Genomic DNA, 144,179 nt, shown 5'->3' on the forward strand with positions numbered 1-144,179 from the left:
ACTCCTGTGCTCTCTCTCTCTCGAGGGGACCTGGTCAGGCTGTCGGCAGTGATGGTGGCCATTTGGATTCTGTTTTTCTGCTCCCATGGGCTGGTGAGCCCTGGCTGTGTACCTGTAGCTCTGCCTGTCAGTGTGACCAGACAGGGCTCTGTTGACCAAACATGAGGAAAACTGAACAGGCTGGTTATATTCAGCTAATGGCAGTTAACAATCACCAGGTACACACAAACACACGTGTGTCACACTGTGAAACATGCTTACATATGTATACAGTTATATACACATAGGACTGCATAGCACACTGGAATGCACCTGATTCATTGTATGTGCACGATGCATAAAGATGCACAGATGTACCTGTCTATGTGTATGTATGAATATATACATTGCACACATCACTCTCATGTTTTATGCCCATGTTAGTCTGCCCATGCTTTCTAGTACATCCTCAATCCTTGTTTTTCTCATTGCAGATGCACTTTCTGCAGCTCGTCCCTGCAGCACCTAGCCCTGCTCCGGGGTCAGCAGAGGAGATACAGGTGGCCTGTATCACCATTCCCACATATTTCCACACACCCGTTCTCCTGAGGCGCTTGCTTCTGCGCCAAGCCCATTCCTGGCCCTCAGAGCCCTCGTACAGCACTTGTGCAATCCCAGGAAAGTGTCCCTGGGATAGGGCCACGGTTCTGCACTCAAGGTTGCTCACAGCAAAGCAAAGCCCTTCAAGGAGCTGACATTGATGTCTGGCATGGTGCCAGTGTCCAATGAAACTGAACAATGAGTCTATCGCTATCACCTGAACTCATACCTGGAGCATAGTACTGAGGAGGCCCAGTTAGCACCCACACAGCTATTTCCTACCCAGGGAACAGCCACACAGAGGAGGAGATGCCATGCCTGGCTTTGGACTGGGGCTGAGAAGACAGCCTGAGGTTGACTGGGATCCTAACCCCATGGCATCCAGCTGTTCTGTTCTCACTCAGTCCCTCTGTCTGTCAGCATGTCTACATTTCAGAGGCTGGCCAGATTCCCTGCCTCAGCTTTCCCTCTGGCCTGTGGGAGAGGAAGTGGATCTCCCTCAGGCCCTGATGATGCATCAGCCCCAAGAGTTATTCAAGTTATTGTGTGAGGATTTACTGAGCTGTTTTTTGCTAGTTGATGTATGGTAAGTTTTTTGCTGATTGGTATTATTTGTATTCTATGCTACTTTCCCATCTCATTTTAGGTGCTTCTACCGGGCTGTCACTATTATGGAATTTGGAGGTGTCATGTGGTTGAATATGAGGTAGTACCCCCAGGATATCCAGGGTCAGCAGAGCTGGGCTTTTTGGAAATAAATCATTGTCATTGGGAGAAGAACTGGGTCTTCTTCAGGTCTTGATGATGCATCAATCCCACAGTGCTTCCACCTTCCTCTTGCTCACCCAACTTCAGGGAAGCCACTGCTCACAGATGGACCTTATTTATTCTTAATCACCCTGTTTATCACCCACCCTACCTAAGGAAGTCTGTGGTGTGATTCTGGGGTTTTCACACGTGTCTATGCCCAGTATCTGTAGCATCCTGTATAAGAATTTCCATAGAGGACGAAACAGTAGACCTGCTAAAATGTGACAAGTATCTGTAGTGGTGGGACTTCCTAGGGTCACACCAGTCAATACTCAGTGCCCTAACCATTGGGCAAACTCTTTAGCTGCCCCCATGTGACTAGTGTTTAGATGGCTTACGATGCCTCCCCCACTAACTAAAGGATCGCCCCATACTTCTGAACCCCTGGCTCTGAGGCACATCCCAGGGAATCATGATGCTGTGTGGTTTCTCTCAGGGCAGTATGCATGGCTGCCAGGCAGAATGGAGACCCCAGGAAGGCCCTTTGCTGTGGAGGAATAGTGTTTGCAGATTGCAAAATAGGCTTTGAGCACCACTTAGCCCCCTGTGCCAGAGACCCCGTGTCTTGATTTTTGCTGTCATCCAAGTGGAAAAGCCAATGTTTTCAGATAAAAGCAAGCAGGGTTGGCAGGTTTCTTGGAACTGTCACTCATTTGAACTAAGTCCCCAATGTTCTGACCCACATTTCTCAGTCTAATTTCCTGTCCCTTCCACCTCCTCTTGGGCTGGGTGGTCAGTGCAGCCAGCAGGGTGGTGCTTGCCTTGCACAAGCCCAGTCTGGGTTCAGTGTCCAGCAAATGAAGATCTGGCCTCACAGAAACAAACATCACCCCATTACCCACCTCATTTCAATACGGAGATTTCAAAATGAACCTTTCCTGTGAAATAAACCTTAGAGCCATTTCCATTTCTCTGTGCCTTGCTGTTCGGTCTCAGATGGGCCAGCAGTGTGGCCGGAAGCTCAGGGCACCATCTGATCATGGTCTAGTCCCAATGCTCCTGATGGTGCCTGAACTCAGGGGCCAGTTTCTACTTGACTCCTCTGACTCTGACTAGGAACAGCCCAGGCTTCATAGCACACCAGGGTCTTGGGCTCACTGTTCTACCACAGAGCAGAAGGTGACCCTACCCTCTACCAGCATAACCCACTGCTTTTGCTTCTCTTTCTTTTTCTAGCCACTCCTGGTGCAGACTGGTGGTTGTCCATGGATATGTGTTCATGTGTGCATGTATGTGATGGGTGCAGTATGGCTATGTTTCTAAATGTGTATGTCCAACTGTCCTGTCCATACCAAGGACTTCATATCCCCACTCTAATTCCTCACCCTAATTCCAAGCTCTGCTGGTTACACCTTCACATGTGTGGCCTAGGACCCTCTGTCTGTGGCCCGCTCACAACTCTAGCTGCTGAAAGAGAGAGGTTCTTTGGGCCTTCTTTGTTCTCAGTTTTTTTAACCCGCATTTGCCTTCTTTCTCTCCTTGCTGTCCTACCTCTGCCTTTTTGTTTTGTTTTCTTTTGTTTGGGGTGTTCAGGGGTTACTCCTGACTCTGTGCTCAGGGATCACTCCTGGCAGTGCTTGGGAGACCTTATGGGATGCTGGATCAAACTCAGATTGCCCCCTTGCAATGCCAACTCCCTCTCCATTATGCTATATGACTCCAGCCTCTCCCTCTTCTTTATCTGAAAACATGTTCAGGATAGAATTATGCATAGCCAGTCAAAAAGATCAGTCAAGATTAATAGCACAGCAGTAGGCCGTTCACCTGGCCCGTAGCTGACCCAGGAAGGACCTGAGTTTGATTTCCGGCATCCCATATGGTCCCCTAGCCTGCCAGGAACAATTTTGGAGTGCAGAGCCAAGCATATGCCTGAGTGCTGCCAAGTATGGCCCCAAAACCAAAAAAAAAAAAAAAAAAAAAAAGATCAGTCGTGGGCCAGAAAGGAAGCACGGGAGTTAAGAAGTTCCTCTGCTTGTGGCTGACCCTGTTTCTATCCCAGAGTCCTCCAAGGCCACCAGTGATGATCCCTGAGCAGACCCAGGCACAAGGTGTGAGCACTGACAGATGAAACCCTCAACATCCTCCCCTGTACCACATAAAGATTCAAAGGGCAGCTATGCTCTTTGCCTACTTGGAAACTTTCCTGAGAAGAAAAGCTATTTTTTCTCCAGCTCCTGGGGGTGGCTCTGCTAATACTGTCTCAGAGGCTGAGAGGAAAGCCTGGGGCAGAAAACAGGCTGTGTCCCACTTGTTCTTCTGCACTTCTCTGCCTGGACAAAAGCCGAGCTCGGTCAATGCCTTCCTCCTCCTTCTCACAGTATCTTCCACTAGGGCAGCAGACAGGTTGCACCAAATTCTGCTTTAACTAAGTGTCCCAGTGGCTTCTGCTGGGACACCACCTCCATGTGCTCAGAGGCTCCAGTCCTGCACCCCTGAAGAACCAGAGAGTGAGGAGAAAACCGGCCTTAGGGATGTCGCAAAGATAAATCATTTTGTTCCCCTGATAACAAATGAAGCAAGCAAAAATGCATTTGGAAAAGAGGTGGTCCCAGAATGAGCTGCAGAGCCAGCTCTAGGGAATTTGAAGGCGGCGTCTTCTCATTCGGAAACTAGCTATGGCCTTGAAGTCTCGGCACTGTCAGACCAGACCTGCCCAAGTCTATTCCGTGCAGAACTCAGTTATAGCTTGCCTTGGAGATCCGTCCTTCCAGAGAAATCTGAAATGAGACTGTGTCCTGAGCTGCTCTCCTGCCAGAAGGTCACTATAGAAATAAAGCCTCATCTACACCAGGGATCATCAGGAGACGAGCCAGGGGAGGCCAAAAGGCCTTGGTGAACAGACACTTGAATTATGGACATTAGCTGGTGTGCCACTGACACTGGTACAGTGAGATGCTCAGGGAGAAGTTAGGGGTGGGCCATTCCCCAGCAAAACTCCAAACAACGTCTATATATTAGATCATATATGAAATATCAAAGAACATGGTACATGAGCTTCAATGCACATTGCTTTGATGAGAAAAGGGATACAGAAAAGTATACGTGTGTCTCTGTGTGTGTGTATGGGTGTGTGTTTCCATATTAATAGTGGCCTGTGTGATAAAATTTCTCAGAATTGTTGAGTGCTGCAAAACTCTTTTTCTATGCAGGAAGATTAAAATCCCTCAGTCCAGCATGATAAAAATAGAAAAGCAGGGAGTGCATAGGTTATCTCCTTCAGAACAGCGTCAGGCTCGGATAAGAAGTTGCCATAATAGCATGTTTCAACTGCATAAAGAAATGTTGAAGACAGCACAATTTCATGGGAAAATTAGTTACTGCCTAGAATGGCCCCATACTCCACCTTCCTCTGACTCTCTTGGCATTGTCATTCCCTCCGCCCAGAGATAGATGCAAGCACCATCAAATCCCCTTGTCACATCCTCAGGAATAAGAGTTGTTTTATCCATGCTGTCTGCATTGAATAGCAAAGGAGAGGGGCCTGAGAGATAGCTCAGTGGTAGGGCATTTGCCTTGCACATAGCTGACCCAGTGCTGGATGGTAGCTCAATTCCCAGCATCTCATATGGTCCCCCGAGCCTGCTAGGAGCGATTTCTGAGCACAGAGTCAGGAGTAATCACTGAGTATCTCTGGGATGTGACAGGAAAAGAAGAAGAAAGGGAAGAAGGAGAAGGAGAAGAAGAAGAAGAAGAAGAAGAAGAAGAACAAGAGCAAGAACAAGAACAAGAACAAGAAGAACAAGAAGAACAAGAATAAGTAGAAGAGGAGGAGGAAGAGGAGGAGAAGGAGGAGGAGAAGAAATGGAAGAAGAAAGGGAAGAAGAAGAAAAGGAAGAAGAGGAAGAAGAAGAAAAGGAAGAAGAAAGGGGAGAAGAGAAGAAGAAAGGGAAGAAGAAGAAGAAGAAGAAGAAGAAGAAGAAGAAGAAGAAGAAGAAGAAGAAGAAAGGGGAGAAGAAGAAAGGGAAGAAATGGAAGAAGAAAAGGAAGAAGAGAAGAAGCAGAAAGGGGAGAAGAAGAAATGAAATAAGAAAAAGGAGAAGAAAAGAAAAAGAAAAGAAGAAGAAAAGAAGAAGAAGAAAGAGGAGGAGGAAGAGGTGGAGGAGGAGAATTCTGTTTAAGATCGGCAGGCCCAACATCATGGGCATCTCACCTGGCATCTGCCTCTGTGCCCAACTTAAACTGCAGCTCCCTGACGAGGTTTTGCAACAGTAAAATGTTCCTGGAAAGTGTGGCACTGAACAAATGCCTGTTGTGAGTCAAGTGGTGCTGGCAGGCCAGGCTGGGCTGGGCCACAACCCTTAGTGAAAGGTAGTTGTGACAGGAAACGCCCCAAAAGGTCAGCACGAACAGAGTCTGCAGTCAGCACAGTGTCTGTGTATCTGTGTGCACAAGGTTCTCCACTTGTGGACATGCCTGAGGTCCAGTTTGTGCTGAGGAAGGCAGAGTCAGAGCACAAAGAGCATCGAGGCACCTCTGGGACCCCAACATCACAGTCTGGTTGGCTGTGTTAAAGGAACCAGTGCTGGAGACTGAGGGAGCTAACGGGGTTCAAAGCAGAAGGGTGGGCTTCAGGGGAATGAAGCCTTCTAGTCTAGAACTGAATCCTCCCTCTCCTGAGGAAGGAGATTTCCCCCCAAATACATACACATAATACTGTCTTAATATAAATTAATGAGTTCTATTGTTGGTAGGGGAATGGGTGAGGCCTTTTTTGGCTTGACCCAACTCCCACAACCCCTATAGTCTGGCAGGTCTGAATGTTGCAGGGTGAGGGCGGAGAGATTCACAAAGCAGTCAGATGAAGTTCCAGGAATCAGCCAGCTTTATTTCATAGTCCCTTCTGCCATGCACACCTCTTTATATGGCCTCTTATACTAAACCTTTTCCTAGCAGCTACTTCTCTACTCCCTTCTGGCTCTCTCTGCCTCTGTCTCCCTTTCAGCTGCTTTTTCCAAGCTTCTTAACTGGCTTCCAGGCTGACCAACTCCCTTTGGTGATGTTACTGCTGCTGCTTCTTTGATGAGGCTCAATGGCTAATGTTGAATCTGATGTTGAATCTCTGATGATGATGCCTCTCCTACACTTCTCTCTCTTTCTCTCCTTATCTCCTCTCTCCCATGCAGACTCCTCTACCTGCCCATTCCAGGTACAGGCAGTTCTGATTATTCAGGTGGAAAAAATAATAAGTTGGGAAAGGGAATACCCACACACATACACACATACACACATACAAACACACACACATACACACACTTATTCGGAGGCTGATGTGTCTGATAAAAGCCTGAGAATGTTTCAGAGAAAGGGTCAACTTCCCAGGAAAGGGACACCCCACGCTCCTGGCTCTATTCCATTCCCCGAATCACAACCACACCAGTCAGTGCAGAGTTGAGTTTGGAAAAATCTGGTTCTTGGGCTGGAGATATTGTGCAGTGGGGAGGGCATTGGTCTCTCATGTGGCTGGCCATGCCCCATTGTAGAATGGTCCCCTGAACCCCACCAGAGTGATCCTCGAGTGAAGTACCAGCAGTATGCCCTGAGCACCAGCACGGGTGGGAAACCTTCACCAAGGAACACAAGAACTGGAAGGGAGCCCAGTTCTCCTTAAAGAGCAGAAGACAGCTGCCTAGAGAAAGACTGTGGGCATGTGACATCAGAGCCACTTGTATTATGTCAGAGATGCATGTTTCTGGTTTCCGAAAGAAGGCAGCTTCCACCAGCAAAGACCAAGCTGTTACCTCAGCTGTCCCTGCTGCCTTACTGTCTTAAATTGTCATCTCCATCTTAAACTACCTGCAGAAAAGAATGATCTGGAATCTTTCTCGGCTGAGGCAGATTTTCTACCATGTACTTCATGCCTCTCATAGTGTCCCAGCAGTGTCTGGCCCACATCAAAGGATGGGTGTGCCCATGAGGGTGCAGGAGTACCAGGAGATCCTCTTGGATCAGAAAAGGTGGGTCAGTACCCAATTCTGCCCATTCTCAGAGCCCAGAGACTGTCCTGTTCCCATCCCGGTGTTGAGTAGCTCAAGGGACACTGAGAAGGGCCCTCAGACAGAGGCCTCCCAGCCTCGCATCTGCATTGCCCTGAAGAGGGCAAAAACCTCTCTGAGCTGCTGCAGCATAAGTGCCAGCATGTAGCATGTAGTGCATGTAGCACTGGTGCCTTGGTAGCTTAGCTCTTGCTCAGGCTTTCTATTTAGTCTCTGCCCTGAATAAAGACCACTGGATGGCAGAAAAACCAAAAATGAAGAAGCAAAGCCATGAGTGGCTGCTGGAGAGGTGAATGTGCCATGAAGAGAATGGTTGACAACCAGAAAGCTCTTTCACCCTCTATCTCCTGGCCACTCTCTCACCACCTTCTTCCACCTCTGTTCAGTGCTGGAAGAAACCTGGCCTGGCCTGGGGGCATTTGTTCCCCACCCCATACCCCCAGACTGCAGGTCTGGACAGCAGCTTCCACTCCCAGCTGCATGCCTGGTTCAGGCAGCAGCTTCCAGATAAGCAGCAGGATCAACTGGACTTGGTGATGGCTGTGAGGGTCATGGAGAGGCCAGGAGCAAAGCAGGGGGGCAGCCCAGCAGGAAGAGGTTGGTGGGGTGTGGCTGTGCTGCGTTTCAGGCCTGGTCCTCAAGCTCCTGAGGGTTCTCCCCAGTATAGACTGTTCACGACCTTGTAGCCACAGCACTTACTGACAAGATGTGTCCTGTCTGGGCCACTTAGAGCAGAGCAGGACAAGGACTCATGGCAGGCTCATAGGGACTCACAGCTGCACATGTTCCAGTGTCTTGGACATTCGTGTCTGTTTTATGAACCAGTAGGACAGGGCCCACTATACAGGTACTTTTACAAGTCTGAGTTTGGATCTGCCTTACTATCCCCTGCCCCAGGCTCCTCATGTCAAAGTTTGGCTTTTACTCGGGCTCTGAGTAGCTCAGGGCAGTGAGAAGGGCTCGGCTGGGCACCTGTGCAGTGGCTGCTGCAGGACCTGTTGTTTCTATTCTGCCTCCTGTTCTTCTTCCAGCAGTACTGACATGAGGGAGACATAGTGGAGAACAATGCACAGCAAGGGAGAAACAGTCTCAATGCAGCAATGGCCAGGAAACCACTAAACATCCATATGGGGTGATTCTGGGACAAAGTTAAATGTGATAGAAACTTCTAGAATTTGCTCTTAGAAGGTGATATCTGTGCTTTCTCTTTGGAGAATCGTGGTGACCCACCTCCCCATTAAATCATCGTATGAATGCTCCCCTGTCTTACCTCCATCATGTGAGCATTCTTCACCTAACATCCACGACATAATGGCTGGGAGATTAAACACATGAACACAATACAAAGGTGCTATCAAATATTCTAATTGTATTTCAAGATAAGCTCAAAGCAATCAAGCCTGGATGGTCAGTGTGTTCCCTATGGTTAATGTGAATAACCAGTTGAAGTCAGAAAAATAATCTCGTGCCATTCTATATCTTTGTGGTACTAGAATGAAGAACAGCAAAGAAAGCTGTGTCCTATTGTGCAATAAAATGATTATGTGACAGAGAATTAATTAAACCCATGGCTCCCTGTAGTGAAAGCCTCATGCCTCTACCCCAGGGGATTGGAGGGACATGGGTCTGGAAGCAAATGCTGATGCAGGAAATAATCCACATACAGGTTAAGAGGATAAAACAGGTTCAGGAACTGTCATGCGTGAGCCTTCAACTTCTAAGAAGCAGATAGAACAGTCATGGAAAAACCCAAACTGCAAGCATTTTTCTCTGAGACCCGGGGTGTTTATTAGCAAGCACCAGACCACTCATGGGGTGCAGAACAGGTAGGCTAAGAGACCAATCTAAAGGATGCTTCCATCCAAAGATGCTTCCAACCAATGAGTAACAAGCATAACCTGAATAGGATGGAAACCACTTAACCCAACAGTTCCCTGTGTTTACAAACACCACACTATAATGTGATTTGCATGTTACACAGACATGTTTGTTGAACCACCGCCAGTGGTTCTCTAGGTTGATTCCAATTTCTGCACTCAGTAATCTCTTCTGGTAAAGTTCATAGAGCCATATAGGTTCTGGTACCAAACCAGGGTTGGTCATGTGCAAGGCAAGTTGGTCATCTGCAAGACAAGTGCCCTAACCACAGTAATAGCTCTTTGACCTCTGATATTTATAGAGCCCAGACATGACATACTAAAGGGAAAAGATCCTCCTGAAATTTGCATTATCATCAGCAGAGGGCGACATACTTCTCCCAGCACAGTCCCAATTCCCTTAGTTCAGTGCTTCTCAATTATTTTCTGTCATGCCCCCCCCCCCCCCTTGGGAGAAGAAAACATTTTTCGCGCCCCTGGCACGACTGTAAATAGTATCTTTATTAAAAAAAACTTTAACCTGCAAAACAAAAATATATAAAATAATTTGAGCTGATTTTTTAATCAGAGGTGATGTCTGGATTAATGGCTATAATGAGCATGTTTTGTAATGCACAGCTTTTTGAAGCGGGGTTTGAAGCAGGGCACAGCAACTCTCAGCTTCAGAGACATACAGAGACATAAGCACAGGGCTTAGCTTGTTATGACAGTGTTTGCTGAAATCAAATGCGCTCCCCTTTACAGAGCCTCACGCCCCTCCTGGGGGGCGCACCCCACTATTGGAGAACCACTGCCTTAATTCTAGGCCCAGCTCCTTAGTTCTGTGAGTGAAGGGAATGTAGGCTGCCTCTTCCACCAACCAGGCTAGCAAAACAGAATTTCCACTAGGAAAGCAAGAGACTCCATTCACAAGTTGAAGGCCATGCCTGGATCAGAGCAGGATCCATAAAATCCACTAGAACCACACATGACTGGTATCCACTGGCAGAAATAAAAATCAAAGTCGGCCAGTGGATCTCCATCAAATTTAAGAGATTATTACATGGCTAAAGAAACTTGGGCTAAAGTTAAAAGGCCACACCGCGGGGTTGGGGGTGGACAGTGCTTACTAACAGTGCTTACTACTTATTTTAGGGCTACTCCCTAAAATAGATAAAGCACTTCAAACTCAACCTCAAAGAAACCAGGAACCCATCAATAAATGGGGGGGGGGGGGTGGAGAGACAAGAGCACATGTTCCTGAAGATTTACGGTGCCCGGGAGGCATAGAAAATATCTTTCCTCATATCAGGGAAATGGAAGTCGAACTTTAGTGCTGTTCAACAGCATTACTGGTATTACTGTCAGTGATACTGCAAGCAACTTTCAATACTGCTGACCAGTTCCACTAACACTAATAATGCAGGCAGATTCTGTTGAACAGAAGGAAGCATCTCCATGTGGGCAGCAAGTGCTCCCCCATGCCCCAGGCCTGGCATGACATCCTCAAAGAATCTTGGCTGAATAGTGCACTTGTTGGTCTCCAGGACTGTAGGATTTGGAGCAAAAAGCATATCATTCCCCAGCTCTGAGCACCTTCAGTTAAGGGTGCTCAACAGGTGGATCCTGTTAGTGTGGAGTGTAGACGTCATTGCTCCTCTGTCTGCTCAGGGCGTGCGCAGGAAGCGTGGAGATGAGATACTTGTGGGGCTGGCAGGGAGACTTCCCCTGTGATGCATCAGCCCTGCTCTCAAGCTGAGAGATGCACTCTGCTTGCTGGAGAGAGAGGAGAAAGGGGAGAGAGAGGAGAAAGGGGAGAGAGAGGAGAAAGGGGAGAGAGAGAGAGAGAGAGAGAGAGAGAGAGAGAGAGAGAGAGAGAGAGAGAGAGAAGATATGGAGAGCAGCAGGAAAAAGGTTGCTTAGCTTAGAAGCCATGTCAGAAATGCACATGGTGATATGGTGATTAGCTCGTAATAAAGCTGAATATCTCCTGAAGCCTCAACTGACTGCCTGTGAAATTATTTCTCCGCTATTATCTTGCAACCTACAGACCCACAGGCCAAAGGGGCTGTAGGCACTGGGTCAAGTCAAGATAGGCCTCACCACAGCACTAGGACTTTATCATTAAGAATTAATACAACAGAATAGCAGGTACCACTGACTTCAAGTTCAGGGCTGAGTTCAGGCTGGAGCCATGGTGAGCTTGTCTGATACCTATATACTCGAGTATAAACGTACCCCCCTAATTTTACCCTAAAAATCTGGGAAAACTTAGTGACTCGAGGTAGAAAATGCAACAACCACTGGTGAATTTCAAAGATAAAGATATATATATATATATATATATATATATATAGTAATTGTTTGGGTATATATATATATATATATATATACCCAAACAATTACAATAATTGAGGAATCAGTAAAATAATAAATAAATAAGTAAATAAACACATGATTACATTTACAGTACATGATCGTTTGATGTACGGTATACCATTAATATACCACATTAACCCATATTATTCATGGCAACTTTAATAAAGTGAATAAACCATTTAAGACAGTAAATCATTATAAATAAATGGTTAAAAATCCTTAATTTGTATACTCCAAAACCCCTGATTATAAGGATTCGGGATTTATAAACATTTATTTACACGACTTTACTGTCTTCAGTGGGGTTTTCATTTAATTAAATGTACCATTGAATATTGTGGGTTAAATAGTTCAGTGGCATCCAGATCAGTTCAGCCACCTACCAGTTCAGTTCAGCTGTGGCTTGTGGACTGAGCTGAAGCACTGCCCCCTCCAGCAGATGGCAGAAGTCGATTGGAGACTACGTGTATTTGATGAATTTGATTAATTCAGTGCATACACACTGAATAAAATAACCCGTATGACCCAAGTATAAACCGAGTTCGGGTTTTTCGGCACAAATTTTGTGCTGGAAAACTCTATTTATACTGAGTATATACGGTATTTGGAATCATCGGAGAATAATCTTCGTAATGACGGGAAAGATTCTTGACGCAGAGCCTTCTCCCATCTGGTACTGCCAGAGGATTTCGTCCACTTGTGATGCCACTGGAATCTGTGATGTGATTTCACCACCCCCACCCCCACACACACATATGTTACAGCCATTTGTAGACTCACCAGAGACTCACAATGGGATGCTATTTTGTGTAGGCAAATGGGAGGCCAAACATTCTCATGTGGCAGCTATATTGTGTCGTCTGGCTTTCCAGCCTGGTTCTGTTGATTGTGTGACCATTGTCACTCCATGTAACCGTGCCTTGACTCTTCTGTCCTCTTGGACAGCCAAGCGTTTTTCGCATTCAGATTCAAGCACATGTACAACATTTGCAATCTGCCTGGCATGTCTGTGCGAGCTCACTGGCTGCAGTATGTGCCACCGGTCAGGTCCTGGACCTTCTCAGCATGCCTTGGCTCTCATGGTCCCTGCACAGACCCAGACAGCCAAAACCTTGCCCAGGAGAGAATTTGCAGGGGTGTGGAGTGAGACCTGAGTCCTCTGGGCATGGCTCGTTTCACAGGCTTCATGGACCTTCCAGCATCTTGCACAACCTCCTGCCACAGAAGTCTACATCCTGACTTGCTCTCAACTACCAAGAGAGACCAAGAGGAGAAAAGGTGGGACATAGGGGTAGCACATGGAGTTTTTGTGGAACCTCTGGGATAGTGTCCAGTAATGGTGAGAGGGCCCTGCGGGGCCAATGCAGTTCCCCTGGTTTCCTCCTTCAGCTTCTTTTGCTTTGGAGAAGTGGAGCTCCAGGATACAGCTGTAATTGGGCTCCTGGGCTGCTCCCTGAAGGCCTGGTATGTCCACCTTGATCCCCAGGGAAGTGGGTGTAATTGCTTCTGATGATGGTTCAGGGAAGGACCAGCAGCAGAGTGTCCAGCTGGGGATGCTCCATGGAGCAGCCCTCACTGAAGCATCGTTGGGGACAGTGAAGGAGCAGAGATCTGGTATGCATGTGCATAGTCTGACCTTGGCATGACCTTGGGAACCTGTCCGCTGAGCTATGTGTCTGCAGCTGCAGAGGGAAAACTTGTATGGATTTAATAGGCTGGACAGTGTCCCCCAAAGAATGAGAAGGGTATCAGTGACCTCTCGTCCTAAAGCTGCCTGGCCTCACTAATCAGCTTCAGTGTTGGTGCTCTCAGGTGCTGGTGTCAGAGAAACTTGGAACTTTCCGAGTCTCTTTGTCTTTCTATCCCAATGCTACAGGTGGCCCCAGGCACAAAAGCCAATGTCTTGGTTCCTGGGACCTGAACCAGAAGCCACAAGGCACATGCCATGAGTCACCAGCTATGAGCCATAAGCCAGGAGTGGCCAGCCAACAGCCACCTACTATAAGTCACGAGCCACAGCCACAAGCCATGGCCCATCCTGACCATTAGCCCCAGGAGATTCATCCAGATACTCCTTCTTCCTCTTCAGACCTCACTCTGGCTGCTGCTTGTGGCTTTGTGGAGCTGTTGTGGGTGTGAAGAGAGGAAGAAATTTCTTCCTTGTCCAAAGGTTTTTGGGGCTGTAGTTCTGCCTAGTGCCTCTGGTAGTGTGGATACTCACTGTCATACTGGAGAAGTGACCAAGCCCCCACTCTCCAGTGGAAGGGCAGGAGGAGGCAGGAAAGACACACTGGCCTAAGATACCTCCTTTCATGTATTCTTGTACTATGATGAATAAAAAAGAAGCTATGAACTCCTCCAGCATTCTTGACCAGGAGATGGAGAATGCTACAGAGATGGTGCCTAGTCAGAGTTTGAGATGAGAGGGTGCTGGATGTGGTTGAAACAGTGGCATGTGGAGGCACCTCAGTATCAGAGCAGATGGGACTGTGTACACTGGGAGGTGGGACTGTGAGTGCAGGGAGTGGGGCGGTGCACATGGGTGGTTGTGACTGTATACAAGGGGACATGGGTGGGGACACTGTGCACATTGAGAGGTAGGATATACACACAGGGAGCTGGGATTTTGCACATGAGGAGATAGGACTGTACACACAGGTTGTTGGGACTGTACACGTGGGGAACTGAAACTCTGCTCACAAGAAATTGGAACTTGCACATGGGGACCTGGAACTTTCAGAAGGGAAGGTAGAGCTGTACACACGGTGAGGTGGGACTGTACACATATGGAGAAGGGACAGCACACATGGGAGCTGAGAACGCACACAAGGAGGTGAGACTATACACATAGGATGGAGGGACTATACATACAGTGAAGTGGGTTTGAACACATGGGGAGAGGGAACTGTGTACACGAGGAGGTGGGATGGGGCACACCGTCTTGGTATACACTGTATACGTGGAGAGGTGGGTCTATACACAAGGGGAGCGTGGACTGTGCACTCGGAGAGCTGGACTGTACACACTCGATGGTGAGATTGTTCACATGGGGAGCTTTGACGTGCACATGGGAAGGTGGGACTGCACAAAATGCAGATGGACTATGCACACTGGAAAATGGAACTGTGCACATGGGGATCTGTGATTGTACACGTGGGTGATAGGACACTGCACGTGGGGTGGTAGGATTATTCGCACAGTGCTGGGACATCACACAAGAGCTGGGACTGTGTACATGGGTAGGAGGGACTGTGCACACTGGAAGGTGGAACTGTACACATGGGGTGCTTGGCTGAGTCAGAGGCCCCTAGAGTGTGGCTTGCATATTTCTGGCAGTTCTGACATTCACAATATGTCCATCACCCCCCAGTAAGCAAAGAAGATGCACATGGCAGTGGCCTCACAGATTCATGCAAAGTGCCATTTTGTTCTGTGGCTGCTGGCACTGGGAAGTGTCTAGTTCTACAATTCTGTGTTATCCCCATAACATCCCAGCAGCAATCATAAAAGGGGTTCGCTCCTCTTAGAAAGACCTTAATCAACTGTCATTGGCTGGCAGTTTGGCTGTTGGTATAAAACCTGCCCAGAGTGAGGTTTGGGTGGGAGTTGTGAAGTGGGAGTGCAAGGTGACAAGTTTGGAGAGGAGTTTGTGGAGCAGCAGAATGGAGAACAGTTTGTACTCCTGGCTGTGGCTTGCTCTCTGATTTCTATGGGACTCAGCTTTATTTTCCTGGATGGTTTATCCTTTTACCTGTTTACCTGTTCCTTGTACTTGTACCTCAATCTGACTTTGTCATGCTCCCAAACCCAGCTCTCTCTCTCTCTCTCTCTCTCTCTCTCTCTCTCTCTCTCTCTCTCTCTCTCTCTCTCTCTCTCTCTCTCTCTCTCTCTCTCTCTATCTATCTCTCTCTCCTGTCCTAGAGGTTTATAATAAAGCCCCTAGCCTCTTTACCCTCCCTGTTTATTAAAACAAACTTAAAGAAACATCTTGCTCTCTCAGCATTTGGCAGGTCAAGGGCCCCACAGACTCTGGCAGACATGAAGCCCCAAGAATGATGGCAGCTCTGCAGTCATGGGGCTCTGCAGAACAATTATAGTCCTTAGGCTGAGGGACAAGTACCCATCTATATACCCATGTCTGAGCAGCCCCTGAGCACAGGCATCAGTGATGGGGTGGCCTGGGAGTCAGCAATTCTACAGGATGTGGACAGAAACTGGGGCATCCCACATCCTGTAGGGCACAGAGATACTGACATTCTCTGCCTTGACTTCCTTATGTTGTCAGCTCCAGTTCCATCTAAGACAGCTCTGGGACACTCCCAGACCCACACAGTGATCAGTGTACATAGGACCCAAGAACTAGCCTATAGGCCTATGGACTGGGAATGGAATGGCCAGTGAGACTCCAAGCCTCCTTGAAAGACCCAACTCAAATAATTAAAGAAATAATGATGAATAACTAAGTCCCCTCCTCACAGCCTCCTCTCGAGTATAAGTGTCCCAAGCTTAGTCCATGGGTATATGGCTGCCCCTGGGCTCTGTACCACCTGGGAACTCTGGATCCTAAAGGGGTTCTCTTGTAGCTCCAATGTTTCCTCCAACTCTCACCTTGTCTACAGTCTATCTGTCCTTCTCACCTTTCCAGCCCTGCTTGGGGTGACCCTGCAGCACAGCCCTGGCATGTCCCCAATCTCTGCCTCTGAGGCATCATTCCCTCCTCTGTTCTCTCCTGCTACCCAGTTCTGGCTGACCTCCTGCTCTCTTCCCTCTGTGTTGGGGACTTTGTTATGATGGAGGCTGGCTCCTTCTCGACAAGCAATGTGTCAGGACATGGACAGTCTAGCACAGAGAGGAAGTGAGAGGACAAAATGCTGTGTGGCGTGAAAGGGGTGCCTTGTCTTGCTTTCACAGAGGCTGATTGAAGAGGTGACTATTCCATCTAATGCTCCTGGCTTTTGAAGGTGGGGTGCCCATGGACTGAATTTAGGGGTCTCTCACTGCCTCAGCACCCACGACTTCTGCCTCAGAGCCACCAGAAGTTCTGCCCAGAGATCGGATCTGAAGGTCCTTTCATTTTAGCCCCACCAATATGCTAGGCAGACAAGCCTCCCTGCTGGGGCTGAGTAGCAGCTTCCTCTGGAGCCTTCATTATGCAGACGAGCACTTGATGAGAAACATGGCGCTGGGAAATTAATGATCTCGCAGAAGTGTATAACTGAATGATGGTCTCATGTTCTGAAGGGGCCAGTGTGAGTGGCAGGCCAGCTCCTTCATTGCTATAGGCAGCTGTAATCAGGGCAATGGGATAGGGCTTTACTTTAGGGCAATGGGAATTGATTGAAGATAGCAGCCAATTAAGAGAAAAAGTAAAAATGATTGGCCAGAAGGATAAGGAGAGCTTTAATTCTTAGATATAATGACTCCATTGATGGTGGGGATGGAGTTGTTTAAAATGCCGGATTGTTTTAGCTGCTCTGCATTTTTCCCATTGCGTGAAGAGAGTTTTCTCTCTCTCTCCCTCGGAGGCTGCAGCCTATGAGGTTCTGTACATTTCCATTATAAAAAATATCCAAAATCTAAACTTCCACCTTAATAGGACATGGGGAGAGAGACAGTACAGTGGGCAGGGCACCGGCCTTGCACCTGGCCCACCTAGGTTCAGTCGCAGGACTCCACACGTCTCCTTAGTTCACCAGGTCTGATCCCTGAACACAGATCCAGGAGTAAGGTCTAAGCATTGTTGGGTGTGCCCCCCCCAAACAAAACAAAACAAGAATGATAGAGAATGAAGACAAAAATAAATGCAAGTTAGGAAGGACGGGAGGGCGGCTGGTGACTCTGCTTATTTGATCTCTTCAGAAATGAACACAGGCAGTGAAGAGGGCCCAGATCACAGTTCCCACCATCCATAGAGCCTTTTCCTGACACTTTCTTTCAGCACACCTGGGAAACAAACAGTGGCTTTTGTCTGGGGGGGGGGGGTGCCTTTTGAAATCATCCCCTCTTGCCTGGGGTAGAAGTTGGGACCTTCTCATTCACCTGTTTCATCTGATTGGGACCAGGAATAAAGAGACTGTGGGCTCCATGATCAGCATAGTCTCTCATAGTCTAGCATCTCTTTCTTTCAGGGAGATGGGAGAAGCCCTCAGCTGTCTGCTGCCATAGTCTGCTTCACTCTTCTCCCTGCCCCTTTTTCTTCCTGCTCATTTCCATGACCGGAAATGGTCTTTATATGATTAGGGTAGGGGGTCCACAGCTCTGAGCAAAGGTAAAGCCCTTTCCCTGCCCTTCACTAATAAATATGTGACTGAAGGGATAAGGGTGAAGGCCAGAAGATGATGTTTACACATGAGCATATGAAACCAAGCAAGGAGCAGACAGTCTTCCCAAAAAAACCCACTTAGATTTAGGCTTCAGAATGCAGCAGTGAAGGATGGTAAGAGGCCAGGGGCATGCCCAGGGGTTGGAGGCTGATGATGCACCTCAGCAGGACTCTGCTGTGAAGGGCTTATTCTCCTAAAGTACCAACATCCTGATCCACAGTCACCTCAGTGAATTCAATGTGCATCTAGGGAGAAATTGAGAAAGCCTGTGGTGGGTTAGAAAGAAGCAGAGTTGAGAACAGAAGCCTCTGAATATTCAGTAGTAACAGTTGCTTGAAGAACAGGCAACTCTGTCAAAGCGATGTGAAAAGTGCTTAGATTGTCTTTAAGTTCCCCCAAAGTTCGAGGAAGCTCACGTCATGCCTGGAGGTGAGGAAACAAGAGTTGAGAGTCCATAGACCCAGGATCAAAGACATCAAACATCCTGGGCAAATAGCACCACTAACTGAAAGACACCAAGTCAGATGCTTATCTCCAATCTTACATCATGTGTTGAACTCACTTGGGAAAGGGCTTGACAATGGTTCTAAAAATATCGCTTCAGCACAGGGCCAGAGTGATAGCGATTTGGTAGGGCGTTGACCTTGCATGCGGCCAACACAGGACAGATCCCGGTTCGATTCCCAGCATCCCATATGGTTTCCCGAGTCTGCCAGGAGCGATTTCTGAGCTAAGAGCCAGGAGTATCTCCTGAGAGCTGCCAGGTGTCACCCCCCCCCCCTCCCCAGCCCTCCAAATAATAACCAGCACAAAGAACAGAAGCTGACTATTTGGTCCTTCTCTATTCTTGGTCTTCTTCACATGAAACTTGGGAGGTTGAGAGTCAGGTTTGGAAGCAAATATGTGAAAAGCCCTTTGGATCCCAGGACCATGCAGGGCAAATGTCACTGCTAATGCCAGCTGTGTTGATGTGCCTTGGTCACAGCCAATACTGAAGTACGAGTGAGCTAAGGATGTAACAGTAGCCCCTAATCCCACCAGTGAATTCTTCAGAAAAAGCTGAGCCTGGGGTCTGTTTGTGATTCAACCTCTTTGTCCCCCAACAGCACCTGTCCCTTCACTTGCTTGTCTTTCTGAACGATGCTTTGGTGCTAGGAAGGGTCATCCCTAGTTGTCACCACCATATTCCCACAGGATTCTAGAACCTGCCACGGTCAAATTCAATTCACACTCAATCAGCTCTATTTTATGGACTCAGAAATAGTGTTAAACTGCTGCCCTATGTCACCTTCCCAGTCCATCTGTGACTCAGAACATAGGAGCTTTGCAACAGGGTCAAATGACACCTGGGCAAAGCTAGATTGAAATTGCATTTTCTTCTGTCTTCCTTGTGTTGTCTTGCAGGCTGTCACTGACAGTGTTCACAGGAACCAGCTCTTTAGAGCAGTGTGGTGGGTGGGTAAAGAGGCTGAGTGGCTAGTGTCCAAGCAGGTGTTGAGGCAGGAGTGTCTGTTTTCAGCAGCTTGCATAGAAACTGAGGGCCTAGGGCTGAAGAAGTCAGAAGGCCTTTGCAGATCTGATGGGTGTTTAAGGTGACCACGTGTTGCATGAGAGTACCATCTTGGAGGCTGCCAGGGCAGGGGCTGAGTCCAATATGTGCCCAGAAGCCCTTCTGTGGGAGTACAATGATTGGGGCTCCCCCTCTGATTCCCAGGATGAGAACAGGAAACTCCTCTCTGATCAGTCACAGCCAACAGGCATGGAGGACATTGTCTATCTCCTGGTCTGTGGTCATCACCCCAGGCCCTGCTCCACTCTGTCCTCTCTGCCATCAGCTCTCTTCCTGTGCTCAGAACCAAGGCACTATCTTCACTCCAGCCCTCAACCCTCAGTGTATTCCAGTCAACCTTCTGTTTTCACCATCTTTTGATGGATCCTCAGAGGCCCTAGGGATTAGTCTTCCAGGGGACCCACCTCTCTTCTCCCTCTCATAAATTCTTCCCTGTAATTGTTCGCTGCTGTGAGTCACATGACTAGAAGCAGTTTCTTGCAAGACATTCTCAAGGACCCAAGTCAATGAATCCTGATAATTAAGCACGTCGCCCATTTTCTCCCTTGAAAAAGAAAAATTGGTATTGAAGCACAATAAATCTTGCTTCTTCCCCTTAACTTAAACGGAGGCTGCTGACAGAACTAGGGGCACAATTTTTATAATACTGTGTGTGCAGATGTCAGCAATCGTGAGCAAATTTATGTCAAATAATGGCACAGTTGCAGCTCTGGAATCAATCACGACCCAGAACATTTATCTTGGGAACCCCCTTGGATCCTTTTCTTGGATCCCCCTGTAATGAATCACCTGGTAGATGGAACCCTATAGAGAAACTGTCCTGGAGATTCTTCTTGGGGTGAAAGTTTCCACAACACCATTCCAGAGATGAGGAAGGACAGCACAAAGAGGGGTGATCACTAATTGGAATTGACTCTAGGCTACCCCTGTCCCTCACAGAGAGCTCTGGTTAAAGGAGAGATTTCCTATCAACATTGTGTTGCTTCTGCAGCATACCTTAACCACAGTTTATCTCCTCCCTGGCTAGGCTTCTGCTATGTCCTATCACCCTGCATGTATCCCAGTTCCTCTTGTCCTGTATAACGTTATTGGGAAAGAACAAAGTGTCTCTGGTCATCTGCCTGGGGGAACTTTGTCCTGCATGCATCCGAAATTGAATCTTACGGAAGTTGAATCTCTCTGATTGATTGTTGGATTACTGGTCCTACCCTTATTAATATTCATACTCCACTCTAGGGTGTGATCTGGTGATGGGATTATTAAATTATTCCCTACTTGGTATTCCTCTCCCACTCTAGGGTGTGTCCTGGTTCTTGTCTGAGAAAGGCAGGTGCTCATTTTTCCATCTTCCTCCGCTAAGTTGTTTTGCTTTTCTTTTTAAATAATATCTTTATTTAAGCGCATGATTGCAAACATGTTTGTAGTTGGGTTTCAGTTATAAAAAAGAACACCCCTCTTTCACCAGTGCAACCTTCTCACCACCAATGCCCCCATCTCCCTCTTCCCCTAAGCCCTGCCTGAATTCGAGACAGGCATTCTATTTCTCTTACTTACTACCATTGTTATGTTAGCTGCTAATGTAGTTATTTCTTTCTTAAGAGCAGAAGGCTTGTATAGTGGGATTCCTGGCTTGAGTGCTAGTTTTCCTGAACCCATTCTTGCACCTTTTCACTGTGTGGATTATTTCCTGCATCAACGTTTGCTTCCAGACCTGCATCTCACCAGATCCTCATTTTGGAACCCTGGGCTCCACTAGCAACTAATAGAACCAACACAGGTTCCCAAGTTTTCTCTTGCTTTCTGGTGTCAGAGCTGCTGCCATATCTGGTAATGGGCTAGTGCTGTCTGTGCCTCCATTTATTCATCTCCCGGACAGAGAGACAATTCACTTATTGAATTGCTTGGTTGTGAGAAGGAACAAAAGAGAAATGGGTTTCAGGATATGGGGTGTAGGAACCAGCCAGTCATGCTCTAGCAGGCAAGAGCTCTGGACCCTTGTCCAATGACACAAAAATCACAGGGACATTTTCTTCATATCTCAGATACATTGAAACCCTGTGACGTCCCCATGCCCCCCAGCCTGGATCCCAGTGCAGGTGATACAGTTCTAGGCTATGGGGACCACATCACGCCAGGTGTCTCTTAGTGTCAAGCAGGACCTGTGCTCTGCAAGGAGCTGCCTGTGTCTTTATATCCCCACTCCTGACCCTTGCTATCCCTTCCTACAGCTTCATCCCTTGTTCCTGTCTGCATGCCCCCCTTATTCTTCCCTGTACACAGTTATGCCCTCCTTGTCCACATACTTGAGCTGCTTCTGTCCTCTGCCATCCTGGTGGGAACAGGCTCTGTCACCGCTTGCCTGCCTGGGGACAGCTGCTGTGCAAGTTCCTGTGACTTTCATGCTCCTGGCCCTGTGCCTTTACTAACCCACAGCAAGGGGCATGATTTTGGCTCTTGTGTCAAGCTTATTCTATTTGTCCAGATTTTATAGACTGTCTCCACTAGCGACTGCCCTGTCCTGCTATGAAGGAGTGGGGATGACTGGTAATAAGGGCCCTTTTTGTGATTCCCCCAACTAGTTCCTGAGGTCGCAACCTGAGCCTTGGTGTCTTATACCCCATCTCACATCCACATCACCTTTGGTCTCTCGTTGCTGTTCAGTTCCAACAGTTCTTTGTGAGATGGATTCTGAGTATATCCTCCCTGCAGGAAGCTGGTCTTAGTGTGTCATGGGTGAAACACATGAGTACTGGTGCTGTCCCTGAGACAGGGTCAACATCCCCTCTGTTGAATTAAATAATTAATAATGGTGGTGGATGGTGAAGGATTTCTCTCTGCCACCCCAGGCCACATGGCTCCGCAACCCCCATCCAGCCGGCGGGTCCCAGGCCCAGGTGAACGGCGGAATTAGACTCATCCAGAGACAGGCATCAGGAAGCATCAACTTTATTTATGCCCTATTCACCACATGTGTGTGGCCTATCTCATAACCTTTCAAGCATTCAGCCATTCTAGGCTAGCCCTGCCTCTTAACTCCTTTCAGCCATCTCCCTTTGACCTCCATCCTGGTCAAAGACCAAAAGAGGCAAAGACCCAAAAGCCAGAGAGCCCAGCAGGGCAGAGCCACCCTGATCCCCTGGCTTAAAGGTTTATCTACCTATTCCAAAACCCCTCCCAGGAATGGGCGGGGTCTTGCAGGTAAGGTCACACCTAATATTCAGTTCCCAAGACCCCTCCCAGAAATGGGCTGGTCTCAGATAGGTACACCTACACCCTCATCTCTCCCGTGTTTTTTCCCCTCATTTCCAGGTGAATATACTGCTGTCTGTGAATGCACACAGAAAATAGCTGGGAAGCACAAGTGAATGCCTAAAGGAGGGGAAGTTCCCGATTCTGGGTCCTGGTAGAGATGGCACCCTTGTCCTGCAGGCATGACTAGTTGCTCCCAGAGATCATGATGTAGGATCACTCTGTCAAGGTGATCAACAGGATCAGCCTTAATGGGACATCATCATTTCCTATTCCCTAAAACCCTCTTCTGCCAAGCTCAGATCCTTCTTCAAAGACCTGTGCCCCAAACAAACCTCCACTTCCTCCAAAGAACTAAAACTACTTCCTCAGCGCCTGTCTCTGACTTGAGCTTGAGCCCAACTCTCAAATGCAGCATTCTTGTCTTCTTTTGTGTGTGTGTGGGGTGGGGGGGGGAGAAGGGGGTTTGAAAGGCCTGGCCTATTTCAGGGATCACTCCTCCTGTCACTTCTGGCAGTACTCGTGGTATGCCATGTGGTGCCAAGGATCTAAATGGGTTGTAGGCAAGCACCTTTCTGTATTCTCTGTAGTCTGATAATGTTTCCTAAGGCAGCTAGCTGGCCCGCTACTGACCAGTTGAGCAATCTATAGCACCCAAGTTACTGGCAATGGGAAGAAGTTCAGGCAGAGAAATAAGCAGTGACTGTGTCTATGAACTAGAGAAAAAAGGCAGGGGATCCATATAAGCACAGAACCAAAGAACCCTCAGCAGAAGCTCTGAAGTGGCTTCACAATCTCCCTGGGACTAAGTTGATTCCAGTAGCTCACTTGTGAAAGGTTTCCTGGCTTGGACAGTACGACCTTGCCCCCTGCTGGCCAGACTAAGTCACCACACCCGGAAACAGGAGGCAAATAAGGCCTAATGTCCTTTGTGCTCCAGCCCTACTCTCTTCCTCCTTCCTTCTCCTTCTCTCTCCCCTCTCTCTCTCCAGCCTTTCCTCCTTCTCTCCCTCCCTTCCCCTGCCTCCCTTCCCCTCACACCATTCCTCTATCATTCCCTCTCTCTTCTCCGTCCTTCCCTCCAAACCCATCACAAGTATCCTGTCTCTATATATATATCCTTGCCTTAACCACCTCCACCCTCACCCCCCCCCACCCCAGGGCCTCCTCCAGTCTCTGGGTGAGGGATAGAGGATGGCAGGACAGGGTGCCCCACAGCCTCCCGCCGTTTCAGCTGAAAGCCCATCCATATCTGACCTGTGCCATGAACTAATCATTTGGGTCATTTAGGTTCATTCAAAACCCCCTCATTTCTGAAAACAAAGTAGGACACTTGAACTATCTGAAGAGGGGTGAGGGAAGGAAATTCCCCACTGGTACTTTTCATAAACAGTCTTGTGTGTTTTAATTGTTGTTGTTTTGGGTGTGGAGAAACTGGCGGAGCTGAGGGAGCCAGATGTAGTGTTGGGGATAGATAACCCCATGCCCGAGGTGCTTGAGAAGTCAGGTGAGGGAGGCCAGCCCAAGAGGACAAATTCATGATCACAAAAGAATGTAGACTGTCTCCAGAAATGGAGGGACCCAGACGGAAACCCAACACTGCTGCCCATCTGATGTCCACTGTGGTGGATGGTGTGTCTTCCTGTTCCTTTGAACATTTAAAAATAGAGAAACATGTGGTTTGAACATTAAAAATAGACTGAAACTGTATAGGTGTAAGCAGAATGATCTCATCAGAGGAACTGGGTTCTGTCTTAGAGATTTAACGAACAGCCACATTGCACCAGAAGGGGTTCACTGCCATCCGTTACTCCTCTCTCCCAACCCTACTTATACATGTCTGTTTCACCAACATCACAAAATGTTTTCTTTCTCCAACTGTTCGTTTAAGAGAAAGTGTTTGTTTGGTTTTTGGGCGGAATGATGGGGGCCACAAATGGTAGTACTCAGGGATCATTCCCGGCGATGCTCAAGCATAGACTTGACAGGGATCAAACTGGAGCCGAAGGTAAGTGCTCTAACCCATGTACTACCTCTCTGGCTCATCAAGTAGGTTTTATTTGATGTTTGAATATAAATTGGTAAACAACTTCAATGGTCTACAAAACAAACACAAAGGGGAAAGATATGAAATTAAAGGCAGGAAATGTTCACCATCACCCCTGAAAACCAGAACATCCACCAATGCCATCTCTCTCCCACTGTGGGGTTCTGCCCTTCTGTCTTTGTGTTCTGAGATGCTCAGACACTGAGATGTGGGCACCTACCATGCAATGGTTTGTGCATATAAACTAGACTGTTGTTGGATTCTGATATTACGAATAAGTTCTGCCGCAAACTTGTTACTGGATACCTATTAGTGTGTAATCACTTTCTACTGTGTGAGAGTGAGTTAGGTTCTGTTGAATGGAAGATCCTTTCAAGGAATCTCTTTTTTCACTGCCCAGTCCAAGGGCCTGGGAGGCAGGAAACTCAGGACAAGGGGAGTCTCAGTTTCTAACAAGACACCCAGAGCTGCTGGCTGCTCTGTCTTCTCCTGGAGCCTAGCATAAGGTCTGGAAAGCAGCTGAGAGGAGGGACAGCTTTTAGTCTTTTAGCACCTGCATCCCTCCAACGTGTCCAGAAATTTTAATATGGGCCCGGAGAGATAGCACAGCAGTGTTTGCCTTGCAAGCAGTCGATCCAGGACCTAAGGTGGTTGGTTCAAATCCCAGTGTCCCATATGGTCCCTCGTACCTGCCAGGAGCTATTTCTGAGCAGACAGCCAGGAGTAACCCCTGAGCACCACCGGGTTTGGCCCAAAAACCAAAACAAAACAGAAATTTTAATATATTGCTTATAGCCAGAGAGTAAATTCAGGGTAAGGAACTTGCCTTGAATTCTCAGCACCATGTAGGGCTCTCCAGTTATGGGCCATCCAGCTAGTCCATAACGCAGCAAGGCATGAGCTGCACCTGAGCCAGAAACTGGAGTGATAGCACAGCAGTAGGGTGTTTGCCTTGCAAGCGGCTGACCCGGGACTGACCTGGGTTCGATATCTAGCATCCCATATGGTCCCCTGAGCCTGCCAGGAGTGATTTCTGAGTGCAGAGCCAGGAGTAACCTTGAGCACTGCCGGGTGTGGCCCAAAACAAACAAAAACACCAAATAAAATAAAATAAAAACCCTCTAGCACTCCGCTGGACTGAGGAATACCAGGAGAGGGACTCATCTTCAGAACACCCACTGGGAGACTCCCGAGAATCAATAGGGGCAACAGAAACTACCAGAAAACAGGGGAGAGTGCCCAGCACAGAGCCTCTGGGAGCCCAGAGAAATTTTAGCTAGAGCTGGAAATGTCCTGTGAACAATCCTCACTAGGACCCACCTGCCGATGTGTGAGCTGGTGGCCATGTGGACTACAGGGATGAGAACCTGTCAGCAAACTCACTTCACACACACGCATATGAGACACATGCAAACATACTCACATATTTCATGTAGGCACACATCACATGTAAGCTTTCACCCATGTGCATGTAGATCACACAAACATATAGATTCACACACAGGCATGGTGTAGGATCATACACATGAAGACTTCCACCTTGAGCCCTCAATGTGTGGGGGCTCACACGTATGTACACATGTAGGCTGCACCCATGTAGGCTCACATCCTAGAGAAGTGTGTGCGTGGGCCTATTCCCAGGGCCTGTGTTCAAGGACTATCATGTCACTGCTGATGTGTCTCTTCAGTTTGTTCTAGTCACCCAGGGAACCTCGGCCAGCACAGCTCTTCCTTTCATCCCCTTATTGCCAGGCGTCAGGCATTGTGCTCCACAGCCACGGCCCCAGCCAAAGTCCAGAAAGCGACTGAGAGAACCACCTTCTGGTCTGTGCCTCTTCCAGACAACAGCAAACAGCACAAGACACCCTCCGGGCCAAGAGGAGAGGGTGTGAGCACGGCCATCGGGAACACAGAAATCTGAAGCTCAAGCATCATTCCACAGACACGCAGACCTGTGAGAAGATGCAGCAAAAAACGTACGCTGCTACTCAGATTCTCAGATATACTTAAGAAAGAAGTTTTATTAGGGCAATTTCACTTTATTTTTTTTCCATATAGCAAAGCCAACTACTGCAGTGATAATAAAATAAGCCAAAATTAAATTGCAGCTGACACAAAATACATAATTGTAGGCAGCTACAAGCAGAAAGTAAGTTCTGATTACATAAGAGTAAAACCAAGCGTCTGTTCTTTCAGCAGGTGGAGCTGAAGGTTGCTGGTAAGTGCCACTGGATCACCAGCCACGGGGTGGGCGCGATATAAGTGCCTGCTCAGCCCACTACCATCCAATGCTGCCTTCTGAGCAGACATCTGGGTGGTCTGAACTGCATCCATCGTGCTCCCCTGCTGAAAGAACAGGGTTCTATAGCAATTAAAAACCAAACACAGAAGTACTAGAGCTACGGTGAGCCGTTTGCTTTGCCTGTTGATGGTTTCGGTCTTGTGAAAAGGCAATTCCTTTGACTTATGCTGAAGATTCTTCTTGTGTGTGTGTGTGAGAGCAAGAAACCGCCAGCGTGGGCAGAAACGGGGTTGAGTGTGTCCTTTGTACCATTCCTTCTCTCTCTGTTTTGTTGTGGTTGTTGTTGACGTTGGAAAACATGCAGTAGTTCTGAAAAGTGTCAGGAGTATCTGATCCGAGACTGCACCTCATGATTGAAGTTCTGCTGCTTTGGGGGGGTGGTTGTCTTTGGGCGCAATGGCCCACGAGTTGTGTCGTCTGAGATCCCAAGTGCCGAGTTTCTTTCCTGCTGAGAATGTCCTAGAAAACTAGAAGCTAGCGAGCGCCCTGCTGGTGGCGGCCGAGGAGTGCTGCTCTGTGCCTTTTGCGAGCAAGCCTGCTCAGTCTGCTGTTTAATTAGCCTTAACAAAACTCCGGGTAATTATAGACATTTTTATTCAAAATAAGATCTTACTATTATACAGGGTTCTCTCTTTTGACTATATACAGAAGTGCAAAAAGTCGACCTTCTTTCTAGGCGTTCCGACCTGCTTAACTGCAGCATGGCCTTCAGGAGCCTGCACACACATTAACATCCTCCTTACGTAAACTTGGAGTATTTGGATATTTAACAAAAAGTCCCTTGTTCTATTTATTGATTATGCAGCTTATTTATAACAAGGCCTGATATTCAGGGATTTCAAAAATATTAAACAATACTTTAACATTTGAAATGGATACAGTAGAAAATAAATTTTATTCTAATATCTAGGATCTAGGTCTTCTTATAATAACTAATTACAAACAAAATAAATCATTAAAATATTACTCAATTGTCTGCCAAGATTGTTGCAATAGCAACAACATAACTTCTTACTTAGCAATGATTATTTATTTATAAGATATCCATATAAAAGATCTTTGTTCTTTTAATGAAAACTAGACAAGAACAAGACTGACAATCTTACACTTTTAATATTAAATCAGTAAAATATAAATCATTTAGTTAACAATAATACGAATATTCATATGACACTACATGTAATTCAAAACTGAGTATGTTATGAAGGAAAACTACCTTTAAGGGTTTTTTTTTTTGTATTTTGAAAAATTCATCGGTACAATCTAATAAAACAAGAGTCTATAAACTGAAATGGTATTCAATCGTTAATAGAAAATGAAATCTAATAAATGTAGGAAATGAAAATCTACCTTTTAACAAGAAAAATAAGTCCTATTCCTTAATGTCACGAACCACAATAACGTGAAGTCACCATCGTCCTCTGAACACGACTGAGATTACATTGGTATGGGCTCCAACCCGTAATGTAGTAAGCTAAGGCTTTAATTGATGTACAGTACAATCAGGAAAATCAACACATCAGTCTTGAACTAGAAAGCTTCTCTTTCTCTCTCAAGCATCAAAACCTGCAGTAAACTCAGGAGCGCAGGAAGGTGCAAGGACTTCCATAGCTCCCCCTTACTCTCCACTACCAGTGATGCACCCTACCCAGCAACCTGCAGAATCAGGGCCGCGGGGAGGGGCAAAAAAAAAATACCCTTGTCTTGCTGCGACATCCCAACCACAAGAAAAGGAAGGAAAGCAAAAAACAAAGCAAAGAAAAGACTTCCTTTGGATAAATCCATTCTTAAAAACTGAATACACATCTATTTTTTTTGTTTAAATTTTGTAAAAGGCGTTTCTAAGGCTATAAGCAGTAAATCTGAATAACAACAACAACAACAACAACAAAAATATATAAAATTCACCCATGTGACTAGGTTCATCAAACGTTTCCGTTTTTGTTTTCTTTTCCTCTTTTGGTTTTTCATGCATCTGAATGGACCTGCTTGCTTCTTTTTTTTAGAGTCACTTTTACTGTTAGGCGTGACTGGTGAGCAAATGTGGAAGCATTTCTGCAAAGCATTTATAGTCTCTTGACTTTTCACAGAGCTATAAATAGAAGCAAAATAATGTCTTCAAACATCTTTTTAAAATTTATTTTTGTCACAGTGTCTCAGAAATGGCACATCCCTTTTGAAGTAGCGTGTTATACGGTCTAGTAAGCATAAATAGTATATGACAATGCATTAAAATAACTTTTTATATATATATATAAAATCTCTATTATATATCTCCAGTAGGTGTGAGTGTAACTGTAAAGTCTGTGTTGTGCTGAGTAGGATGACTGTGAAGTTAAAGTGGCCATTTCTGAGACAGCTTTGGTTTCAAATCACAAAACGAAAAAATTAAAAATAAAAATAAAAACAAAACAAAACCAAAAAAAAAACAAAAACAAGCAAGAATGGTGCCCTCTGACTGTGAGTGCTCGCGAGAAGTGGGATGGTGCGGCGCTGACAAAGTAACACTGAAGAAATAATACTCTGATCTGCTGTACAGTCTATGGCACTTCATGAGAATCCTTGACAACGTGGTACTTCAAGCCAGGATGTGCTTTCAAGACACACAGCTGTGGCTCTGCTTGGCACATTCATTTTGTCAGTCCCTCTCCCTCACCGCGGCCTACAAATTCTCCTCACATCAGAAATTCACTCTCAAACGGAAACGACGGGGCACACGCTCTCCTCAACATGGCGATTTTTAAATACAAGGTGCACCTTTGTTTTTGTAAACCTTGAAAGAAAGGAACTTAATTTTTTTTTTTAAATGAGATCTTGGTCTACAGGCGTACCAATACATGACAGGATTGTGGTTCACCTCAGTCTTTCTTGCCGAGACGGGCCTGGGCCTCTAGGGAACTAATCCCAGGAGCGTCTCGCCATGTCAAACTGTGCTACAGACAAAGACGGTGTTGATCTGCCAGACAGGAGCGTCCCCTCAGCCTGAGGCCGAGTTGGCATTGCAGAAGGTGCAGGCGCCCTGCTTCCGGCTCCTGGGTCACATGCAAGAGGTGATGTCTGTGGCTGAGGGCTTCGTGGTGTCACTTGATGTATATACAATATGGCTAATGATCTTGTTTTTTCCTCCATCCAAGCACTTTGTCCCTTCCTCTTTAGTATGATCTACCAAGAGAGAGAGAAAGACATGAGGCTTAGAGTGGCCACATTTCCCAATGCTTCTACGAAGCCACGACCCCACCCCACAGATCCCCAGGGACACCAATGGCCCTTCACTGGCATCAACTACTCTGCTTCTGTGGAACGTAAGAGAAGTGCATGGTGGAGGCACTGGCCTTGCAGGTTCTAACCTTACCTAGGGTGGCCCCTAGCACCACTAGGAGTGAGCCCTGAAAGTCAAAACCAGGACTCAGAAGTCATTCCTGAGAACTGCCCAGAAGGAGGCACATCCTAGAAGATGGCAGATCTAGGAGTATACTTCAAAATCACTTGAGACCAGAGAGACAGGCGGTGCGGAGAGTGTTTGCCTTGCATGGGGCCAACCTGGTTTTGATCTCTGGCATTCCATATGGTTCTCTGAGCAGTGCTAGGTGTAATTCCTGAGCACAGAGCCAGGAGCAACTTCTAAGCACTCCTGGGTATGGACCACACCCCCAAAAGAAAAAAAAAAAAGCCAAAAAGACTCATATCAGGGCTCCTGAGCTGAAAGCCTGTAGGCATTTAAGAACAAGAGCCCAGTGCTAAAAGCTGCAAGATTTCATGAAGAGTCCAGAGGGCCCAAACCTACAAAGTCCATCAAGGGGACTCCTTGGGGCAGACAAATAAAGGGGCACAAAAGGCACAGGCCCAGTATGTCCATGGTTAGGCAGCAGCCCTTTTCGACCAGCTGTGGTTTCTGTGCCATGGCTCTTTGTCCAACAATAGAAAGTGCCTCATAAGTGACTGACACTTGTTTGGAAGGCCAGTGGTGCTGGGATAAAACATTTGTTGGGGCTATCTGGCTGCCATGGAGCTTTCAAGCCATTTCTTCATTAGCAACAACACTGGCTCCTGAAACGTGGTGATCTGCGCTAGCTGTGTGGTCCCTGCACACACATGTATGTGGGCGAGAACCAAACTCTGCGTGCCTAAGCTTGTGCCCAGCAAGAATGTTCTACAAAGCAGTCACTATACATGCCCCCTGCCTTGGTAAATGGTGCCTTTCTCTTCGTACAAGTCGGCTCTCAATTGATTTAGAAATGGGATTTCCCCAAGTGACAGTAACAAGCCTCGAGATTCTCCATGGTGCATTCCTCATGCCTCATCAAGACAGAGATGTCAACTACAGTCCCCATCATGGCATTCTCTGAAAATGCCAAGAGGCGGAGTGAAGACGTACGTGGCACTTACTGTTTACTGGTGAGAGTTCTACATCTGGGTTACATACTTGTGGCTAGTCAGATGTTCGGCAGATATTATGGGTATCTGGGAAATGAAACAGAGACCTTTGTGAGCGACCCAACCTGGCAAGCCAACCACCAAGACTCAGAACATTTCAATTCTGAACGTTTTTAAGGAAAAGGGAAATTCTGCTGAGGCCAGAATCAGATGGTGCTCACGGAACAGCTGAGTCTGAGCAAGGCCCGGAGGGGACTGTGGGTAAAACTCGCCTGCATCAAGGACCAGCATGGGGGCATCCGCCAGATGCTCAAAGCCTGGCCATGCAGTGCAGGGGCGCGAGGAGGTACTCACTGCTGGCTCACCTGCCTGTGCGCAGGGTCCCCAACTAGAACCTGAGCTGAGTCTGGTCTAACCCCACCCATACCATGACCCTAGGGGAGCTGCCAAGGATGGTTCAGAAGCTCCCAGAGCCCCTGACTGCTGGAGGGAGATTCTTAGGCCAGAAGGCACCTGGTCTCAAGGCTGGAGCTGGGCATTCCCTCTGCAGTTGGTTCCCAAAGTCCAGGTGCAGGTTTGGTGCTGGACTTATGGCTTCTGATTCCACTATGGGACTCTTCTAAATGCCATCTCCCACTGAGGTGTCCACATTCTTGTCTAGGATGTGGCAGAAGCCATAGACCAGGCCTGCCTGGCCTCTACCTGCACCAGAGACCCAGTCTGGGCTAAGAAGAGCCAAGCCCTTCGCCGCCCTCCATGGACATCCTGCATCATACACAGCTGGCATGTGCTCAGGCATGACAGAACTTTTCCTACCTGTCCTGTGGGCAGGTATGAAGGCTTCAAACTGACTAAGGGGCACTGGGCCCTGTGCAGACGGGCAGGCACAACTAGTGCTAGAGGTGAGGAGGCAATGTATGCATATGCAGCACATGTGTGCTTGTGTGTGCAGCACGTGTGTCCATGCACATGGACAGCTCCTCTGGCATATGTAAACACATGACCCGTGTGACCCATGTGTTCACATGTGCATCTACATCCCAGCATGTAGAGTATACAGGTGCATGTAAAACTCACAGCCCATGTGTGTAGGCACGGAAGTGTGTATATGTATGCATGGGCAGCCCATATGCACATACGGTGCATGTGTGTGTCCTTGTGCATGTGCAACCCATGTGTACAATACAGTGCATGGTGTGTCCATGTACACAGATAGCCCACATGCGTATGCAGGGACAGCCCGTGTGTGTGTGTGTGTGTGTGTGTGTGTGTCTTCTCAGGCTCTGCCTAGAGGATGCATAAGACAGCCACAGAATAATGAGAAAAGGCCCTTGCAATCTTCTCACACCTGCCACCCCAATACTGCATAAGTCTCACCTGTGAGGACACAGACTACCCCCAGCTCCTCCCTCAATGCCACAACACACAGTGGCCACAGCCTCCAGGAGGCTGGACATGACCCCAGTCTGTTCTGTGGTGCTCCAAGGTAAACAAAGCATTGCTAGAATGGACCTGGGATGTATTTGCAAGTGCCTTAAAGGCCCTGTGGGCTTTCAGGGACTGATTCCCAGTGGGTGGGGCCAATGCTCACATGGGCAGGACTGGCATCCTGTGGCAGGGTCAATGCCACTATGGGTAGGATCCTGGAAGTCTCTGCTAGTTACCAGAGGCTCCCACCTGGGGAGATGCAGGCTGTGTGTGGCTGGCTACTGAGTCTCTTGGCAGATCCTCTCCCCTGAGTTCAGCCTGGAAACCTCTGAAGCTGGGCTGTGCCCCAGCCCCTCTGCTGTGACTCTGCCCAACACCTCCTGGGGCATAACTAGATCAGATGATGCTGGGAGGGTCACAAGTACACTGGGGGGATGTAGTGACCCGGCAAGTCAATATCACATGCGTCAGCACAGTCATAACAATGTTATAGAATCTATGATTTTAAAAAATTTTCTACAAGTGCCGACTGCAAACCAAACTAATTTAAAAAATGGACCCCGTTCAAAGTCCTGCATTTCCAAAACAGATGCCCAGCCCCTTTCCTATGCAAGTAGCCCTGCCTGGAGCATGCTGTGATCATCAGCCTTGATGCCCAGATGCTCCTCCACTCCCCAACATGTGTGGCTCAGCTCCAGAATAAACACCCGAGAATGGACACCCGAAAAGGAACACTTAGAAATGGACACCCAGGAATGGACATCTGGGAAGGGACACCTGGAAATGGACACCGGGGAAGAGACACCTGGGAACAGACACCCGGGAATAGACACCTGGGAATGGATACCTAGGAATGGACATCTGGGAAGAGACACCTGGAAATGGACACCAGGGACTGGACACCCAAAAACGCACCCTCTCAGCACAGGGACACCAGTATGATAGCCACAGTATGACCTCCAGGCAGGACATACTGGCTTAGCACCAAGACTGACACCTGGGTGGTGCCATGCCAGACTCACCCATCTGCTAGGGCAGAGACCTGGGAACATGCCAGCCAGAGCCAAGTGAATGCCAACACCTGCTTTACAGCTAAGGTCACACAGGGAAATCACCGGCTTCTTACTATGAACAAGGCACTTCCAGACACAGGTTATCTCCTTCCCTGTGGCATGTATGACCACAGAGATCATCTCAGCAGGGTGAATGAGTCCCAGGGCCCTGCCCAGTGGCACCCAGCATCTCTCTACTCCACACAGACTTGTGCAGGTCAACAAGAGACATCTCGGAGACCCCATGACTGGAAGCTTTCTGGACAATCTCCCAGGCACGCTGCTGCTGGCTCCCCGTCCCATCCCCAGCCCCAGTGTGCAAAGCCTGCAGGTGGGCGTGAGAGTCGGGCTAGAGGAAACAAAGCTGTAAATGAGCAAACCTGATTGGCCGTGGCTGCCGCAGCGAAGGGCACACTGGTGGCAGAAGTTGTCGCTGCGGATACAGTAGCTGGCGTAGCGCCGTGCACCATGGGAACTTTCGGAGGGAAAATCATATAAGCAAACATCCAGAAGATGTGGAGCAGTAAAGGCCATGGCGAGACAGACAGAGGAGAGGGGCGGGCGGGCAAGGATTGACCACAGCGAGAAGCCAACGTGGAGGGGGACACCCCAGCGAGTGACATGCAACCACAGCGCAAAGCAGGACAACATTCCACGGGGGCCAGGGGGTGGGGATGGGGGTGCAGGGTGGAAAGAGAAGGAAGGGGGAAGGAAAAAAAGGCTGGTTACCATCAAATCAGGAAAATCGACACACACAGGCTTACAATGAGGACTTTATCCAGTGCTCATGGGCATTCCGAACCTAATTGTCATACGGTCCCCTTTGGACGGTTTTTTTTTGGAGGGGGGGCAAGGCCTGCTGACCCACCATTTTAAGAACCCAGCACAGCCCTTGAGATTGATTTCTTTCTACACAGTAGAACTCAGAGTCCAATCAAAATCCATCCCAGGGAACGAAAGGGGAATGGGCGTGGGTGGGGTACCACCAATTAAATAGAAAGTGGCATTTAATGGACAGGTATTAGTAACCAAGGGGGTGGCTGTGCCCAGTGGGTCCGAGTGACAATTAGTCGTGGATTTTGAGGGGGCTGTGAGGGGCACTGTGGGGTTAAGAAAATCAAGAAAGAAAGCACCTACCAACACTTGTAGCGGGCGCCATGCACAAAATTGAGCCTGTACAGCATGCATGAAGACAGGAAGGTGGATTTTGGAAAGGGAAGAGAATTAAAACATCCCATCACACGTGTCATTAGGAAATTCATTTTAAACAAAGAAGAAAACCGGTTATTCTAGCAACATGGCACGGAACCAACACAGCGGCCCGCGCCCGCCCCCGCCCCGGGAAAGCCGTGTGACTGGGGAGCATGTGGCGGAGGGAGCCCCGGGGCCTGCCTGGCTCCTCACGAAACACAAGGCTGCTTGGTCTGGCCGTGGCCTGGTTCCATCTGTCTGTGCTGCGGTGCACTTGGTATGTGTGTGCCTGGCATAGGGAACCAGCTCTAGCTAGAGGTTGCGGCACCGTGGGCAGAGAGATGGTAGTGAAGGCTCAGCACACAGGACTGTCAGCGTGGAAGGAGACCAAACATTCGCATTCATTCACTTGGTTTCCTTCCTGCCACGTAGTTCCAGCAGCTGCAGGGGAAGTGAGCTGTGGCCTGCAGGACTGAGCAAGCCTCAGGCACAAAGCTAAAGGGGACAGAAGGGACACACTTGTCCTGAGACTCCGACTGGCTCACTCTAAGTCTCTGGTCCTCAGGAAAGGGTCCTCAGGGTGTTTTAGAAAATCAAAACTAAACCTAAAACCAGATTAAAACCCTGATCATCTTCACAGGCGCTCCCACACAGAGCAGGTGGTCTTTCTGTGAGATTAGTTCAGGCATCAGAGCTGTTTCTGTTTCCCTCAGACCTGGCACATAGTGGACACAGCAGTATTCGGGATGCTCTCAGCTTCTGCTGTCACAGGTTCCCAGCCTTGAGCAGGACAGACCAGATCAGAAACATGCCTGGTCATGTCAGAAATACAACCACACTCGTCTCCGGCTCTGGGGCTGCTAGCTCATGGCTTTCAGGCTGTAAAAACCCATAAAAACATTGCCTTGGTGCCTCATCCAAAGGGGTCGGAGAGATAGCACAGCAGTAGGGCATTTCCTTGCATGCTGCCGACCCAGGAGGCACCTGGTTTGATTCCCGACATTCCATATGGTCCCCCAGCCTGCAAGGGGTGATTTCTGAGTGCAGAACTTGAGCACCACTGGGTGTGGTCCAAAGACCAATCAATCAATAAAAAAAAAAAAAAAAAAAAAAAGCAAAAAAACATGGTCAAAGTTTAGCTATACAAAGAGAGAAGCTCCTAATGAGTTTGCCTCACTAATGTCTTCCTCATTCATGGCTTCAGGCCTGAGCACCGAGTCCTTATGACCATGAAACCCACACACATAATTTTTTTTGTTTGTTTGTTTTTGTTTTTGGGCCAAACCCGGTGACTCTCAGGGGTTACTCCTGGCTATGCGCTCAGACGTCGCTCCTGGCTTGGGGGACCATATGGGACGCCGGGGGATCGAACCGCGGTCCGTCCTAGGTTAGCGCTGACAAGGCAGACACCTTACCTCTAGTGCCACTGCACTGGCCCCATCACACACATAATTTTGAGGGGCTGTTCCTATGTGAGTATGGAGCAGGAATGGGGCTACCAGCCAACTGTTATGAGGCTGTGGGGCCACATAATAAAAAAGGCGGGGCAATTTCTGAGCAACAGAGACTGACATCAGCTCACAGACATGGCAGATTCTCTGACGAGGGTGCCCAGAGTTGGCCCCTCCTCATTCTCAGCATCTGGAACCCTGGTGCATGTACCTGAATACTTCAATCTCACTGACAGAGGCATACACAGATGGGGCACACTCTGTTTTGGAGGGTGACTTTGCTTCAACCTCACAATTTGAACTTTTTTTGGATTGAATTGTATGAAGAATGCAGGAAAAAAAGGGAAGATGATATATAAACAGGATGCATGCAGCTTAAAGTACTTTAAGGAGAAGGGTAAGTGACACAAAGAGAAGAATGAATTATCATGGAGATATGGTGGATAGTTTGAATTTAGATGTTATTATGGTAAGAAGTTATAATGCTTGATTTATGGTATTTTTAAAATAACTGATATCTTCTCAGATGGAAATTTCACTATCAATTTAATGATCTTCAAAATTCATATCCAAAGAAGTTTCCTATAATTTTATAATTATAAGAGCTTCACGTATTTATTTCTGTTTCTATTCAACCTATTGTACTGAAGAATGCAAAAATTTCACCACTCAGTAATTCTCTCTGGCTCTCAGTACTTCTTCTAAACTCTCTTCTTTTCTTTGGCTGCTTCTCTCTGGCTCTCTAATTTGAAAGCTGGACTAAGTTCTTAGTCAATGTGCTAAGTTTAAAACACACTTAAAAGGCCACACACTGTAAATAACTCTCATTTAAAAACAAAGGTAGAGGGCCCGGAGAGATAGCACAGCGGCGTTTGCCTTGCAAGCAGCCGATCCAGGACCAAAGGTGGTTGGTTCGAATCTTGGTGTCCCATATGGTCCCCCGTGCCTGCCAGGAGCTATTTCTGAGCAGACAGCCAGGAGTAACCCCTGAGCATAGCAGGGTGTGGCCCAAAAACCAAAAACCAAAAAAAAAAAAAAACCCCAAAAAAAACCAAAAAAACAAAGGTAGAGGGATTACAAACTGCAGAGAGAGACGAATTGGAGCTGCCACGATTGATTAGATCAATGTGCTAAATTTCAAGCCAAATACCTGGATCAGGGGCTACACGTGGCTGATCTGGGTTCGTTCCCTTACAGTTGACACTAGCCAGTCAGAAATGAGTCCTTGATGCAAAAGTAGGAGTAAGCCTGAGCTCAGCCTATGTGGCCCCCCAAAAAAACTAAAAAACAAACCAAAACACCCAATATGGATCAGTTTAAATAAAATAAAAGAAAAACCTGGGAACCTTTCTTTTCTGAGAAAGCCACCCATAATCCCATTTTTCTGCTGATCAAACACCCTTTTCTCTTCCCCATTTCTGGTCAAGTTAGAACTTAAGTCAACACAAAGATGCTCGGAGCCAACTGATGCTGAGATTTCAACAGTTTGACCACTAGGAACCTGCAGTGACTACAGGAGCTCAGTGGTGATACTCAGGGTTGCACCGGTGAAAGTACCAGGGCAGGTGAGATACAGATGTTGAGCAGTCCAGATGTGAGGGAAGTACCAGATGTAAGATGGTACAAATGTGAGCAGAGATTGGTGCGGGAGAAGAAGGTATTAGTGTGAGGCAAGTACAGGTGTGGGAGAAGATACACATGTGGGAAAAGGTACAGGTATGGAAAAGGTACAGTTGTGGGCACTTTCTGTGTTGGGTAGGTAAAGTGTGCAAGAAAGGACAGGTATAGGACAGGCACAGGCATTGGCAAGTACAGGTGTAGGCATAGATACAGGTGTGGGAGAAGGGACTGTTGTGGAGCAGGTATATGTATAGAAGGTACAGATGTGGGGCAGGTGCAGGTGTGCAAGAACCTGTAGGCTCATTGGTGTGTATGGGGCAGGTACAGGTGTCGGGGAGGTACAGGTGTGCAAGAACTTATAGGTGTACGGCAGGTTTGGGTGTAGGAGAGGGTGTAGGTGTGGGGCAGGTACAAGCGTGTGTCTGATACAAGGCTGTTACAAGTGTGAGCAGGTATAGCTGTGAGGCAAGTATAGATATAGGAGAAGGTGTAGTTGGGAGAAGGTACAGGTGTGGGAAAAGAGACAGGTCTGGGGCAGGTACAGGTGTGGGTACAGGTGCAGATGTGAGTGCAGATGTAAAAATTAGTGTAGCCGTGGCAGTTGCAGCTGTGGGTGCAGCGGAGGTCCAAGTTCACTTGGGGCGGCCTTTCAGGACCTTTCCATGGAAGCAGCATTCAGTGATGGCTGCAGCAGAAAGCTGGACTCCACCTGCGATGCTAGGAATAGTCCCTTCTATTCAGTGGAGATTGCCCTACTCCTACAGGCTTGAGTTCAAGCCCTGCCTAAACCTTGCAAACAAACAAACAGGGGACACTTGGCAAAGCATGCAGCCCTCCAGCTCTGAGTCGGTGAAGCTGAGACATGGGGCTTCCCTGAGGCAGGCGGGGACAAGTGGCAAAAAGGGCAGCAGGCAACTCAGAACTCATTAGGCCTGTGGGTGGCCTGCAGCACAACCCACACGAAGGGGCTGACCCTGAGACCCAGCCTCCTTGGCAGGGCCGCAGTTGGCTCTGCACCCACCCACTTGGTTTTCCTCTTAGGATAGGGAAAGAGCAGAGAACAGCCTGGCTAGCCGAGTGCCTACTCAGTGAGCTTTGTGCAATGCCTGAGCTCCAGACTGGGGCATCCAGGCTTCCAAGTCCTTGGGGTGACTCTAGAACAAGTGTGTGTGGGTGATAAAGGTGAACCAAGTGCAGCCACACGGAGGAGGAACCAAGGCCCTGCCAGGAGCATCCAGGACCCAGGTGAGCTCAAGCTCACTAGAGGCTCAGGGCCCTGGAAGGACCTGCAAAGTTTGTGAGTGCTTTAGAGCTGGGTGAGATTTTCATTCTCCACCCTGGACACCCCGTTCAATGGGGACATGGTCAGCCAAGCCACAGGGCTCGTTTCATAGGATTCAAGCGGCCTCCAGGAAGGGCAAAGGGGCTGGACAGCAGGAACGTGACCAGGCAGCTGGACAGATGGACAGTGGGGAAGGGCCGAGGAGCTCTGAGTGTCTCACACACACAGCACAGCCGGGGGACTGCCCAGGTCCTGTCTGTCCAGGCTGCAGACAGCCACAGCGGAGGGTTGGCCAGGGTAGTGGCGGGAATGGGCGCCACGCTGCCCACTGCCCGCTGCCCTGTGGCCGCCTCGGCTGACTTACCTGGCGGCAGGAACGCCGTGTGCTGCTGTAGCTGCATGTTGGCCAGAGCCTGCTGGTACTGAAAGATGCCGCTGTTAAAGACCGCTGTGGCACCGTTGGTTTTTTCAAGAGCAGGCCTCTTTGGTAATGGAGGAAGGACAGCTGGAGGAATGCCCTGTGTCGTGAACGGGCATCAGAACAAGTGCCAGTGAGGATGGGAGAGAAGAGAGGAGAGATGTCAGTGGTGGGGGACCCTGGAGACGCAGAGATCTGAGCTAGGGGGAGGGCAGGGTGGAGATCAACAAAAGTCTCCCCAAACAGGCAAGGTCAAAGCTGTAAGGCGGCACCACCCCAAAACACCTAGCAGCCCGCCCCGCCAGGAGAAAGAGTTGCGGTTACTGTTCCGGGCGGAACCGGGCCTGAGGCTTCCTGGAAAGCTCTGGCTCAAGGGCAGGCTGCAGGAGGCAGCCGTTCAAGCCCAAGCACAGCAAGTATCCACGGGACTGAGACCGGCCAGTCTGCCGTGCCCACCTGGCCCCGGCCCTCATGCAGAGCCCGGCATGCAGGGGTCTGTCTCTGACACTCGCGATGCTCCTCGGCCGCAGCCAAACCACCAGCACAAGGACACAGAGAGGTCCCCAAGGGCCATGGGAGAACATTCTAGAAGGCAGCAGTGCAGGGATGCACGGAGAACCTCCACCCACCCCCCTACTAAGGTCCCAGGGCTGCAGGTAGAATGTTCTAGAATGCAGCAGCCATAGAGATGCCTTGGGTGGGCATTCTTCTGGGACCGGACTCCCACTCTTTTTCCTTGTCACTTTAATGACTTGAGCACAGAAAAAGGAGCCTCTGGTTTCAAAATCAAGTCAAAAACAAAAGTCAAAAAAAAAAAAAAGGGGGCGCGGGGTGGGGATGGGTAGGGTAGGATGGGGTGGGGAGAACGGAACCAAACCAAAACCAAAACCAAAATCTCGTTTTCTACCGTCCAAGCTACATGCCAAGCTAAAAGGTGAAAGGTCATAGTACCAGGTCAAAGGTTGCCTCGAGGGGTCGCTTCAGTGATTTGACAGCCGACTGAGTCTTAATTAGCAGGCAGCGAGCGCAGGTGCATGGCCAGTGGGGTGAAGCGCATTAACATAAACAGCAAGCAGAGGAGCGCCATGGGACAGCAGTGCATGGGGGGGAGAAAAACAAATGGAAACCAATCATCGGAGGCCGTCACGACGGACACTGGGCATGCTCGCGGACGGCGGGGCAGGGTGGGGTGGGGTGCACCCACGAGGGTGGGAGGCCTCGCGGGGAGGCAGGGGGTAGGGAGAGGAGCAGAGCAGCTGCCTTCCATCTTTCCTGCTCAAGGACCCATGAACAGACACCGATTGCACCGGGAGGGAACACTGTGGGGCTGGAGCCCAACCATCATGTCAGAGCAAGTTCCTAGGGTGGGAGTGTGGCCCAATGGTGTGGGCACCCAGTCAGGCCAGCCATGGGTCCCACCAAGAGGGCCCTGTGGGGCTGTTGGTTCTGACCTGGCCTGGCCTGGCCTAGCCTGGAGGCCCACTCGCTGCAGCCCACAACAGACGGATGGTTGGATGAATGGATGGATGGATGGATGGATGGAGAGGGAGATCACTGCAGTCTCCAAAGACTGGCACAGCTCCTTTCCACAATCTGGGTAGGTAAGGCCAGAGACTGCACTCCTACCCCAGCCTTGAGGGGGCACTAGCCTCCGTGACAGGGCCCTGCTTGGGGTGGGTGGGGTGGCTGTTGTCCTCACAAAGCAGGAGGCTCAGAGCAGGAGAAGGGGCGGTGGGGCTGCCCCGGGACTTGCTCTTAAGCTGTCTGGGATCCTGAACAAACCCCTTCAGAGAAGGAGAGGAAACAGGCCATGGGGGCCACGCTGTCTGTCCCTCTGCACTCACCATGGCGGCCGCGGTGGCTGCTGCCTGCGCAGCGGCGGCCTGGTTGACCTGGTACTGGGCGGCTTTGATCTTGGCCTGCAGGTGTGCAGGTGGGTGGAAGTATTTGCACTTTTCCCGGGAGCACCGGCCCTTGATGTAATCCATGCACACGGTCACTGTGTTATCATTGGTGTCGATCATGGTGCTGTCTGCCGGGTGCGCGAAGCGACAGTCGCTCTCCCCGCGGTTACAGTTGCCTCGCTGGTATTCCCGGCACACCTGTGGGACGGAACACAGCGGTGAGCTCAGGGCAGGTAGTACAGGCCAACATGGAGACGAGTACAGGGAGGAAGGTACAGGTGGATATCATGGAATGAGATCATAGGCCAGGGAGCATGGGGAGATAGCAAAGGGAGCACGAGGCAGGAGAAGATGAAAAGGGAAGGAGAACACAGGAATGTGGGTACAGAAGGGAAACAGGGGAGCACAGGGCAGAAAGCAAGAAGAGGGGAGCACTGGGAGAAGAGAAAGGATGGAGAGCACATGGTTGCAGGTGAACAGCAGACAGTCTTGGCTGGGGTGTGCTGAGGGGTGTGTGCTGAGGGGTGCTAGCCCTGGATCAGCGTCTTCCTGCCCTGATGTGGGCAGCACAGGAAACATCGGGTCTGCAAACCCTGTATGAAGACGATGGACGACAGATGGATTTGGGGCTAGCAGCTGTCTCACCACACTGACCCAACCTGGGGTGCCCACAACAGCCACTCTCTCAGGCTCTGCACAATGGGCAAGTCCAGGAGGAACATGAGACAGGGCAGGTATGACAGGCTACACACACCTGTTCCCTGGGGGGGTGTCACAGAACCGAGCCTGTCTGGGCTAGTTGGATGTCGAGAGAAGTCACGTCTGGGATAAAAGCAATGATGGCATCTAGAGACTGTTTTCTACCTATGGACGCACAGGGGCAGTTGCCCTCACTGACTGCACAGGAACAGAGAGGGGAGCAAGGCCGTATCCAGCTGAGGACACAGTGGCCAGATAAGAAGACCAGCTCCAGCTCCTAACTTCATGTCCATGACCAACCTGAGTAGGCCAGGTATCACATATCCATGCCTGGAAACAGGTAGGCATGCAGTGACACATGACAGATAGTCTCAGGAGAGAGCCTCACAGTTGCTCTCATAGACTTGGAGAAACAGCCTTGGATGCTCTGTCCAGCCTCCGTCATGTAGCCAACATGACCAAAGATCTCTGATGGTCCCCACATACTGCCCAAATACTTGCCCTGAAAAAAGACAAGATGTCCAAGACAAGCTCCTAGACACTGGTTGAGGTGGTACCTTCTCAGCACAAAGCCAACTCAACTACCATTCGGGAATCAGAATCCTGGAGGCCCCCACCAGAAACTCAGGGGAGAAACTCACAGGAGAAATTCTGCACACAGCCCCCAATGTGTGCAGAACTAAAAAGACCAAGCCGGTGGTGTGCAACTTCACCTCCAATGACACAGGGTGCTACAGATGGGTGATGCCAATGCTGGAAAGGTCTCTCAACCACCTATTTCTGGAGTTCCAGAACTTCGGGCAAGGCTTCTCCTGGCTGGAAAAGGCAAGGAGACATGGGAGCCCTCTGATCCCTCTCAGCAAACACTGGAAACAAAGAATGACGAGGTGCCTGGTGACACCTGGTGACTCGAAGTCATAGTGAGGAGATGGCTTCGGATGAAGGAGCTTTCCAGATGGGCAAAGCCAGAGTTCCTGTGCATAGTCAGGATTAGGGCTTGTTGCTCCACAGTTGGGAAGTCCCAGACAAAGCTGGATGCTGACCCCCCACCACCACCCGCCAGCAGTGGCTCAGAGGATAATTGCTATACATGCAGATCCCAATCATCTCAGTATTAAATTCTCCAAGGCGACAGACAGCACTGCCATTCAGCAATGGCACTCCGGGCTGCCTGACATCACAGTGGGGCAGTTGTGCCGCTGACTTCACTCGGTGACTATGCATGAGGCTCTTTCACTGAACCATCCTGAGGTGTCCGTGTGGATTCTACTCTTGGTTTGCAGGGAAGAAAAAAGAGGGAATACTGGGCCACAATTGCGGTGCAAAAGGCTCACATCTGGCTCTGCGTTTAGGGCTCACTCCTGGCTGTGCTCATGGCTCACGCCTGATTATACTCAGGGATAGTCCTTGGCTCAGGGATCACTTCTGGTTCTATGTTCAGGCCTCACCCCTGACTCTGCTCAGAGGGTACAATGTGGCGCTAAAATCCAACTGAAGTTGCCTGCTTTAAATGAAAGTGCTGTAACCTCTATAATACCTGCTTGACTCCTTCTTTTGAGGCTTTTCGGCGGCACACTTCTATGTTCAAGGGGACATGCAGTGTGGGGGACAGAACTGAGGGTAACTGCATGCAAAGTAGATTCCCTCCTTGCACTATCTTTCTGCCTAATGCTGGCTGTCAAGGCTGTGCCTGAATGTTTGCTCTCCCTGGGCAGCTGCAAGGCTGCTTCTGGTATCCTCAGAGCCCAGATGCTACTGCCAAGGGCATCTTCTTATGCATCTGCACATATTTCTGCAAAAAAGCATGCATAATCAGCATCTGTGAGGTGGACAATATAAAAGAATCCTTTCTGTAGCCTGTTAGCAGCCCCCAAATTCGTACTTTCAATACTTTCAGGTACTCAGCTGAATTTGGTGCATCCTTCTTGCTCCGATGCATCAAGTGCTCAGGTGAGATGAGCCACTCACTAGCCACTTCAGTGTCACATTTCTGAATGCCTGGCTTCCAAGAGGGACTCAGTCCTCTGTGCCCCAGGACTGAGGGACTGGGTGTCTCAGAGCCTGAATCAGGACCCTCAGCTGAGTCCCTGAGCAGAAAGAACCTTAATGCTAGGTGTGAAATCACCAGGGGCCAACAATCACCATCCTGGCCACTCTTTGTAATTGCTGATTCTAATCACAGATTTTGTCATTTGTCGGAGCCTTGGCTCATCCCTGGACTGATCCTCGTGTGCCAAGATAGTCATGTATGGTGACTTATCCCAGCTTTGACAGAGAGAGGGATGGCAGCGTTGAGAACAGGCAATGGGAGCAGGAACCTGCCAACTCTAAGAAGGGAAGGGGCTTGGACGACCTTGCACCACAGGCCAGCCCTGTCTCTGAGGGTGCAGACTGTGGACAGAGCCCTTAAAAACATGGGCCAGGCTCTCCAAGGCATCAACACTGGCCAAGAGGCGGGTGTGTGTTCTGACTGCCTGGGGCTGGCCAGCAGAACTGATGGCTTGACTATCTGAAACTTGCTTCACTCTCTTTTTGAGGCAATCCAAAGCAGTTGTTTTCCCAGAGGCCCCATATAACAAGGTCTGGGCCTTTCAGGTTGGGGCAGTGGGGAAACCCCAAGATCACACATGTCTTCTCTGTCACTGACAGGTATGGACTGAAGTCAGTTCGAGGACATGAAGTGTCCAACATGCAGCACTCCTGCTCGGCACCTGGAGGTACTCGATGCAAGTCAATCCTACCCTGCTGTCCAATGCCACCTCAGCACGGGTCTGAACTGGCATAGGCATCATGCCCACAGCTTCTGTCCCTACTCCATGTAGTGGCCATGATGTCCCCAGAGGGGTCAAGTGAGCAAGTGATGCCACGTGCTTCATCCATCTGTGGGCAGTGAGATCTGCAGGAAGGACCCAGGTAACCACCCCAGAGGTTACCAAAGCTGCTGTCTGCTGCCCTCAGTCCTGAGCAAAGCCAGCAATGTGGGCCTCTTAATGGTGTTGTTGACACATCGGATTTAGGTAGCAGTTCAGCCCACATTAGTACCTTCTGTCAGGAAACCTCTCAAAGCCACACGAAGCTGGACTGGCCCCATCCTGCCTGTGAGGGCTATGTTCAGCAGCTGGACACCAGCCTACAAGACCCCCTGTCCTCCACAGACACCCCACACTCCTAAAGGCCATTACCAAGGACCAGGCCGTGATGCTGTGCTTCCTCTGCAGATGCCTGATTGTGGTGGCTAGAGCACAGTGCTACTTCAATCACAGATGGAAGTAGGAGTCACAGAGCCACCATTCGTCCTTTATTCACTTTGACTGAAAGGCTGCAGGCTGCAAAGTCCAGTAACAGAAACCTCTGCATGTCAGGAGTCAACAAGCATCCAAGGCCATCTGCCACAATAGTGATTCATTCCTAACTCTGGAGGGACTTACATCATCACCACCACAGGAAAATTGGGAAAACAGAGGTACCCTAACATCCTGGCTCTGTGACCCCAGAGTGTGCCCAGCCTGGTGGTTAGCATGATAAACCCTATATCTGGGTTCCAGAAAAAGGCTCAGGCACCTGTGAGTATCCCCTTCCCAAACTTCTTGTTTTTCCTACCTGAATGATCAGAACTGCCCACACACCTGGAATGGGCAGGTAGAGGAGTCTGCTTGGAGGGGAGGGGAAGAGGGGATAAAAAGGAAAGTTAGAATCAGCAAAGGGAGTCAGTCCACCAGGAAGCCTGGAGAACAGCTGAAAGGGAGACAGATGCAGAGAGGGCCAGAGAAGGAGCAGAGAAGTGGCTCCTTGGAAAAGGCTTGGCATAGAAGCAACATGAGGAAATGTAGATGGCGGTAAGGACCATGAGATAAAGCTGGCTGACTCTTGGAACTTCATCTGGCTGCTTTGGGAATTTCTCTACCATCACCCTGAAACCTTCAGGCCTGTCAAGCCTTAGGGGCTGCAGGAGCTGGGCCTATCTAAGAAAGGCCTCACCGTCCCCCTACCAACACTAGGACTCACAGGCACCAAAGTGCTGCTCTCGAGAATTGTCTTTGATGCTCTTGCTTTGGGGCCACACACAGGGGTACCCAGGAACTACACCCCTCTGGTCCACGAACACAGGCTCCCACATACGAAGCTGCAGCTCTCTAGGTCACCCCTGGCTCTCCCTCTCTTACGGCGGCAGCAGGAAGAAGCACACACGCACCCCAGGCACCCCCACCCAGGGGGGCAGGCATCCCCCAGAATGGACACCCAGTGCTCCTACCTCCAGTCTGTCTGTCCGCATCAGCTTCTGGGCGGCAGCAGCCGCGGCGGCAGGCACAGGCACCCCTGGGTTCCCGGTGACCAGCATGGGGGCTGTCGGCAAGATCTCTGCTGGGACGAGGCTCGGGGACACAGGGCCCAGGTAGGGGTTGAAGGCGGCTGATGCATTGGTGCCTAAGCTTGGCGCAACAGAAAACATTGGCTGGGGAAGAAAACAAAAGGCACCGTGAACATGCCGCATGGACTAGGCCAGACACTCGCTTTTGCTGTCTCCTCCACAGCCCTGAACTGGAATCTTCCCTCCTGCACTGAACTGGGATCTTTTCCTCTTATTCGGGTACAGATGTTTCTTCATTAACAACAACAACAACAACAACAACAACAACAACAACAAATCCCTCTTTTGAAACATTTGCACAGGGACACTGATGTTGGGTGTGGGAGGCAGGAACTCTTGACTTGCTTAGATACTGAATCTGGAAGCTTCAAGAATGTGGAAGAGCACATCCAACATCAATGGAGAAATAAAGGCTGCATGGGCTCATCCTCCAGTGTTGCCCAGACACGCAAAAGCCCTGTCTGAAGCATCAGCAGGAATCACCCCACTTCCCACCAACATCCCTGTGCCCTGCTGGCTCTCTCTGGCACCAGCTGGTGCAGACAACACCTCTTCACAGGGAGACATGGCGCCTGGCGTCCCACAATGCAGTCTTATCTCTGGTTTGGGGCCACACCAGCAATGCTGAGGGATTGCTCCTGGCAGACTTGAAGACCAGATGTGATGCCGGGACAGAGCTTTTGCTGCAACCCTCAACCCTGTTTTCTTTTGGCTTTTTTTTGGGGGGGTGCCACACCTGTTTGATGCTCAGGGGTTACTCCTGGCTAAGTGCTCAGAAATTGCCCCTGGCTTGGGGGGACCATATGGGACACCGGGGGATCGAACCGTGGTCCTTCCTTGCCTAGCGCTTGCAAGGTAGATACCTTACCTCTAGCGCCACCTCACCGGCCCCTCAACCCTGTTTTCAACCCTGCCGCTGAGTGGGGCAGAAGTTCCTATTTGCTTCTGAGGGATAATGGACAATGTTAGCCTGCCTGGGCCTTGAGGTGGAGGAAAGAACGTGATGCTTGGTGCCAGGAGCCTCCTGTGGGGGACTCTGTCCTCTCAGTGTCACACACTGGGTTCTCGCAACCTAGAACCAGGAAACAGGCCAGGCAGCTTGTGACAAATGTCACTGCTTTGATATCTCCAGTGGTGAGGGTGGGGCTCTGCCAGTGCCCACCCAAAGTCCAGCATCCTAATGACAAAAATCAGAAACTGATGGGTTCCCCAGGAACCCCCAAAGAACACAAGTAAATGGGAAGTCAGTTAGGGGTCCAACTAAGATGTGGACTCTGTACAGCCAGACGCATACAACCAGATATTATGAGAGTAGCCAGTCAGCCTATCAGATACAGCCAGACCCTGAGAGCAGCAGGTAAGCCTGTTAGAAACAGTCAGACATCATGAAAGCAGCAGGTTAGCCTGTTAGTTATACCCAGACACTATGAGAACAGCTGGTCAGCCTGTAGGGTATACCCGGATACCATGGAGCAGCTAGGCACCTGCTGGATACAGCCAGACACCATGGGAGTAGGTCAGGCTATTGAATACACTAGACACCACAAAAGCAGCAGGTCAGCCTGTCAGATACAACCAGACATCATGAGAATAGCAAGTGAGCCTGTGGGATATAGCCAGATATCCTAAGAGCAAGTTAGCCTGTCAGTAAGACCCAGACACCATAAGAGCAGATCAGCCTGTCAGATACAGCCAGAGAGTTAGAGAGACAGATACAGCCATGAGAGCAACAGGTCAGACCGCTGGATACACCTCGACAACACAGAGTAGCAAGTCTGCCTGTCAGATACAGCCAGACACAACATGGAGTTACAGCCTAACTCTCAGGTGCTCTCAGACACACTGCAGGATCAGTGCAAGTTCCCTACCTTCTGACTAGGCACTTAAGGAAAGGGTTCTTAAGCCAAGAATCCCGATCTATGAAGAGGAAGTAGCTGGGACAATCTGCTTGCTCTCCGGGACGCTACGTTGCAGATGCCCATTTTGTAGGTAGGTTTCAGAAGCTTAGTAACATCCACTATAATTATGCAGAAGCAGGGGGTCAGACTTAAAATTTTTCTGGTGGAAAGAAAAGCATTTTAACAAAATAAGACCAGAGGACCAATAAAATTCAACGTCGTAAAATAATGAATAGTTCATAAATGTATATCATAACACTTGATTATTACAAACACTTTTTGTCTGACAAAAATATCAGCTCCTGTGCCTCATTGCTGTCCCTGACCTGGAATCTACATAAAGCCTGGAAGGCAGGTAGCAGCACTTTCCCCACTATCCTGGGAGCCCTGAAACACCGCCTACTTGCCAGCAGCATTTTCTTCTACTCAGCTGGTCAGCCATATCCCACTGCTCTGGCTCCCCGTAAGCCATGTCATTTGCCCAGTAGGCAGATAATCAATACTACTACCCAGATATTATGAAAGCATAGGTCAGCCTGTGGGGTTCACCCACAGCTGTATAGCTCTAGACTTAGAAACCAGATCCAGAAGTTGGCTAAGCAGGAACAGTACGGTATTGTCTGGACTTCTGTTTTGGGTGGCTGCTTCGCTTCTCTCTAAAGCAGGCAGCTCTCTCTCCCTGTGCAATGCTGGAAGCCTCCTCCACCATCAGACCTCTCTGCCACCTTGATCCACAGGCTCCATTCCTAGGAGGCACAGGGAGGCATTTAAGGCCACCCCGGGGAAGCTGCCTCTGTGGAGAACACCAGATTGTGATGAGCTCCTCCACGGCTGCCAGAGCCAAAACTCCAGTCTGTCTGGATGCCTCTGGTCCTAGTTCTTATGATTGGATGACCCCTGTTCTTAGTCTGTCAGACGACATGCCCCTTGATGCTGATGTGATGACCCTGGTTTGTCTGATGTGACTCCATCAAGGTCATCAAACTTGGTGCCAATGATGCAGTCCTGCTGTGTCTGAGGGTGCTGGTGACAGCAGACAGGGCACATGCTTTGGTCCCCTAGGCCCTGCACTCCCTCTCTGCCTATGCTGTCACTGTTTGATCCCCCAAGATATATTGAGATAAGGGGGACCAAGGGGAGTAAATGTCCAATCAGTGCTCTTTATAAAGAGCAGGGCAATGGATGAACTCAGGTCATATTCCTCAAACCCAGAAATATAGCTGCCTCTGGAAAAAATGAGCGTAGCCTGGAAAGCTAGAAGATATGGATGACACAGAGCTGGCTCCTGAGACCTAGTAACCGCTGTCCTGGGTGAGACAGGCCACCTAAAGACTGTGCCACACTGCCCATCAACCTTTGGGGTGACAGAGATCGTAGATGTCTCTTCTGGAACCCCTGTGGTTCTATGGCCCTAATCCCTATGGATAGGCACCGGCCATAGGTAAGCAGAAGGAACCTTTGCTGACCCACTGCTTCCCATACAGAAACGGAAGTCCAGTCCCCCCAGGAGGCACAGAACTGCCGGGAGCCAGCACAGATGCTTCCAACAGAAACACAGAAGACAGTCCAAGACTGCTGCACTACCAAATGGAAAAGGAAGCACTATTATGGTTTTGTTGTGTTTAGGAGATCAATTTTGTATTTTGTCAGAAGTAGTTTTTAGGATAGAAATTTACTTCTCATGATTAATACATGCCAATATGTGTAAACTACTCCTGGGGAACAAGCCCGGAGACATGTCCCAGCCACCAGGGGCTATTATATTATCACTGTTCTTCCCCTCCACACCTCAATCTAGGCACCTGGACTATTCCCTTGAACCCCAACCCATGCTAGGAACTCATTTCCTGCAGCTGGCAGAAGCAAGCACTTCCCCTACACAACTTTGCTCTCACGTTAATGGCTTTGCAAACTATTTTGCCTTGCCACTGAAACCAGCAAATGCATTATATATTTTCTAAAAATAGACGTCAGGAAGCAAAACAGATTGAAGGTTATTTCCTTTCTTGACCCACTCATTTCATCCACTTCTCTAATATGTGTTGTGTGTCTGAAAGGACACTTTCTTTTGTTTTCCTTCTGTTCTGCAGTATTTGAATAAAAACTTTCTGAGTTCCAGTAAGAAGCTGTAACCCTTGCAGTAAGGCAGTGAGTATTCCAGACCCCTGACTCATTTGAAAATGGTTCAGATGGAGGCTGGAGTGATAGCATAATGGTAGGGAGTTTGCCTTGTATCCAGACGACCCAGGATGAACCTGGGTTCAATCCCTGGCATCCCATATGGTCCTAAGCCTGCCAGGGGCAATTTCTGAACACAGAGCCAGGATTAACTCCTGAGCACTGCCAGGTGTGGCTCCCACCCCCCCCCCCCAAACGTACAGATGGCCAGAGAGACAGCACAGTGGGGTAAGGCACTTGTCCTGCACTCTGCTGGGCCACATTCAATCCCCAGAACCACATATGGTTCCCCAAGCCATGCTAGACAGTGATCCCTGACTGACTGGATAGCTAAGATTAAGCTCTAAACACTGCAGGGTGTGGTCCAACATTCAAATAAAAATAAAAGCAATGAATGGGAACCTTGTTGGTCTTGCCAACAAGGGTTATAATCTTCAGTCTAATGAAGGAAATACAGATAAAAAACAATACTTAACTGACAGCACCGGGGCTGGCACACAGAGCAAATCAATGTTTCTCGAATTAACCCTTGTGTGCATTGATTGTGTGAGAATGAGAAACTCTCACATTCTCTGTAAATCTGGAATACCTCTGAGGGTGGGTGAGCCCAAGTTTGCCTTTGTGAAAGTGGTGTGTGAGGCAGAACCAGTCTCCGCGAGCCCCAACATGTCAGGCCACAGCGTCTTCTAAGGAGCCAGCCCAGGGCCATCATAGTTGTTCATCACCCCACTTTCTCCTCATCCACTGAACTAACGCTCACTTAAACAAATAACCTCTGCTGGGACCATAGGCCCGTCTCTCATTCTGGGGCAGCAGGACCCTAAGTAATATTGAGCCACAGGTCATGGGATCTTCACTGCACTGAAGAATGTGCAAAGCTCACACAAAGATCTCTCCTCAGCTTCTTGTTGGATACACACACACACACACACACACACACACACACACACACACACACACACACACACACACACACACACACACAGGATCCCAGTGTCCTTGGAAGGAGACAAAAGGCAATATCAGAGTTTCTGGCATTATCCTAGGCACCTTGGAATCTGTCACATCAGGGAGTCTCTGATGGCACAACACCAAGGTCAAGTTCAAGTGTGGAAGCCCTTAACGGCCACCAGGTGGCGCTGCTAGGCCAGAGTTCTGCTAGCAGGTCCGCTCAGCCACAATATGTCCGGGGACCTGTGAGCTGGAGCATCTGTAGGCTCCTTCCAAGGACAGACTGAGACACAGCCAAAGTGTTGGCCTCTCTCTCTCAAGAGACACTCTGCTGTTTCAATGAACTTCTCGGCTAGGATAAGCAATGCTCACTCTTCCAAAGACATAGGTGAAAGAGAAAAAGAACTTTCTAAGAGCATCACACCATGCGCATGAACCTCCTGTGACCTTCACCAGCTCATATCTGCACCACTCCTCTCTGGCATCCCTCAGCCTGCCTTCCTTTTTCCTTACAGAGGAAACACCCCTAGACTCTGAACTTTAGAGAAAATAGCCCAATATGCTGAGAAGCTCTTGGGGTCCCGGTGACTCCATCTCCTGGAGCTTTACCTCCCCAGGTCACCTGCCAGGCAGGGCTGTATCTCATCCAGTAGGGACTGCTTTTCTGGAAAGTGGACGAGTGGCTGTTCTGGGCCTGAGATGCCCCAAGATTCAATCTTCATCACAGTCCCACAGGCAGGCAGGCAGAATCCCTCACACTTCTGACTTTCAGGGTGTCTGAGGGACTCTACAGTCAGGCAGTTATTCAGTCAAGCAGGGAAGCACACACAATGGAGAGCCTAAATCAGTCAGAAGAAACGTCTTGTATTTTCCAGTAAAAACCTCACGACACACGGTGGTAGGTTTGCTGAGGGCAGCAAATGTGTGAGTTTCAAGACCCTGAACCACAGGCTCCTGATGGACTCTGCTGGGAGGGACCGGCCTCAAAGATATGGCAGGTGGCCGGTGGAAGAGTAGGAAGATGTCAGATCTGACAGTCTGCTCAGTACATGGGAACTCGAGTCCTGCATTTCAGTGCAAGAGTCACAATAAGGGGCTTGAATGAAGCAGAAATCCTGCTGTTTGACAGCGAAATTAGCAGCCATGGCAGTAAATAGACTTCAGATGAAGTTTTAACTGAGCCCAAAATAGAACAGATCGATCGGGTTAGAATGACAGAGATCCAGAGCAACTGCATAGCAGGGAGGGCACGTGCCTTGCACATGGCCAACTTAAGTTTGATGCCCGCATCCCATACGGTCTCCTGAACCTACCAGGAGTAATTTCTGAACAGAGCCAGGAGTCAACCCTGAGCATCACCAGCTGTGCACCATCCCACTACAACCCCCATAAAAAAAAAACAAAAACAAAAACAAAACAGCAGAGATTTGCAACGTTCTTCTCTGAAACAGGAGTGCTGAGAACTTTCAATTGCCGAAAAAATAAGGAGCCCCCTCCCTACTTTCTGAGCTGACTAGAGCAAGTTCAGACCTTGAAGCATGTTAAGAGAATCTACTAGCATGCACGCGTGCACTTCAGCCCCCAAAACAGACTTTCTCGGGTACTGATGCTGCATGTCACAGTGGCACAAAGCCCTGACAAGCCCCTTCAGCCTGGCAGCGTTCTGCAGAGCTGGTTAGCGCCAGGCACCTCCAAAAGGCAGCCTCAGAGCTCAACAAAAGCAGACATCCACCACTTCCTGCCCGCAGGGCTCAGGAGAGATGGGGACACAAGTGTGAGAAAGTCCAAGGTCTGGTATAACTACACCTGTGATCTGCAGACACCTCCCAGGAAATGCTTTCAATTCAACTTTCAAAGAACAGCAAAGATTTCTTTGTGGGATGGAATTTTCTCGAAGGTGGAAATAGAAGTGCTTTCCCAAGCCAGAAACAAGAAAGACAAATGCCTGAAGCTTGGGGAGCTTGAAGCATCTGTGATGCTGTCTAACCACCACCCACTCTAAGGGGAAGGGGTCCCTTACCCATCCACCCCGAGTTACCCGCACACCCAGACCTGGGGGCTCACCACGGGCTGCAGCGGGGCCCCGGGCATCATGGCATTGGCGAGCTGCATCTGCTGGGCCAGCATTGCCATGTTCTTCTGCTGAATCAAGTTGTTGCGGCCATTGATCTCCAGCTGCGTTTTCAAGTGCGGAGGTGGGTGTAGGTATTTGCAGTTCTCCCGGGAGCAGCGGCCCTGCAAGACACAAGCAGCATAGCCGGCTGAGCACGGGTCACGGTGGCACCAACCCTGCGCAGAGGCACCGAGGGCTGCCAGGCAGCTTGGAGACTTGGGACTTCATGGCAGAGAAAAGGGTGAAAGCAGAGGCAAAAGGCTGGGTTTTCCCCACTCTGTGTCAGGGTGATAGTCAGATTTCAGTCCCATGGAGCAGACATATGCACCAGGACAGTACAGCCTGTCCCTTAGCCTCAGAGGAGACATGGCCACATGGCCCCTGTGACATTGCCCAAGGGCAGGATGAGTCCTCCAGATCTCCAGATGGCACCATTTGGGGGCAGACAAGACCACCTGCCTGCAGCCCCTGCTCCGAGCCCTGATCCAGAGACTCAGCAGAGGCCCTTCCGCGAGAATGCAGAGACCACCAAGTTAATCGCCACATCCGGGCACTATCCCTTCCAACCAGCCACAGGGCGTGGAATGCCCTGACGTGGGTTCAGGACAGGAGCCTCTGCAGGGCACAGCACAAACTTGCTCTACAGCTGTGGTTTGAGCCCCAGTGGCAGAGGGTGGCAGTACCATCCTCACGGCAAAGGGAGGAGATGTCCGAAGAGGCCAGCAGGATCCTCATCACCGTGAGGAGCAATCATGCCCGAACATATGCACAAGTATACACAATCCTGTGTGTACACATGGAAGCACACTCCTCAGGAAGGTTCCCTGAGTGTGCTTAGTCCAGGGTCTGGAGAGTTCAAAGGAGCCAGGAGAACCTTTGACCCCCAGTGGCACTGACCTCAGTCACTTCACTCCGATGCCCTCGTAACAGCCCTCCCTAGAGATAAAAGAGGTACCCCCAACCTAGCAGGGAGGGAAAGACACACGTGTGGCAATCAAAGCTCTCTGCTTCCAAAACGCAACAACCGAGTTCAAATGCCTCGAGAGAGAGAGAGAGAGAGAGACTCCATGTATCTCTGACTCTCAGGGAGATCTCTGCAGAGAAATGGCCCTAGACTGTCCAGGATAACACAGAGACAGACTCTCGAGTCCCAGGGCTCAGGTCACTCCCTCAGGGCTCGAGAGCCACATGGCTGTGTGCACAGGATTGGACTAGAAGTATAGCGCCGGTGGTAAGGGACATGGCAGACCATTTGGTGCTGAGAGACGTAGCTTCCCTGGGGCACAGTGTCCCGCTCTCCCCTGAGATGCACAGGACGGAGCAGAACAGCTCAGCAGCCCAGCCAGGTCCTGTCAGATACATACTTGCTCTTTCACAGCAAAGCTTGGCACCTGATTTGACCAAGTGCCAGAACCCATGGAGCTGAGCACTGCAGATCAAACCGTCCCAGGCCCAAGAAGAAGCTGATTACCGCGCTGACCACTGACTGCAGGGGTGTTTCTTGGCTCTGCTCTGGGGCTGGCTCACAACTCTAAGGTTCTGTGAAGTACCCAGACAAACTGGGCTTGAGTCCACACCCCCCACATCAGCCCTAGACTAGGTTTGTGACATGTAAAATGGTGGCTTGTATGTTCCACAATCCCCAGAGACAGAGAGGGATCCCCACGCCCATGTCTGGGTAGGACAAGAGACGCAGTCCGGCAGCAATTCCGACACAGGAAATAATCCACACACAGTGGGGAAGGAGTAGGAGGCCAGAAACTCATACTGCAAGCTGTTCGCCCACAAGCCAGTCACTCCCCCACGTGGAACCAAGAATCAAGATGGTAGCTTCTCCTCCAGGCCTCCAAAGCAGCCTTTATTGGGAAAAACAAAGCCCATACCCAGGGGAGGGGAAAATCCAGATGAAGACGCAATGGGGAAACGTCTTTTTTAACATGTAAGCCAAAGGAACCAATCAAGAGACACTAATTAGAAGGCACTATGAGGACCAATCCAAAGGCAACAGTGACACCAACAGAGACAGGTCCCTCAGCAGGGCACCTGTGTGTGAGAAGGAAGGAAAAAGCCAATGAAGAACAGCTCCAGGCTGAGCCACTTTTCCATGACAACTGCACCCTTCAGTTAAAGCAAGTCTCAATGCCCTTCGACCTCAAAAGCCTCCTCACTCAAAAGTGACCAGGGCTACCACTGGTCACTGCACAGAGCCATCAGGCCCATCAGTCAAGTCATCGCATTTCCAATGACAGACACTTTCTCTTGTGCCTCGGAAATGTATGCAAAATTAGGATAAGAGAGAACAAATACATACACTTCTGAGCCTCAAAATAAGGCCTGGCACAGTTCTAAGTGCTTTGGCCCAATACAGGAAGGATTCTAAAGTCATGGACAGCAAAAGCACACACGCAACATCCAATAACATATATCTGATATGTGTAGTGAAAACTACACCACAGAACCAAAAAAAAAAAACCACCCTGGAAGAAATGTGGCAGTTCTGAGCTAAGAAAATGATTTTCTGGGGCTGGAGCGGTGGCGCAGGGCATAAGGTGTCTGCCTTGCACTCGCTAGCTTAGGATAGACTGCGGTTTGATCCCCCGGTGTCCCATATGTTCCCCCCAAGCCAGGAGTGATTTCTGAGCACAGAGCCAGGAGTAGCCCCTGAGCATCACTGGGTGTGGCCCAAAGACCAAAAAAGAAAAGAAAAAGAAAATGATTTCCTGAACAGTCACTTAAGTATGGGAAGAGAGTTGGGAATGGCTCAAGAAGACCAGGGTGCTGGCTTTGCACATGACCAACCTAGATTTGATCATTGACACCACACAGGGACCTTCAAGCCCTACCAGTATTCGTCCCTGAGCAAAAACAAACAAACAAAATCAAACAGCAGATATCTCAGGGAGCAACTAGAAGAAAGCACAATTGCACACTCGTGCTTGAGGCCTGATTTCCCTTCAGACCCCTGACTTGGCTGGGCTGAAGGGCCAACAACCGACACCCACATCTGAACTGCTGAGACTCAGATATGGCCCAGGGCATGGCTGACCACCCTGACCCTCCTTATCCGAGTCTTCAGTCTCTGCAGTTGTGGTTCCACAAATCTGCCCTTCCATGTCCGAGGCCACAATGCAGCAGTTCAGTCCTGTCTCCGGGATAGTCCTGTCCTCACACAGGGAGGCATCATGCCACAGCTCAGGGGTGTGTGCGACCAGAGTGCAGGTGTGCTGGCTGCTCTCTGAGTCCCCGTGTCCCCCACAGGCCTATGAGGTTGTTGCCTCTTCTGGCTGTTGAGAGGGACTAGCCAGGTCCCACCTCACAGAACATTCTGGTCCTCCGAGGGTGAGTCCTGGGCACGGACACGCGCAGTGACATTTACCGGCTCCCAAAATACCCGCTGACCCCACTTGCAGAGCCAAATGCTTCATGTTCACAAGTCTGTGAGTCACCGGGCACCAGAGCCAGGCGGACAGGCCTACAGGAGGAATACCCTTCATGTGGGATAGGCCTGCTCCATTCTGGGTGCTCCCTCTACTGTCCATCTTGGGAGGTCCCCATTTCTGTCCATAGAGAGGGGCCATGGGGAGGAGGACATGTCGGAGGCACCTGGGTGAAGTTGGAGAAGAGTGTCCGGTCCTGACTATGACCTCTTCCCTCTGCTCTGCCTCTCAGGGACACTCTAAGCTTGGGCTTGGCCCTGAGCAGTCCAATGTCCAGGATGCGCCTGACTTGAACAGCTCCCTTGGAGAGGCTGCTTGTGTCCATCATTCCTCACCAATGGGTACTCACCAGCCTGGGTCCCGGAGATGTGTGTCCAGGGAATGTGTGTGAACATGGAAGCAGTGGCTCGCGGATTCCTATAAATCACCCTGACTCTACATGTGGCCAGGAGACACAGGGAACTGACCAGGAGGTAGCTGAGTCAGTCCAGGGGTCGGACCCAGGTTCAATAGAGATGCAAAATGAGACACTTGTCGTATATCACTCATGCACATGTCCCCTGCCCCTTCTGCATAGTTTCTGAAAGCAGCTTTCTTTTTCTTTTGTTTTTTTTCTTGGTTTTGGACCCACCTGGTGGTGCTCAGAAGTTATTCCTGGATCTGTGCTCAGAAATCACTCCTGGCAGGCTCGGGGGACCATATAGGATGCTAGGGATCAAACCCGGGTCTGTCCGGGGTTGGCTGCATGCAAGGCACACACTTTACCGCTGTGTTATCACTCTGGCCTCGGAAAGCATCTTTCTCTCACAAAATCACTCACTGTCCCTCCTCCCCATACCTTCTGGTCCACTGCAAAGGGTCCCCCAAGCAGTGCCAGGAGTGAAGCCTGAACACAAAGCATCCAACATGGCCCACCCCAGCTTGATCAATAAGCACCACTTGGAGTAGGAGGAAGCAGGTGGGCCTGACAGCCCTGGAAGCTGCAAAGCTAAGGGCCTACCTCAAGGAATATTGGGGTCCAGTCTCAGTATTGCGAACCACGGTGCCAAACACGAAAGTGTTTAAAAGTGGGGGAATCACAAACTTCTGAGGTCTCCAGAGACCATTTCTGCAGGCTATTCTGAGAGACATCGAATCGCTCTGCCCAGTAAACTGCACTCACAAGCTTGTCCTGTCCGGCCCGACCCCTGAAGTGAAGAGCTGCCTTCTTCACCCCTCTCTCCTGTGGGAAGAAAACTCACTTCCCTCCAACATGGTGAGTGGGTGGCACGCTCAGAGCCCCCAAGTCATGCCCCTACCCCACAATGACGCTCATGGCCTTGCTGTGAACCAGGCCCAACGCTGCGCCTGCATCTCCTCAAATACTCAGCCTGTCCCCATCCTGCCCAGTTCAGAGCACCAACATGAGTGGGTGAGGGTCCGGTGCCAGTAGAAAATGAAGGCATCATGGAGATGTGTCTCCATCTCTTCTCATTCTGCTCACGAACATATTGGAGTGAGGCATGCACAAACACCAATACACAATCCAAGGGAAGGCGGGTGGGAATCCACCTGGAGACAGAGGGTGAGGGAGCAGGGCATCTGACAATCATCCAGGACACATACATTGGCTCCCTATTGTGGCTCTGAACATGTGTCCTGCTGGCCCGTGGCCTGGGATGCTTTCTGTATGTGGAGTTATGTTTAATCAGGAAGCCAGCCAAACCTTTCTATCCTTTCTATCAAGACAAAACTGAAAATATTCAAGCTGTCCACTGGAATTCTCCCTCGATTTAGCTCGTTTAGCTCATTTCTTTGGGGGTTCTGAGGCCACACCAGGGGACTACTCTGGGCTCCATATGGGGGTCCCATCCTGTAATTCTTGGGGCTGTGCCAATAAAAAAAAAGCCCCAGAAACTTTTTCCTAAGAAAACTGTACGCTTCTCGGGGGAATGTCTTCATGTTTATGTCCTAGCAAGTAGCATGCACACTGTTTCCTCCTGCCTGCATCATAGGACCTCAGTTCTGGTGGGGCTGCCTATGTCTGCCCCCAATTCTGAGACATATGGGAACTGTCTGCACAGGGTCTGGGTGTGACTGAGCTCAGAGTCCCTTCTCAAGGTGGCCTCATGATGATCCCTTCCTTTAGACGTCACAAACATGCCCGTTGTTAAGCCGCACTATAGGACAACAGCATGGGAGGGTCACTCCATAGGAGATCAGGCAAGCGTTTCTGTGGAGCCACCTGGGTGTTCTCCCATCCCCTGCCTCTCCTCCCAGCTCTGTCTAGTGTTAGTTCCAAAGCCCTGGCAGAAGGACCACTTGCCATTCAAAACAGCAACTACACATATCTAACTGGGAAGTAGCTGATAAGCAACTTCATGATCGCAAGGCTCTCCCTTTGTAATACCAAACAAAGCAGTTCAATAAGGCTCAAAGCCATGAGCGCACACAAGCCATGACTCACAACTACGAAGGACCCCAATTAAGACAGCCTCGTCCTCATGGGCTCCAGAGCCTATCTCCAGGATTCCAGGATGAGGCTGAAACACAGTGCCATAGGCCCCGGCCCACCAGCTGCCAACTAGCCCTGCACTCCTTTCCTTCTATCTCCTTTTCTCCTTGGCCCGTGCGTGCGTGCGTGCGTGCGTGCGTGTGTGTGTGTGTGTGTGTGTGTGTGTGTGTGGTGAGTCCTTTGAAAGGAGCACCTGGCCCATCTGGTTTGATTCCTTCTTTTTTTTTTTTTTTTTTTTTTTTAATTATTTTTGGGCCATACCTGGTGGTGCAGAAATCAGTCCTGGCAGGCTCGGGGGACTATATGGGATGCAGGAAATCAAACCCAGGTCCTTCCTGAGTCGCTTCCTGAGTCGGCCACATGCAATGCAAATGCCCTATCACTGTGCTATTTCTCTGGCCCCTCCTGATTCCTTTCTCCCAACTAAGGCACCTGCCCTGCACATTCGGGACCATCAGTGCCATGACAGCAAATGCTGGGTGGGCTCTTGGGTGCTGGCTTCTGTGACACTGTCCATCACAACTTTGACACTGTGACCCATCACAGGAAACTTTGGGGGTAGACATGCTGAGTGAGGAGCAGAGAGGGAAAGCGCCTTGCCTTAGGACCTAGGATATAAAATGGTTGAGGGAGCATGAGACAAACCCTCATACCCAGGAATCTGGAAGTCACATTCATCTAGGCTAAGAGGGACAAGCAGTGGCATATGGCACTTAAAATATTCCTGTCTGTGTCTTCAAGGCCTTCCATGCCAACTTGCAAAGATACTCTTGGGGGCTTGCCAGGAAGGAGTAGCAGCCCCCACGAATCTCCCTACACCCTAGCTGAGACCGGAGTCCCAGTTAGATAAAAACCCAAACAAATGTGACTGTGACAGAGTCGCATGAAACACTAAACATAAACAAAGTCACAACAATAAACATTGTGGAGAGTCCATGTTCCAGAACTGGGCAAGATCCCTCAGAGCCATCTGGAAAGGCCTGGAGAAGACACTGCCTCCTACCAGGAAGTCAAATGCAAATATAAGGCTAACACAGGCCAACCCACAGCCACCACGCACACAGCTCCTTACCCACCGGGATCCAGCTGGGAAACCAAGAGAGAACATCCAGAGACAGGGAGCAGAGGGTGGCCACAACACACCTGGACCATACTCTGGAAGTGGCAGATTTCCCAGCCAGCAGACTGATACATGCTCAAGAGGACAGTCATGGACAGGACCATCTCCTGGAAAGGACTAAAAAGTCTCATGGACACACAGTCTCAGGGATAGGACAGAAAAGTCTCATGTATTTGTAAGGAAAGGAAACTGTTATGGACAGGACAGTCTCATGGACAAAGTGGACAGCTATGTGTACAGACAGGACAGCAGTGTGCGTTCAGTTATACATTCCCTCTGCACATCTCTGTGGAGTGCTCAGGGGTGTGTGTGGAGACTAGTGCTGACCCCTCATATGCTGGACTAGGACTGTTTGAGCAGAGTGTCAGCGTTGCTCTGTCATCCTGACACTGTGTCATCAACTTCACAGATTTATTTGGGCAACACCAATGTCCATCTGAATAGAACTAAAATGATGAAACAGAGTTTCTGGAGTGTTTCTCTCAGACTACTCAACTACCAGCTGAAACCTTTCAAAGAGGAAATATTTCATAGGGAAAAGTGAAGGTGGCAATTATGAGGTTCCCTACACATTCCAGATCTCATGGAAGAGGGCATTAGAGAAGCTAAAAAAGATGTAGGAGACACACAGGAGGGAATTCTAAGCAGGCAGCTGCATGACATCTACAGCAGGAATGGGGACCCTCCTCCCTAGACACACCTGGGATCAGTCTCTGCGCCTCTCAGCTATTCCAACAGCCATCTGCAGAAAAGCTTAACACAGCAAAGGGCATTGAGTCGCTGGAACAGGCAAGCTCCAGCCCACAGAACCCTTGCAGGCATGAAACCACAGATCAAGCTTCTCCAGATCTGAACCTCAGAAAAAGAGAGAGAGCACATCCAACAGCAAAGAAAGTCTTCAAGTCCAGCTTAGATCTCACCACACATGTGAGGAGATGGAAGACATCTGAGTGTAAGAGTGTAAAGCTTAGCAAGTAATAAAAACTCTCCATTTTCTACACATTCTGTCACTGACTTTAAAAGTATTTCCCAGGGGCCAGTAGAAAAATTTGAATGACTGGAGTGTCTTGCCTACCAGGAGCAGGTTTCAATCCCTGGATGCCCCCACATCCCTATCGAGTCCCCAAGACATACCCAGATGACTTCTGAAATGTAATCACTTCCATTTTTCAAATTGTGTTTAAAGCCATTCGTTGATAAATATGCCCATTTGTTCCAAAGCATCAGTTCTGAGCTCAGAGTGCATTCAATTAAGATAACATAAACTTCTCCCACAAACCCAACAGTTTGTATCCAAACTTGTATTTTCTGAGTAAAAAAGGGAAATAAGTGTCTCAAACATTGCGTCTCAAATGTTTTAGTAATCAGATAGGTCTTACTATATTATATAACAGTATTAGCCTGTTGTAAAGAATTCCTATTAAGGACAGAGAAATACAATGAGAAGCAAGTACTACACCTCCATTATTATAATTATTATTTATTTTTGTGACTTCATTACTGGGATACAGTAAATATTTGGATGCTAATTCCACAGTAATCAGTGTGTTTATCTTGGCTGAATAATCATATGCAGACTGTGGTGGATTCTCAGTTTCCATGGCATTAATCCCTGCACGTCTCTGAGAAAAGCAGTGACAGGAATATCGCAAGATCCTTGAAGCGGAATCAACCCCACAGCTTACATCTAGAGCTTCAACTCCTCAAGTCAAACCTAACACAGAGTTTGGCAATAAAACTAAACTCTCACACCAGACAAGGAAGCAGGAAGCTACAGGGGAAGTGAGGAGGAAGGAGCCAGGAAATCTAGGCCTCCAAAGGTCCCCTTGCTATATATTCACGTGATTCCAAACTTTCCTTTGCAAAGAGTATTTTCAATATGATTAACTGCCCCACAAATCTTCATCTGCATAGAATACCTTCCATCTGATTGGTTCACAAACCTTTATTTGCACTGGATGTACCCAATTGGATAGCTGAAATATTAAGGGGTGGGGACATATAAGCTGAATGGTTGAGCTGAGTTAGTGGGGCTGTCTTTGGTGGGAGAGGAGGTACTTGGTAACTGCTTGATCTATAAGGAACAATCACATTCTGGCCAGTTTTTACCATCCACAAGAGGCTGAAGTTGGTCAGATCTGCAGCAACAATTACAAGTGAACTCAGCTTCTGGGGAAAACTCACTTCAATTTTCCCACCCCAAGAAGACAAGGCTGTCAGGATGAAGGCAGGACCCAAGACTCCGTGGGGTTCTGACCTCCCTCTGTGCCCCAGCCCCATATCCTGGACAGATATCTCCTTGTGTGCAGTTTTCATCCAGATCATTCCACAAATAACCTTTCAGTGTCTCCTGATGTTGCTACCTGGGATTCAAGTTGGTCCAAGCAGATGATGGGCAGGACAATGGGGTAGGCAAGAGACCAGGGGGACACTCAGAACTGGGCTGGACAGTCTCAGTGCCACCACAGATGAGGACTACTAGTTTTTTAGCTCACATAGTCTCTGGCCTGCTCTGCCTGGGCCCTTGCAGAAAACATAAACCTTCTCCCTTCATCTAACCCCCTGCCTTACAGAAATAAATAAATAAATAAATAAATAAATAAATAAATAAATAAATAAATAATAAAAGCCAGACCAAAACAATCAGGTCTGTGGCTACAGTTGAAAACACTAGTCCATTCTCTTCACAGAACAAATGACTGGACATAGCAGGTTTGTAATGAGAGCCGGCTTTGTGAATTTATGGCGAGCAAGAAGCTTTAATGCTTCTGAAGATAACCCAGTGTGCCTCGTTCAGATCATTCTTAATGGCAAAAGGTGCCTATTAAGCACTTACCATGTGAGACACGAGGCGGCACTCAGGATCCCATTTCAGGCACAGGAGCCACCCCAGCCTCACATAAAAGCTGGAACAAACACCAGCACAATAAATAGCCTGCCAACTCTGCTCCTGCGTGTGGCTAGAAAATCTTCATTTAAAACGCTATGAACGATATATAAGCAGGGAGCTTTGCACTTCTTCCCCTGAATCACTCGGTATGACAATCAATGTGAACCAAGTCTAATGCATTTGTCCCTCAAAAAGGAGGTCGCTCGACCCTCAGTAACACAACAGATGTGCTCATAGCAAATGACAGTCAGTGTCTCAGTGCTGCAGGCTTCCTTGACCATTGGAGAAGTGCAAAGGGGATGGTATCTGCAGAAAAGATCTTCATTCACTGTCCAAAATACACAGCATTAGTGAGCATTTAGTCTGAGTCCCATTCCTGCTTGTCTTCAGGTCAAATATACCAAAGCCTGAGTGTTTTAAAGGTCAGTGCTTTCCCAATCTACCTTCCCAGAATAAGCAGAAATAAGCCTTTATTGATTCCCACATGCACTGCTTAAAAGTAAGTGAAGCATCCCAGCCGATTGCAGCTACATTTTTCCAAGAACCAGCATTCACCTAAGAAGGGACCTACCAGCTTCTCAGAAGTGGAGGTCACCACTTTACCTCCACAGAGCTCAGCAAGCTGACCCCGGTAACAACAGGAATAAAATAAGGATTGGCATGGAATAAAATCAAGTGTTATAAAAACCAACTGAAGGATGCTTACTTTCTGGTGAAACTGCAATTTGAAATTACAATTGGGTGTTCGGGGCACACCCAGGGTGCTCAGGGGTTACTCACAACTCTGCACTCAGGGATCAATCCTGGTAGAATTCAGGGAACCATAGAGGATGCTCAGAATCGAACCCACGTAGGCCATATGCAAAGCAAATGTTCTCTGTGTTGTACTATTTGTCTGGCAAATTACAACTTGCAATCAGGGATGAATTCACCTCCTAAAACTAAATTCAAGGTTGTAAAATTGTTCCCCAACAATCAAATAGCCACCAACCCGCCAGGGAGTGCAGGGTTCAAAGCCTGAAAACAGTATTTACATGCTGCTGGCATGCCAGAAAGAGGCCTTCACTAGTGTATTTTGCAGTTAATAACTGTAGAGAATTGTAGCTGAAATAAAACTGAGGATGGAAGAGCACAGGTCAAGCTACCAGTGCATAAGACAATGAAGCCTCAGGGAGGAGATTTGTCTTACGCCTGGCAGGAGCAGTCTCACCTGTGACCTGACACAGGCTGCTATTGTCAAGAGTGCCTTAGTGTCTTTAAGAACAGTTTCTCCCCTCTCTCTCAATGGAGGGAAGGCTGGAGGAACAGACAGATGGGTGATAGACAGATCAGAGATGGATGGTGGATGGATGGTAGATGGGTATTGGATGAATGGATGTTGGGTAAATGTTGGATGCCAAGTACATGGTGGGTGGATGATAGATGATAGATGGACAGATGATGGATGGTAGATGGAGAATGGACATTGGATTGAAGAATTGTGGATGGCTGATGGGTGATTGATGGCTGATGAATGATGGATGGCAGATGGATGGTTGGTGGATAGATGAGAGAAGGCAGATGAGAGATGATTGATAGATGATGAAAAGTAGATGGATGGTGGGTTGGGTGGGATAATGGATAGATAGGTATATGGATGATGGCAGGATAGATGGAAGTATGGAGAGGGATATAGATGATAGTGATTAACATATGTATCTGTATGTATAGCTTCACTTTTAAGTTAACAGAATTATGTCAGAAAAGAAATCCCTTGAATTAATATTAGAATTTCATGATGGGGGATGGGACTACAAACTTCCCACTTCTAAAAGTAAGTGGACATGCTGGTGATTAAAATAATGAGCTACTTTGCTGATCTCGTAATTACTGTATTAATAATTCACAACTTGTCTTAAGACAAAGTAGAATGAAGCAAAGGCTTTTTTGTCCATCCTTAGGAACCAGATTTGGAAAGGAAAACCTTCACTTCAAGGAGTGCCCTACAATGCCCATCTTCAGGGACGCTGATGAAGTTAAGGATACGGGGCCAGATGGTTCCTGGTGCTCTGTTTTGTGACTCCAAGGAAATGGGTGGAGCAAGCCATCACTCACATCAATCTGCTGCTTGCAGACACCCCAGAAGCTCAGCCCTGTGAGGGCTCTGGGAGGGTTGTCTGCAGGCAAGGACAGAACCAAGCGAAACTCCAACCTGTGAACAAGGGCAGAGCCACATGGCTGGTTGCATGCTGCCACCAGCAGAGGGTACTTTTTTTTTTTAATAAAGTATGATTACAAGCATGATTGTAGTTGGGTTTCAGTCATAAACAGAACACCCCCATTCACCAGTGCAACATTCCCACACCAATCCCCCCCCACCCTGCCTGTAACAGAAGGTGCTCTTAAGGAGGGTCTCCACAACCCCACAGACGGGGCACCACCTGCCATATCAGCCCCATCCCCAACTGCAAAATCCACATCATCAGCTGCCATGTCACCCACATCACAAGCTGCCATATTACCAGCTGCCACATCACCCATGGACTCTGTAACTGTGTCACAGCCATTGTCATCCACCTCTGTATCATGGCCATCAGCTTTTCCTCACTGTGGCACCTGTTCTCATTGTAGCTCACTCACTGTGTCAGCAGAGGTTTCAGCCACCACTTCTGAATATGGAACAGGGACCAGAGACAAGGTGCTCTGTGGGCACTGAGGGGCATGCAGGAGGGCCCCATCCTCTGCCCCTAGCAGTGCCCAGGTGACCATACTAAGAGCCACACTGCAGGGTGTGGCTCTAAAAGCAATTAATGCAAATGAAATTGCACAGGCACAGTTGGGTTTCATCTCCCCCCAAAAGTGCTATAAAGTTTTCTTTCTTTGGGGGAGGAAGGGGAGAGCTTGGCCACACCCCGCAATTCTCAAAACTTACTCCTGGCAATGTTCAAAATGGACCTGGGCTCAGCCACATGCAAGGCCAATGCTTACCCCATTCTCTGTCTCTGTCTCTGTCTCTGTCTGTCTCTGTCTCTGTCTGTCTCTCTCTCTCTGTCTCTCTCTCCCCCTCGTTCATTATCTGTATACTCAGGGTACAGTGAGGGCTGGAACTCTCCAGAACAGTGTAGGCTGGCTTCAACCCTGTTGTGCACAGTCACATGGCCTGGGGACACAGGCCCATGGTCTTGTACCCTGATTGGATGGGACCCAGGGCCAGATTGGGCAACCAGGAATGTGTCCCACTACCCTTGCCAGGCACCAAGAGCTGAGAAAGCTGCCAGTGTGTGAATAGACACAAGTGTTCAGAGAGCCATGCTCAGATCACAACATGCCAATTATCAGTGGCACCCGCCATGCCACATAGGCACCATCACTCTGGGGCACTTCAAACAGAAAGACAATTATGGCCAAGTGGGTGAGGAGTAGCTGTCATCATACATAGGAACCTGTGTAAAGGACACAGGTAAAACTTGCATCAAAAGGGGAGACATGTGTTGATGGTAGAGGCCTTTGGATTGGTCCTCATATTGCCTTCGAATTGATGTCTCAATTGGTTCCTTTGGTCGTCCTATTAAAGATGTTTCCCCATTGCCTCCTCATTTAGCTTCTTCCTGCCCTATTGGGGGGTGAGCTTTGTTTATCCCAATAAGGGCTACTCAGCTGGCCTTGAGGGACGGCTGCCATTTTGGCGTGTGGTTCCATGTAGTTGAGGTTAGTTTTCTGGCCTGCTATACCTTCCCAACTATGTGTGGATTATTTCTTGCATTGGAGTTGCTGCCAAGTCTGCATTTCTAGTCTTACCCAAATAGGGGGCATGGGAATCCCTGTCCTTCACTGGGGATTTTGGAATGCACAAACCATTACTCAACAATGTGTCAGCTCACCCAGCCCACCACCCCATGCTCAGTGATAGCAGGAAAAATCATGTGAGAAATGGTGGAACAATAGGGCAAGAAGGAGCAGAAGACACATCTGCTGTGCATGTGGCCAGCCCAGGATCCATTCCCGGCATCCTGGAGGGTCCTGTGAGTCCCAGCAGGAGTCAGCCCTGAGCAATACCAGGTATGATCCAAAAATGAAAAAGGAAGTCAGAAATTCAGGGTTCTTCTCGCACACATGGGGCCATGCAATGTTTGCTGAATTCCTCCACACATGGGCTGGCCTGTGGGTTGGAGACTGGCCAGCTCAGGCCTGTCTGACCAGCAGCACAGTGGGCTGGGATACAAGAGGGGCAAAGGAAAAAGGTGGTGGTGGACAGAGGCAGCTGGATGGGCAACATCTGCAGTCCTCCTATAGTGGGGTATTCCTGACCCTCTGGACTGAGCAGCCCCTCCACTATGCCCCTGAGCTGACTCCTGTTGCACAAGTCAAGGCTCTTTGATGTGGTCCAGGTCCCCATCCCTGCATACTGTTTTGGCCACTGCCACAGTGAGATGCATGAGCTCAGCACCAGCCCTATGATGGGAATGAGTCCAGGACCAACAGATTCCAGCACCACAGAGGAGGCCGGAAAGGAGGTTTTGGAAGGCCTGGAACTCCCCAACCTGCTGAGAGTCCTGTGTGTTTGCTTCTAAAAACATGGAGACTGCATGCATATCTATCATGGGCATTTTGGGTTCCTCTGGAAAGTCTCCCTCAGCGGCCCATGCAGACAGGGACACCTAGGTAAACATTGCAGCTGAACTGGGGCACACCAGGGCTGAGAAAGAAACTGGCCTGTACTACTTCAGAAGCTGAGAAGGAAAGTGACCTTCACCAGCTCGCAAGGCCCCCCACCCTATCCAGGAGCAAGTCTGTCCCAAACAATCAAGAGGTGGTGACATTCAAGTAGATACGGCTCAGCACTTTGCCAACCTGCATCTTCACCATAACCGTGCCCTGGCTGGTGAGAGTTGCTGGCTCCATGCAAGATGGTCTGGTCAGTCCCAGGACACCTGCAGAATAGGGTCCCCCCCCAGGGGGTGTGGGGGGCACCGCTAAAGCTCTTGTCAATAGTACTCAAATGTTCCCCTACCAAAACACAGCACCAAAGGTAAAATTCTCCAGAATCATGCTCTTATTCTCAGTGATTAATTCTCACTGGGTAACCCCACAGGAAGTTCTGCAGCAAGAAAGGAAGTGCATGAAGTCATTGAGGGCTTGGTATAACCAGTATTCACTACAGCAGTGATGCCTTCATGGGCCATATCACAGCAGCACTTGCCACAGCCATGACCAGGACTTGGTCCTCTTCCTCCACACCCTCCTGATCCTTGTTCTCTTCCCTCAGAAACTGTGGGGTGAAATGAGACCAGAAACAACCAGTGGCTCTTTAAAAACCAAATAGCCCATGTGGCCAGCTCTGAGTGGGAGCCCATGATAAAAGGGCCTTGGGCTCCGGCCACATTCGGCAGTAGGATCTGAGACATCTCCCACAGGGATCTAATGTGGAAGATCTGGTGGGCAGTGACTTTGGTGGAACCCGCTGTGTCACTGTGGGGACAGCAGCATGGCTGGGGTCTGCTGCACAGAGCAGCTCTGAGATACTCGTTCTGCCATGGACTAGAGGGATGGAAGTACTGAACCGCACCTGTATCTCATTCCACCCAGATTAATCCTCTCCACTCTCACTAGATACATATTTTTGACAGGCGCAAAATAAAAGCTGGAAGAAAAGTATAATTCTGCAGCCCGCCAGCAGCAGGAAAGTGTTTCCTCGCATGGTAACACCTTCCACATGAGCCTGAAATACACATCTGGCCACAGCATCTAGGCGGCCCAATGCAGGAAGCTTGCAGAGCAAGCGGAAAGTGTTCTTCCTTTAACAACAATAATAAAAGAAACAACAAAAATCAATGAAAATGGGGCTAGCAGATGGGCCGACCCGTGCAGACACCACAACAACTTACGAACACCCCTGGGTGTGAACACAGACTGAAGCATATTTTCAGAAGCATATGCATGAATGACCCTGGACCAAAGGAAATTCCCAAATGCTCTATGAATATGGAGCAGTATAGTCCCCACCACAACACCTGACGTTCAGATCCCACTAGGCACTGTCCCAGGAGTGACGGAGGATTCTTATGTCTCCAGGGAATCACATATGGTTCTGTGAATGTTATCTAGGGGGTCAGACGGGGGCTTCTCATTCTGCCTCTCCTCCACTTTCCCCTTATTCACACTCATTTTCTCAGCTGTCTGGAGAAAATGTCTTTCTGTGTTGACAAAGTAATGTCTCTAAAATACTTCCCCCTTGGGCGATCAAGTCCCTGCAATCTGGTACCTCTGTCCCCTTCCCTACTGGAAAGTGTGTGTGAAGCTGTGAGAATCACAATCATTGTCATGTTGCTGAGTAACATTTCAGAACGATCTGACATTATTTTGCAGTCATGGCCTCAGCAGTGTTGGGAGGCCGAAGAGTCAGGGCTGAATCTGGGGCTCGTGCTTGCTGGTGATCCCAGGTACGGTCACTGATGTTGGGTGCCCTGTGAGCAGACTCGGGCCAATACTGAGTCTTCACTCGCTCACACTGACACACCATTCACACCTACCACAAGGGTCCTTCCATTGAGGGGCTGTTCCAGCATGTTCTCTGAGATTTCATTGTGTCAGAGGTGATGTGGGGAGTATAGCACAGGTAGACATGCAGAGGACAGGTGTGGCTTGCACAGCCATTGTACTGAGACCTTCCAGATAGACCCTTGCCATGGCCCGCTCTGAAGGTGTTTACGCAGACATGGACTCTTGGTGTTGAAATTCCATAGAGAAAGGAGGAGGCTCTGGGGAGGACAGGGAGGGTCAGGGCTGTCTGTTCAGCTAAGGGGGCCTTTCTCTGGGGATCTGCTGAGTCCATGATGGGGATACTAAGGCTTCTACCTATACTCTGTACCCCATGCATGGACATGTATGTGCTGCTCAGGTGAGTACATGTGTGTGCTCACAGGTGCTATGTGTGTACAGAGCAGGGCAACAGTACTGGAAATGGACTGATGGACCTGGCTTTCTGCAAACCAATCAAGGTCCCTGTGGTGGCCTTTTAACCTTTACATGGGTGCATGTTTTTCACAGATTGTGCAGCTACTTGGTGAAATAGGGTGTTTGCTCCTAGCTGCTCTGCTGTGACGAAGGCACAGAGCACCAGAACTTGTCAGGCATTGGCTGCATCTGCTCCCAGCAACCGGACTCTGGCCCCAGAGTCCAACCCTCTGCTCTTCTCATGGGCTAGATAATCCAGTAATGCCATCATGAGAATACAGAAAGCAGAAAGCAGAGACTTAGTGCTGAGAAGCTGAGTCCTATCAACGTGGCCTCCTTCAGGAATCCCGCTAAGCCCCACAGCACCTGCCTGTCCTAGTTTGCAGTTAGATCCATGTGAACTACTGATAGATCTGCATTGATGGGGGGGCACAGAGCAGAGCCAGTCTGCAGATGTGCTTCTCCTCTGACAGCTGGCACCAAGACGGCCTCCCTGGCCAGAGGCAGCGTTGTAACGGTATGAAAAGAAATGGCCATGGGTTCTATTGCTTGCTTCCCTCATTCAATGCAACGCCATTTGACAAGTTTGCAAATGATCTGAAGCACGTGATTCCCAAAGTTGCTAAATGACACTGCCAGCAGCTTCTGCTCTGCCCATTTCCCTGGTAGAGCATAGTGGATGCCCATCCCAATGACAGGCACCGGGCCTGCCCATTACTCCTGCTAAAGACCCTTCCAGGTCTGGTCTTGGGTCTGATGACCACCTCAGGGCATGAGCCCATGGCAGGTGACAGGTAGAGAGATAGAACACTGATGATGACACAGGTATGTAGGGCACTGGGAGTGGTAACCCAACTTTACTGACCCTGGGACAGACTGTAGATGTCCTCATTGATGAGGCCCCTCTCTGGGGGAAACCCCCTTATGCAGGAGATACCTGGGCTCTGTCTAGGCTAGTCCAATGGCTGGTGCTGCTCTGCCTCAAGCAGCCACAAGTGAAAAGTCAAAACTCGTGGATAATGCCTGCTTGGTCAGGACGCATCTCCCACCCCACACCCCATTGTGAGACCCCAGACAAGGCTCGTCTGCCATCTGGCCACCTGGCTGAATCCGGGTCACAGGAAAGGTCCAGGAAGGAACAATGCTCTGGCTCTGTTGGACCCAGTGTCATGAGAACACACACTGGACTGAGTGGACATTATCCCTGCTGGCCTAGAGGCAGTTCTGGTCTGTATGCTGGCTGCTGAGTGACCAGCAAGGACAGCACTGCAGAACTCACCTGGGGTGCCCTGGCTTCCCACTGCAAGGGGCAACAATACCCATGTGCTCTTGGGGTAAGTAGTACCATATTTTCCGGCGTATAAGACGACCCCCTAATTTTGCAGTTAAAACATAGGTTTAGGCCTATATTTGCTGTATAAGACAGAATGTTCCTGTGCTGCAACTGTACCTTCCACAGTGAGCCAATCACAACAAGCTAAAGTCCAAAGGTTATACTGTCATAGACGTCCTCTCTGACTCTGGTCAATCTGAGCAGGTTTTTGACAGTGTAGATTCGGGTCCAGAACACTGTATAATTTGCATGCATAAAAAGTCTGCTTGGATTGACTGAGTTAGAGAGGCGGTCCGAGTAGTCTGGAAGTGATTGGTGCAGGATCAAGTTGGAAAATTCGTTTTGTGGCAATATTCAGACAATTTTCATTTAGTGGCATATTGAAACATTTTTCGGAATATACTCAGTGTATAAGATGACCCCCGATTTTTGGTTGACTTTTTTTTTGTTTCAAAAGTCATCTTATATGCTGGAAAATACGATAATAGTCCTCAGGGTCAGTGGTATCTTTTAGGGTAACAGTTCTTGGGGGTCAGTGGTAGTGGTCAAAATAATAACCCTTGGGCTCAGGGGTACTTTCTGAGATAACAGTTCTGCATCTCTGGCTGAGCCATGCAAGGCCAGTGCTTGTCCTTCTGCTAGTCCCAGGTGCCCTGCTGCTCAATCACCTGCTGGCCATGACCTTGAGAAAGTCATGCCAAAGCACCCTACATCCTGGTTGTGCTCTCTACTTGCATCTTGTCAAACCTAATTAAGTCTACACAGAAACCTTGACAAGGAGCTAACATCACTGGCATTTTTTGAGAATGCAGCAGAAGGAGAGAAGGAACTAGCCAAGGTCAAAGTGAAGGAAGCAGTGGAACCCTAAAAAGACAGTGTTGCCTGGAGGGGAGGAAAGAGGTAGGGGGCTCACAGCCATCAAGGGCCCATGCAGGGCTGCAATAAGGCAGGGTGGAATGTTGCCCTGCCTTGGCCTTAGCTCCGCCTTATATGGCCCCTTAGTGCTTCCAGTGGGTTGGCCTACTTCAAATGTTGCTGGACAGATGCTCTCACTTCCCAGTGGGTCTGGCTTTGCTTTCCTCAGAGCAGAGTGAAGGATGACCAGAAGTATTTGTTCAGTGATTGTTTAGGGGTTCACTTCTGCATCAGCCACATTTGACCTCTCAGTCTCTTGACAAAAGGCTGGGCACAGCTTCTCCCCTTCAGGCTTGGAGGCTGGACACTTGTCCTTGAAGGATCGGGTCACCAACATTGACCTTTGGGTGCAGGGTGGCCCCTGCCTGTCTCCCTAGAGATAGCCTCTCTTATTGCTTAGGGAGACACAGAAGCCTCTGGCCCAGGCCTGGGTGCTGGCAAACAGCAGTGACAGTTGGGGCCTGGCTGAGGAGCTACAGAACTCCAGGCAAGAAGCACCTCTGCTTCTGCTTCCAGACTTCTGGCACTGACTTCGAGAGCTGTGGCTACTTTCCCAGCAGAGGCTCTGGGATAAAATCCAGAGTCCACACTCTGGCTCTCTCCTTGCTCCTTCTTGGTCTTGGTCTGTCTGAATATTGTGGAAGGGGGCGCCACACAGATTGTATCAAGGAGCTGGGCTGGGCCTTGGGATGTGCAGGCCAGAATTTGGGTTTAAAGACAAAATCCCAGGGGCCAAAGAGATGATACAGTGTGTAGAGTACTTGCTTTGCACCTTGCTCACCTGGGCTTTATTCCTGATAGCTGGTGTTCTCCTGAGCACCACCAGAAGTGCAAACACTGAGTAGACCAGGAATAAGCCCTGAGCACTGCTGGGTGTCCTCCCACCAAAAAATAATAAAATAATAAAAATAACTAAAGTAATAATTCCAAGTCAGACAGCTAGATGATGAGGTGACACTTACACAGACCCAATTAGGGCAGTACAAGAGCAAGAGTCTTTCCATATATCAGAAATAAAACTCGCTTTAAGCAAAGACTTTTCCAGCTGCAGAAAGAGCGACAAGACTGTTGCCTTCACAGGCCTAGGGAAGTCACCCAACAGCCCATCCATCTGCCAAGCAAGAAGTCCAGCCCTTTGCCCTCAGACTGCTTTCCCAGTGTATTTAGCACAAGCAACCATGAAAATTCCAACACCACAACACACATCAGCACAAGCAACTATGAAACTCCCAATACCCTAACACACATCAGCTTGAAAAAACATTAAACTCCCAATATCCTAACACATGTCAGCTCAAAGAACCATAAAACTCCCAATATCCTAACACATGTCAGCTTGAGGAACCATGAAACTCCCAACACCCTAACACATGTCCTTATGATAAACCATAAATCTCCCCCAATACCCTAACATATAATCAGCAAGAGGAGTCATGAATCTTTCCCAACATCGAATATACATCAGCATGAGGAACCATGAAACTCACCCAATACCCTAATATACATCAGCACAAGGAACCATCAAAACTTACCCAACACCTAACCCATGACAGCACAAAGAAATATGAAAACTCAACGAAAACCCTAACATACATCAACATAAAGATGAAACTCACCCAACACCCTAACACATCAGCCAAGAAACCATGAAAAATCACCCAACATCAATATGTGTTAATATGTAAGCAAAGGAACCATTACAATTCTTATATCTAGCACACACTAGCATGTGGAACCATAGAAACTCATAAATAACACACTCATACACACAATTATGAGAGATCAGGAAGGTCAGAGAACCCACAGATGTGTGGAAGCAAGTCTGTCTAGCCAGAAACGAAGATGACTTACCAGGAAGGCCCTGGGGTAAAGGGGTCAAGAGGTGGCTCAGAGAAGTGCCATAATTTCTTCCACCACAAGAGAACTTGAAGAGGAGAGTCTTTCCCCAGTTCCCAGTCAAGCCCTGTGTCCACTTGGTGGACAACCAGCCATTCAGTGACTCATCCACAGTGCTGACACCAGACTAATAATTCACATAATGTGACCAGCTGAGTTGCTGGGGTAGCATTTGCATACGGGCAACCCTGGGTTTCAGAATAGGTAGTCTGAGTGTTTTCAGGCTGGACAGTCTGAGGGCTTTCAGCATGGATGGTCTGAGGAATTTCTAGGGCCCTTTGGGAGAAACAGCTCAGGCAAGGCTGATTAGAATCACAGATTTAAAGTTGCTTCATGTGAGTTGTGTGACTGTGCAGCACCAGTTCTTGCCTGTGGCTGATGGGAAGGACAAGGACGGGACAATGAGACACAGAAATACACTCTGATCATCTGAACAGGTGTTGCTTTTGGAAGGTAGCAGCTAATGGACTCCATGACAATAAAACAAGAAGGAATAGCTCACGGGTTGATAGGTCACTTCATCTAAAGCCATGAGCTTGCCTTTGTCACAGAGACACTGGCAATGTCAACCCTGGGCCTAACATAAGCCATGGCATGACAGGACAGCCTAGACACAAAGCAGGTTTCATTCAGCACACTCCATCCTTGACTGGGGCCATGTCAGCTGGGGGTGAACTGTGCTCCCGAAATGAAAAGCTCTAATTACGCATTACAAATTCCTTAGTCATTTTATCCTCACGACTTCAGGCTTTAAATAAACGCAAAAGCTGGCTGAAATGAACCATGGAAGTCAGTGGGACTCGGCGTTTCCACACCAGGAAGGGAAGGTCGCCCAGTATTTGAGATAACATTTGTTTTCTGAGGTTTGGAAAACAAACATTTCCTATGCAGTTCGGCCCAGGGAGGGGGAAGAGAAAGGAGGAGAAAGAAAAGAGAGAGTGGGAAATGTGTGTGTATATGTGTGTGTGCGTATGTGGGTGTATGTATTTGTGCACATGTGAACATCTGGGTGATATGCGTGTGCCTATGTGTGCTTGTTTGTGCCTGCATGCGTTTGCATTAATCCATATATCTATGTAAGTCTGCATGGTTACACTGTGTATTGATGTGTGTCTGCAGGTGTGTGCCTTGTGTCAATGTATGTTTGTGTGTGCAAAGATAGTATTGTATGTGGTGGGTTGAGAGGGGAAGACAGAGGTCTCAGAAGTCTTTCTAGCCATTTTTCATGTTTCACATAAACTGGTTAACTTGTTCTCACATTAGAATCTATCTCAGCTAGTCACACCCATGTGGGTCATGAGATTGTCACAGTTTATCAGAAAATCAGCAGGAAATGCTTCATGAGGACACCAGGCACCTGCAGGAACTCAGTGCCTTACAACTATCCCCTCAGTGGTCCAACCGAAAGGAGAAAGTCATCCGATCTGAAGGAGACACTCCTGATTTCACGTCTGCCCATACTATTGTGTCAAAGATCTGTATTTCCCAGGCAGAGAGCCAGCGGTTTAGGCCCCATGCGTGGCTTTCACGACGAGGCCCAAGTGAGAACCCAGCTCCATGGACACACTGAAGTGGCTGCAGTACTAAGGCAGGAGAAGCAGAACTGGGAGCCCAGTGGCTGCTGGGAGGCTTCTCAGCACTGCTGGAAGCCTAGCTTGCTTATATCTGGGGGATAGGGTAGGCCAATGGACACAACAGGGAGGTGGCAGAGAGGCCCCACTAGGCCACTCTGCCCAGTGCATGCCACCTTAGCCGCTTTTTTCTACAAGCATGGGGCCCTCTGTTCCTGGCAGAGTGGTGGCCCCAGGTCTCTGAGGATCAGTGTATCTTTCCCAGTTTCCCAGAACACACAGCAACCAGTGATCCTCTGATTTTACTGTTTTATTCTGTCACTTTTCCCATTTCTTCTATTACGTAATCTCACTTACCCACTGTTCTACACGGTGTCCACACCAGAGCAGGTCTCACCAATATGGCATCCGCACTGTGTCTCCTCAGACACTCAGAGGCAGCTCCCTCAGGGCAAGCCAAACATCTACCTGTTGCCCTGCCAGAAGATGCTGCTTGGCCTGTCTTGTCCTGAACCTCTGAGAAGGTGCCAGAAAAGCCCCAGCGGCCACCTCTGTGATAAGATCCTCTCCTGACTCCTCTCTGAAAGGCCAAAGGGGAAGCCTGACTCAGAGTGAACAAACTTTTGGAATGTCTAGCCGTAGAGCCAGCTCCATGGCCCTAACTGAAGGGTCACAGCGGCCCTTTCCTGAGGGTACCAAATGGCCCTATCTTGAGGCTCCCAGAGGCTCTTTCATGAGTGACCAGTGGCCAGAGCCCCTTACCTGGACACCATATGCCAAACAGAACCACATAAAACACCTCCTGGACCTTCTATAGCATGGTGCTAAGTCCAATAACTGCAGACAAGATAGAGCCCAAGGCCCTGATGAACACCCTAACATGACCACATAGGCAGTCCCTCACACAGTGCATGTGACCGGAACCCCAAAACAGAATCAAGTCCCCAAGAATCAAGCAGAAGTTGCTTATGTGACAACAGCATAGGAACTGAGATATTTCTGGCCGCAGTTAGTCAGTCCTGAGGTATTGGAAGTGAGGGCGACACTGCACTCACTCTCCTGAGGTGCTGAAGGTGAGGGGACCCTGCATTTTCTTTCCTGAAGTGATGCTGCATTTGATCTCCTAGGGTGCCGGAGCTGAAGGTGACCCTGTGTTTACTCTTCTCAAGAGTGGAGGGGAGAACCACCTGCCTGAGGTGGAGCAGTCCTCATCAACCTAGGTTCCGGACACACAGACTTAGAGGTCAGTAGAAATGCCGCCGTCAAACACAGCAAAGATGCAGTAGGACAGTGACAGAAGCGTCCATGTCCTCCTCTGGTCCCTAATATCCTGGAAAAAGCCCCAGACCTCCCTCCTGCTGCTGACACACTCCTATCAACACCCAAGCGACCAGTAGGCTCCTGTAGAAAAACATGGCTTCTACAGTGATCAATTCAAAAGCAAAAGGTCAGTTTCTCTCTCTCTGTCTCTCTCTGTCTCTCTCTGTCTCTCTCTCTCTCTCTCTCTCTCTCTCTCTCTCTCTCTCTCACACACACACACACACACACACACACATGCAAATGCACAACAAAACAAAAGAGACCTTTGTAAGACTGTGTTAGTTGAACCCCTGAAACTCTTTGCTATCCTAACACTCTGTCAGGAAGCTAATGTCTGGTTCAGGAAGTCAACTAACACCCCAAAAGCACATCTTTTTCTGCTCCTCTGATATTGCTGGCCTATGGAACTTCTGGTGGCTGCCTCAAAAAGTACGTTAAGAACAAGAACAGCACATAAACACAGTAGGATGTTTCTGGAAGCTGACTTCTGCTGGGTCACTGCACATGACAGATTGACAGGAAGGAAGATGAGGTGAAGAACACGAGAAAGTCCAGGCACATGAACACAGTGTGGACACAGCCCCTGTCACAGCACACAGGCACCTCAAGGTCAGTATCTGTGGCACAGAGTATTTGGGGGGCTTTGATGTTGAGACAGCTCAGGCTGAACCCAGATAGATGGGAGTGGCATCGGGATCTGAGCTCTCAACAGGTGCTCAGAGGAGAATCTGAAAAGCCAAATGGAAATAGAAGGGCCTGTCCTTTTGGGGTGCACCAGTCCCTGAGGGGAGCATGAGAAGTCTCCTATGGGCCCACAAAACTGGACTCACTCACTACACAGTGGCCATCTACACAGCAAACCTAGGCCATGAGACACATCTCTTATCTCTAACTCTAGAAATAAACTGCACTTCCTTTATGTGTCAGGCAATCCCGCCCTGTGTCTTAGGACTGTATGTCTCATAAAAGGAGGCAAATAAGCTGTGACTTGAAGCAGACACATGCCAACTTTCTGAAGAGATACGCACAGCTCCCTGATTTGAGAAATATCAAGAGCTGCGCAGAATTTACATAAAGTTATGCTCCTTAACCCAGAGGAGAAAAAAAATCCTAGAATGCATTTTTTAAAACTTTTTAATAATCAATCCCCAACACAAATAAATGTCTAGCACATAATCACACTCACATGCCAATTTTCTTAATGAAATAAAACATGTTCTAACCAAGCAAACAGTGAAGGAGAACACAGATGGATATTTTTTTTTATCTTGGTGATATCCCAAAGAGTTGAGATTTAAAGTCAAATCTTTAGTATTCTTTTTGGGGAGGGGTGATGGGGGCACCCATCAATGCGCAGGCATTTTCCTGGCTCTGCACTCAGAAACCACTCCTGATAGATTTGGGGGACCATATGGGATGTCAGGGGTTGAACCTGAAAGGTAAATACCACTTCTGCCACAAATCTTTAGTATTCTAGAAAACAAGTGAGTTTTCACTTCCTGGAATTAAAAAAAAAAAAAAAAGACCATTAAAAAGACAACCATGGGGGCTGGAAAGATAACATGGAGGTAAGGCATTTGCCAAGATCCAGAAGATCAGTGGTTCAAATCCTGGCATCCCATATGGTCCCCTGAGCCTGCCAGGAGCGATTTCTGATGATAGAGCCAGGAGTAACCCCTGAGCACTGCCAGGTATGACCCAAACGCCCCCCCCCCCAAAAAAAAGGGAAGGCAACCATATTTCTTTTGACTGAAATATATGGCCCACCTATGGCATCATCATGGCACCACCTGGATTGGGACCTTGGATTGGGGGAAAATAGAAAGAAGTGCATCATAATCTAAAGCTGCAACCCCAACCATGCCCACATCCCACTAGAAAGCATTCCTGGGAGCCGGATGTGACCGGGCAGACATCAGGGAGCCAGGATGACAAAAAAAAAAAAGCATCAAAAACACATTGAAGGTGGAGGGAACCCCAGGAGCACTGACGCCTGAGTCTACACTGCACCTGCATTCAGTGAGCCATGACAGTGTTCTGCTTTCTTCCTGGACACAGTCCCTGGCTCTCTGAGCCCCAGAAGAACAAGCCAAATTGACCCCAGAGAGGCACTGAGGAAAACGTGTTAAGGAATAACTCAGTGGCTAGAGAGGCGAAAAGAGTAAAGATTCCAGGAATGGCCTTACTCTACACTAGCTATAGTGGGTGTGACCAGCAAAAGTTCACAGACTGCAGTTATAGCGGAATAACAGAAATAGGGCAAGGGCAGCTGACACTGAGCAACCCCCCCATGTAGGGAGCATGACCCCAGCCATGGGGCCAGTGTTGAGCACCACTGCTACATCCTGACTGGACTGACCATACAGTGTCAAAAACACAAGTAGGAGGCACAAATTTGCAAAGACTAACCAATGACATCAGTTGTGCAGAAGCACAACTGCCCATGATGTCTGAGACAGGCACACCTGAACAGTTGTCTGCAGACAGGCATACCTATGAATGTCTGTAGACAGGCACACCTAAAAAGTGTCTGAGACAAGCACACCTGAGAATCTGAGAAGGCACACCCGAACAGTATACAGATCGGCACACCTGGGCAATGTCTGCAGACAGGCACACCTGAACAATATTTGAGACAGAGACACCTGAATAGTGTCTTAGGCAGGCCACCTGCAGTCCTTTGCTAAGCAAATGCACTCAGGGTGGGACAGTGCCAGAGGGGCACTGAGGCTCAGGGAAGAGCTTCATGCTCAGCCTGGTGTGGTGGCAGGGTTTCAACAGATCCCTGGACCCACTCCTCCCCACAGTGAGCCAAGACTCTGGGATTGCATGTACTTGCACATCACACACACACACACACACACACACACACACACACACACACACACACACACACACGTTTCCTTCTTAGCTCATATGCAAGTGGAGGTGATGGAGACCACTATGGAGCTCACCATGACAGGAACTCCCACCACTAGCACTCTCCCTCCCTCCCTGTCCCTGCCCACATCAGATCAGAATCTGGGTCATTCTTATTCCCAGAACTTTGCTTTCTTGCAGAAATGAGGCGAGCTTGCCTATGGTATAAATGCTCTAGCTCTAGGCACTGAAGCTCTTTTTTTTCTAGCAGAGACCAAGATTTACAAAACTGGACCATCTCCATACTTGGAAGATAAAATTCAGTCTCTGATTCCTTTGTTTGCCTGAAAGCAGATCCTGCCCTGTTCGGAGACAAATGGAACTTCCCACAGCAATTCTCTCACTGGCACTGTAAGGAAACACCATTACAACACAGGTAAACTCATCAAAGCTCTTGATTAGCGTATTCTCCAGTAAGGCTGAACACACTGTTTACTCTTACCTGTGACCCCGGTGTCATCACCAAAAGCTGGGCCTGAATACCCACTCACCTGCCTCGGCCCTCTTAAAGACAGAGCGTTCACAGAGACACAGTTTGTGCACGACTTACATCACTTTCCAAACCACACTTACTGTTCCTGAGCAGAAAGGGAATGATGGCTGACCCACCAAACACTTTGTGAATGCACACGATGCTCAGGACTCCAAACAGGAGGCCAGGACAGTGCAACGAGATGAAGGAACTTAGAAAAATAGGGTGGGGTCCTGCACAGCAAAGGTAGGGTGGGCCAAACCTACACTGACATCTCAAAGAGTAGCAGAGTCCTGGTCTCTTGCAGAGAACAGAAATGGGGCCTCCCTAACAGCAGCACAAACTCTCTCAGCCATCTACTATCCACTACACAAAGCACAGTCTGGGAGAACTCAGTGCTGCAGGTCCAGAACACAGAACACATTGGTTCATTTGAGAAACATTAGAACCACACACTTCAGAGTCTGGGCTCACCAAACAGCTCCCTGCAGCAGGATCTGGGTAAGAGACAGCAATTCTGCTACCTTGCATCAGCTACGAAAGTCACACATGCTGTTGGAGGTGGCAGAGATGCTCAGGTCCAGCCCAGGCCCCACAAGTTCCCCCAAGCAGCCTGCAGGAATGCTAGCATCCAGGTCCTAGCAGACATGGCCTGACCCACAGGCATTTCCCCTCTAAGAGCAAGAGCTGCCGCTCAATTTCGGGGTTCCAGTCCACTGCTGTCTGCTCAATAAAGCCTTTTTTTTGAGTTCAGGTGTGGGCAGTAAGCTTTCAAAAGGGTGCTGGAAATTTCAGGGGCCTCCGGACTGTTTCTAAGCCTGAACTTTACAAAGTGCTGAGCTGTACAGGAATGAAAGTTGGTAGAAGGTACTTCTTAAGATTCTGCAAACTGCAACCTGAAGAACTTCATACTGAAAATCATTTCAGATACAAAGAGTAAAAAATATTAAAAGTCCCTGGGTGGGAGCGATGGCGCAGCGGTAGGGCATTTGCCTTGCACGTGGCTGACCCAGGACGACTTCGATTTGAACCCCCGGCATCCCATATGGCCCCTCAAGCCAGGAGCAATTTCTAAGCACATAGCCAGGAGTAACCCCTGAGCGTCACCGGATGTGACCCCAAAACCAAAAAAAATAAAAATAAAAATAAAATAAAATAAAATAAAGAGCCCCCAATTGAGGGAGGAAAAGACAACCACACATTTTGTGGAACTAACTTAAGGACAGACATTTTCTTGCAAGTTTTCTTGCATGAATGTATGGGAATTCCTCTTTCAAGGTTTGCTTTTGCTAAGTGGGGTGGGGGTTGGGGCTCCCCATAGACATTCCGGCAGGCATAAAGGTAATCATTCACATCTGCCTTTTCATTTAAAGTATTCAATACTAATCTACAGGTTGAATTCACATTATGATAAGCCAAAGATTTTACTAGGATGTTTCTCATCTCCTCATCTTCGACGTGTAACTTCAGAGCATCTTTAATCTTACCTACAAACTCTGCAAATGACTCATAAGGGCCTTGGGTAATTTTTTGTGACTGGGTCACTGCTGGCACTCCACCGTCTTCCAAGCCTCTTCAGAAATGCAGGCAACACCTCAGATTAGACTGCCTTACGGGCAGGTCACAGTAGAAACGTGGCACAACACCAGAACGGAGACATGGTCTAAAGTGCTGACCCTCCAAAACTTAGGATCCATTCATGGCTTCAGTGTGTTTTCCCCTGGACTCTGTTAATGTTCTTTGTATTCTCCACCTCATAGCTCATAGGACATCAGACCTCAGCCCGCACTTTACCAGAGACCTATAATCTGCCCTTTCAGAGATCTGTACAGTGGTGGAGCTGAGGCTGCCACCAGCAGACCACATGGAACCCAGCAGAATGGCGCCATGGAGAGTTATGGTGGGGAGGGCAGCTCTGCAACACTGAAATACAGAATTTTGCAAATCCAGATTCTGCAACCAGAATCCACACCTGATTTCTGATCAAAGCATGTGAGACCACACAGTGGAACAACAGGTCCACCATGGTTCTGAGCCTGAAGCATCTGTCTGCAAACTTAGAATGATGTTACATCTGTACTCCTGTGTGGTGAGAAAGGGAAACATTTCAAGAAAGGCCAGAGACCCAGAGGGTGGCAGAGGAGGCCTGGGCTGGTGCTACATAACTTCTTGTGGAGTTGGAGACAACAATGACGAAATAATGGGAAGTTTTCCAAGATGCACCCTAAAAGGAGTTTTGCCTGAGAGAAAGCTGAGGAGAGACCCAGAAAGCCGAGGACAGACCCAGAACGCCAGGGAGAGACCCAGTCGCTCAGTTGCTCAGCATGTTTATAATCTAACCGCTCATTTTCTTTTAACAGTGACCTCTTTTCCTCTGCAACAGCTACTCAGAAACATTTTCAGGTCTTACCAATGACTTCTTAGAAGCCCTTCTTTGTGCCATTAAGCAGTCAGGGAGATTCCTCACTGGGCTCATTCATGCGATCAAAACACACTGGCTGGCGGACCCTCCTTTCCCCCAGAACAACCCAAGGAGGCAGAACTTTTACAGTTCCAGTGCTAGGGCAGGAAAGCATCCCCCCTCCTCTGCTGAACCCAGTCTCAAACAGAAGCTACTGCACTCACCCATGGACCTACAAGTGCAGCAAAACCCCAAAAAGGGACCAGAGAGATGGTATAATGGGGAGGGTGTTTGCCTTGCACATGACCAACCAGGGTTCAATCCCCAGTATCCCATATGGTCCCTATACACTGCCAGTAGTGATTCCTGAGTGTACAGTGCACGCACGCGCACACACACACACACACACACACACACACACACACACACACACACACATTGAGCAAAAGAAGGAAATGAGAGGCTAGTATTTTCTTTTTTGTTGTTTTTGTTTTTGTTTTGGGGCCACACCCAGTGACGCTCAAGGATTACTCCTGGCTCTGCGCTCAGAAGTTGCTCCTGACTTGGAGGACCATATGGGACACCGGAGATTGAACTAGGCCTGTCCTGGGTCAGCCACCTGCAAGGCAAACGTCCTACCGCCACACTATCACTCCGGCCCTGAGAGGCCAGTTTTGACTATAATGGCGCCATCAGCACTGGTCTGAATCAGGGGAGAACAGTAAACAGAATAAAAATGTTATAAAGCTGGCATCATCAGCATTGAATCCCTGAGACACCCTGAGAAAAGCAGTTCCCAGGCCATCCAGGAGCCAGGGGCTCTGCATTTTGTACATGTCATAAAATAGTAGATTCTTCTCTCATGGGAACTGACAGTGAGGACTGACAGAGGAGGCAGAGAGATATGGAAGCCATGAAGGAAATCTGCAATTACCAAAGTGCCTCAGCTTCAGAGGACACAGCACACACTGTCACTGCAAGGAACAAACAGAGGTACCCTCTGCAGAGAAAAAAGAAGCTGAAGGGGAGAGATGGAAAGGTGCTGGCCTTGCACATGGCCCACTTGGGAGCCATCCTCAGCACAGCTGGAGTAATTCCTGAGCATGGAGCCAGGAGTAAATTCAGAGAGAACAGTGCAGGATGTGGTGAGGAGGGGAGAGGGGAAGGAAGTAGAGAAAAGGGAGATAAAGGAAGAGGAGAGGGGTAGGATGGGAAATGGAAGGGAAGAGAGAGGAGGGGAGGGGAGAGGGAGGAAAAGAGAGAAGAGGGGAGAGGAAGGGAGGGGAAGGAAGGGGAGAAGAGAGGGAAGAGAGGGGAGAAAAGAGAGGGAAGGAAAGAAAAGAAAGAGAGAGTAAAAGGAAAAGGAAGAGGAGGGAGAAAGGAAAGGAGAGAAACAAGGATGAAGAGGAGAGGGAGGGAAGGGGGGAGAAAAAGAGATGAGAGGGAAAGGAATTTGGAAAAAGGGAAAGCAAAGAGAAAGGGAAAGGGGAAGGGAAGGAAGGAGTAAAGCTGCAGCAACTGCTCCCAAGGGCCTGCAATTGCCTTCCTAATCACCTTTTCAAACCCCCACCCAGGCCAGCTGCCCAGGAGGGCATTCCTGCAGGGTGGGGCTCACCCTCCCAGAACCTGCCTCCTCCAGCAGGGTAAGTCAAGGCATCCTCAAGGGGGTCTAAGGTGTGGGCTGGGTGTGTCTCTGCATGTGTGTCTATGTCAGCACATTCCTTGGATGTGGGATCCTCTGTAGATTCTGTTTATGTACAAATGAATTCACGTGTGTATGTCGTGTGTATACGTGTCAGCATGGCTCTCAGGGGTGGAGCCATTGGGGGACTCAATATATATGTGTGTGTTTGTGTGTGTGCATCAGCTCAGGGGGTGGGATCATCGGTGGACTCTATATGTGTGTGTGTGTGTGTGTGTGTGTGTGTGTGTGTCAGCACGGTTCTGGGGTGAGACCATCTATGGACTCTAGTATGTGTATGTATGGTGGATTCTGTACATGTATGTACATTGGTGGATTCTGTACATGTATGTACATGTCAGCACGGCTCTGAGGTGGGACCATTGGTGAACTCTGTGTGTTTGCATGTGTGTGTCTGTGTGTGCGCGCGTCAGCACCGCTCTCAGGGGTGGGACCGTTGGTGGAAAGCAGGCGGCTGCTGGAAACTGTCTCTGCGCTGCTGCTTGGGCCCCACCTTGGAGCTGATGGGAAATGAAACTTTTCCATGGCTTCACGCCAACGAGCCACGGAAACAAGAGGCAGCATTCATTCGGGGCACAGGCGGTGTGATCTCATCAAGGGCTGAGTCTTTTACACGAAGTCTGAATCATCTGCAGTTCACCAAACCCCTCCGGCCCGTGTGAGAGAAAGTCGAGTTACCCTTCACACAGGAAATGAAATGCCCGATGAAACAAAAGCAGAGGCGGCGAGATGGGCCTACTCGATTAGCTCAAGCACGGGGCCTGATTTTCTATCTCAGCCCCAAGTGCATGACATATCTAAATTTATATGCAACCCACAAGTGGTTCAGACATGTGTCCCACAGCACGCACCTTCACTGAGACCATCTTTAACGAGCGGAGTGTGAACATTCCTTAATGGGACGACAGTCTCAACTTTCTTTCTTGGGGTGGGGATGAGGCCTCATATCTAAAACCCCTCAATTCCCAGAAGGACCCAGTGCCCAGCCTTGCATATGGCAGGAAGAGCCAGTGAGCACTGTGTGTCCTTCCCTGGACCCATGACTTCCTCTTAACTATTTACAGCCTATAGAGGCTCCAAATAGCCACTAAGTTTAATGGGGTCCGGGCCTCCCCTCGTAATACGAATTTGATCCTTCCCAACATCAAGCAATACGATTAATGCAGTGTTACAAACAAAATCAATATCCAGCAGATGAGAATGGGCAATAATCAATACCCTAACAAGAAGCCGGTGGTGACCTGTTCGATACACCCAGAGGCCAGTGCAAACCTTGTATCTTGAACTAAAATAGGGAGCACTCAGGGAACACGAAGCCAGATCCAGGAAAGCTCAGGTGTCCCCCCCAAATTGATGCTGAGCCAGCCAGTCTGAGAAGGCCCGTGTCAATCCCGACAGGCCATTTGCTGAATAAATGTGAGTTTTAGTTTTGAAGGGGGTCTTGTCACAGGTGAAGGTCTCAGGGCAGAAACTCACCTACACAATAGAAAATTTGAGTCACTGAAGGTGAACTGTGTGTTTAGCTCGACAGGGACTCCGAAGGCTCTAGGTGGGAGTGGGAACAGATGTCTCAAATGCCTCCCCCTTGGGGACAAACTTGCTGACAGTGATGGAAGCACACAGGTTGTACTGACAGCCACTCCAGGGCCTTTTTCTGTAGGTCATGGTCGGTACATGAAGGAGTGATGGAAACTGCACCTAATCCACAAGCTTGATTCTTCGCTCTGATGCAGCATTTTCCTGACCTAGCAAATACTCTGCAGCACACACAAAGTGGCCTGGCAGCCGTCCGAGATGGCTCAGTTCTATCCTATAGAGACGCACCTTACGGCTGGCCGCACTGTCTGGGGCACTTACTTGGGGATGCTCATCTCCTGCTCTGCTCAGCATCACATAGCAGGCAACCTGGCCTGGTTTGATGAGGGAAGCAGACACGAAGCAGGGGACAAAGTAGCAAGGACAAAGTACCACTGGTCAGTCAGGGTCCAGCCAGCTCGTAGCTCGCAGGCCACCCTGGGAGGTTCCTACTGAGTCCCCACAGTGGCATCTATTTCTGTAGTCCTTTCACTGTGAACTCCCTCCCAGGAGAAAAGCCAGACAAGCACCTCGGGGCTTGCAAGCGCCACCCCCACGACAGAAGACACAGGAAAACAGAAGCAAAAGACAAGGCGCCAGGAGGTCCGCCCGCAGACAGAGCTGGCAAAGAAACTGTCATTTCAGTGTTTCCAACTCGCTGTTTTGACCAGAGATACACTCGGAAAAGGGTCCACAAGCCATGAGGGTCAGGACCTTTGATAGTCAAATGGATCAGGCCCCAGCTGTGGAGGAGAGGCCTTCTCCCCAGTTACCCCCATTATCCCAATATCCCCTTTCTCTCCATATCCCCATCCCACCCTGTTTTACCCATTTCTTCCCAGTTCCCCTCATTCCCCCATTTCCCCTCTGTTTCCCATTTCTCCCTATTCACACCCATTCCCCCTATTTCTCCCAGACCCTCATTCCCCCCCATTTTCCCAGGTATTCTTCCATTCCCTTTAGTTTCCCAAATTCTTCCCATTCCTCCCCCCATTTCTCCCATTCCCCACACTTCTCTCCCGTGTTCCCCATGTTTCCTCTTCATTTCTCCTTCATTTTCTATTTCTCCCATTTCCCTCATATTCCCCCGTTTCTCCCATTTTCCCCCATTTTCCCTATGTCTTCCACTTCTCCCCCCATTTCTTCCATTCTCCTTTGGTCTTCCCTTTTATCCATGCCAGAGAACTACACAGTGAATCACGCTATTATAAATCACATAAAACACACTGATGTTTAAGGTAGGTCCCAGAAAAACCCACAACATCCTTTTCAACTAGTACTTACTAAATACTTGGTACATCCAGGAATTTTACTCTGTGTGTGTGTGTGTGTGTGTGTGTGTGTGTGTGTATGTGTGTGCGCGCGTGCGCCTCACACCCAACAGTGATCAGGGCTTACTTCTGACCTCTGAAAATCCAAAAAAGAACAAAAAAATTAATATGATGATCTATTTTATGAAAAATATATTCTAAGTACTTATAAATAAAAGATCCTGAATAGGACAAAATATCCGCATGCCACACATCTGACAAAGAATTAATATCTAATAAAGATGGAGAGGGCTGGAGCCATAGCACAGTGGTAGGTTGTTTGCCTTACACGCGGCCCATCCGGGACAGACCTTGTTTCGATCCCCGGTGTCCCATATACCCCCAACCCCCGAGACAGGAGCAATTTTTGAGCACAGAGCCAGGAATAACCCCTAAGCATCACAGGGTGTGGCCCAAAAAGCAAAAATAAAATAAAATAAAGATGGAGAGAACTTGCCAAACTCAACAGCGACAGAGAATAACCCCATCAAAAACTGGGCAGAGGGCCCGGAGAGATAGCACAGTGGCGTTTGCCTTGCAAGCAGCCGATCCAGGACCAAAGGTGGTTGGTTCGAATCCCAGTGTCCCATATGGTCCCCCGTGCCTGCCAGGAGCTATTTCTGAGCAGACAGCCAGGAGTAACCCCTGAGCAACGCTGGGTGTGGCCCAAAAAAAAAAACCAAAAAAAAAAAAAAAAAAAAAAAAAAAAACTGGGCAGAGAGCTGAAGAGAAACTTTTTCACAGAAGCTCTAAAAGGCCAACAGACACAGAAAAAAGTGCTCCACGTCACCTAGCATCAGGCAAGTACAAATTAAAACCAGGAGGTGCCACGTCACAACAATGAGAAAGACCAGAACCAACCAGTGCTTGGGTCCCCCATTGGGAGGTGGCCAGAGAAGATGCTTCACAACCGAGAAAACAGCTCCCATGAGCCCCAGTAATCCACTTCAGGGCAGTTACCTCAGGACACATGACGAGAAGACACTGGCACCTCATGCTCACTGTGGTGCCATTTGCCCAGCCGCGGTCTGGAGACAGCCAGAGCTGAGCTGACCGCGAGCAGGCTTAGAGCCGAGCAGATGTGCCCACAAGAGGCCCCACTCTGCCTGATGACCACAAGCGGTCACACAAGGACTATTCGGCTGCTGGACACCAAATCCTGCCTCCAGCTCAGGAAGGTCTGGCTAATGGAAATAAGCCGGGAACAAGCACAGAGAATGGCCTCATGATATTCAGTGAAAACAAGCCCTGGGTCTCTCTGACCACAGGCCTGGGCTCCCCAATAATGAAATGGGATGGGGGAGTAGGACAGGACCAGCTGGGAAAGGACTGAGGTGGGGCTTGGAGCTCTCCTGGTAGAGTAACCATTAGCAGTACTACAGCAGTCTATTAGCTCAAATAATACAAGGATTTTTTTTTAAGATTTTTTTTATTTGCTTTTTGGCTTATAATAGTATTCATAATGGTTTTGCATGGACATAATCCCATAAAAGGTTCTTTTAAAAGATAAAGAAAGTGTGATAAGAGCAAAGAAGTAAATAAAATGAAAGAATTTTTTCCCAGTATTTTTTCTTTCCCGTCTGAGCTTGGTCATGCAAATGCTAAAACTCACCAGTTCTCTGCCCAAAGCAAAACTGAATCTCCTTGCTTATGCGACTCTCCTAGTTCTTCTAAACCAAGGTAATTTTTTTCTGTTTTTTTATTTTGAGATCACACCCAATGGTGCTCAGGGGTTACTCCTGGCTCTGTGCTCAGAACTCAGTCCAGGCAGGCTCCAGGGACCATATGGGATGCAGGGGACTGAACCTGGATCAGCTGCATGCTAGGCAAAGCCCTACCTGCTGTGCTTTGGCCCCCAAACTATTTTTGTTTTTGTTTTTGAGCCATACCTGGTGATGCTCAGGGGTTACTCCTGGGTATGCGCTCAGAAATTGCTTCTGTTTTGGGGGATCATATGGGATATCAGGAATCGAACTGAGGTCTGTCCTGGATCAGCCAAGTGCAAGGCAAATGCCCTACTGCTGAGCTATCACTCTGGCCCCAGCAAGTTTTATTTTTTAATAGAGTTTTTAAATGAAATATAGTTACAAAGCTGTTCACGATTGAGTTTCAGTCATACAATGCTCAACACCCTTCACCAGTGTGTATTTCCCACCACCAATGTCCCCCATTTCCCTCCAGCTTTTTGCCTTTTGCCTTCCCCGTCAACCTCAGGGTCAGACACACCACAGTCAGGTCCCAGAGTCAGACAAGTACCAGTCAGGTCCTGAGGTCAGATACACAAACCGATCAGGTCCCGGGATCATACACACACCGGTCAGGTCTCAGGGTCAGATACACAGAGAATGAGGTCAGACATGCACCACTCAGCACTCTTGCTGAGAAGTCAATGCTCTTTTGCTTCAGAAACATCAAACACCCTGTGCATATCACTCAGGACCGGCTTTCTGGATGAAGGACAGTGTGAGCCTGCCTGAAAACCTCTTTTCTGAAATTCAGGCAACTGCAGAGGCTCCAAATCTTGCCTCATTCTACACCACCAACATATTGGGTCTGGTTATGCCTATCTGCTTACATGAGAACTCCTTACACCTTATCCCAACTATTAATAATCATGATCTATCGAGCTTGGAAAGAAACCATCTGCTTGTTACCCCTGAGCTCAGGACTCAGACTGTCCACTAAGGTGTAGACAGAAAGGGATGGGCCTAGGGTCTCTGAGGACATAAAAATCCATAGAAAACTGCTCCCAATGCAAAATTTCTCTGGAAAGAAGAAACCAGAGATGAATGCTACCTATGTTTCTCACATGCCAACTGTTTACAAACTAAACAATGCTTCTGGGATCAAATCTTTGGGATTTGGTTTTCAGACAGGAGGTTTACTTATTCTATGAGCAAACTTGTGCTCTACTGGGATTTTTGCTTTTGTTTTTGTTTTTTTTGGGTCACATCTAATGACGCTCAGGGGTTACTCCTGGCTATGTGCTCAGAAATCACTCCTGGCTTGGGGGACCATATGGGATGCCAGGGGATCGAACCGTGGTCCATCCTAGGCTAGCGTGGGCAAGGCAGATGCCTTACCGCTTGCGCCACTGCTCAGGCCCCTCTACTGGGACATTTTTAAAAATAATACAGGGGATAGAGAGATTTACAGGGTGTAAGGTTCTTACCATATATGTCACCCAACTGGGTTCAAACTCCCAACACCACATAGGTTCCCTAAGTACGAATAAGGGTCTCACTCCTGAGCACAAAACTAATACTAAGCACTGAGTACCCTTAAGCATAACAAAATAATAAAAATAAATTGAATAATATTAAATTTATTTTTATATTAAAGAAGCTAGAAAGATTATACAGCATGCAGCTGAACTTGGTTCAATCCCCAGCACCACACAGGGTCTTCTGAGTCCTGAGGGTGGTCTTTGATCACAGGCAGGAGTAAAACCTGAGTCCAGCTGGATGTGAACCAAAATCCAAAAGCTAAATAAAATTGTTAATTTAATTCTCTTTGAGGAAAACTGAGCGGTATTCTACTGTTTTCTCCTTTTCCTCTGCACTGAACTTCTCTGAACTAGAACACACATGGAACCCACACTCAGATAAACAGAGCATGGCAGGACCAGACGGAGCCACCTGTCTGAGTAAGTTAGGCTTGGCAGAAAGACAGGAACTGGGGTTATGCCCTCTGAGACACACAGTGAGTGTAGACATTGGTCTGCAATTTTGCCCAATTTCTAAACCTTCAGCATAGATAAGGATTTCTTGTTTTATTCTTAGTGGAAAATACGGAAGTCGAGAGAACCTAATAGAGGCTCAGCAAGATAATCCTGTCACTTGGTCCATGAGCTCCGGTGGGGAGCCCCAGGTATGGGAGATGTATACTGTACACTGTGTAGTGTGGACATCAGCTATGTTCAGAGGCTCTGGGAGCTAAAACAGACCCCAAATGGCATGGATGGCCGCTCCACAGTGCATCAACCACTGTTGATGCATATGAGTTGAAGCAGGACTGTCAATGCCCCAGTTTGTTTGTTTGTTTGTTTTGATTTTGGGGCCACACCCAGCAGTGCTCAGGGTTTACTCCTGACTCTGTGCTCAGAAATCAATCCTGGTTCAGGGGACCATATAGGATGCCTGGGATCGAACCCGCATCTGTCATGGGTCAACCAGATGCAAAGCTAACGCCCGACCAAAGCTAACGTGCTACCACTCTGACCCCATCAATGCCCTGTTTTGTTTTCCTTTACTATATTGTGTTTTCCTATGCAGACTTTGATTGATGACTCCAGGATTACACGTAAACTGCAATGTCTGGCAATGACAGTGACCAGAGTCACCAAGACCCTCTTCCTTACAGTTAGACTTAAGATTCAGCTAGTCAATACCTAGTAGCATGGGTGAGGTGGCTGGGTCCAAAGCAGATCGTCCAGCCTTCAAAGGCCTCTCCTTTCAGGCCTTTCTCAGCAGCATCTCTCAAAGAGCTGTTTTTATAAAAAGCCAAAATCTGTTATGTACCCCAAAGAAATCTTATTGGGGGCATGGTCACTTGGCTTTGTTTTTAAACATTTGGTACAAAACACTTCAGTTATCAGAGCTTCCTGTGTTGGGGAAAATGTTACTAGACTTGTTTTCAATCTATGAACGATTTTAGAATATTAGATGAGCAAAGATAACTGAAAGTCAATTAGCGCCTGAATGCAGTAACACGAAGGAGGAATTACAGATGTAATTTCTCCCTCACAAGCTGATCCTAAACACTGATTATGTCCGGGCTTGTGCAGAAAATCAAAAATTATAGAAAAGCTTTCAAACTTTTCTAACTTTAATTTTCCATGTTTCACTTGATGAGATTTACTGTTGTCTTGCCATCTTGGGGGGAGGGAAACTGATTGGAAATGCTCAGATTGAGGCTGGGGCAGGCAGGATGGTGATCCCACTGGAAGATAGGGGGGGGGGGCTATGGCTGTGGGGATGCTCCCCAGGCTGCCCCAGATTGAGGTAGAAGGCTGGCTGTGTATGTGGGAAACAGCAAGCGTGGTCCGGGACTTCTCAGCCCAGACCTCATTCTTGCTGAGGGGTCCTGCATGTTTGCCCAATCCAGAGTCCTAACTGCTCCCCAACCTAGAGGCCCAAAACATCCTCATACCTGGTCCCTAGTACTCCTCAATCCCTGGTCTCTAAGTGCTCCCACACCTGGTCCAATATTTCCATTCTCTGAGCTCTGACACTCCAGACCTCTAACTACCTGCGATGCTCAGATACTTCCTATGTCCTGAGGACTAGGATCCTCTTGATACTCCAGCTGCTCTGACGACTGATGCTCTGGTACTCTCAATGGTCTGGTACTACAATACTGGTACTCCCAGAGCTCAAGAGAGCTGGAATACTCAGATACTTCTGGTGCTCTGGGGATGGGCACTTCGAGTGTTCCGGGGATCAATCTTCTGATACTCCTGGTACTGGGAGTACTGTGAACCCCTGATACTCCTGCTCCTCTAGGAACTGATACTCAGATACTCTCAATGCTTTGAGGACTGTGGTATTTTACACTCCTGATGCTCTGGGGACGGAGACACTATAATACTCCTGCTGTGAGACTGTGGGGCTGTGATACGATGGTACTCCTGGCGCTCTGAGGATTATGCTACTCTTATCTTCCTGATGCTCTGGGGAGCTGTGAATGGGGCTGCTCCTTGGTGTCAAAGCACAGACCCAGCAAGCTGAACCCCTGAAAATGAGATGGGGTCTCTGGGAAAATCAGCAACATAGCAGTCCCCGGCTCCTGTCCAGTCTGTGAATTCTGAGCAGCTAGCTTCTGGGCCTGCAGAAGCCCCTTCCCATCTTTTGCGGTTTGAATTCCTTGCTTGAGCGCTGGATTTCCTGAACCCATTTTTGTACCTTTTCACTCCATGAATTATTTCCTGCGGATCTCTACAACTAGAACTGTTCCCCTTGTTCTTATCAGAGAGGGGAATGGGAACTGCCTTTCCTGTCTGCGAGCTCGGTGGGAATCAAACCTCAACCAGTCTCCTAGAGAATGTGACACTTCCAAAGGGACCATTCCTGTCATGCATGCATGTTCTGTGTGTGAGACAGTCACCAGGCTCTGGGATCACAGAGTAGCATGACATAGCCCTTCGTTCTGCGGAGGCACTGCTGGGACCATCAGGCTGCAAGTTTGCCTCAGATACTGTCCTGTTCCTGACTATTTCCAAACCCTTATCACACACTCTCCTGTAAAATTAATGCTGTATCCACTTTCATCTGTTCGTTGTTAAACTTGTCCATTATGGACCCAAACTGGACATTAGGTTGGTTGGCCTGCCCAGAGCATGGCTGTGGGCCCTGCTGTGTGGACTTCGTGAGTACAAGTCTGTGCATAAGAGATAACAGCTGCAGAAGGGGCCCTTCACCTAACTGTGCTATGCTTCCTTCAAGGGGGGTGTTGGTAAGGCAGAGAGGGCTAAGTATGGGGCTAGACTGTAGCACTGGTACAGGCAGGGAGGAGGCCAAGGTTAGATGCCCCTCCCCTACCCACACCCAGGTGCTCTTCAGGGGCGTTTACTGGAAGAAACAGTCTTTAAGTGTCCCACATACAGCTTCCCTCTGGCTAAGCTCCCATCCCAGCTGCAGATCTGGCACCAAGACTACAATTCCCAGCCAACCCTGCTGCCATGAGCAGCCAATGAGAACCCCAAATACATCACTGGTTCCTCATGGGCCTGTTCTGAAGGCTCTGAGTGGCCCGAGTTGAGTGTCCTCTGTCCAATCCTTTCTAGACTGCAGGCAGGACGTCCGGGCTGGCCTGGAAGCAGCTGTTAATTAAATACGCCTGACATTGGAGCTGTGTGCTTACTGGGCTCAGAGTGGAGCCAGCCAAGTCTGCGTGGGGACAGACCAGCAGCCTAAATGTGGGTAGGTACATCCCTGAGGCCACCAGAGCACAACTCCAGGGCTGTGGTGATTACTGCAGGGAAGGTGCCGGGAAGCTCCCAGCTGCAGTGCAGAGGGATTCCCTGGACACCCTAGACACGTGTTCCAATGACTCAGAGACTCTGATAACATTCAGTTTTCCACGTGGAGAAGTACCCACCCCAAGTCAGGAGAACATGGTCAGGCCTGGTTTCTGGGGTCTCAGTAAGAGATATTCCCACCCACAACTACCCCTGGGCCTCTTATCTACACTCCTCCCCTAGCAAGCCTCTCCTGGCCCTTCCCCAAGTTTCGACATAATAGCATCAAGCAGTACCGCTACACCAAAGGCCAACTCTACAAATTCCACTTCACATACTGTCTCGCCTGTTCACCCATCTGAAAAGGAAGGACGTGTCTCTGACCAAGTAAAATGCAAACAGCATCACCCGTGGAAGATTGAGTGAAGGAGCCCTACATCCAAAGCAACAGGCTTGACACTGAAAACAAGAGAGTTCAGCTGCAGCCACCGAACCTGGCAATGTGCCTGCCAAGATAGCAGGCAGGGGTTGGGGAAGTTGGCTGGAGGGAAGGAGTATGGGAGTACTGGTGATGGGAGTTGGCATTGGTGGTGGGATTGGTACTGAAATATAATATGTCTAAAACTCAACTCCCTGGGCCAGGGAGATAGCACAATGGTAGGGTGTTTGAATTGTATGCGGCCTACCCAGGAGGGACCAGTTTGATTCCTGGCATCCCATATTGGCCTGCCAGGGGCATTTCTAAGTGTAGAGCCAGGAGTGGCCACTAAGCACTGCCGGGTATGGCCCAAAGACCAATCAATCAATAAATAAAGTTAAAAAGTAAAATTCAACTATCAATAACTTTATAATCCAAATATCTTTTTTTTATAATCCAAATATCTTTAATTCAATAAAAATCATTTTTAAAAAGGCAATATCTATCACCACTCCAAGCTGCCCAAGTAGCATATTATTAAAAAAGCAGCTTTGTCCCAGTGAGGGAAGGTGGAGACCGTGATCAGCATGAAAGGCCCATGAGAGGTCTCAGCTCTGTATCTCAGCAGACAGAAGAGGAGCTTATTGGGGTCCCCCTCCCCAACATTCAGGTTGGGCAAGCTTGGATGCACCCTGAGGTTGCAGAGACCTCAGGCCCAGAGTGAGCTTGGCTGAACCACCCGGTGTAGGTGAAGGGCAGGCATGTGCCTTCAGCTCACAGGGCAGAGCCAGAGCTGAGGGCAGAAGACACATGACAGGCAGGAGATATCTCTTTGAGCTGCAGACCAGGGAGCTGGTCCAGCCTCCCCAGAGACATATGTCTCTTATCTAGGAGCTGTCACTTAGGGGAGTCTGGGGGAGAAAGGCATGGTCAGGAGAGGGGCACTGCTGCCTGCCAAGGGACCTCAGGGACAGCTGGTTGTGGTCACCCCCCATCACCACATTTCCGGGGGCAGCTGTTGGGTGATGCAACCGCCTCATGGCCCACGTGGGGACCCTGGATACAGGCCAGCTGGATGCAGGGCAGTCACAATGGGCATGCAATGGCCACCAAGGAGCAAGAACAAGTCAACCCATGAAGTGGTGATCCCAGAATGCTCCTGTAGTCAGACTCCAGCACAGGCAAGCTGGGTTGAGGCAGAGAAAGAGAACCACATCGAGGAAGCACAAGCCCCCCAGACCTCTACTTTGTCCCCACCCAAAGCTGCTTTGACTTGTCCCCTGAAATCTGCCCAGTGCTCTGAGATCCTTGTGACTCTTCCAAGCATCCTGGACAAGGTGATGGGCTGAAGGGATTACTGGCTGCATATCCTAAGCAAAGAACCCTGAGCAAGAACAAGTTGCCCAGCCTTTGAGGGTGCGCTGGGCTCCCCGAAACCAGTCTGTGCCCCTCAAACATGATGTGAGCATCTAGGGAAGCAGCAGTCAGCCTTGGAAGCCACATTACACAGGGAATGGCTGTTCCTAAAATCAATCCCTGAAGCTTTTTGAGAGCCTGTGCTGCATGTAGGCTGGCCCCGGCCCACAGGACACAGGGAGCTGCCACTCAGGGCCCCCTGCAGTGTTTCTGAAACAGAGGCGGCCTGCAGTGTAGCCCTCCTGCTCCCAGTATTCCTCTCGCAGGAGTGTTGACTCTTTCATACTCACAGGACATAAAGCTTATGGAGTCCGGCCTTGCTGAGTAGCGCTCACCTGGAACGGTGAGCAACTTACCCCTCCACCTGCCAAGCCCAGAGTCCAGTAAATGACTGAGCATGCAAGAAAATGGTGAAGTAACCGCAGGTCAGCGTTCAAGGTGTGAGCTGGCGCACACTTGTCTTGTCATCCTATTTTCTACTCATCTTATCCACCCTCCTGCCTGAGTGCTGAGACCCAGCGCTCAGCCAGGAGACAGATTGCTGCAGTGTCCCTGCACATTCAATCTCGGCATGCAGCTAGAGAGCGACCAGCTAACTTTTCCATAACTTGTCGTGGGTTTCTGGTGCGCAGACTGTGCCTGCACTCATGTACCTGTGAAGTGGGTCCAGTCTCCCCAGCATGAACTGGCGGCCAGCCCTGTTGTGTTCAATAATTAACGATGGTACTGGATGGCGATGGATTTCTCTCCGTGCCATCCCAGTCCACGTGGCTCTGCAACCTCCATGCAGTCGGCGAGTTCCAGGCCCAGGTGAAATCACTCACTCACAGTCAGGCGTCAGGAAGCAACCACTTTATTCAAGCCCTAGCCACCACGTGTGTGTGGCCTATTCATAACCTTTCAAGCACAGCAATATTTTGCTAGCCCTGCATCTTATTTCCTGTTAGCCATCTTCCCTTTGGGCTCCATGCTGGTCAAAGACCAGAACACAGAAACCCAGAAGCCAGAGCGCACAGCAGCGCAGAAAGGGCAAAGAGCCAAAAGGCGCAAAAAGCCAAAAAGGTCGTGAAAGCCAAAAGGGCCGAATTCCCTTGGTTCAAGCCTTATCTAACATTTCCATGACCCCTCCCAGGAATGGGAGGGTCTAGCAGGTAAGGTTACACCTACTATCCGGTTCCCAAGACCCCTCCCAGAAATGGGTGGGTCTCAGGGTTTAAAATAGGTACACCCACAAGCCCTACTGGCCAGTGTCTGAGGCCATAGCTAAAGGGCATGACCATGATACAGCCCTCACCCAGAGTGGCCTCTGCTTCCCACCGCTAAAAATACTTCCACTCAGCTGCCTCCATGTCATGCTCCGGCCCAGACAACACTGGCGGGAGGTCCCGCACATCTGAACTACCTCCCTCTGCTAGTACAATGAGCATGCTTACACATTGTGTCTGCATGTGCACACAGACACAATTTATGCACATGTATGTATGTATATGCATACGCGCAAATGTGCAGACACATAAGGCTCGCAATTCCTGCCACCGAGCACTCAAATCTCTGGGACTCTAGGCCTCAGTCAGGCTTCCGACCCATCCGATCTGAACTCCCACGTGCAGCAACAACGGGATATGTAGTGCCCATGCCCATGTCCTTGCCCGAGACAAGAACACTGAAGAACATGCAAAATGTCAGCACAGCTGGCGCTGACTGCAGAATATAAGACTACTGCAGGGGGGACTAAGCTGCAGCAAACAGATTTGTTTCCAGACGTCCCACCGCCTCCTTGACCTTATTCAAGTTGGATAGTTGATCAAGTTTTAAATACTATAAAGCAAAGTTCAGTTTATCTTTCAAAAGGACAGCAAAGGTAGAGCCTACAGGCAACAGCAACACCCCTGGCGTGGGCACATTGGAAATATGAGTTGATTGTCAGGATTCACCCAGCCTGCCTGGTGGGGCTGTCCCAAGACCACCAGTGACCAGAGACAGAAAAAAAAAAAAAACATTTTATAAAGGTAAAGTAACAACTGACTCTGCATGGTATACTAGTCCCCAAAGCTGGCAGGCAGTGGTCCTGGGCCCTGCCGTCCCACATAGCATCTTCTCGTCAAGCACCAATGGGTGGGTCAGAGGCCTCACTCTCTGCCCTGCCCTTGCTGGCCTGAATCCTAGGAGATCTCAGTTCAGCCTGATGGCAGCTCCAAACACCCCAACTCCAGGCCAACTTTAGGTGTAGGCCTTTCTCCATCGACACTGACAGAAACGACCACTGAGACCAGAGCCCGGAGCAAAGACACAGCTGCAGGACCTGCCGGGATGGATACAACCCTGGAATTGAACCAGGCCTCTGTCCATACTCCACGGCCACGCCACAGAGCCAAGTAGGCACCAGGAACCCACATTCCCGCCCCGAGTAGGCCCGTCACCACCCACACAAGCCTGCGTCCTTCACAGAATCACTTTCAGGGGGACATGGGGTACAGCTCCAGTGAAAGCCAAAGCTGAGACTGAGCAAGCAAAGTTCGGGAAGGAAGGTGTCACGCCACCCAGACCAACTCTCAACCAGGCCCTGGCCCCCTCACCCATCAGAACCAGCCAAGACCTTACAGAAAATTCTGCTAAGTCACTTCGTAACAGAATCCGAAAGAGCTCCAAACCAATATAACAGAATGAAATCCCCGAACAAGAGCACAGAAGAGCTGCGCCTCACAGACAAACCCTCCAGTGGTGCTGCAGAGATTTTGCACTGCACCCGAGCTGCCCGTCCACAAGGGCAAGGCTGCCAGACTCCGAGGGACCAGGACATGGGTCAGGCCATCACACCTGGACTAGAAGCTGGATGGTTGGTGCCAATGGTAGAACCACACAGAACCACACAGAAGCACAGACCAACCACAGCTGTCTGCTCCTGCAGCTGGGGCCAGCAGCGGGGAGGAGGTGGGTACCCTGGCCACTGGCTGGCAGGCTTGCCCCACAGCTGCCCAGGCAGGACCCTACCAGTCCTCCCCAGACTCCTGGGCCCACCAGGCCACCCGCCCCCTGCATTGCATCAGCACGGTCTGCAATAGAGCACAGTCGTTACTCACTTTCAAGGAGTCAAAGCAGGCGATCACGCGTCCATTCTCCACTTGGCAGCTCTTCGCAGGGTGCGCAAATTTACATTCCGTGTCGGGCCGCGAACACGTCCCCCTCTGAAACTCCCGACAGACTTCCAGAGTCAGCCACTTGGTGTCCCGGATCGGGGTGACACTGACGGCCATGGTTATGGTTTACAGGTAGTTCAAACGTTTCCGTAACACCCAGAGACCCAGCCCCTTCCAAAACAAAATCAAAAACTCCAAAACGAAAACCAAAAAAAAAAAGAAAAAAACACAGCTAACCACCACCACCACCACGGGGGGGGGGGGGGGGAATAGGATGAAAAAGAAAAAGAAAAACAGCTGAAGTGACCTAAGTGTGAAAAGAGGGTGCTCGCGGTGCCTGCACACACTTCCCCGCCCCTGCCTCAAAAGTCCGTGAGAAGCAGCTGTTTTCTTAACACCCGAGAAAAGTTCCCGACTGGGCACTCAGCGTCCAACTGTTCGTTCAAGGAGGGTTTGGTTCTGAGAGAAGCGAGAGGACGGGAAGCAGAGGAGCGTCGGGGAGTCGGGGCTGGCACGTGCCAGGTGCCTTTAGAAACCCCTTCCCACTGCCAATTTGGAGCCCAGAACGCAAGCATGAAAACGTGGCACAACGGGACCCTGACTTTCCAAGCTGCTTTCAGCCAAGTGGTCGGACAGGGAAGCTCCGGGCAGCTGGGTTTGCAAATGGCCTTTGGTGGTGCAATTGGTAAATCGATATTGATTAGTTTGGCATAGACAGATGCAGCAGTTTAGAGCAAAATCAAGAAAATGATTTTTGTTTTTTGTTTTGTTTTGTTTTGTTTTTTCCTCCTTGATTTCCTGGCAGAAGGTATCTTACTTTTTCAGCAAACTTTTTCTTTTGACTACTAAAGCAGCCTAGGGCAATGGCAGCGAATCAGAGCGTCTCTCTTGATTGCAAGTGGAAATGGGGGGGTGTCTGGGCTAGCGCTGGCTGGCTGGCTGGCGGGAGGCTGGCGTCCTCAGTCTAAACTGACAGCAAGCAAGGCAAAAGCAGAGACTGCTCTAGAAGCGGTTCCAAGCAGCAGAGACGTCAGGAAAAGGCACTTCTTAGTACCAACCTGTAGAGAGAAGAGATAGGTTACGATTTACTAAGCAGCATTTCAAGTGCCACAGCATCCCAAGCTTTGCCATGTGCTTCCAAGACTGCAAGTCGGCCCCTGCACGGCCCGGCTTCCCCCCCTATGTCCCGGCTGCTGACACGCATGCACACGCACACACACGCACGCACGCACAATACTCACAGTCTGGCATATTGCAGCCAGCCATCGTAGATTTATTAAAAAAAAAAGGGGGGGGCCGCTTCCCGTGGTGAAGCAATGCATGGCAGAGAGAACCAATCAGAGAGAGTGTTGCAGCAACATTCTGGGCAGCAAGCCAATCAAGGGGGCTGTCTTATGAAAGGTCGTGCCTGTCAGACCTTCATTACTATGCTCTGAGCACAGAAAATGTCCATCAGATGTGACTTACCCCACCGCGGGGGGACGAGCATGTGGGTTTTGAATTTACCCGGCATGCAGCGAATGGACTGAACCATGGTGGGCTCCAGACACCGCTGGCCCTGGCCACCCCGTTCCTGGCCAGGCCTCCCCCCCACACACACTTGCTTTAAAAACTGCAGCTGCCTTCCCAGCAGAGCCTCTGGTGCTGCAAACACTCCTGCCCCAACCCGACACAGACACGTGAGCAGAGGAAGGGGTGTAGACGAATGGTACGTTCTCCTGACCTATCCGATTCACTTCCTCCAGCCCTGCTGCACCACCTCCAGCCCGCCTGCAACCACTGTCAGAGCAGGCGGCTGGCTGGCCCTACAGACAAAGCTTCCTTTCTCCCTCCCCAGGCCCAGTGCAAATAAGGAGTTGAGTGTGGCCGGCCGATCGGGAGCAGACCTGCAGAGTCGCCCTAGGCTCCTGGCCAGGAGGCTGAGTGCCCTGCTGCGTGGGGCCTGCACCAGACCTTGCTGGGCTCTCGGGGTCCAGGCACTCTGCTCCTGGACAAAAGACTTGGAAATGCTCAGAAGTTCCAGAAATGAAAGGAAACCTTTTGCTGCTGACAAACCAGAGAGCAGGGAGGCTTTAATGGCCTAAAAATAATCCAGTCCCCCATGGGGGGTGGGCAGGTAGCAAGGGGACACTCACTGGTGAGGGCTGTGCTCAGGGAAGTTCAAATGGGGGGTTAGCACTGCCTGTCTTCACTTTTTTTCTAGACATGCCACATAGCACGCGGCATGTTTGCCATGTTTTCCAGGAAGACCATGACACATGAGACATACCACCAGTGTCCTGAGGCGCAGGTAAAAACACGTTTGCAAACACCCATAACCCCTCAGGATTTGGCACCCAGGTCCTTGCCAGAACCTGCGGAGACCCATTCTCAGGCTGTACACCCAGCTGGGGTGCCTGGGCACCTGGTAGGTGCATGACCAGACCCCACCGCTGGGCTGGAGCCCCGTGAGAACAGGAAACAGGTCCCCATGTCCTCTATGGTCATGTCCCAGTACCGTATTTCACAGCCTCTGGCTGGAGGGCCAGGGATTATGGAATGAGGCTGGAGGTCTGAGAAGGAACCATAGAACGAAATTCAGGAAGGACCATAGGACATGCTCCAGGTGGCTTAGCTGCAAAAACCTATGTGGCTCTTCCATCCTCTGAGAGGCTCAGCCACAGTCCACACAACCACACAACCCCATTTTCACCTTTAAAGTGCTCTAGCCAGGAGGGAGGCTGAAGGGCGAGAAAGTTGTCCGGGAACTGTACAAGGGTTTCAGGAAAGACACGGCACAAGGGCAGGGATTGGCAGGAGAGATGGACAGACAGGCCAGCTATGACCCCTGGCAGTCTGGTGCCCACCCACCCACATAGCACTAATGCAAGGGGAAACTGGGTTTGGGAAATGGATATTTCATAGAATTAGGGGCCTGAATAACAGAGCAAGAGATAGGTTCTTGTCTCGCATGCAACTAACCTGGGTTCCATCCCAGCACCTAATACGGTATCTGTCCCTGAGCTCCACCAGTAGTAATCTCTGAGTGCAGAGCCAAGAGTACTACCAGTGTGACCCCAAATGGCATCTCCCCAAATTGAGTGAATAAAAAAATATTTTAAAGAATTTGGGTGAAACCTGAATTCCCAAAGCAAGGTTTCCAACTGGCAGATTCCTATGCTCCAAGACAGACCATCACAAAGTTGTGTGAGGTAGCGCTATGCTGTACAATTTCTTCAAACACATGCCCCTGAACCGCATTTAGGTTTGGAAATACTCATTGAACAAAATATTTGTACTTGCTGGATCATTGTGAATAGGTCCATTGTTTATATGCTTTTGTTATTGTAGTCAACTTTCTGAAAGGTACAGAAAGATTGGGGAAATCCAAGTTTGACAGCAAAAATCAAACTCTAACTCTGCCGACCATGAGGTTCTTTTTCCTTTGGACAAAACCTCAGCCCAGCAGCACCCTTGGCCACTGGACAAGACATTCTGCCTCGAGACCGCGAACCAGAAATCACCTCCATCTGCTACTGGAAGACTTGGAGGTGGCCCACACTGGGCTCCCTGAAGTGCCCATGGTCCCTTGAAGCCTAGGTCCCAGGCAAATCAGAGAGAAGCAGAACAAAAAGAAGTGGAGGAAAGATCAGTGGCAGGTCAGGAGCTTCTCTAAGACAAGTACATAGTCAGATACATGGGCTGCAGATAAGGGGAGGGGCCAAGTCTGTCCTGCACAGCTGGGAGCAGCTGCAAGGCCCATCTCCAGCCAGCAGCAGGTCAGCTCAGGACCAAACACTGTGATCCCAGGGCATGAGCTCGGACTTCATAAGGACCACAAGCCAGGATGCCAGAGCATGGCCCAAGCAGTGGGAACCACTGGAGGAGGAGGTCTCCCCGGTCTGAGGTGCTGCACCCAAGCACTGGCCTTGGCCACCAGTGCAAGCACATGAAGGGAACTGCTTGGCCACGCAGACAGCCAAGAGCAGATCCAGCACAAGCTGCTAAGAGAACTGAGGCCCTGTTCTGGCTCCTGTTCTGGACCATGCTAGAGCTGTCCATATGTCCATCCAGAGCCATTCCCCTGAGCCAGGCCATAATGTCCATCTGCCCATCCATAGCCTCTTCCCTGAGCCAGGCTAGAGATTGTCCATCTATCCATCCATCGCCGCTTCCCTGAGCCAGGCCAGAAATTATCTATCTGTCTATCCATAGCTGCTCCCCTGATCCAGGCTAGAGCCAGTCCATTTGTTCACAGGCTGCTCCCCTGCATCTGGCCCACTTAATTACCTGAGCAAGTGGGAGAGGCAGGAGCTTTGTGGGAAACTAGAACTAGTTTGTGGGGAACAAGGTACTAGAGGCAATTTCCCTGGTGCTTCTGGTCATAGGCAAGACTGTTCCTTCTCTTCTGCAAGAAGCAAGGGCTGAGTTGCTGGCTCATCACGCCACACTGGCATGTTCCAGGTGCTGTGTGTATCCCTCCCAGAGCGGGGCATCCGGTTGGCTTGGGAAGCCTCCAACTGGTCCCTCACACTTCACAGGTCAGAACAATGGCAATGTAGGAACAGGACCAGCAGTGCAGGCACATGCTTAAGAACTCCATGGTGAAAAAGCCAGACAGACCAGTCAGTGCCCCCTGCAGCCCACAGCTGCCCACTGTGCACCTGAGTCGCTCCACTGACCCCTGACCCACTGCTTGAAGCTGAGACTGTATGTACAAAACTACCCTAACGTGGGAGGTTTCATTAATGCAAATTCCCCAACATAAGTGCCTGCAGATATTCACTCTGAACTGGAACCACCAACTTCTCTCAAGAAAACGTTTAACAACATGTGTTTCCAGTAATAAAAGTGCTTTTCCATGTTTAAGGTCATTTATTTCCACGTAAGGCCCTGGGACAGCTTTCTCCCAGTCTCATTTGCACATTGCTCTGTATAGGTGCGATCTTTCTTCCCTACCAATAGAAGTTCAACCCTTACATTTGTACTGTGCTAAATATTTTCTACTATTAGCCTATATATGGCAGGTAATCAATGGAAACAACTGTAAAATCAGTTTTTCGCTTTCGCTCCTGCAATTTCAAAAGTCAAACCTTTTCTTCCTGAAATAATAATGACCTTGGTCCTTTATAGGCACCAGGAATCTGAACAAATGCGTAGATTCTCAGACTCATGCTTTATGTTAACAAAAACCAAACCATGATAAGCCAAGTCCCTTAAGAGCTGCCTGCGCTGCCATGAAATGGAGTGTACTTTTCTGTTATCTATGAGGTAAATTGAGGCCTTTGAAATAGTTCCCATTTGTAGCAAACTGGAAATTGAGCTTCCATACGACCCAGCTATACCACTCCTAGGAATATACCCAAGGAACACAAAAATACAATACGAAAATCCCTTCCTTACTCCTATATTCATTGCAGCGCTATTTACAATAGCCAGACTCTGGAGACAACCAAGATGCCCTTCAACAGATGAGTGGCTGAGGAAACTGTGGTACATATACACAATGGAATACTATGCAGCCATCAGGAGAGATGAAGTCATGAAATTTTCCTATACATGGATGTACATGGACTCTATTATGCTGAGTGAAGTAAGTCAGAGGGAGAGAGAAAGACGCAGAATGGTTTCCCTCATCTATGGGCTTTAAGAAAAATGAAGGACATTTTTAACAGTATCTCAGAGACAAGAGAGATGAGGACTGGTAGGAGCAGCTCAGGACATGAAGCTCATCACATAGAGTGATGAGTGCAGTTGCAGAGATGACTACACTGAAAACTATCATAACAATGTGAATGAATGAGGGAAGTAGAAAGCCTGTCTCGAGTACAGGTGTAGGGGGGTGGGGAGGAGGGAGATCTGGGAAATTGGTGGTGGGAATGTTGCACCGGTGAAGGGGGGTGTTCTTTACATGACTGTAATTATACAACTATAATCATGTTTGTAATCACGGTGTTTAAAGATAAAATATATATATATATATTTCTCATTTGTATCATAATTATTTTCTGCAAATGTCAGAAGCATCCTGCACACCCCCTTTCTTCGGCACTTTTCTGATGGAAACAAACATAAACAATATAGTGGCTTTTAAGAGGTCATGACCTGTGGTGCCCAGGGAACCCCTGAGATTCCCCTGGATCAATCCAGGTCACCTGCTGTGCTATATCTCCAACCAAACCATACTTCATTTATTTATTTTTTGGTTTTTTTGGTCACACCCGGTGGCGGCGGTGGTGCTCAGGATTTACTTCTGGCTCTGCACTCAGAAATCGCTCCTGGCAGGCTCAGGGACCATATGGGATGCCGGGATTCAAACCACCATCCATCCTGGATCGGCTATGTGCAAGGCAAATGCCCTACCGCTGTGCTATCTCTCCAGCCCCAACCATACTTTATTTTTTTCTGAAACTCCCAATGCTGTTTCCTGGCTAGGTGACAACTGGAAGTCTTGTCACCCGTCTACACAATTGCAGTTTCCTCCTGCTGCTCTTCTGCTCCAAGTTCTTCCTGGAGGATCCTGGTAGGAAAGCTCTTCCCTGCGGGGCCCACATGTCCTGTCATTCTCTACAACATGGCATCTGTATGATCACTTTGTCCACCCTGTTCCCAGCCCCTATCCTGCCACACAGACTGCAGCTTCCAGAGAGAAAACAGGGTTCCCAAGCCCTAAAGAAGGCCCAGGATTGGGGCCCTCCTGCTGCCAGAGTCAGGTTTCATCCAACAGAACCCAGGCTGGAGGGCATTGGTGTATGCCCTGCTCTCACTTCTCTGCCTCTAGCCCCAGAACATTTCACTGGAGGTGTCTGTGGTCTTGGGAGCTGGAGCAGCATTGTGGCTGTGAGAAGAACAGAGAGGAGAGAATGAGGCTGTAAGATGCAGGCGCCATGGAGAAGCCTGGGAGCTGCTGCAGAGTCCTAGGGAAGATGGTGAGACTGAGATGGTCTTGCTTGGCCTGCTAGGAGCACTTTTGAGGTTCTCTAGCAAACCAGTCACCCGAAGGCAACTGAGAAAAATGATTCACTCCACTTCACTTTCTCTTTCTTGGATCCAAGCCCAAGGTCAGAACAGAGCGAAATTACTATCCAGCAGCAAGGCACCAAAGTCCCTCCTGGGATGGCATCCATGTCACTCCTAAGGTGTGCTTCTGTGACCAAAGCCCTATCTGTCCCCTAGAAGAAGCAAACCCCTTAAAAAGACTTGGGTATGTCCCAGGACTATGTATGTCCTACAGTGGATCAGCAGCACAGACATGACAGGGACATTGGAGACACCTTGACCAACCTGAGACAGCAGGACAGTCACAGAAGAGAGTTTGGGCAGGGCTGTGAGAAAGGACCAGGTCAGGGCCAGTGCAGGGGATGGGAGGGAGGACCCATAGGAGCTGGTCCTGCCCAGCAGCCATGGACCAGCTCATACAGACCTAGGAAAGTCCACCTTCGTTTACAAATTCCAGATGCCACTGGGGACAGAGGACCCAAGGCTGTGACTACGGAACATGATGACTTTCTGTAACATGAACCCCAAAAGTTCCACATCCTGAAGCTCAGTGTTGGTGGCCTGAATGGAGGCACAAGAACCTCAGCTCCTTGCCCACTGCCTCATGGGACCTCCATTAGCCCCGCTAGTAATGCAATGCAGACCCTTGCTTTTTCTCATTCTGGGGCCCTAACCCTGGGGTTTTCAGGGCTGACTCCTGGTTTTGCACTCAGGAGACAGTGGCAGACTCAGAAGACCATCTGGGAAGCTGAAGATTGAATCTTGGTCAGTCGCGTGCAAGGCAAGCATCTTGCTACTGTACTTTGGCTCCGGCTCAAACACTGACTCTTCTTAGCTCAGTATACACACACCACACTCTAAACTGGGCCTGTCCAGAATGCACAGAGGCTGTAGACTCACAGACAAGTTCCTGAGAAGTGGGGAGCAGTTTGTCAACAGCTCAGAAACCCGCAAAGAGCTGCAGGAAATGTCCACTCCCATAGAAATCAGCTGCTACTGCCTGTCTTCCACACTGTGGGCCCGGTACCTTGGGTCCTGGCCCTGCACTCTGACCTTTACCCTTCAGACTTCCAAGGGCACAGGTTTCCAGCTGCCTGCACCAAACTCACAAGACCAGTGGAGAATGGGGGTCCCCACTAGCCAGGCCCCTACACTCACAGCATAAATTGCCATGCAATAGTACCAAGTCCCCATTGTCTGCCTCATTCTGAGCTGCTGAATTATGTCTTCTGAAAAATTAATTGTAAAGCTCTGATTCTAGCACAAAACAGCAGCCTTCTTATACATGAATCAAGAATGTATTCATATATAGTAAATATAAGTGATACAGGTCTTAAAATATTTACCAACCGATGTAAATAATATGAATTTCTAAGATAAGGTGCTACATATTGTGAAAACTAGGAGTATAAAGACCTTACGCATCACTTGTGCGTAAGATGGCATCCAGTTATTAACCCAAAACAAAGCGTTACCCCATCTTCCTATTTGCCATAAATCTCGCTTTCAATTTGTAAAAGCTCACCTGGGTTACTCGACCTTCAACCTCCTGGGATTGGGAATTGGTTTAATACAGAAAGAGGAGTTCTGGGGCCGGAAAATAGCATGGAGGTAGGGCATTTGTCTTGCATGCAGAAGGACGGTGGTTCGAATCCCAGCATCCCATATAGTTCCCCAAGTCTGCCAAGAGCGATTTCTGAGCCTAGAGCCAGGAGTAACCCGTGAGCACTGCCGGGTGTGACCCAAAAACCAAAAAAAAAAAAAAATAGAAAGAGGAGTTCTGGATTTTGGTTCCGAGCAGACACCGTAAGGGAGAAGCCACAAGAAGCCACTGACTCCATTACTCTCTCCTGATTGTCTTAGTTTACAATCTTTCATCACTACCCTGCTTCTTAAGACCTGTGTACCTGGAGGGTAGAGACAAGGTGCATGGGGTGACCTCACAAACCGTGGGGTTCTATTTTATACTTGGGAAGTTTGAAATCTGAGTGACATCTAGACCATAAAATTGTGCCTTGATCAGCCCTTCTGTGGGTGTTAACCATGATGTACCAAAGGCCCGACAGTGAGCATGCAAAGGACCTGAATATTTAAGTGAGCACTAGAGAGGCCGCATGCTAAAAATTATATTTCATTTGTCACAAATCTACTAAACAGAAAAATAGATGTGTCGTTTTCTTGCCAAAGAAAAAGGAGCACATTTACATGGGACATTTATCCTGGAAAGTTAAGAACGGAGGTCGGGTCTGGTCTAGGAGGAGGAGACATTTTCCAAACCATAAATGCCAGGTGATGAACAAACCATGTGTCCTTGCATGTGAGCAGGTAAAAGGTGACCAGAAAGAGCAGCAGGAACCAGTTTAAGGCATAACTGAAGAATGAGTCCCACACTCAGCACCTGTCCCACCATGAGCGTCGATCATGTGAGGATCTGCTGCTCCTCCCACAGTGCAGGGAGCTCCCCCTTCAGCTCCAATTCGGGGCTGGGGACCACTAACTGGAACAGACGCAGACAGCCAAAAACTGATCAGGTGAGAAATCAGCCCTTCACACTGATGCTGCTGCATTGGTGGCTGTGAGTTACACACAAGATCCAGATTCTGTTTACTGCAGTTACGACACAGCACACATGTAAAGATACACACACTCATGCACACACAGATATACTCTTTCTGCTTCACTCTTGAAGAGTTAGGGAAACTGAGGAAAGTGGGTGCAGAGTCACTCTCTTCTCTAGGCCAGATAGGTTCAACCAACAAGCATTTCTTAGGGCAGAGGGAGTGAGAGAATAGTCCTTGTTCATGCCATCAGAGATGGGGGGCGTGGGGGGGAGCACAGCCTGATTCTAGTCTGGTTCTGAAGGTGCTCACCCCCGCAGTGAGCTCGGCCTGAAGGTGTTCACCCCTGCAGTGGCCTGGCCCATGTTGCGTCATAGCCAGGACACCAGACACCACACAGGTGCGAGATTTTGTGTCTAAAAGTAGATTTTGCTGATCCTGGTGAGTGCTGGGGCAGAAGGTATTAGGTGTGGTAGAACTAATACCTGGCAAAGCTGCCAGGCAGATTAGGGTACTTGATATGTCCTACTCTCCAGGCCAGCTCCAGCTCTGCCCAGTGCAGGCACGACCTCTGCCCAGTACAAGCACTACCTTTGCCTGGTACGAGCACAATCTCTGTCCAGTACGATCACAATCTCTGCCCCATATAAGTAAAACCTCTGCCCAGTACAAGCACCACCTCTGCCCTGTACAAGCACGACCTCTACCCAGTAGAAACATGACCTCTGCCCGTACAGAATGTGACATCAGTGGCCTGTTCTCCTAGTTTCCCTGAGGAACACAGCTTTCCCGCCAGACCATCATCTGAGAGAAGCCCAGTTCTATCTGAAGCTGCTCCTGTTAACATTAGCCCAAGCCCACCAGGAAGCTCTTCAGAGGTAGCTTTAGAAGAACAATTCAAGGTGGATGGTGGTTGTCAACAGTGAGCCCTAAAATTTGTCTCTTCTGCTGTGTATGGGATCACACCCCTGCTGAGGAGGACAGCTCAAGGTCTGCATCTTGGTGAACCCCTGACCTCTTGCTCATGGATTTGTGTCTGTGCCCAACTCTGGTCAGCCTCAAGCCCCAGGGCATGACCCTAATGTAGAGCCAGCTGGAGGCCAGGGTTGGGGGAAAGCTGTGTCCCTCATTCAGCATCAGCGAGCACAGCTGCTTGGACTGATGCTCATCCCCATGCCCCCAACAGAGAAAGGGAGGCTCAGAGCCTGAACCCAGAAAAGAAGGTGCTGTTCTCCTCTGCACAGACATCATGGCCAACCGCTCCCTTTGCTCTGCGGCCAGCCCAGTGATCTGCTACGATACTTCCGTGGTCACACAGGGGTAGTCTGGCCAGAGGTGTATAATGTCTGCCTGTGGGTTCTGAGAGATGGAGGGAAACATTTGCCAAACATTGAGACTAAACACTGCTGCAGTGAGATGTTCAGTATCTTCATGTGTGGCTTGTTCCAAACTGACTCCTGAAGACGGTTGGGCTTAGCGCAGACCCTTCCTTCACACACCTGACTTCACCATCTGTTCACTTTTGATGTCTTGTACTAGCCAGACCCCCACAGGACAGCAGGTGTGCGTGACTGTGCGCATTTAGGAAGGATAGAGAGTGCGAGGTCATGTGCGAGCGTATTGTATTGAGCACATGCGAACAGAAGTGTGTGTCTAAGTATGACTCATGAATGCGCACGCATGAACTCGAGCGTGAGTGTGAAGTTGGCCCTGTGAGAGCATCAAGCACCCAGGTGAGGAGTGAATCCAGTGAGAGGAGGTCTCACATTTCTTGGTGAAAAACCCCAAGAACTCATCATCTTCTGAGAAATTTCATGCACAAATGCACAGCGAAAAGCGATATTCGGCCCACAGCACTACTGCAGGCGCAAGAGTGAGAGGGCCAGAGTATGCTTGGTGTGGGCCAGTTCAACAATTAAGGGCTGTAAAGGGCCATCAGCATCACAGCAGTGAGGGGCGCTCACTGGACAGCAGTTCTGACAGGCACAGCCTGTGCCCTGTGTGAGAGATTGATGCTTGACAGAACAAGTACACCCACAGCAGGAAGGGTAAAGGAGGGAGACAGACCCCCTCAACCCCTCGCACACAGTTCTCCAGAGGATGAGCTTCCTGCCCTCGGTCCCTGTGGCACCATCACCCATGTGTTTGCTGATCTGAAAAGAACCATAGCAGGCAGCACTGCCTGTGTAGAGAAGAGCCAGCCCAGGATGCTCATGGGGGGTGGGCAGACAGTCCTTTGGTACCCCAAAGACCCATATGTGCCTCTGTATACAGACTGTCCCTTCTCAGAGTCTCCTCGGTGTCAACTTCCTCATGGAACCCTTCCTGGGAATTTCCTCCTACTGTTCACTTCCTTCTACTGCACTTCCTCCCACTATGCACTTACATCCACTGTGTACATCCTCCTGCTGTACTTCCTTCCCTTGTGCACGTCTTTGTGTAATTCCTCCCGCTCTGCCTTAACCCCGCCTGGACTGCAGTGCTTCCTTCTGGGTAGGAGCCCTGCAGCAGACTGTCCAATGCCTACACCCTAATTTGCTGCACCCCCCATAGGTACCCCAGGGGCTGCCACAGCATCATTTCCAGGACATGAAGAACTGACTCAGCCCCCCCCCCCCCCATTATGCCGGTTGCTGCAGGAATCTGGCCTAGAATTCACCCCTGGGGGTTCTGTCTGACACTGGCCCCAAGCAACATGGCGTCTTTCAACTCTCAAAGCTGTTTCCCTGACCATCAATTCCCAAGGGAGATTGGCTAACAGAGTCCCCCACCAAGCCCCCTGTGGCATACCTGCTTGTGTGTGCTCGATTTTGTATATATTGCATGTGTGTGTGTGTGTGTGTGTGTGTATGCATATGTGTTTGTGAATGAGCATGTGTGAGTGGAGGTCTGTCATTTCAGAGACAATTGGACTCATTTCCGATGTCTGTGGAGAGATCCAGAGCCCCTCTAAGATGACACCTACATATTTTTTGTACCATAAGACACACTCTTCCTCCCCAAAAATATGTGGAGAAATGTCTGGGCGTCTTGTGGAGTGACTGCCACCTGGAGCTAAAATCTGAATGCGGGAGACTTTTATTTTTTTTTAATATTAACAAAAAAAAGTATTTAAATTTTTTGATGTAAAAAAAAAAGTTAGGTAAATGTGTTTAACCAGCTGTGGAACGGCATATTGTAAATATACTTTGGCCTTGGTTGTTCCCAGCCGCCATCTCCTGACGTCTCTTGTTTTCCTCATCTAAAAACTATGTGCATCTTATGGTCAGGTGTGTCTTATAGAGCAAAAAAAAAAACGGTATGTTCCAGATGAGCCAGTGACCCTGGTCTCCTCCAAACCACTCATAGCTGAAGCGCTCAAGCTCTCTGTGGATATTTACTCCTGAGTCCTACCAAGCTGTCAATTCAGCTTAACCTGGAATGTTCCAAGAGTGAGCTTCAAATAGTCTGTAGTAAATCTGTCCAGTTACCAGAGACCAATGAATAAACAACAAATAATTCCTCCATGTAACACTTTCTGTAACTTAAAAACATGTTTTTCCAGGAATGGAGCTATCTATAGTGCAGCGGGCATCTGCTTTGCACAAAACCGACCTGGGTTGGATCCTCAACACCCTATATGGTCCCCCAAGTCCACCAAAAGTGATCCCTGAGCACAGAGCCAGGAGTAAGACCTGAGCAATGCTGGATATGGCCCTAAAAAAATGAAAAACAAAGTATTTTCTAAGCATTCTCTTACTTTTATACAACATGAGAGCTTTCACCAGCACAGATTAGACAAAGAAAAAGATGACTGGCAATAGAAAAAGACCTGTCCCAAATGTGTATCCCGCAGATACAAAGTGAGTTGCCTCACCAGAGTATGTCTGAACACATGAATGAGGCAGAATATATGAAGAACGTGTGACAATATCAGTGAGCAGAATCTGTAAAACGATGCTGCAGTCACAAGAATCTCTCTGAGCCTAATTTCCACATGATGCCTAAGCTTATTTTGTTTCCAGGGGCTACCCAGATGTCATTCTAAAGCACTAGGTCAAGGTGAGTGCACAGGCCTAGAGCGTCCTGATACCATCAGCACTATGGGGCCCAGAGGAGCCAACACACTACAGACCTGCCATGTCCTCACCACACACTGCCACGAGGTCCACAGAGGGAACAACATCCCACAGACCACCATGTCGAGTCCTCACCATTTGGTTCCACAGGGCAGAACCCCATAGGCCATGCCATATCCCCTTGGGAGAATCGCTGCTGACTCAGAATTTCCAATTTGGGATGAAGAATTTAGCCATTACATCCTGAGATGGAATGAGCTTGGCAGAGAAGAGGATCAGCTAAAGAATTTCACCAGTGTCTGAAACAGCAGGGCAGGCCCCCCGAGACTTACTTTTGATTTGTTTGGGGACTCAGAAGTCACTCCTGGCTCTAGGCTCAGGGATCACACCTGATGTTTTGGGGACCACATGTGGTGCTGGGGACGGAACCCAGGTGACCAAATGCAAGGCAAGCATCCTACCCACTGTACTATTGCTCCAGCCCCTAAAGCCATTTTTTTAAGTGAAGCGAAGTTGTTTTTCTTGAATGGAACTTACTTAGAATGAGGTGAGAGGAGTGGAGTGAGAGAGAGAGAGAGAGAGAGAGAGAGAGAGAGAGAGAGAGAGAGAGAGAAATTCTCGTTGAAGAGAGAACCTGATTTCTCCAAAGTAAATAAAAAACAAACAAGGAAGCAAAGAACCATCAAAAATAGCAAGATCCGTGTTCACAGGAGAACAAAATTTGAAGAACGAGCCACAAACCTAATTTAAAGTGCTTTAATCTCGTAGATTTTTTTTTTCTTTTTAGGCCACACCCAGTGACACTCAGAAGTTACTCCTGGCTATGGGCTCAGAAATTGCTCCTGGCTTGAGAAACCATATGGGACACCGGGGGATCAAACCATGGTCCATCCTAGGTTAGCCGTGTGCAAGACAGACACTCTTGCAGGGGTCTCAAACTCAATTTACCTGCGGGCCACAGGAGGCAAAGTTGGGGTGATCCTTGAGTGCAAAGTCAGTAGTAAGCCTTGAACATTGGGGGGTGTGACCCAAACAACTAAAACAAAACAAAACAAAAAAAGATTCCTCTAGGGCAGGGCCACAAAATGTTGTACGGAGGGCCGTTTGCGGCCCAAGGGCCGCAAGTGTGAGACCCCTGCCTACTGCTTGCACCACCACTCTGGCCCCCCATAGATTTTATTTTTTTAAAGAACATTTTAATACCCTAACAGAAAGGAGTTTGGGAGCTCAGAAGCTGGGACTCCCTAGGATAATCAGTGACCAGTTGTCCCTCATCTTAGAAATGGAAACCAGTGTCTCCATAACATGGCAAACCAGGGCAGACACCATCACACAGAAGCATAGGAGACCACAAGTGTGAGGATAACCGAGGCTTCTGCTACCAGGACAGAAGGATCCCACCCATGCTGAAACCACACTTCAGATGCATGCCCACACCTCAGCCCTCACCCCACGGTGCCCCAGAGCGTGGACTCCTGCCAGCCCAGGCCACAGGGCAGCGGGGGGGGGGGGGGCTCCATCAGACACCATGGCCACCCCCAGAAACCCTGTGGCCCCCTAGAACTCAGTCAGCTGTGTAAACAGTCTCCCCTCCCAAATCACAGACTCCTTAACAGTTTGGACTGTAGAAACAGTCATGTCTGTGCTTCAAATATCAGCTTCCTGAATCCTTGGGCGGGAGGAAGGTGGAGCCTCGCTCTCTACCTAGACATTTCACTCCCCCCTGGGGCCTCACTCTCTACCTGAAGAGGCTTCGCTTTGCCTGGGGTCTCATTCTCTCCTTTCACCCTCAGTCCCCTCCCCAGGGTCAAGAGCCCCAGCCCCTGGTTCTTCTGGTCCCTACAGCCAGCAGTGTGTCCTGTGGGCCTATGCTCCAGGGAACAGTTCCTCCCTTTAAACTCGCACTTTCACTTACTCAGCATCTGTGTCCCTGGCTGTGTGGCAAAGGGCAGTCACAGAGCCTGAGACGAGGCACCTGGAAGGTGTGGGGAATCCAGGGCTAAGCGCCTCGAACCCAACCCTCCAAGAACCGCTAAGGTGCCGATCCAAAGGCCTGTGGAAACGTGCTGGAACCTTTCTGACAAACACAAGTTCCGTGAGCAGATGGAAGCTGCTATAAGTTTGCAGGGTCATAGGTGCAGCAGAGGCTGTGTTTATGGATGCTGTTCTCAGGGCACAGAGGCTGTGTCTGTGGGTGCCAGTCTCGGAGACACAGCAGCTCCCACTCCCGGCACCAACACACCAGCAAGGAGCTGCGGCCACTCCCTGGCTGCTGTGGGGCATCACTAACTCCCGGCAGTGACTCATCAAAAGACGAGGTGCTCCTTTAGTGGGGATCCCACCATCCTTGAGCTGGGGCATTTCTCCTCCTCCAGCAAGGCCTCCCCAGAAAAGCAGAAGAAAGCAACTTATATGGAGAGAGGAGCCCGAGGAGTGGAGAAGCAAAGAGCCAGCTTAGTAGCCGCTTCCTAGATCATGAGGGTCTCTTGGCTTTGTCTCCCACCAGCCAACATGGTGCCCTCTATGCCCACCCTCTCTGTGCTCTGTATATCCACTTTCCCGGCCATCCCCGCCATTAAGCATGGGCCGGCAGTGCGTATGGACTGACTCAGTGTTGTTGTTTTTTTTTTTTTCTAAGAGAGGACAGTCCTTGCAAAAGAAAACACATATTAAGCATTTGAAGATAATTGTTGTTTACTGAAAACTCTATTTTAAAATGAATTTCAGTGCCTGGTTTATGTTTGGTAACTTCGGGACTGTGATAACCACGCTGTCTCCAAAAGGTCCCCAAGTAGCAATCATCTTCTATTCTGGCTGTGGTGAGGTGTTAAGACTCATCCCTAATTATAAGCCTTTTCTCTGTTATTACTACCTTGCCATTAAATCTCCTAACTAAAGAGCAGTTTTGAGGAAATAAAAATAGATGTTAGGTGGCGTGTTTTCGCAAATTTGGGCTACAATGGGCTAAGAAAGAGGAGGCACTGATACATGCCAGAAAGGCCCTAGGCTTGTCAAAATAAAGGTTTGCCTCACTGCAAACCAGCCAGATGCAGACTTCCCCCCTCTGCTCCATCCACTCAGAAAACGGAGGGGCCAAGGGCAAGCTTCACCAGTAGGTAATCATGTTTGCAAAGTGGAAGGGCCCAGAGAAACTGGACATCGGCACACGCTGCTGACCCAGGCTCATCAGGGTCCTGAGCACAGAACCAGGAGTACTGCTAGGTGTGGACTAAATACCCTCCTCCCATTCCACCTCACCTCCTCCCTCCGCCCCAAACAAACAAACTGTTCTCTGCTGAGAGGCACATCCCAGCCAACCTCACCTCAACAGGCCCAGGGCAAAACCTCCTGCAAATTAGGACAACAACAGCGACAACAGCGAGAAGGTGAGATTCAAACACACGTGCCACGTTGTGACCCCACTACTGAGCGGCAATCCGCCACACGGCAAGGCCCAGGGTTTCACAGCCAACAGTTCCGTGTCCATAGCCGACCTTCATACCCCAACGCCCTTCTCCAAGGAGCTCGCACGCACCCACAAGCTTCTTCCGGACTAGGCCTGGGCCTTCCTTCTCCCTCTGCCCAGCCGGACCACTCCGTTTCCATAAATAGGTGGATCCCGGGGGTCAGATCACTTTCTGTCCCAAAGTTACAACTCTCCGTCCACAGCACCCGGGTGGCACTGCAGTCTGCCCCAGGAGAAGAGCTCTGCGTGGGAGCTTCTGTGTGCAGTGGAGAGATGTGGTAATAGAGGGTCCAGTGTAGGCTCACAGGACACCCTGGACAGGCCAGGGGCCCCGCCTTCTGCACCCCCATGTGCTCAGACTCCTGGGAGGAGAAATGCAATGCGCCTGAGCACGCAGAGACTGTTCCAGGGACCGGGCCCACTGGCTGGTTGTGTCTCCGGGACACTGTAATTACGCGCGCGCGCGCGCGAGTGCGAGCGCGCGGACAAACAGGTTTCTGGGGCTGACCCAACCTGTTCCCCAGAACACAAAGGCAACTTGGGGGGCTGGCTCGCGGTGAGAGAGAGAGAAAGAGAGAGAGAGAGAGAGCCGCAGGAAGCACGAGCCCACGCAGGCCTGCTGCGCCAGCTTCCCTTCCGTCTTGGGGGCTCCCGGGACAGCTTGGCACACTACGCGGACCAGGGAACCGCGGAGGCCTGGGGTTTGGGGAGGGCTTCCAGGAAGCGGCGCCCGTGCATTTCGGCGCCACTTTCGGTTTTGGGGGGGAGCTGGGGCACGCGGCCAAGCTCTGGGCCTTCCCCATGGGGAGCCCGGAGGACGCGCTGCCCTTCGGCGGCGGCGGCGGCGCTCGCTTGGGGGGAAAGTCGGGGGGCCGACGGCCGCGTGGGGCGCGCACCCCGGGGGGGCCCCCCGCTCCGCGCTACCTGCTCGAGTTACACGCCGCGGCGGCCTCGCGGGGCCCTCGCATGACACGTCACTGCCAACAACCGGTTCCGGCTCCGTTTGAAAACCGATCTGAGGAGTGGGTGGGTGGGTGGCTGGCTGAGTGGGTGTCTGGGTAGGTGGGTGGCTAGGTGCCACCGCCCCGGCTTTTGTCTGGAGTCCCCCCCCCATCCACCCCGGGGGCCCCGCGCGGCCGCCGCCGTCCACTCTCCCCGCACTGCGGCCCCGCGCCCTCCCGCGCGCTTGCACACCCCGACTTACTTTTCTACAGTTGGAGACGTGACGCACGCCAGGCCCCGCGCGGCGCGCAACGGAGCGCAAGAGGCGCCGCCGCCGCCCTGCAAACTTGGCCGCGCCACCGAGCTCGGCCTCTCCATATAAGGCAGCGGCCGGCCCGGCGCTGCGCAATTCGGGGAGCAGCGGAAAACCGGCCCCTCTCTCTCTCTCTGCGTACGCGCGCAGGGCCGGGCCAGGCCGGGAGCGGGGATCGTGGGGCTCTCCAAGCCCGAACCGGCCTCTCCGCGCGCGCACCTGCTCTGCGCACGCCCGCCGGCCCTCCAGGCGATGCCCAGGTTTTTGCCCCCCCCCCAGGGCCCGCCCGGACTCTCCACTCACCTCTCCCATGTCCTCCAGGGTGGCCCGGCTGCCGAGTGCGGGCCAGGGCGCGGCGGGGGGCCGGCGAAGCGGCGCGCGGGTCACGGGAGCATGGTGCGCGCCAGCACGCCGCGGGCAGCTGCAGTGCCAAGAGCTAGCCCGCCGCGCCGCAGCCTCTTATCGCGGCTCGGGTTTCCGCCGCCGGCCCCTCCCCGTGCCCGGCCCCTCCAGGAAGCCCGGGGCGGACTCGACTCGACTCGCGCCGGCTCCCCGCTCCCCGGCTTCCCAGCTCCCCGCGCCCCCAGCGCCTGCATCCGCGCGCGGCGCATCCCCGCGCGCCCTAGCCACCGCCGCCGTCGCCGCTGCGCGCTCTCTCTCTGTCTCTCTCTGTCTCTGTCTCTCTGTCTCTGTCTCTCTGTCTGTGTGTCTCTCTCTGTCTCTGTCTCTCTCTCTCTCTCCCTCCCTCCCTCTCCTGGACGTGCCACCGTGTCACACCGCACCGCCCAAGCCAGGCCTTGGGACGCGCGCGCGGGGGTAAGGAGTCCCCAAAGGGACGCGGTGCAGCACAAGCTGACAGGCAAGCGGTGGGGACCCCGAGGGACCCCCCCACACACACACACACACACTGCCTGCGCTAGGCTTTGCCACCTGGCTGGCAACACCGCATATCCCCGCGCCACGCACCTGCCTGCCCAACTGGCCTGTGGGCGAGCGCTCCTCCGGTGGACAGGGAGCTAGCTGTGCGCTCTCGCCCAGGGCCTGCCAGGGTTTGGGAACCCTGCTAGATAGACCAGAGCGCACCGCTGCAGGAGGCTTAGGTGGAGGTAGCGGCGGGACTTTGCGGGGAAGCGTCACGGTGTTTGCCAGCACGCTCCGGGCCCGAGGAGAAGTCCCCTAGATCCCAGGACGCAGGAGAGAGGTGAGACACACACGGGAAGGGCACCGCAGAGAAAGTGTCTTGTGTGTCCTCGTGGCAAGCCTTTTGGTTCTCTATGGTCCCTGCAGACCTGTGTGTGTGTATGTGTGTGGTGAGATTTTTGGGGAACCCGTATCCAAAGGGCAGAGACCGAAGCTTGCACATGCTTCTGGGACAGGAGCTCAAGGCTCATCCAACCCCAGTCCTGGCCCTCCTAGAGTCACCTTCCCACCGATCGGTCACAGGCTGCCCTGCCCAGCGCTGTCCAGCAGCGGTCTCTCTCTGTGTCGTCACCAGGAAGCAGGGCCTGCCAGCTGCCAGGGAATTCCATCTCAGAGCACTTAACTAAGAGGAGTGTTGGCCTTTTGCTACCTGCCCAGCCCGGGCGCAGTCCTATTCCCGGGGAAGAAATGGGAACCAGTTTGGCCGCTTCAGGACCACCCTAAGCCTCAAGCCACCCTACCTAGATGGCCTGAGGAGTCAGGGAGGCTTCTTGTGAAATATCAGCATGATGGAGCTGCGTGTCCAGCTGTCCTGGAGCCCAGCGGCGGTACAGATCAGGGTGCGCCCCTCTCCTTTGCAAACTGGCCTGCTGCAAGTCCGCCCAGCAAAGGGTGGGCCTGCGTGTCAAAGCCAAAGGTCAGCGGAGGAGGTGCCTGAGCCAGAAGGGTGCAGGGTACGGGTTTGGGCCTCGCCGATGACTCAGACGGGGAATGAGGAAGGGCGGTTTGTTTGCTCTACTCCCTGAGCCCCGGGGCCAGCGCTTCTCGCAGACCGCTCAGGCCCAGCCTTGCCACTGCAGTGCCACGGTAGGCGGCGCCGATCGCTAAGGGAGGAGGAGCCTTTTCTCCAGCCCATTCTGGCTGCTCCTCTGGCTCCAGGTCATCTTGGAACTCCTGGCAGCCCAGTGTCCTGAACCTTTGATCCTGCGCCTGCACAACGGAGAGAGATTGCGGAACCGGCATTTCTGAGCCCCCAGAACGGGCCCGCAGTGAAGTGACAGTCCTATAAGTAGTCCAAAGGAGGAGAAATTTTTTCTTAGAGCAGTTAGGATGGGGAGACTCAAAAGTGAGTCACAGTTAATGGCAGCGTGAGACTGTCTGGCCTAGGGGAAGTGGACAGTGCTGCAGCTTAGGGTTCTGGGAACTTATAGCCTTGTGGCCAGCTTCAGCCATCCCGTTTTGTTTTTCTTTTCCCCGCTCTATTCCTCACATAAAAAGTACTTTCAAACTCAGTAGAGGAATAAAAAGCAAGGGGGTCTCCATCAGTCAACTCTGGAGGTGGCTTGGAGCAGTACGAGCCAGAACATTCCAAGCACAAAGGCAAAGCCCTCTGTGGATGAGGGGAAGAGAGGGTAGAAGTATTCCAGATGAGAGAAAGTTGCGTCACCTGATAAAGAGAGACTGTTCACACCAGGTTCCTGAAATATTTGAGAGTGGTCATGAGTCCTGCAAGTGACTTAAGGAATGAGTTTTTCAGAGACACTGTGATCCACCAGGCTTGCCTGTGATACAGACATAGGAGATAGCCACAAACTTGTCACTCTGGACAGACGCTATAAGACACCTAGATGAATGTGTGTATGTGTCTGAATGAGCCTATATGCATATATGCCTGGATTTATGTATGTCATTAGTACTTGCATATATGTGTGTATGTGTCTCTGTAAATACTTGGCAAATCTCTCTGTATCTCTCTGTCTCTGTCTCGCTCTCTATCTCTGTCTCTCTGTCTCTCTCTGTCTCTCTCTCTGTCTCTCTCTGTCTCTGTCTCTCTCTCTGTCTCTCTCTGTCTCTCTGTCTCTCTCTCTCTCTCTCTCTCTCTCTCTCTCTCTCTCTCTGGCAAGCCTTTTCCAAAGTGGCATCTAATGCCTCTGACCAGAAATCATTTCACTGGAAACATCCCAAAAAGAAATGCACCTGGGGCTGGAGCGGTGGTACAAGCGGTAGGGCGTTTGCCTTGCACGTGCTAACTTAGGATGGATCATGGTTCAATCCCCCGGTGTCCCATATGGTCCCCCAAGCCAGGAATGACCCTGAGTGTCACTGGGTGTGGCCCAAAAACCAAAAAAAAAAAAAAAAAGAATGCATCTTTCCAAACAGGAAATGAAATGAAGCTGCCTCACACCACCTCTAGAAATGCTGCTTCTTATTCTTCCTGGATAAAAATAAACTGTTTTGGAATGAGAGAGATAGTAGAGTGGGTAGGACATGTGTCTTGCATATGGCCAACCTGTGCTCAATCCTCATCAATCCTCAACATTCCATATGGACCCCAAGCTCTACCAGGAGTAACTTTGAGCACCTCTGGGTGTGGCCCAAATATAAATAAATAAATAAATAAATAGCTTCTCAAGGTAGTGTCAAATCTGAGGACAATATTCGGGCCCTTTGCTCCCCAGTCCCATTGAAATAGAGCCAGTTGAGTAGAGAGTCTATTAGAAAACCCTGCAATATTGAAGATGCTGCTAGGAGAAACCTCCAAAAAGCCCGTGTGTGTGTGTGTGTGTGTGTGTGTGTGTGTGTGTGTGTGTGTGTGTACACAACAGATTCCCAGAAGGGAGGTCCCTTCTGAGCCTGCAGACTCTCTCTGGTTCCCAATAAACATTCAGGGGCAGATGATCACTGACGTTTGCCCTCAAAGACATGCACGCTTCCCACGCCAAGAACGTCTGCAAGTTTCTATCTGGAACTGGAATATGAGTAGCATATGTTCTGTGAGAAAGTATGTGTCTCCATAAAATGACTCAACAAATAATGCATTGCATCCTATCTGTGACTTATCACATAAATCATGTAAATGTGAGAATATTTTATGAACCAACCACCCCTTAGATGTTCATAAAGACTGAGACTGATTTAAAAAAATTAATTTGTGCATTGCTCAGTTGGCTGTTTTTCCTAAGCGTTGCTCCTCCAGAAGGCCACACCTTGCCTGCCTATAACTCAGCTGGTATGTCTGGTGTGGATGACACCATGATACATCCACACAGATGGTCCAAAGGAGAGAAGCCAACAGGAGTGAGTGAGCCGGGACAGACAAAACAACTGTGAAATGAACGTGAGACCCGGAGCTAGAAGATTGCGAGGACACGTGTGTGTACTCACGGGGATGTGCGTGAGTGAATTCATAGAGGGGGACATCATCTATGTGTATTCACAAGGACACACGTGTGTATTCATAGGTGTGCATATGTGTGCAAAACATGGGGGGAACACATGTATTCATAGGGACACACCTGCGTGTATTTACAAGGATGCACACACTTGTGAATTCACAGAGATGCACACCTGCACACCCTGTGGAAGAACACACCACAAGTCCTCTGCCAGCCACTGTGAGGTAGGAATGGAAATGGCAGGGCAGGTGGGCCAAGCATCGAGCAGGTGCCAACTGAATGGTCATGCTGTGTGACTCATAATAGAAGGGAGGGGACAGGTGAGGACATGAATATGCCAGTAGCAGAACTTGGGAAAGGGTGGGTATTCTGAACTGAGGTATGTAGTGTACTCGGGGAGGAGAAAGTAGACAGAGCAGCCCACAGCTCCTCCAGAGCCTGTGCGCCCCCGGCAGGCCCCATAGTGCCTCCGCTCAGTGCTGGTCACTACCTGATGAGTTGCTTTAACAAAAGGGAAAGAATAAGCTTCAATGTCCGCATGTCCCCAGAAAGGAAGGACATGTGGGAGGAAGCAGTCTTGACATTTCTTTCCTTTGGTTTTGGTTTTGGGGTCACACCCGGCGACGCTCAGGGGTTACTCCTGGCTCTACGCTCAGAAATCGCTCCCAGCAGGCTCGGGGGCATCTGGGATGCCGGGATTAGAACCACCGTCCTTCTGCATGCAAGGCAAACATCTTACCTCCGGTCTCTAGTCCTGACATTTCTTAAATTCTGTAGGAGTGGGGGGCACTGAGTATCCAGGGCAGAGCAGGGCACCCCACCTGGGCCATGGGGAGACCAGACACCCACACACAGACCCTCGGGAAAGGCCCTTGAACTGTGCAGCTGGTGCCCAAGTCAGAGCCAGAGGGACCTGGCCCAACACCACCACACAGTCCAGTCCATCCGTGCACTGCTGGCCACTACGTGACCGCTTCTGGGGGTCTCTCCAAGGAGTAGATGCAGTGAGGTGCAGGGTGCAGAAACTGTCCAGGAACCCCACCTGTCCCACTGTGTGCAGGTGGAGCCTGGAAATCCAGGCATCTGGGCTTGCAACAGAATAGCAGGAGCCCAGTCCCAGGAGACAGGCCTGTCTGAGAAAAGGAAAGGATGTGACAGCATCTGTCCGGCAGCTTGTCCTGGCTCACAGAGGGTGAGCATGAGGGCTGAGGGCCTCTGAGCGCTGACTCACCGCAGGAAGAGGCACAGTCCCACTTTTGAAAGCGATTCCGCTCCAATACCAGGCCTCCCTCCTCCCTCCTTTTCCCCCTGCCCTAGCAGTGAAGCCAATGAGCTTGCTGAGCTCTTGGAAAGGCCCTGAGCACCCATTCTGAGCCCTGAGCCTGAGCCTAGCCCAGGGAGGCCCAGCCCACTACCCGCCCACTGAAGCCACAGTAGAACAGATCCCGCCTTTGTCCAGCCCTCTCTCTTGTTCAGCCCCACCCACAGCTGTACAGCTGCAGTGGCTGCAGGAAGCAGGTCCCAAAATCTGCTTCTGTGCCAGCCTGAGAGGAAGTAGCAGCGAAGTGGAGGGGCTTTGGGTTTCAGAACATTCACTTGTCTCACACAGGCCACACCAACACAGGTGGGTGACTGGTTTTGCACACACACACACACACACACACACACACACACACACACACACACACACACTCTGCACTCACACACACACACAGACACACTGCACTCACACCTGCCCTCACCCAACACGCAGCACCCATGCTCACATGTAACTCACAATACAAAGTGCTCAGGTCTGCACATGTCCCTAACACACAGTGCCCACACCTGCCTGTGACCTTTAACATGCATTGCCATGCCTCCAGCGATCCTTAACACAATACTCGTGCCCACACATGACCCCTAACACACAGAGCTCATATGTGTTCGTCCTCCCAGCACTCAGGGTTTACATCTGCCTGTATCTCCTACTACAGGGAGCAGCTCCCAAGGACAGGAAGTGACTGGCCGAGCATAGACCCTCCCAACTTCCTGGGGCCAGTCCACGAGTCTTCCACTGGGAAGGCTGGAGGCCATGAGGCCATTCTGCCATTTTCTGAGAATCACCAATCCATGACCCACAAACACAGTCAGATCAGCCAAAACTTACATGTGTCACCTAGAGACACACCCTCCAGAACATCCAAATCTGTCAGTGTAAAACAACCAATACTTGTATCCTACACTACACCGACACTGTCACCCTTCAGCACACCCACACATCAATTTAGAGCATTCAACTCCATCACAGATCCCTCTATCACACTCCGGCACACTCACCCTATCTAGCACAGAGCCCCATCAACCAGGGGCCTGTGTGTCCTTGTGCTCTCAGGTAGACTTAAGCCTGTTTGAGAACCAATCACTCTCCTGGGTGGTTGCCCAGTCAGTCTCAGTGTCTGCTGGACACACAGTCCTCCCCCCTCCCGCCTAGTTGCATCCCATGTGGGACACTGATGTGGGACTGCAAGGCCACCCTGGGGTCATCACCTCAGTCAAAGTTCTGTGGTCATTGTGGACAGACTTGGCTTCCTGGGTGTGGGGAAGGTCAACAAGGGCATGGGTCCTCTGGGGGTGAAATTAGTCTTCTTCCAGTGCTCCAGTGCAGGTCTAGAAATCTATGCTTGTGTTCCTGGCCAGATCTCAGTGAGTCCTCTTTTAGATTACACTTTATTTTATCAAAAACAAAGATCATCCCTGGTTTCTTCGTATATTTGTTTATAACTTGGTTTTACTCCCAAACAGAGATTATTTCACATGTAAAAACCTGGGTGGGACTGACTCAGGATAGCTTGAGCTATTTCTTCTTACTCTGTCCTTACTCCCCCACCTGGGGTGGTTTCTGTGCTTAATAAAAATGACTGTTCTGGCAGGCAACTATCTCTTGAGAGAAGATATAAGATTGCCAGAATGCCTGTGTTTCACCCTCAGCCTGGTCTGGATTATTTCATGCAGCGACTCTGCGTTAGACTCATTCACCTGGGGTTGGAGACATGGCATGTGGCGTGATTTTACAGTCCTCCTAGGCCTTCGTACCTGATGCAACCGACACACCTCTCATGGTACTAGATAGAAGCTGCCAGTAACTGCAGTCTCTGAGGCTGAGTTGATCCCTCCCCTTGAAGACTTCTGATGGCTGCTCATAATGATAGCTAACTAATCCTGAATCCTAACACCAGTTCTTACACCCCCAGTGTTAACCTCAGTTCCCTCACCCCAGTTCCCTGGAACCAACCCCCTCTTCCCTATTCCACCACCACAGTTCCTTCACCCCTATTTCCTTGACCCAGGCCCCTCACCCTTATTCCTCACTCCTGTTCTCTCATCCCAGCTCCCTCATGCTCAGCTCTGTCACCCCACTTGCTTCACCCCAGCTCCTTTACTTCTAGTTGCTTCAACTTAGGATTCCTCACCTCAGCTCCCTACTCCTCATTTTTTCCATCCCCTTTCCCCAGCTCCCTTACCCTTTCAGCGCCCTCTCCTGGGTATAACTGCAAACCCCTTTCTCTTAATTTCTAGTCGAGAACCAGGATGGAGAGGGAGTCCCTGACTTGGCCATGCTGCCCTACAAATTTCTGAATGTTACTGAAACCCACTTACAGATGCAAAGTGCCAAAGGTCATCCCTGCAGCCTACTGCCGTCCACTTTACTGCCATAACTGAGGCCCATGTGCCTGAGGCAGACCTGCAGGCCAGATGAGCATCTTCCTGGCAACTCTGATCTACTAGAATATGGAGCTGGAGCCCACAGGGAAGCTGGCAAGAGACAGTGCAGTAACAGCTTCCTGGAAAGAGTTCTAGAATCTTCCAGACTCCCCCACCCCTGGGTGCTGGGACTCCTCAAAGGACCCGACCCGTGGGGCCGGATACCTGTTTGTGGGCTGGACAGCCGTAGGACCAGTCTGCTCTCTTTTTAGCTCAGTGGAAAGAGCCCAAGCAGAAAAAAGCAGAACTTAAGGGTCCACTGGCCGGCTTGGTGAGTGTGTTTAGTTTCAGTTCCCTCTCGGGCATCAGCAGAAGACCCCAGCTGGGCAGAGCACTGGCCTCCTCTGTAGGCTCCCCTGGTAGGCTCTCTTCTAGAGCTGTGGGCCTTGCAGCCCCACTCACCCCTGGGCATAGGCCGACCCAGGACCCACAGGTGTTGAAGATGAAACACAAGGCAGTGAACAACACTTGCAAGGGAGCTGACTGGGATGGGAGGGTGCTCAAATCACTAACAGGACAAGAGAGATATGGTTGACTCAGAATGTATGATAATACATCAGAAAGACCTCCTGGCTTTACATTGAAGAAAGTACATTACATCATTTGAAGTCCTTATAAATAAACATATTTTAAAATGCCTTGCACACTATTCAACAAATTTAAGAAATATTTTTATTTTGGCATCCAGATAAGTAGTCCAGTGGGGAAGGTCTTCATCTTGCATGTGACTGACCTGGGTTTAATCTCCAGCTTAACAGTGGTCCCTTGAGTCCCACCAGGAGTAATTCCTGAACACAGAGCCAGGTTTATGCCCTGAACACTTCCAGGTGTAGCCCCCAGATTATTTTTTCTACATCATATTTATAGTTTCCTTCCTTAGCTTCCTTCCTCCTTTCCTTCTTTTCTTCCTTTCTTCTTTTTTTTGTTTTTGTTTTTGTTTTTTTGTGCCACATCTGGCAGTGTTCAGGCCTCACTCCTGGTTCTGTGCTCAGGGATCACTCCTGGTAGTGCTTGGGGGACCTTATGTGTGCTGGGGATCAAACCCAGGTAGGCTACATACAAGGCAAGTGTACCAGCTGTACTCTCACTCTGGGCCTAAGCATTATTTTTTTTAACCAAGTTTTCTGTTCTCTTAGCCTTGGTTTACAAAGACGTGGAAATTCAGGCAATTAACTTAGTTTCTATTTGTCTGTGACTATTACTGCCTTTATTCCCCCAAATCCAAGACCAAGGTACTACCCAAAAGACCTCTTACCACCTTACTCATTACCTACTGCCTCATCCCCTTGGCCCCAGTTTCATCTCTGGAGGCCTGAGGTTGGCAGTATGAGCTGAAGGCAGGCTTCTCAAAGATCAAAAGAAGAGGGCCCAGAGAGATAGCACAGCTTGCAAGGCAAACACCCAACCCAGGACCAAAGGTGGTTGGTTCGAATCCGAATCCCAGTGTCCCAAATGGTCCCCCGTGCCTGCCAGGAGCTATTTCTGAGCCTACAGCCAGGAGTAACCCCTGAGCAACGCCGGGTGTGGCCCAAAAACCCCCAAAAAAAAAAAATCAAGAGAAGAGGCATATGCATATGAAGTTGGGTTTCAGGTGTTGCCCAGTGCTGCAGGCTTGAGAATAAGCTGGACTAACTGCTGAGGAAGAGAGATATCCCTCTGTTTGGATCAGAACAGTGCAGTGACCAAAAATGCCCAGGCTGGAGCAGCGGGTAGACAGATGCCAGAATGAAATGACAGAAAGCAACAAGATTTATACTCAAAGTTCATGCTGGCTGGAAAACAGTGACCACAAGCAGTGTCAGGATAAAGGAATGGGGCTTGAAAATGGTTTTTGGACACTGGAGCATCTTCTCTTCCTCTCACATATATTAGGGCTTATTCATAGCTATATGCACTGGGGTAGAGGTTGGGGGGGCAGGTGACGGGAAGGCCAGGGCAGAAATATTCTAAAATGACTAAGTTTCATAAAAGACTGAGGTTTTCCCCTCAGTGTGTCTGGCCTCTGCTGATTCATGGTCGTTTTCCCTTTTCTTTATCAAATGTTTCCTTCTAAATTCAATCATATTTAAATACTTAACTAAATGCCCTCTAGAATAGTAATTCTGTGAGATTTTTACTAACTACTTTAGACATTTACTTTCTTTTCTGAAATTGTCACTTTCCAAAGCAGCCAGAGAATCAGAGACTTAAGTGAAAAGCAGAATGAGTAGAACTGAAACACAAAGATAAAAAAAAATATATATATCGACACTCCTACATTGTTCTATAATGGTTGAGCTAGGATGGATCCGGTTTATGTAATAGCGACCGTTGGAGCCACAGTAACTGTCTCCAAGGGTTTGGGGGGGGTGGGTGGGTAGGAGAGATAAATAGTAAATCAGGTCAAAAAATAAAATTAAATCTGAACAAACCAAAAGAAAAAAAAATCTCTAAACCAGAAACAAGTGTGCTCAATTGTAGACCAGGAGAATTCTGTTCTGTTTTGGGGCCAGAGTGCTAGTACAGTGGTAGGCTTTTACCTTGCACTTGGTCAACTTGGTAGAACCTGGGTTTGATTCTTGGCATCCCATATGGGCACCCAAACCTCTCAAGAGCTATTTTTGAGCCCAGAGCCGGAGTAACCCCTGAGTGCTGCCGGGTGTGGCCAAAAAAAAAAACCCAAAAAATAAAAACTAATAAACAAACAAAATTAAATTAAATAGAGAAAGAATTTTGTTCTGTCTTGTTTTGGGGTTTGGGCCACTCCTGGTCTATACTCAATAATTACTCCTGTTTAGACACAGGAGACCCTATGGGGTGCCAGGAATCAACCCTGGTCTTCTCTATGCAAGGCAAGTACCCTCCCTGCTATGTTATAGCTTGGGCCTCCTAGTCCCGCACATGGGGAGCAGCAGAAAGGAGCTGAGGGGAGGGGTAGGATCAGACCATGCCTGCCCTGTGGACTGCCATGCCTGGAACATTCACTGCTGCAGCTTTGAGGGTGCAGGTGTGTTTCAGAGATTATGTGCCTTTGTGTTAAGATATGTTTCTGGGTGCACAGGAACTTCCAGACTAGCACAAGTGTTCCAAGGTACACTAGCTTTCTCAATGCACATGCAAACTTACTGCCTTACTGATGAGAATACATGTTCTAGGATGTACACATATATGCCCATTGAACATGTAATCCATGTGAGCATGAATGGTCCAAAGTACACCCACATTCCCTGTAAGCATGCATGTACCTGAAGACACGTGTGTTCCTATAAGCATATACACTCCAGGTGCACATAAATCTGGGTAAATGGACACATCTGAGGCACCAGCCTATCTATGTGCAGGCTGCATTGCATATACATGAAGGCACCAAATCAAGTGTTCTAGGGACCAACAAGGACAAACAGGCCTCTGACCTTGACCCCTTGAGACAGTCCCTGAGAAAATGAAATGAGAAACAAAGAATCACAGGGCTGGAACCATAATGCAGAGTATATGAATTAGAAAATGTCTCAAGGAGGATAGGATGTGAGCTTCCAGGAGAAGGTCCCAAAGACAAGTCTGAGGGGGAGAAGTGGCCCTCATGTCTTCACAGCTGGGACACATACTGAACACATACTGAACCAGGGAAGGAGGCACTGGGTGGGGCCTGAAGACACAGGAGAGCAGAGTCTGCACCAGATAAGAAAACAGCCCAACTAGTACTGGCATGTGGGAAGAAAGAGTTCTCATTCATTCACTGTTTGGGGAAGGCCGACTGCCCTAGCTTTTTGGGAAAATAATATGGATATTTCTTAAAAAACTAGAAATTGAGCTTCCAGATGACCCAGTAATACCTCTCCTAGAAATATATCCAAATGCCCAAAAACACAATGTAGACGTTTTCTGCTCTATTCACAATGGCCAGAATCTGGAAACAACCCAAGTGCCTGGCAACAACAGATGAGTGGATAAAGAAACTTTGCTACGTCTACACAGTGGAATACTATGCAGCAGTTAGGAAAAATGAAGTCACGAAATTTGCTTATATATGGATGTATATGGAGAGTATTATGCTGAGTGAAATGAATCAGAGGGAGAGAGATAGACATAGAATGAATTCAGTTATTTGAGGCATATAAGAAAAACAAAAGATAGTATGATAATAATATCCAGGGACAATATAGAAGAGAGCCAGGAAGACCAGTCTATGGTAGGAAGCTTTTAACAAATAGTGGGGAAGTGCAAATAGGGCAGAGAAGGAACCACTGTGACAATGACAGAAATGATCACTCTGGACAAGAACTGGATGCTGAAAGGTCATAAAGTGATAGGTATGATAATCCTCAGTAACAATATTGTAAACCACAGTATCTAAAAAGAAAGGGGGATGTCTGCCACAGAGGTAGATGGGGAGGGGAAACTTGGGGACATTGGTGGTGGAAATGTGCATTATTGGTAAAGAGTGTTGTACACTATATGACTGAAACTCAATCATGAACAACTTTGTGATTGGGACAAACAATTATATCATGAACAACTTTATAATCATAGTTTAAATAAAGTAATTTAAAAAAAAAGAAGTTCCCATGCCAAACTGGTCTTCAGGGCCATGCCTGGTAAATTGGGCCCTGGGAGGAGGGTGGGGAAGAGAAATTCCTCCCCTATGCATACTGGACCCCATTCATAAGTTCTTTTCTTACTAGTATTCATTTTCAAAAGCGCGCAGGCGCAAATGCGCCTGCGTGACATATATACTTTTTAACAACACCCAAAAATATTCTTAATTCTCAACTGTTTCTAGGAAAAAAAATGGAATTACCTAGATTTGGAGGATAATATTCAAATAGGTCTCTAAAATCAGTGTATATGTAGACATGACTTCCTATACAGTGGTCCTCTTTGACTGCCAAGCCTAATCCATAAACAATTCATCTATACATGGTATATAGCCTCTCTGATATATTTCCCCTCCTCCACACCAGAGCCCCTTCTACTCCCTCAGTTCCCAATCCAGATTCATTATCTTCCCCTTAATTAACCCTCTTTACCCTCAGTTCTTTAATTTGTTAGGCACCAAGACCGACCTCCTGCCCCAACAGATTCTGCCCTTGCGCACACCCCTACAAAGCTCATTATTACTCCTTAACTCTCCCACCCACAACCATCAGTACCTCACATTTACCCTTTTTAACTTCAGTACTACACAGTCCTAATCACAGACCAAAGTCGTGCATTGGATTTAACAACCCCCAACTATTTCAAAAGACAGAAAATGGACACATATGTCTTTTGAATATTTTATGTGTATTTTCTTTAATAGCTATAACTCTTTCTATATATTCTTTTACTGTGAAGATTCTACCCACTTTTTAACTTGTCTTCTCTTTGTGAGCTGTTCAATAGGGAATTTTGGTGGAAGAGGCCCTCAGTTTAATGCTTAGGATTGAACCATGTCATGGGGATTGTTGGACTTGTTCTTATGGCCCCCATATGCACCGATAATGCCACGTGGCATTGTTCCTTGTTTGCATAGGCACATTAAAGGGGAAAATACTATACATACAAATAAGTTCTTACCTAATAGAGATTGGAACACACAAATCTTGCAGTGCATGGGACCTTACATCCTGAACATTGATATAATGACCTGGCACAGGCCTCAGAAGAATGGGCATCCTCCATTCACCCCTGAAGCAGGGAAGCTATCTACAAAACATGTAAGGTTTTTTATAACAACACCTGGAAGCAATCCTCTACCAGGCAAGACCCTACCACTGCTCTGACATCGACCTGCTCAAAAGAGACTTCCCTTAACACTAAGAAGACTTGACAACAACAACGACCTGCTTACAGGACAGGGTTCTCTGCATTGCCCTTTAATTGTGAGGTGAAACGAGAGGATGCTCTGCACCATCCTGACTGCAATGTAGGATATGCAGATTCCAGGATCTTTAATACAGAAACATGATACCAACAACAGAGAGTGTGTGAAAAATAAAAGTGTATTGGCACTACAGACAATGACCTGGATTGGACAAACTAGTTTGCCTGAAGCCTAGAGTTGGTCTTATGCCAGGAAACTTCAGGGGTAGGGTCTCCTTGTATTTAGGCCAAGGCTTTTCCTTTCCATGTCCCTCATATTTTGGTGGGCCTATGCAAACTATAATTGCCACTCTAACACCATTTTTACTGTGCTCCTTTGACTCTAATCCTTAAGAAAAACAACCCACTTAAACTTCTGAGGTTAACTTAAACTAATATACATGTGCATGGAAATGTAAAAAAGTACTTTTGCCTTCAATGTTTAAGGAGTTACATAAGTTTTATGGCTTTAGATTGCTTTGTGTGCTGCTAAGAAATATTATGTACTACAATCTGGGGACTTGAGGAACAAAGTAATTGTACATGGGTTCTGTTTTATTTTTCTTAATGTTCTTTGGCTGAAAGTTCAAAGTTAAGATATCATCAATGGGACTACTGAGAATTCTGTTTATGGGTGATTGTCCTTCCACTGTAACTTTACCTTTTCCTCTTTCTTTGCATCTTTGTTCTCATAATTAAAAATAAAAAATTAATAAAGATAAAACAAAACAAAAAAGGAGACAGGAAACTATCTTTTTCAGCTGGTGGGGTCAGAGGTTCTATTTTGACTCCAACAAGGACTCTCTGTGGCTGGAAGCAGGAGAGGAAGGAAGGCTTTTGGGATTATATCGTTCACACATAGGATATTCAGAAACTTAGGGATAAATTAAGTCATGTCTGGTAAAAATAAGCAATTTATAAAAATGCTTGTTTTTTTTTAAGTAAAATAAATTGTATTTAATGTAGAGCTGTAATAACAATAGCAGTCATTAGAGTGGATGGTATGTGTCTAGGTGAAGAGTTGAACATGTTTAACTCATTAAAGTCTTGAAAGTATGATCAATAGTTATCTTTTTTTTTTGTTTGTTTTTGGGTTACACTCGACAGTGCTCAGGAGTTACTCCTGTCTCCATGCTCAGAAATCGCTCCTGGCAGGCTCGGGAGACCATACGGGATGCCGGGATTTGAACCAATGACTTTCTGCATGAAAGGCAAACGCCTTACTTCCATGCTATCTCTCCGACCCTCAATCAATAGATATCTTAATTTGAATTTTGCAGATAAAGAGACTAAACTATATGGAGTCTAAAGGATATGCTTATGTTATAAAGTTGGGAAGAGACATATCTGAGTTTTAACTGAGGGTACTTGGCTCCAGACCTGCCTACTGATCCCTTGCACCTCACTGCTCCATCTGTGTAATGGGGAGTAGACCCTTTACCCCCTTAGAAGGATAGAGTGTAAAATATTTATTTAAAAAATACAAAACTGCTTATGTATATAATGTGTTTAAATTTTCTCCAGTTGAAGTTTAAAAGTCTAAATAAAAATTATTTCCATTTTATCAAAAAAAAAAAAAAAGAAGTCACAAAAGGAAAAAGAAAAGAAAAGAAAACTGACCAACCAGAAAAGTCTCAGAGGAAGCAAGGACCTTGGGGACCAGTGCTCAGTCCACAGGTGCAGAGGCAGAGGTCATTGTCCCAGGGAAGACACAGTGATGGAAAAGAGAAAGTGGGACAGGCGCAGTCAGGTCATCAAGGCCACTGAGAAAGGAAGACCTTTCAGCCTCTCATTTGCTGGGACAAAGACAAAGAAAATATTTTGTTCCAGGTGAAGACTAGAGAGAGATTATAATGGCCTGCATTGCACCCTAACTGATCCTTTCCTGCAGGGAAAGCAACAGAGCAAGGCATTCACAGGGGTCTTAGGTGTAGCTGAAAAGCAAAGCTAAAGTGCTCACAGACATTAGACAAAAGCACTGTTGTCCATGCAGGTTTGGACACTTTGCTCTTAGGAATCACTCTGTGAAAGGAAGAGTCTTTATGCCTCTAATTCATCCCAAATTTGATTAGAATAATAATTACAAGGAGAAAGTATTATCTCTGACACCACATATGGTTCCTTGAGCAGGGAGTAGTCTTCAAGCAAAGGGCCAGGAGTAAGCCCTGAGCACAAGGTGTGGCTCTCAAACAAAACAAACAGAAAACTTAATTAGCATGATGGAACTAAAGAACTAGAAAGCTATTGAGGTAATATTTTGATGAGGCAAGTCTGGGTAAGAGTGTGTTAGAGTTTGGTTAATTCTACAAATTTTCTGAGCTTGAATCTATTCCTCAATAGAAAACATTAAGAAAAATATTACAAACATTTCTGGTGAGCTTTTACAAAATCCCATTGCTTGCAGCTGTGTGATTTAATTTAACTTACAGAACAGTCTAATCACATAAAGAAAACTCTCTATAATTCTCTCTCCAGCCCAGGAAAGGAATACAAGCTTTTGCTCACTTATTTTTTTCTTAGTAAAAGTGAAAATAAACTCAAGTAGGGCAACACTGAGAAAAATTCTTCCACTTTTTTTTTTTCCCAAGAGCTAAAACAAACTGGAGATGTTTTTGAAGAATAAATTGCTGTTTACTTGGTTTCCAAAGAAAGAATTTTGAGAATGTGGTAACCAGTGGCCAGAAAAAACAACCAAACTTACAATGAAAAGTCCACACACAGAGTAAATGTGACATTGGTCATTTTACTTTTAGTTCCTGAAATACCAGCTGCCATTTCCTTTCTAGTTAACTTCCCATTCACTCAAGCACTAAATGCTGCTCTAATTTTGAATTCAAATATTTTAATTTTAGGGTTGCAGAGATGGCATGGAAGTATGGGCATTTGTCTTACCTACAGCCAGCCCAGGGTCGTTCCGACAGGCCCCCATGACCTGCCAGGAGTGATCCCTGAGCTCAGAGCCAGGAGGAATCCCTGAGCACTTCTGGGTGTGGCCCAATCCCACCTTCCCCCAAATACAGAAAACAGAAATAATATTTCCCTAATAATGCTGAATAATGGAAACCCAGCTTCTGTATTTGCATACAATGATGGGGAAATTATCACCGAAGGAACAAGTTTGAGTGTCTTATTTTATGTAAAATAATAAAAAAAAAAGTTAATGACAGTTTTGCTAGTGTTAAAATAGAGAAATAATGGTCATAAAGCAAGTTATCTACATGTCAAGGTTTTAAAATCTATTTGAGATTTAAAATGAGCAGTTTTTAAATCTAGAGCACAGTTGTAAGAAGCCACATTATATTTGCACTGCCTTGCATTCGGCTGACCCAGATTCAATCCCCAGCATCTCATATGGTTCCTTGAGCCTGCAGTGCAGAGCCAGGAGTGATCCCTAACAGCTGCTGGGTGTGGCCCCAAAACAACAACAACAACAATAACAACAACAAAGGGGTAGGTGAAGATTCTACCTCTAGATTCAACCTGTAGAACCATGGTGCAAACTTTGGGGAGCTGTGACCCCTATTTTCTGTACATTTTGGTTAACTTAGGTTAAGTAGGACACCAACATTGAAGTCACAGTGAAACGAAGGCTGCAGAGACACATTTGCCTTTCAAGGATGAAAACTCTATGCTCTCTAGATTGAGATCATTTTTGTTCCTTAATCAGAACATTCCATCCCCTTATCCCATACCTAAGCCCTAAAGTTTCAGACAACAAATAGCCTTGCCTTTCATTTCCAACAGTGCTGCAGTGATGGGAAGAAGCAAGTAAGTAGGTTCAGAGGGCTTCTGGTTAGAGACTGTCCCCCACCCTATCTCCATGGGGACCAGGGCAGTGCATGTTGGAAGGAGACTCCTGGAGACATAAGCGGGGCCAGGCCAGACAGCTGGTGGTCCAGGTCACAAAGCCTCCAGCCGGGCCCTTGCTGCTCATCAGGAATACTTTTCTGGGCTGGGTTGTATGTCCACAGACACAGTCCCAATGGGGTTTCCAGCAATTAGCTTCTTCCAGCATCCTGGCTCACTTCTCCATGAAGGAATCGAGGGTTATGCCAGGGATGGTGTGTCAAGCAATAACCCTGCAGTAAATAGCCCCATTTATCCTTGTGAAGAGCACTTTTCCAGATTCCAAACTGATTCTTCACCATGGGCACCAAAAGAGGTTTTTTGTTATTTGTTTTCTCAAAGCTGCTCCTTTGCAGAAGGCGATCATTCCAACAACACGCTTGTCTCTAGAGTGTCTTTCCTGAGTGCCACTGGCTCCATTTGCTGTCTGAATTATGCGGTGATGGCTTTAGACTCTTTCTCCACACTTGTGCTCTGAAGTAATCACACACACACACACACACACACACACACACACACACACACACCTTTGGTGGTTCAGTATAATAAAGTATTCCATCTCAGCATTTCAGATATCTAAAATCTATTTTTATTTTTTTAAAGGGGGTATTGTTGCAGAGAACATGATTATGGTTTGATGGCATGTGTGTGTGTTTAGTGTGTGTGATACAAAAGAAGAAGGTTTTAGAGGCATTTTTAAAGAATTTCAGGCAATTACCAATTTAAAAAGATTTGGCTCCTGGCAAAGTGATTCTGTCACAGAACACAGACCATGGCTCTCCTTGAGCCTGCACCTAAAACAGCATATCTTGGTATAGCACAGGGCCTGGAAAAATGCTTAAGACACCAGTTTCCAGATAAATGACAACACAGGGTACCAAAAGATGACTATCGAATCTGCTCAATGAAAGCCCCTCAAAAGTCCACTGAAAGCAATATCCCAAGCCCCAGGGCAAAAGGACAGCTGGACAGAGCACTGCAAAGGCAGACTCTGCACTTTCCCTCTTAAATCCAACTCCAATTTCTAAGGAAGAAACTAAAACGACCCTCTAATGAGACAATGGGTAAACTTTTCTCTCTGGATCACAAGTCAGAACCAAAAACTGTATCTTTGTCACTTAGTGTTCAGATCTGTTTCAGTTTAGTTTGATGAGCGGCTATGAACCCTAACATCCTTTTTGTCTTAGTTCAATTCTACATTTAAGCAGTCGAAGCACAACTTGGCCTTATTAAAAACACTATGCATATTCAATATTATATTTAGTTATTTTATTTAGATTTTTAAACCATACCATCTATACTCCCAAGTGCTTGTTCTAAAGTATTGAAAGATTTTAATGGGATGGTAAGAAAAAGAATAAAGAACTATCAGATTAAATAATACAATCTATTTTTACAGTGATAAAGAAGGCAAGAGATTATTTTCCCTGGGAAAAGTGATTCCTAATTTGAAAAATTAATAAAAGAATGCACGTAGGAGAATTTACTTACAGATGAATACACTGAAACAAAGGGAAGAAAATAGTCCTCAAACTTTATCCACCCAGACATTTTTTTTAGGTGTGCTACATTATGTGTACATATATGAAAAATGAAGATGTTTATCTTGTAGCTCAGTTAATTTAGAGACCATGAAGATCTTCAAAATCTTCAGCTTATTTGAAGATTGTATGGGAGGGTCCTTGCAATAATAGTACAGGAGGGCACTTGCCTCATTTGTCACAGACTCAGGTTCGATCCCCCGACATCCCATATGTTTCCCTGAGCTCCACTTTGACTGATTTCTGAGCAGTCAGAAGTAAGCCCTGAATACTGCTGAAATACCCTCCCTTCCAAAAAAAATATGGGAAATGAAAGCTTTCTAAATTCATTTTTTTGGTGTTTTTTTTTTTTTGGGGGGGGGCACACCCGGCAGTGCTTAGGGGTTACTCCTGGCTCTCTGCTCAGAAATCACTCCTGGCAGGCATGGGGAAGCATATGGGATGCTGGGATTTGAACCCCTGTTGATCCTGGGTTGGCCTCTTGCAAGGCAAACGCTCTACCGCTGTGCTATCTAAATTCATTTTTTACATTAAAATTCAGATTAATTGCGAAAAGTTCTAATTTTAATTGAAGATTAAGTTAAGATTAAGATAAGAGAAGTTACAGAATCTTCTGAAAATCAAGCTGGGACACATTGTTGTTCTCTACAAAATGACCCAGATTATAAACCTGAAGAAACATCAGTGTACCCAGTTTACACTTACCTGGGTTGTCTTGCAGTCCCTGTTGGAGCTCTTAAATAGCTGAGCACAGGTCCAGCACTCAGAGCTGCCCATCCACCAAGCCCGTCTTCTGCTTTCTTTTGCAGATGGAGGGCTAGTACCCCAAGAGGAAGTGGGAGAGGCTGGATGTCCGGTTGGGTCTTGCATGTTTCTATGGAGAAGAGGAAGCTCGCCAAGTTTAGACCATCGATGTGGTCAGAGGTTGTCACCAATGTGCTAGGCCCTGGGCATAAATCCTACCTTGCAGGCGTGCCTGTCAGGGATATTTGGAGAAGTTATCAACATGCGATGATTTGACATGGGGGGGGAATGTCTGTGACAGTTCCAGAAACACACAGGGCGCCAATCTCCGGGGGTTTGTGCCTCCATGCTAATCTGACTGCACAGAGTTTGTGAAAAGAAACTAACTGTAAACGACACTTTCCTGGAATCAACTTAGTGGTTTTCACCTACAAGGCTTGAACTTCCTTTCTCACGCATTGGTTGCCTGTGCACAAAGATAAAAGCATTGCCAAACTGAAAGCAGAGATTGTGGCTGCTCTGGGCCGACTTCAGCACAGAAACAAATGGCAGGTGCAGAGTTGTAGCCCTTGCAGTCGTTTGATGGGCCGGGTTTTGAGAGGCTGGAGTGGTAAAGGGCAATGAGTAGGTGAGCACAAAGGTGGAAGGAGATGCCAGCATGTGACCGAAGGCCATTGGCACACTGGCAAGCTGGGGTTCTTCTTCCTCCAGGGTGCTCAACCCCAACAGAGATGGGATGGCTTGTGGAGGCCTCAGGAAGGGGGGTAGATTGCAGTCCTTAGAAATGATGCCAACAGACAGGACATTGCAAGCTTTCTCTCGGTTTTTGAGAAAGTCCCCCACCAGCTTTGCCAAACACCCTCCCCCACTGCATCCACCCTCAGAGCCACAGGCTCTGCTGGGGAGTTTAGGCCTTTAGAGCAGTTCAAGAATGACTGGGAAATGAAACCAGCTTCTTTCCACCCAAACTCAGGCTCAACCCAGCTAGTTGGAGAGAGCTTAGCCTGGTAGTGCCACAAAGAAAATCCCAGGATGCCCCAAAAATCTCCTATATGACCACATGGTGAAAATTCCTCCGACTCTTTAGAGCCAGATTTGAGAAAAAAGGTCCTGCCTAGGACATATGCAACTGACCATGAAGCTGCTGGAGATTTTGCTTGAAATCTATAATGTCCCACCAATTGCCCTGCCAGTCCCTGAGTTCTGAGAAGAGCAGGGGACGACCCCACGTGGTCCTCTGAGAGCAGTACCTCTCCTTGAACCTTCAGAGCAAGTTCTGAGCAGGCCCTGCCTTCTGTGGGTGGCAAGGTTGTGGGGTGTATGGCATTACTAGTGACTCGAGTATGAGCGTAAGCAAAAGTGTGACAGTGTCCATGAAGGATGCATGACCATGATGGTGCCTGTATGGGGTGCATGAGTGTGACTCATTTTGTGGGGGTGCACAGTGTGGCAGTGTCTTTGGGGTGCCTGAGTGTGACAGTGCCTATGTAGGATGCACAAGTGTGACAGAGTCTTGTGGGGTACATGAGAGTGCCAGTGCCTGCATGGGAATGTATGACTGTGTGTGGGCATGACAAAATGAGGATGCATGCTAGTGCCTAAATGCCTGTGTGGAGCGTGAGAGTGTATGAGTGTGTGGCACGTGACTTGTGTCTATGTCAATATGTTCCTGTGAATTTGTTTCTGAGTATGAGTGTGAGACCAGAGTTAAAGTACAGCAGATAGCTGTCTGCCTCATGGGTCCCCTGAGCCATCCAAGAGTGATCCCTGGGCACTGCCAGGTGTCACCCAATCTCTTCCATGAAGAATGTGGGTATATCTAGAGGGGAATGTGAGTGTCTAAGAACATGGGTTTTTTTTGTGGAACTGGGCATCAACCCCAGGGCTTCCACTTACAGTAGGAGCCCTACATTGACCCCCTACCCTGAGCCCTAACCCAAACACTACCTAAGCCCTATCCTACCCCTACCCTGATCCCTACCCTCATCCTTACTCTGAGTCCTACCATGAGTTCTACCTACCTTGGCCTCTACCCTGCTACCTACCCTGATCACTACCCTGAACCTTACCCTGAGTCCTACCCTAAGTTCTACCTACCTTGATCCCTACCCTGACACCTACTCTAAGCCTTACCCTAAGTTCTGTCCTGAGTCCTATCATGACCCCTATCCCAATCCCTACTATGAACCCTACCCTGACTCTATCCTGACCCCTACTCTGAATCCTACCCTGAGCCTTACCTGAGTTCTACCCTCTATCAATACAATAGGTTTCTCCTTTCTGTTATTGTTGTTGTTGTTGGTTTTTAGGCCATAATTGGCCATGGTCAAGGATTACTCTTGGCACTGTTCTCACAGATCACTCCTGACAGGGCTGGGGAGACAGGATGTGACACTGGGGATGGAATTTATACAAGGCCAGTGCCCTACCAATTTATGATCTCTCCAGCCTATTATATTTCACTGATTTCTATAAACTTCATAAAAGAGCTTGTTACTATGCCAGTCATAGAATGATGGACTTTAGTGCTTCTTCCCTTCACAATTGGAAACAGTGTTTCAATCCCTAATAACCTAAAAAGTGGGTGCTGTTCCAACACAAAGACTCCAGCTGAGTGGAGAGAGGTGTTTGCTGGGCATTTGTTTAAGAAAAGATTAATAAAATAGAGATCTCTTAAAACAACAACAAAAAAAACATATTTAAAAATGGGCAGAGGACATGAGCAGGCAATGCCTAAACAGGGACCTATTGTAGCCATATGGCCATAGTGTGGAGACCTGGAGGCCTTGAGTTTGCCTTGAGTTTAGTGAGAGAAGCTGAGGAGAAAGGGCAGAGCCAGTGAATTTATTTATGTGCTTCATAGAAAACCAAAGGGTGAACTTTGGGACACAAAGACCCACTTAGCCTCTACAGAAAGGAAGGGGATAGGCAGGAATCTGGTAAGGCCACTGACTGGGCAGACACAGACCTGCAGGTGTGTGTGGCCTGCTCCCTGGTGTCACTCTGTTGTCCCCATACTACAGGCTGCCACCTGAGAGGCCCTGAGTACCCCTTAGGATGAACTCTATTAATATTTATATTAATAATTAATTAATGCAAATGCTACTTGTGAGAATTGAGGTTCACGCCCTTCAGAAGGTGCAAATGGTTTCCTACATCAAGTGCTGGGTCCAACCAAACTCATAGAGGTTTGCCAGTGTTCGAGTATGGCACAATGTGGCATCTCCAACTCCCTATGTCTTTTCTTGTCCAGACTTTCTTCTGACACAAGAAGTCTGAGCCAGGCCTGTCCCTCCTGCTCTGTATGGTTGCTGGTCACCTCCCTGCATCTCTCCTCCCTGACTGCTGAGAGTTGCAAACAAACATCTTCTGATGTTTAGTCTCTGTTCCTTTTCCCCCAGACACTGTGCTTGCTTTTTCAGATGGTTTCTTGCTGTTGGGCTGTACATTCCTCCCCTCAGAAGACCGAGAAGTTCTCTGGCTTGAGATGGGGGCTTGAAGGCCTTGCTCAGTCTACCCTGGATTCTGGGGCCTTCTCAGGCCATGTGGTGCCCTCAAACTTAGGTGTGGTGCATGTCAGATCTGTGCCCACTGTTCTCTTTTCGGGCCTAAACTGCTCGTTCATGGTGCAGATGGCTTCCCACGTTGAGCACTCACATAGCTTGGGGATGGACAGATAGTGTGTGATCACTGGTGACAATATTCAGCAAAGGAAAAGAGACTCTGGTTGTCAAGAAATGGGGGTAGCCAGTTACGGGGAGTCAGCTCTCCAGAACTAGTTGCTATTGACCCCCAAGGTAATCTGGCCTTCCATGATGGACACAGTTTTGTTTTATCTCTCTTTGTGTGTGCCAGATTCCTTAGGGACCTTTGGTTTGTTGGAGGCCAAGCAGGTCAGACTTTGACAAGATTCTTCAAACCTTTTTTAAATAAAGAAGCCAGGTGCCTATGACAAACTCCTAGGCTGGGAGGGAGTGGGAGAGAGAGAGAGAGAGAGAGAGAGAGAGAGAGAGAGAGAGAGAGAGAGAGAGAGAGAGAGAGAGAGAGAGAGAGAGAGAGAGAGAGAGAGAACACGCATGCATGTTTGTGACACATGACTGTGCAGGGCTTTACTCCTAGTTGCGTTTACAGAGAACACTCCTGGTGGCCTCAGGATCCCTCATGGGTGCTGAGGACTAAACCTGGATTAGCCACATCCAAGGCATGAGCTCTGACCTTGTCACAACTGCATTTAGTTCTTTTTTATTATTATTATTATTTTTTTTTTATTTTGGGCCACACCCGGCGGTGCTCAGGGGTTACTCCTGGCTGTCTGCTCAGAAATAGCTCCTGGCAGGCACGGGGGACCATATGGGACACCGGGATTCGAACCAACCACCTTTGGTCCTGGATCGGCTGCTTGCAGGGCAAACACCGCTGTGCTATCTCTCCAGGCCCTGCATTTAGTTCTTAAGGAGGGGAGGTAGTACTGCAGACAAGGCACCTGTCTTGTATGCACACAGATGACTGGGGTTTGATCCCTGGCATTCCATATGGTCCCCTGAGTCTCACTAAGAGTGATTCCTAAGTACAAAGCCAGGGTAAGCCCTGAGCACTGCCAAATGGGAACCCCAACCCCCCAAAAAAACCACAAATAGGAAATCCCCTTGTGTAGGAATAAGGAGAAATAAATCCACAGGCAAAGACAGTCTGTGTCCTTAGACCAGATGGAAGGACACTGGCCTTTTGTGCTCTGAGCAAAGTCCTTTCATGCAGTCCAGGGAACACTGGCCAGTCCCACAGGGTGAGAGGATGGTCACTCACCTCAGGGTGAAAGCAAAGCAAGGGAGTAGGGGCTGGCCCCGTGATGCTAGAGGTAAGGTGTCTGCCTTGCCAGCGCTAGCCTAGGATTGACCGTAGTTTGATCCCCCAGCGTCCCATATGGTCCCCCAAGCCAGGAGTGACTTCTGAGCACATAGCCAGGAGTAACCCCTGAGTGTCACCGAGTGTGGCCCAAAAACCAAAAAAAAAAAAAAAAGTGAGAGAGCAGACTTCAAAATGGTACCAGGCCTCAGATCAAGTAATCAAAAATCTTAGAAAGCTAGAGGAAATTTGTACACATATGCATTTTTCAAGTTCTAACTAGTTTATTCTGCTGTTAGCATTAAGGAAGGAATTTTAAGTTTTCCTCCAGCAAAGCGACTCTAAATATCTTTAGCACATAGTAAGTTAGAAAACCAACAATTTTTTGTGATGAGCATTGGTTAAAAACTATATTTTGCAATGCGACATTTATGGTTAGTGATACTGAATGAAAGAGATATCACAAAACATATTCTAAACACAAGAATATCAGCTATTTTAGTTGAAAATTCCAAAACTCATTTAATAGAGAGCTTGAATACATTTACTCAATTGCTGATGATGAATCACTTTTTCCTCTATGGTGACATAACATTTTATTTGAAAATTAGATTTGTATACATTAACTTATGTCTATTTAGAAATAGAATAAAAATAAGTCTTATTTGAAAGATAAAAGCTAAATAAAAATTTCGATTAAAATTGATTTAAAAAAACAATAGCATGTGATATGTCCTGGTTAAATTGAGTAGCGTATC

At 48.9% G+C, this 144,179-nt stretch overlaps 1 protein-coding gene across 17 annotated transcripts; it reads right to left on the bottom strand.

Moving 5' to 3' along the window:
* Positions 1-26,799: 26,799 nt before the first annotated feature.
* Positions 26,800-118,971, bottom strand: MBNL1 (muscleblind like splicing regulator 1). 17 transcript variants are annotated; one of them, XM_049776247.1, is made up of 11 exons: positions 118,872-118,971; positions 100,197-101,311; positions 53,976-54,158; positions 46,780-46,980; positions 41,769-42,026; positions 40,876-40,929; positions 39,871-40,024; positions 35,100-35,135; positions 34,343-34,437; positions 31,495-31,569; positions 26,800-30,270 (listed from the first exon to the last, which is right to left on the bottom strand). In XM_049776247.1, exons 2-10 carry the CDS (start codon positions 100,368-100,370, stop codon positions 31,513-31,515), a joined length of 1,212 nt encoding a protein of 403 aa, XP_049632204.1. In that variant the 5' UTR covers positions 100,371-101,311; positions 118,872-118,971; the 3' UTR covers positions 26,800-30,270; positions 31,495-31,512. The 17 variants fall into 17 exon arrangements, 16 of the variants coding, with proteins under 16 accessions (XP_049632204.1, XP_049632205.1, XP_049632206.1 ...); XM_049776248.1 differs by lacking the exon at positions 118,872-118,971 and adding an exon at positions 118,518-118,594; XM_049776249.1 differs by lacking the exon at positions 118,872-118,971 and adding an exon at positions 118,238-118,347.
* Positions 118,972-144,179: the final 25,208 nt, after the last annotated feature.

This window comes from Suncus etruscus, chromosome 7 (assembly GCF_024139225.1).
Source record: "Suncus etruscus isolate mSunEtr1 chromosome 7, mSunEtr1.pri.cur, whole genome shotgun sequence".
NCBI lineage: Eukaryota > Metazoa > Chordata > Mammalia > Eulipotyphla > Soricidae > Suncus > Suncus etruscus.

Bases quoted from the DNA above. Each gene is read 5' to 3' on its own strand.
- MBNL1 (XM_049776247.1), bottom strand. From the start codon at position 100,370: ATGGCCGTCAGTGTCACCCCGATCCGGGACACCAAGTGGCTGACTCTG. The intron at 54,159-100,196 runs GTGAGTAACGAC...TGTGTCTTGCAG, and splicing joins CCTGCTTTGACTCCTTGAAA to GGCCGCTGCTCCCGGGAGAA. The intron at 34,438-35,099 runs GTAGGTGCTTTC...TCCCTCCGAAAG, and splicing joins GGCGCCCGCTACAAGTGTTG to TTCCCATGGTGCACGGCGCT.